The 107163-nt window shown below is 41.8% G+C and overlaps 7 protein-coding genes, 2 long non-coding RNA genes and 6 other non-coding genes across 28 annotated transcripts; 11 read left to right on the top strand and 4 right to left on the bottom strand.

Annotated features, from left to right (window-relative positions):
• Nucleotides 1-2753: 2753 nt before the first annotated feature.
• Nucleotides 2754-17733, top strand: ints4 (integrator complex subunit 4). Of its 2 annotated transcripts, none has more exons than XM_076111957.1 (24): nt 2754-2879; nt 3641-3835; nt 4048-4165; nt 4498-4604; nt 4741-4855; nt 5809-5894; nt 6057-6107; nt 6392-6480; nt 6858-6978; nt 7989-8060; nt 8181-8355; nt 8702-8907; nt 9054-9196; nt 10527-10642; nt 11975-12108; nt 12423-12565; nt 13077-13170; nt 13328-13408; nt 14357-14487; nt 14572-14631; nt 15353-15512; nt 15623-15766; nt 16824-16916; nt 17329-17733. In XM_076111957.1, exons 1-24 carry the CDS (start codon nt 2826-2828, stop codon nt 17539-17541), a joined length of 2901 nt encoding a protein of 966 aa, XP_075968072.1. In that variant the 5' UTR covers nt 2754-2825; the 3' UTR covers nt 17542-17733. The 2 variants fall into 2 exon arrangements, with proteins under 2 accessions (XP_075968072.1, XP_075968071.1); XM_076111956.1 differs by having other exon boundaries at nt 16824-16944.
• A 6-nt stretch (nt 17734-17739) lies between these two features.
• aamdc (adipogenesis associated, Mth938 domain containing) lies at nt 17740-19935 on the bottom strand. Of its 4 annotated transcripts, none has more exons than XM_076111958.1 (4): nt 19834-19935; nt 18897-19078; nt 18694-18789; nt 17740-18275 (listed from the first exon to the last, which is right to left on the bottom strand). In XM_076111958.1, exons 2-4 carry the CDS (start codon nt 19032-19034, stop codon nt 18135-18137), a joined length of 375 nt encoding a protein of 124 aa, XP_075968073.1. In that variant the 5' UTR covers nt 19035-19078; nt 19834-19935; the 3' UTR covers nt 17740-18134. The 4 variants fall into 4 exon arrangements, with proteins under 4 accessions (XP_075968073.1, XP_075968076.1, XP_075968074.1 ...); XM_076111961.1 differs by having other exon boundaries at nt 18897-19041; XM_076111959.1 differs by lacking the exon at nt 19834-19935 and adding an exon at nt 19635-19821.
• Nucleotides 18648-19371, top strand: LOC142971443 (uncharacterized). Its single transcript, XR_012959347.1, has 2 exons — nt 18648-18793; nt 18919-19371. It is a non-coding gene; the product is annotated as an uncharacterized LOC142971443 (long non-coding RNA).
• Nucleotides 19936-22263: 2328 nt separating the features above from the next.
• Nucleotides 22264-29420, top strand: LOC142971496 (uncharacterized). Its single transcript, XR_012959351.1, has 4 exons — nt 22264-24079; nt 27813-27899; nt 28113-28377; nt 28490-29420. It is a non-coding gene; the product is annotated as an uncharacterized LOC142971496 (long non-coding RNA).
• On the top strand, nt 22607-22772 carry LOC142971522 (U1 spliceosomal RNA). Its single transcript, XR_012959355.1, has one exon. It is a non-coding gene; the product is annotated as a U1 spliceosomal RNA (small nuclear RNA).
• A 1703-nt stretch (nt 29421-31123) lies between the features above and the next one.
• On the top strand, nt 31124-31314 carry LOC142971527 (U2 spliceosomal RNA). Its single transcript, XR_012959360.1, has one exon. It is a non-coding gene; the product is annotated as a U2 spliceosomal RNA (small nuclear RNA).
• A 7386-nt stretch (nt 31315-38700) lies between these two features.
• LOC142971526 (U2 spliceosomal RNA) lies at nt 38701-38891 on the top strand. The gene has a single exon (XR_012959359.1). It is a non-coding gene; the product is annotated as a U2 spliceosomal RNA (small nuclear RNA).
• Nucleotides 38892-39915: 1024 nt separating this feature from the next.
• LOC142971536 (U1 spliceosomal RNA) lies at nt 39916-40081 on the top strand. Its single transcript, XR_012959367.1, has one exon. It is a non-coding gene; the product is annotated as a U1 spliceosomal RNA (small nuclear RNA).
• A 3148-nt stretch (nt 40082-43229) lies between these two features.
• LOC142971525 (U2 spliceosomal RNA) lies at nt 43230-43420 on the top strand. Its single transcript, XR_012959358.1, has one exon. It is a non-coding gene; the product is annotated as a U2 spliceosomal RNA (small nuclear RNA).
• Nucleotides 43421-44441: 1021 nt separating this feature from the next.
• LOC142971535 (U1 spliceosomal RNA) lies at nt 44442-44607 on the top strand. The gene has a single exon (XR_012959366.1). It is a non-coding gene; the product is annotated as a U1 spliceosomal RNA (small nuclear RNA).
• A 7834-nt stretch (nt 44608-52441) lies between these two features.
• LOC142971454 (transient receptor potential cation channel subfamily V member 1-like) lies at nt 52442-59757 on the top strand. Its single transcript, XM_076111978.1, has 15 exons — nt 52442-52566; nt 52985-53139; nt 53575-53727; nt 54327-54464; nt 54562-54866; nt 55341-55517; nt 55939-56094; nt 56199-56294; nt 56389-56459; nt 56537-56702; nt 56777-56843; nt 56956-57290; nt 57545-57669; nt 59087-59193; nt 59282-59757. The coding sequence occupies exons 1-15, from the start codon at nt 52442-52444 to the stop codon at nt 59359-59361; spliced, it is 2256 nt and encodes a 751-aa protein (XP_075968093.1). The 3' UTR covers nt 59362-59757.
• Nucleotides 59644-67825, bottom strand: LOC142971504 (protein FAM222B-like). Of its 4 annotated transcripts, none has more exons than XM_076112058.1 (4): nt 67673-67825; nt 66138-67367; nt 65932-66059; nt 59644-64981 (listed from the first exon to the last, which is right to left on the bottom strand). In XM_076112058.1, the coding sequence occupies exons 3-4, from the start codon at nt 66011-66013 to the stop codon at nt 62889-62891; spliced, it is 2175 nt and encodes a 724-aa protein (XP_075968173.1). In that variant the 5' UTR covers nt 66014-66059; nt 66138-67367; nt 67673-67825; the 3' UTR covers nt 59644-62888. The 4 variants fall into 4 exon arrangements, with proteins under 4 accessions (XP_075968173.1, XP_075968174.1, XP_075968175.1 ...); XM_076112059.1 differs by having other exon boundaries at nt 66138-66234; nt 66662-67817; XM_076112060.1 differs by having other exon boundaries at nt 66138-66234; nt 67673-67809.
• Nucleotides 67826-68783: 958 nt separating this feature from the next.
• Nucleotides 68784-80031, bottom strand: LOC142971505 (flotillin-2). 2 transcript variants are annotated; one of them, XM_076112063.1, is made up of 11 exons: nt 79848-80031; nt 78866-78947; nt 78039-78129; nt 77412-77535; nt 76704-76822; nt 74411-74524; nt 74201-74320; nt 73854-74068; nt 72968-73151; nt 72171-72354; nt 68784-72010 (listed from the first exon to the last, which is right to left on the bottom strand). In XM_076112063.1, the coding sequence occupies exons 1-10, from the start codon at nt 79894-79896 to the stop codon at nt 72175-72177; spliced, it is 1278 nt and encodes a 425-aa protein (XP_075968178.1). In that variant the 5' UTR covers nt 79897-80031; the 3' UTR covers nt 68784-72010; nt 72171-72174. The 2 variants fall into 2 exon arrangements, with proteins under 2 accessions (XP_075968178.1, XP_075968177.1); XM_076112062.1 differs by having other exon boundaries at nt 72205-72354.
• A 1049-nt stretch (nt 80032-81080) lies between these two features.
• LOC142971502 (solute carrier family 35 member F2-like) lies at nt 81081-88393 on the bottom strand. The gene is made up of 8 exons (XM_076112056.1): nt 88263-88393; nt 87161-87336; nt 86847-86974; nt 85276-85435; nt 84060-84216; nt 83926-83978; nt 83252-83406; nt 81081-82260 (listed from the first exon to the last, which is right to left on the bottom strand). Exons 1-8 carry the CDS (start codon nt 88370-88372, stop codon nt 81892-81894), a joined length of 1308 nt encoding a protein of 435 aa, XP_075968171.1. The 5' UTR covers nt 88373-88393; the 3' UTR covers nt 81081-81891.
• Nucleotides 88394-89579: 1186 nt separating this feature from the next.
• Nucleotides 89580-105299, top strand: LOC142971519 (cullin-5-like). 6 transcript variants are annotated; one of them, XM_076112086.1, is made up of 20 exons: nt 89580-89644; nt 89898-90928; nt 91834-91943; nt 92772-92871; nt 93351-93527; nt 93837-93978; nt 94109-94254; nt 94849-94929; nt 95056-95149; nt 96647-96777; nt 97770-97877; nt 98568-98632; nt 98806-98938; nt 99066-99197; nt 100216-100339; nt 101328-101503; nt 102191-102352; nt 102721-102839; nt 103211-103334; nt 104263-105299. In XM_076112086.1, exons 2-20 carry the CDS (start codon nt 90893-90895, stop codon nt 104455-104457), a joined length of 2355 nt encoding a protein of 784 aa, XP_075968201.1. In that variant the 5' UTR covers nt 89580-89644; nt 89898-90892; the 3' UTR covers nt 104458-105299. The 6 variants fall into 6 exon arrangements, 5 of the variants coding, with proteins under 5 accessions (XP_075968201.1, XP_075968205.1, XP_075968204.1 ...); XM_076112090.1 differs by having other exon boundaries at nt 89898-91080; XM_076112087.1 differs by having other exon boundaries at nt 89621-89644; nt 89945-90928.
• Nucleotides 105300-107163: the final 1864 nt, after the last annotated feature.

Here is a 107163-nt window from a genome sequence, read left to right as displayed (position 1 = left end):
GGACAGTCCATCACCGCCGTTTACGTCTCTGTCCTCGCCATCACTTCACCCTCCACCGTGACCGAGCTGCAGCCCGGAGGACGCCTCGCCCTGAGCTGCACCCTCTTTACCTACTACGACGCTGTGCTCTGCCGGCGGCCCTCCACCGCGTTCAACCTCAACTGGGCGGCTGAGGACGGTGCTATGCTGCGCAACGACACCAGGTTCTCAGTTTACTGTCCTGTTTCCGTTAACACGGATTGTGTTGTGTGATACATTATTGAGGAAAATAACTTTCTATTAACCAAAATGATTACTAGTTTTAAACGAATAACCATTATGGATGATGGAACAAACTGTTGCTTTGAAAAAATAGTAGTGAAATAAATAATACAAAATGAAATACAAAACACAAAAATAATAATATCAAAATTGATAGTAGATAGAATAGACAATACAATTAGTTACAATAGTTGAAAAGTTAGGAATGACTTTGAGGTCATGAGAATTTTTTTTTATATTTTTGTGGCAGAAATTGGCTTCCGCACATTATTCTGAAGCACAAACCTGTATTTAATTATCAGTATTCTTAACATTAAAGGATGATTTACTTTTCTTATTGTCAACAATTCCCACGAAAACCCCAAAACCAACAATGTGTTCCGACTCTCATGGTTCCCACTTGCCCTGTCTGTGGCTCTCCGTCCAGAGTCCAATGGATACTGAAGACGCAAATCTTTTAAAAGCGACTTACAGTTATTGAGTTAAATTTCTAAAACGGTTCAGCAATTTCCTAAAACAGCTGCTCATAGTTTTTATCAAACAAGCAGGAGGAATTAGTGCATTTGTTGGGGACTATTTTCAGCGGTGGATTAATCCACATTTGTTGCTCTGAGTATTTGTGGTAGCAGGACGGTGTGTGTGTGATTGAGTCAAAATAAACTACAGTGTGTGCATGTGTTCATGAAGGAACATGTCACCCAGTGCAACAGAGTGGCTCATCCACGTGTTTTTGAATTGTTTCCCCCCCTCTGCACAGGCACCAGCTGATCTTCAACACCAGTTGCCACATCACTCTGGTCACGGAACTCAAGAGGGAAGACAACAACAGGAAGTGGAGGTGTCAGGTGAGAGACCGAGAGAACAGCAGGGCTGCGTTTCAGGACTTCACTTCTGCCTTTTTGTTCCAAAATCCTCCCGCCGCCCAGACTCCGCCTCCTTCGTCCTCCTCAGATGGTCCAGTCCAGCTGCCCATCAGCCGCATCGTGCTCTGTGTGGCTCTGCCGGTCATGGTGCTCACAGTGGGATTCTTCACATGGAGAGGGGACCGTAAGAGGGCCAAAGCATCTGCAGCTGGCATCAAGCTGCAGGTTCATCCCTGAATCTGTTTTTGTGGTTTTTTTGCCGTTAAACTGGATTTCGCTAATTTTGCAAGCCCTAAATCTTCATGGATCACAGACATTGTAGACGCGTTATAACGTGTTGTGTGTTGCAATTCAGATTTTTACAGTTAGGCCTTCATTTTATACATGAAGCTAAGCTAACAATAACAGTAAATGCATAGTCCAAAGCAGAATGTGTCTTCACTAGATTTTCACTCGCAAAACTTGTTTTGCAAAAAAAACTAAAACAATTTTGGGTGGCGGCAGAAATTGACCATAAAACTTAAATATTTTATGGCTGCAAGATTTTGGTCATAGGATTTATTAGGCAGTAGTAGACCTTTAACAGAGCTTAAAAAACAGTTGTATATCATATATGGTATTATTATCAGAAATTAGACAAAAACTGGAGAGATCTGAACATTAGTTTAAAAGAGGATGACTGTGAACCTTACGAATAAATGTGAGGCTTATTACTTTTAAATGTAGTCATTTAATGCAAGTTGTGTGGCAGTGTTAAATAATTACATGTATGAACATATGTATCCACATTGAGTTGTATTCTCTAAAACAGTGCCTTTAATTGTACCTGTAGAATCTTTGAATAAACGTTTAATCAGCCACATTACAAAACTTACAACTAGCGTGGAAATAATTAGTCCGTTTGTTGATTGACAGAAAATCAAGCAGCCACTGTTTTTATAAATGATTAATTGTTGAAGTATTTCTTTCTTGCAAAACCACCAATCACGCTCTCGTTGCAGCTTCTTCAATATGAGGATTTGTTGCTTTTCTCTGTTTTGCATCATTGTAAAGTGATTAACTTTGGGTTTTGGACAGTTTGACTGACAAAATAAAACCTCTGAAGAAGTCACAGGGAACCTGGGTTGGACATTTTTCTCAATACATAATCAGTTCATTTGGAAAATAATGATCAGTTTGATAAATAATGAAACCAACTATTAAAAGATGAAATTTGAATAAAGAAGAAGTGACTTTTTGAATTAACACTTTTACATTATCATAAATGTCAGTTTATGCTAAATTTAAAAGATCACATTGTTTTAAAGTGTAGCAGATAATTGTAAAATTGTACCCACGTATTTGCCAAATATATTAACATTCAAAATTGACTGTGATATGCCTGCAATATATAAAGCTGGGTTCATAGGATAAGTTCGCAGTTTTCAAAGTCTATCTTGAATATCATATCGTTATGTTCATTGAAAGCGTTATTATTGCTGTAATTGTTCCTCCTGTGCACACTGGCTTCAAATAAATAGAGCGTTCATGGTCATGACATGTAGTAAAAAGTCAAGTAAACAAGCGAGTAAACAAGAACAAGAGTAATTTACAAAACGCCTTTTACCTTTCTTGCCGTAGCTACGGGAAGTACAAAGGGACAAATGTATGTCGCTGGCTGAATGCTGATTAGAACACTTGGCTAGTCATCTTTCCCTGAACATGGCAGCGCACCTGAAAAAGCGAGTTTATGAGGAATTTTCTAGAACTGTACAGGTGAGCACATGAACCCCATTTCATCGTTCCTCTCTGTAAACTGTCACCCAACGTGAACGTTGAAGGTTGCGCTAGAGAGCAAACTAGCCTGTTAGCTAATGCTAAATGGCTAACTAACGTTAACCCAACCACAACAACAGCATGCCGCTCACAGCCACAACGCAACGCAGGTCATCTCTGTGATATGTTTACAAAATAAATATTGTATATATGATATTATAGTATCAGTCGTTGACCGTCTAAGTTAGCGTAGGTACTAGAGGTACTAGAACACCAATAAGCTAACCTCAAAACTGATAATACTCGTTAGCTTAATTTTAAGATGAAGATATCAAAGTGAGCAATAGTGAAATAAAATCCGTTTATGTGGCGTATAACGTCATTGTTGCTAGTTAGTGGTTTCTTGTGACACAACCTGTATTGACAGACGCATTTCACACTGGTAAGCCTATGAAAGAGACCAGCAGGGTGTTTGTGTGCTGACTGTCGGTGATGGAAGAAGTAACGTTAAGTAAAAGTACGTTACTAATACTGGGCTGTGAAAGTACTTAACAACAAGTCAAAGTTCTGCATTAAAACAAAGTAAAAGTATGTAAGCAGAAATGAAAATAGTGCCCATGTTTGTAAAATGTTCACATGTGACAGAGTACTGCTGAATAAATAGGGCAGATCTGAACAGAGGAGGAGAGATCACACACCATGAGGGGAAACGAGGATGCCGCCTGCTCCCTGTAAAACATAGCTTTGTGTTATGCTGACAGATTCCCCATGAAGAAGCTCCAGCCAAGAAGCTGCGTCTGTCCAAACCCAGCAAGTCTGCGGCTCTGCACATCGACCTCTGCAAGGCCACCAACCCCACAGATGCCCTGCAGTACCTGCTGCAGTTTGCGCGCAAGCCTGTGGAGGTGGAGAGCGTGGAGGGTGTGATCAGGATCCTGTTGGAGCACTACTACAAGGTAATGAACTATGTATGGGTCGTAGCCGGGAGCACGTGTGAATATCCATTGCTTATTCAGAGCTTTATAGATATAAAGGTAATCTCTGCAAGGTTGTAATAAAAGAGCTCATACATAGCCTGTGGCTTTTAGCACAATTTACAATGTCTTCATGTTCAGTCTGAGCTAAGCTGCACAGACAAAGCACATCTGATGCTGATGTCCTCTCCCAGGAGACAGATAACTCGGTGAGACTGAAGATCGCCTCTCTGCTGGGTCTGCTGTCTAAAACGCAGGGCTTCAGCCCCGACTGCATCGTGGACGACGCCATTAACACACTCAACAATGAGAGTAAGACACGTTCACACATATCTACACACATGCACATTAGATTCATAATTGGAAATTATTACAATATTTGTTAGCAGTTGGGAAAGAGATCCCCTTGAAATATACTCAGATTTTGTTTTGTTGTTCTTCTCCGAGCACTGCCTGTTGAGTTTAACGTTTCAGTGACCTCCCTAAAGGAGAAGTGGAAATTGCAACTAGATCTGCCGAATCGGATCAAAGCACCTATTTGCACTTTAACATAAAGTGAAATTATATTAACATAATTTGTCCCCTCCCACAAAGCCACCTATAAATAGCGAACAAAGTGTCTGTTTGCTCCGTTCTGTCTGCAGAGTCCCATCAGGTCCTCGCCCAGCTGCTGGACACTCTGCTGGTCATTGGCACACAACTACCTGAGAGTCCTGCAGTCAGACAGAGGCTCATAGAGATGGCCTGCAAGGTGACACACGCAGACATTTCGTCGACAGTACCTCACCGTTAAGTGTTCTTTATAGACGTAACGGACTCAACAGGACTTTCTGCACAAAGCAACTAATGTCCTCTGTGTTCTTTTTCTTCTCTTTCTTTCCTCTCAGCACCTGTCTGATACGTATTTCGGGGTGAGGAACAAGTGTCTGAAGCTCCTCGGATGTCTCGGCACGGTGGACACTCCGCTGACCAAAGACAACGAGGGAGTTGGCACATCATTAGGTTTGTGCCGTCGCTCTGTATGATGGCTGAACTGTGACTTTCCTTACTTAAAGATTTCCTTACCTTTTGTGCACAAATCCGGGATTCACCAATACTTTTAGAACTGCCTCAGACCAGGCTGTCATAGAAATGTAAACGCGCACCTTTTTACAAAATTCATCTCATTATTAAAATGGCATTCATTAGAAAAAGGCTTTAATAGACAACACCATTGTTAAGAATGTCCTAATGCGTTGGCCAAATATATTAAATAACTATTAAATTCATGCCATTTCATCCTCATCAATTATTATAAAATATTCAACTTTAAAAACTGAGTGTACCAGTCCTAGCTTGGAGTTATTCAATGGAGCATGTCCATATTTAAATGTAGTAGTTTTGGTTTTATTTACTTGGTCTGTAATGATCGGCTACACCAACCAATTACTAGTGCCACAAAATTGCGCATCTGTAGCTAATGAGTCGCTATTTTCTTTTTGCCTTTTTCTTTCGGGGCCATGCTTCTCTCTCTCTTACAACATCTTCACCGCCTCCTCCATAAGATAAGCCTTTATTTAGGTGTCATGATACGCATTTCCTTATGTAGAGAAATGGAGGCGTGGCAGTATGCTGATTGCAAATACCGAGCATTTGCCTGTCAATATAGAATGATTCTGACTCGCATACATACCAACGGTGGTAAGGGCAGAATTGGCCGGTGTGAACAGAATATCAGACACTAAAAATATGAAGAACATGTAATCTGTTAGGCCCGTTTTTTTGGTTTTTTTCACCTTTTATGCATTTCTTTCATTGCAAGGTTGATAGGAAAATACTCAAAAGCTTTGAAATGTCTGCCATTACAGTCAAAACTCAAATGAACTCTCATTTATGGATCATGATTGTACTTTGTGTGAGTTGGTGTGTGATGTGTTGTCATGCTTCTGTTGCATGTTTTTCTCTCGGTGCTCCAGGAGGAGTGAGGGACGTCCAGAGTATCATCAGCGACTACTTCGGAGACCAGGACCCCAGAGTTCGCACTGCAGCCCTCAAAGCCATGGTAGGGCACCGCCATCCCCTACACTCACTAAAAAACTCCACCAGCACCACACTCGTGTATTCAGGGACCACACAGACATCAGCAGTGAGAAAACCCACTCCGCTGTCATACCAGTGATTATTCTCTTTACATAACAGCTCATTCTGTGTGTTTGCTTTCCAGCTGCAGCTGCATGAGAGAGGGATGAAGATTCATGAGATCATCTATGACCAGGTAACAGCACTGTCACCCGTATCTGTCACCTGTATCTTTACTGACACCTACCAAAATAATGGAAATTCCGGAGTGAACAGACCTTCCTCATGGTGGATATTTTGACTATTGCAAAACGGATTCCTCTCTGTGGGAGATTGATAATAAAGTAATGGTACTAACAGACTGTCTGCCATGAGAAAGGTCTTTAGGCATTCGGTGTACTGTTCATGATGTTAATCATCAGCATCCATCTCAGCGACAGTGGCTGTGAGCATGTAACACGTGTGTATGTGTGTTTGCAGGCCTGCAGGTTGCTGACCGATGACTACGAGCAGGTCCGCTCAGCGGCGGTGCAGATTGTTTGGGTGCTCAGTCAGCTGTACCCGGAAAGGTGAGAAGAGAGTGATGTTCAGAGTGACTTGCTGTCAGCACAAGCTGTAGAGTTACAGTGCTAAGGGACACTCGTATCTGTAAGAATTGTCACTGGCTTTAAAAACGGAAACCCAGAAAAGTGTTTTGAAAAAGAAAAACAAATTTGTAAAAAGATTTTTACATCCTGTTTCCCATGATGCTCTAGATAGTATTTATTTGTAATGTTGATTGCTGATATTTTGATCTGGTTAGCGAGTTACCGTGAATATAAAATATTTCATGGTAAATAAAATGTTCCTTTTCATTTCCAAATTTCCATTGACCTCCATTGACTTAACTGATTGGTGGCACAAGTTTGTAGTAGCTTTGCCTGACTAGTTCCATCTGTCCAATCAGCATTGTTCCCATCCCGTCGTCCAACGAGGAGATCCGGCTTGTCGATGATGCCTTTGGGAAGATCAGCCACATGGTCAGCGACGGCTCCTGGATGGTCCGGGTGCAGGCCGCCAAAACACTGGTGAGTGATGTGACCATAAACTGTGTATATACTGTACAAAAATGTAAACAGAATACCGGCTCTGACATCTTGCCTTGGTGATGTTTTTGGAGCCTGAGTCTGCGCAGTAGTAATCGGAGGGTGGAGCCGTGATATCGCGGTCCCACACACTCGCCTAAATTGCGTGCACGGCCACAGCTTGTTAGCATGATAGCAACCTAGCTGCTGCACCACGGTAGCTGTTTGGCTTAGTAATCATGACATCTCTATAAATACATTTATGATCAAATTGATGCATGTCAAAATGCAGAAAAGAAACTAATTGACACATAAAAAAGGCAATGTTACGTTCTAACATTTCCATGTTTCTACCCATTTTAAGACTGTTAAGACTGTCTGTTTATCACTAGAGCCCCTTCAACACATGAGCCAGTGTTTGGTTTGTCCGTTCTGGGCTACTGTAGAAACAACTCCTCTCAGATCAGTTGTATGATATATATATATATATATATATATATATATATATATATATATATATTTTTTTTTTCTTCTCCTTGGGGTGTGGGGCAAAATAAATTAAAAAAAATGCTCTAGAACAGCTGTCTCCCTTCCTTTAATGTCACATCCTTGCCAACCCAATGCGTGAATACATATCCTTAACATCTTGTCCTGGACATTAATAGAACGGCAGCAGAGTTCTTTATCTAATAAATGATGAAAGAGGGGGAGGTTTCACGTCCCTCGCCCTTACATTAATGAAGCCTTCAACAGCAAAGTAAATGTTTTAATCCACCCCTCATGCAGCATGTGAGAGAACTGACAACACTCTTTAAACTGTTTCTTAAACACCAGGTGCTAAATCTCACGTGAGCATGGTGGCTCTTTCCATAACAGCCCTGTTATGTTTGAACACATAACAGACACGTAGAACTGAATGGGGGGAAAAACATCATTTTAACAGAGCCGGTAATGTTGCATACTGTATTTAACAATCGTAAGTGAAACTTGTTGAATCTTTTCTCGTGCACCAGGGTTCGATGCTGCAGGTCAGTCCTCACTTCCTGGAGCAGACGTTGGATAAGAAGCTGATGTCAGATCTCAGGGTGAGTCATGGAAGTTCGTTCACAAGATGCCTTTTTATTTAAAAATCTGTGAGTGAGACAAGAAATTCTAATTATGTTAATGAGCACACCTCCACTCACTCTCCTGTTTCTGTGTTCCAGAGGAAGCGTACGGCCCACGAACGGGCCAAGGAGCTCTTCACTTCTGGAGAGTTCTCCTCCGGCAGGAAGTGGGCCGACGACGCCCCCAAGGAGAAACTGGACAGAAACACGGTTTACCTCATCGCCTCGGGGGCCTGCGGGGCCTTCGTTCACGGCCTGGAGGACGAGATGTTTGGTATGTGAGACACGGGGCCGTATGTCTTTGTCTAACCGGATGTAAACAGAGCGATGTTAAACCCACACAGCCTCGGGATGTTACTGATGGGGTATTTTAACATATGATGATTTTGTTGATTTATACAGGTGAGTAGCACAAGATGGACGTATCTGGGACCGTATAACTTATTTGTGTTGTCAAATTGAGTGAATATTCCGTCTGAATCTGTTACATCCACTTCCAAAGTGTTTTTTAAAGTTTGTTTTCTATATCACATGATATGTTGTCATGACCTCTTCCAGGTTTTACAGTGTCAGTGTCTCTGACTTGAGTGCTTTTCCCACTGTCTTCAACATTACTCCAGAGGTCCGTATTGCGGCGGTGGAGGCGTTGTCCCAGCTGGCTCGCTCGTCTACAAGCTTCGCCGAAAAGTGCCTGGACTTCCTGGTCGACATGTTCAACGACGAGATCGAGGAAGTGAGGCTGCAGTCCATCCACGTGCTGAGAGAAATATCCACGCACATAACACTCCGAGAGGACCAGCTGGACACTGTGCTGGCTGTGTTGGAGGTACACACACACACACACACACACACACACACTGGTCCAACAGTCAATCTCTTAACCCTGAAATATGTATTTTCTTGTGAGTCACATTACACATAAACACAAGCCTGTTCTACGCTCACATTGATGAGGTCACTGTCGGTCTCCAGGACTCGTCTCGTGACATCAGAGAAGCCCTCCACGAGTTAATTTGCTACACCAACGTCTCCACTAAAGAGTGCATCCAGCTGGCTCTGCTGGAGCTGCTGAAGAACCTCAATAAGTATCCCACCGACCGCAACTCCGTCTGGAAGTAAGTGTGTGTGTGTGTGTGTGTGTGTGTGCTGCAAGTTTTGTTTATTTTCTCATTGTACATTTCTAATATTGTCACCGTATAAAACAACAAGGCGACATTCACTGTAAATAAAGAATAAAGAAATGCTGATGTTTATTTCAGTCAAATACCATGGTGGGTATTATAACAATAAAGCATATATAACGTTATGTCATTTAATAAATCTAAAATCCAGTTCTGATAATTCTACAGGATGATTATAAAAGTTATGCAAATGATCTTTTAAGCAAAATGAATGCAAAAGTTACAAAATAATCAAAAGATAATGAAACTGACAATCCAGTGCATCAACATCTTTAAGTCACCTGTAGTCAAAGGGCTATTTATTAGTATTGAACAGCGGGACCTGTTTGGTTACCCCCCCCCATTATAGATCCAAGACGAAACTGTCGGAAAACAAATCCGTTTGCTTCTTCATTACCACAGACAGCGCCATGATTCATCAATACACAGCACCGTTAGGGTACTGAGATTTCAGAAAGAAATATACAAAAATCTTTATTAAAGTTACTGCAAGGAACTTTTTACTTTTTATGAAACAGCCTCAAATTAGTACTGATGCCTCTATATGAACTCCATAAGTAAACGAGACCATCAGCGAGAAGATTGGCTATTTTATTTATAGTTATTCTTAATGCTTGTCATCGGTGCCACCGGGTAAAATCAGACTCCGACTCCAGCGGGTCCTCCAGCAGAGACTAGCCCACCGTAGACAGACCCAGATCCGGCTTCACTGCATTTCTCTTCGACCTGCAGTATGAAGCTCTGGCGGGAGGAAGAGAGCTCATTGCTCAGCAGAAGGGTCTCCTCCTCCAGCCAGGAGCAGAGCATTGCCTCGCTGCTGCTCCGGTCCCCGCTGGGAGCCGACACCGACACCATGCTGCTGGAGGCCCAGGCTGTACTGCTGGGCCTGCTGGAGGGAAGGGAGGCACGGGAGAACCAGAACCAGGACTGTGCGTAGCAGGCTGTCTGACACCTGCTGCAGTACAATGAGAGGTTTTCTAAAGGGACTCTGGTGCTAGAAACCACTTTCGTCCACAGGGGCCACCAAAATTCACACAAAATTAAAGATTTTTTTAAGGTTTTAGAACGTTTGAGATCCGCTGGGTTAAGATTGTCAAGATGACAATATGGCAATATGGCACTATACTCATAGTGAGTGTGATGTTCAACCCTGTTACAGCGACAAATCAATAATAGAGCCCTGAATAGGATGTTTTGTTACTTATGGAAACTGTTCATTGGTGACCTGAAAACTGATATATCAATTTTTTTCTTGTTTCACAAGGTGTCTGAAGTTCCTGGGTTCCCGTCACCCAACACTAGTGCTGCCGCTGGTTCCCGAGCTGCTCAGCACACACCCATACTTCGACACACCAGAGCCTGACATGGACGATCCAGCCTGTATCCTTCACACGCCGGAAAATCTCAAAACACACTTAGACGTCAACGCAAACCAGCCACATCAACCCCATTCTGCAGCAGCTGAACTATAAGTCTCCACATTACCAGTTTGTCCAGAAAATGTGCAGTCTTTGCTTATTCTGCATTTGTAGTTTAAGCCTGTAGTTAGTAATAGGCAGCAGCTTGCAGCCATAATGAGCCTCAGCCTATAAATACGTTAGAGTTCAGACAGTACAACTAAAACTTCTGTTTTTAGGCAGGTCGGTTTCTTCCTTTTTACAGGCTGTGGACAGCAGAGTAAAGTATACAAGCTACAATCAAGATAGTAAAGTAAATCCAAGTTTAAACCAAAATTAGTTTAATCAATATGGAGATGCTTGCTTATCAAAAATAAAATTAAAATATAAATGTATGTGCTGTACGACCTAGTAAGTAGTCTATAAAGTAGGGAGGAAAACCCTCTTTAACTTTCTTTGATGAACTTGATTAATTAGCTCGAAACCATCTAAAAAAAGCAGCTATTTTAACTGTTAAACCTCCTCAATTGTGAGTTTCTAGTAAATTAAATGAGTTAAAGGTTTTAGTGCAACATAATTCAATTATTCTAGGATTAGAATAAAAATTAAACTGACTTTTAAAGAAACCTAAAATTGAACTTTCTTAATTATAAGCTAGTTTTAAAGTTGGGTGCCACATGATTTAATCTAGTTTAAAAATGAATCTGTGTTGGCGCAGTGCGTCCTTGTTGTCATATTTAGACAAAGCTGTCGGCACGGACAAGGATCACGTATAGAAGACGAGACAGTGGAGTAGCCTCAGGTCCTAGCTGGGTTAGCTTAGCTTCCATCTCGGCTCTCCTCCCTGGGGCAGGTTGGTGGCGTTTGGTCCGGCAGGTTGGTCGGCTGTGGACCGTGATCGTCTCAAAGTCCTCTGCACTTAATTCCAACGCTTCCTCTTCAGATGTTAAAGGATGTATTCTGTCATATGCAATTAGTGACGAACACAAAAATACTAAAACAAGTAAAGACTAAAATGTAGCGCTACCGACCGCAGCATGTACATGCGCCGCCGTTGCCGTAGTGCCTAGTAATCATCGAGTGATAAACTGATAAAGTGTCATTGTACAGACATGTGACTTTAGTCAGTTGTGACTTTACAAAAACTGGCAGGAAATCTAAATATGCAGAAAACTAAAGAAATTTATTATTATGTAGTATTATGGCCTTAAAAAAAAATACAAATTAGCAATAAACTTTCCTCCAATAGTCTTTTTCTCTCATCACTCACCTGTGAGCTGTGTTTTTCTTTCTTGACTCTGTTTGTTGACCTCAGACATCGCGGTGCTGGTGTTGGTGTTCAACGCCGCCAAGTCGTGTCCCACCATGCCGGCGCTGTTCTCCGACCACACCTTCAGACACTATGTCTACCTGAGGGACAGCCTGTCTCACCTCGTGCCGCCACTCAGGGTGAGAAGTGAAACCCTGCAGGTCTCAGTCGTACTGCGGCCCCTGACAGGAACCTGCTCTGGGCCGTTAACGGTTTAGTTTTTTTACACTCTATATTCAGCATGACTGATACAGAAGGTCCCACCGTCATGGGCAAAAAATGCTAATCGTTCCAGCTCTATTCCCAGTAGACACCCCCACAGCGAGTAACGGGACCCATTGTCACTGACGCAAATGTTGTATTATCAGACTAATGGCCAGACTCGTATATACACACACACACACACACACAAAAAATGATCTCCTGTAACTGTTGTCCTGTCTTTTTCTTTTAGTTGCCGGGCTTGGTGGACTCGCGTTGTAGTTTGGGTTCAGTGGAATCAGCTCAGCTCTTCCTACAGCAGAGTCTGAACAGGGTCAGCACCATCCAGAACCTGGAAGCACCCGGAGCCCAGGACTTGCTGAACTTCACGATACGGTGCATAACCACACACACACACAATGTGGAAGCCCTTCTTTAATTCATTCATTCATACTCTTTTCCTCAATAGTAATCGTCACTTTTAATTTTTTTTTATATAGCAGCTTTAGAATTGTCTCAAGTTATATTTTGAGGATTGAGGATTGGACCTCAGAAAGTCGGTAAACACGTCGTTTACTGATCCTCTCAGGTCCGGGCTATTACTGTTAATTTTTTTGTAATAGTGAAATATTGGTAATATTAATATGCTTTATAGGGCTGCACCAAAGAGTTTGAAACTTCATTCATAACATTGACATTACAATTCAATATCATAAAATGTAACAGACATTTAAAACTTCATTCAAAACCCTCAAAAGAAGCTTCAAATATACAAATATGCAAAAAGCTGAAGTTAAATAATCCAGCCCTCAGACAAAGTTTGCCATTGTTTTATGATCTGAAAACCTGTAGTTGGTGAACATTGAATGAAGTGTGTGAATGTGTTTTTCTCCCGTTTGTCTGTCAGAGACCTGCGGCGGCTGGGGGAGCTGCAGACGGAGCTCGCTGGAGCCGCTGAATTCTGTGCGACATACCTGCGCTGCCAGCTGCTGCTCATGAAGGTGTGTGTGTGTGTGTGAGAGTGAGAGAGATTTCTGTCTATTATGCTTTGACCAATATTTCTTTGAGGACCCTGTTGTTATAGAAATACATTAGCAGGAGTTCAAGGAAACAGACTGGTGGTTTCAAAGCAACCTTCGCTTTGCCTCGTTTCCTCAGGCTCTGCAGGAGAAGTTGTGGAACATGGCCGTACCTCTCTGCCTCAAACAAAACGTCACGGCCACAGCAGCAGCTCAACAGGTCAGCACGCACACACACACACACACACGCGTTGGTTAGTGCGCTATCGATCTGTACGCACCCCCCCCCCCTTCACAGTTTGGGACGCATGTAAACCGCGGATTAATTACACAGTGTAACCATCATAGTGTGAAATAGGTTTTACTGCAGATCGTTATCAGCATATATTCAGTAGTTCAGTATTGTAGTCGCTGATCCCTGATTATGTTACATCGTGAACAACAAATCTGTTTAAATCAGCAAGAGGAGAGCTAGAGACGTGGGCAGCTAACGGCTAACGTACGGAGGTTCCATTCAGTTGCGTTCAGTGCTAATGAGTACTGGCAGAAGGTAAATTAATTCAAACCTTATCCTGATGTGTTCAAAAGTAATCTCATAAAAGGTAGTTTCTTTCGTGAGAAACTTGAATACATCAAGTTGTATGAAGGAGACACAACAACATCAAATGTATATTAGAGAGTTAATTATGACTTGTTTAACTTTCTAACACTAGGTATATATTTCTTTATCAATAAAAATACAATCTTTTATTTCTCAATCAATTGAATTGTGTGTTTTTTATGAATATAATCGCTTAAGGTGACTATAACAAAGTGAAAGGACAACATTTTGAACTTTTGATGACTTATACTGACCGCTGATTTGTTGAAAGGATTTTTGGGACAGCGGTGAAAAGAAATAGTCTGGAGCCTTGTAGACCAGCTGCTATAACAAAACAAAACCACAAACACAATCTGTATCTGCCATATTGGATCATCGATGATCGGCAATTGTTATCGGCAACTAAAAGTGTGATCGGGGACATTTCTAAAAGTTACTTTTGCTCCATTTTTTTGTTTGTGCTGATCCGATCTGTGACTCAACTTTTATGATCTGTTGCACCCCTGATGTTGCACCCCTGATGTTGTGACGCCTGTGTTGAACGTGTGTGTGTCGTTGTGTTTGTAGATCTTAGAAGAAACCTACAAGCTGGAGTTTCTGTACAGCGGTTTGGAGAGCAGACAGGTGGCCACCATACATCACGTTCGCCTGCAGGCCAAAGCTCTGCAGCTCGTCCTGACTGCTCGCACCAGGCAAGGGTCAGTACACACACACACACACATTGACCATATGCATTTAATGTGGACCACACCTGTATGCAGACGTTTCTTTTTTCTCCTCAGGTTGGATCCACTCATCAGCAGCTGTGAGAAGTTTTTGCAGGACATTGAGTCGTTCCAGAGGTGAGAAATGATCTGATAATGTCCGTCTTTCTGTTCTCCAAACTGTCAGGATATCTGAGCTTTAATTTGTGAGTTGAACCGGATTGACGGCAATAATTAGGAGTCAAATGAAATAAGTAAAAACAAGGTAAAATTGATTAAACATGGCAATACAAGTTACAGTCAAAAATGTAACCCAATTAATGGCAGTGGCAAACGGAACAGTTTTAAGCCTTAACTTAAAGGAATGGAAGAGTAATCAAGTTATCTGAGAGTTTGTTCCAGATGTGTGATGCGTCTCAGTGTTCATTGTTGACCCTGGACACATTGTCACATTATGGAGCTCTTTGAGTCGTCTTTATACAGACACGACTAAAGCAGACCGGCCGTTTAAGTGTTCCCCGGAAAAATCCCCTGAAACGTCAGCTCTCACAATTGATCTGTCTTCAATGTCCGTTGTTTTGCCTGCATTCTGTGTTTGATGAGTGGTGTTTCCTTCTCCTCATCATCTCTTCCAACTTCTATTTCTCTGGGAATTGTTTGACATATTGATTTCAACCTGAATGGGGGCTAATGAGCCTCAGGAATGACAGTCTTACTGAAGAGGCAGACACAAATGAAACTGGTTGAATTTGCATAGTGGACTCAGGGTAGAATGTCCCTACTCCTTACTGTTGGTCCATATATGCTTCAATGCTCTCCTCTCACTATTTCTTCCTTCCATATCTTCTGCAACCCTCAGGCTGTTTCTGGCGGAGCTGCCCCACCTGCAGGACAGCTTTGTGGACAAGCTGTTGGAGCTGATGCCCCGGCTGTCGTCCTGTAAGCCGGTGGAGATGGTGAAGATCCTGCAGACGACTCTGAGACAGAGCGGCCTGCTGCAGCTCAGGCTGCCTGAACAAGTATGATGAATCTGTCAGAATATGTTTTTGTACTCACCAGCGGTGGTGTGCAGTTTGATGAACCGAGTGCTTTTCTTTGCTTTCATTAACTTTTCCCTGCCGGTCGACAGATCCATCGGGCAACAGCCACCATCATAGAGCCGACGGGGGAGTCGGACAACCCGCTGAGGTTCACCACGGGCCTGGTGGTGGCGCTGGACATCGATGCGATGCTAGAGCACGTCCAGGATCCCCAGAACACTGTGAAAGTACAGGTCAGTTCACTGCACAACTATATTACTGAGCTTCTCACTGGACCTTTTGGGGTTTCACTCAGCTTCAGAGTCGGCAGTCCTTTGTAGACTGCAACAAGCTGTTCAGTATTTTTAGCTTTAAAGAATTACATTCGTTTTTTTTAAAAATTGTTATGGGTCTTTGTTGCAACAAAATAAGAACCAGCGAAGCTCGACAGGTTCAGATCAGGTGATGAAGGAAGGGTCAAAGTAATAAACATTGTGGGCGTAGTTTTGCAAATCTGTTCATTCTTGTTTTTTTAAGAGCAAAGTCCCAGCACTTGAAATGAAACGTACTAGTTCTGAATATAATCTAGAGACCATCTTGCGATGGCGTCACACCGGCCGCGACGCCAAACATCTGCCTTCGTTTTGATCTCAACTACACACACAGACAGACAGAAATATAAACACCTGGCAAAGAACTCCAACCTACTCTGTGTACAGAAGGTGTCTCCAGAACCACATTTTGCCACGATGCGTCACACACAGACTCGCAAGGTAAAAACTGTCGCGGCTGCTAACTCACGTTTTATTCTGTGATATTACATGGACAAAGTACAAAACATACTCCCACACTTCATTTGAAGCGTTCAACACTGGGAGTTTGTTCCTTTTTGCTGTTTATTTTAAGTGTTTGATTCCTCAACTTCCTCCTCTTCAACATGAAGAACATCTCAGTTACAAGTAATATGATATTTGTACTTTACAAGCAAACGCCAAATTGTTAGGTATTCTGATATCAGAATGTGGATGTTTACCAAAGCTGTGGCAACATTTCTTTCTTTTCTTGCACAGTAAGATTGTAACTTGTTTGTTATTCTGCTTACTGTTGCTCTAGCCCCAGAGATGATAAGAGTGTTGACTACTGGAGTTAAGGATGTAAAAGATCGGTTTAGTTCAAGCTGTCTGTGGAAAACCCTGAACTGTAGCTCAGGAATGTTGACTATGAGAATGTCCTCTCTAAAACACACTCGTTCACTGTGGATATGAAAAAACTGTCTGAATCAGCTGCTTTCTGTGCATCGTGTCCCTTCAGGTTCTGTATCCAGACGGCCAGAGTCACGTGATCCATCCCAAACCTGGAGACTTCAGGAAGCCTGGACCTGACAGACACAGACTCATCACACAGGTTTACCTCTCACACACCGCGTGGACAGGTGTGTATCATACACACACACCCCATATTTCTGTTTCAAGTGACACATTAAAATGTTTTTCTCCATCTACTTTTAATACGGAAAACGGATTCAAGAGTGAGACATCGATACACATCAACTGATCCAACTCAAATTCTGCATTTAAAAAAAAGAAATCAATACAGCTGTCAAAAACATTCTCTCCAATCACACACCTGTTATAAGGTAACGCCAGCAATAGCAGCCAATGCTACTTCTAACTGGCTCCTGGTTAAAATGAATCAAATCCTGATTGTTTAAAATCAGCCAGAGTGAGACACACACACACACCCCAGACTGGTAAACGTTGCCCTCTTCATCAGTGAATCAACTTTGACTCTCTCTCTCTCTCTCTCTCTCTCTCAGAGCCGTCTCAGATCGAGGTGCGCCTCCTGCTGGCCTACAGCTCCTCCTCAGCCTCCCTCTCCTCCCCTTCGCCGGCCTCCAAGCTGGGATGGAGCGACAGCATCGACAGCCTCTCGCCGCCGGAGGCCGCCGTGGAGGGAACCATTCCGTTCAGCAAGCCCGTCAAAGTCTACATCATGCCCAAACCCGCCCGCCGCTAACACAACTCTTTAACGGTGGACACACAGATGAGGCTCTAACTCTATGGCCACACATTCATTTTTAGAATTAGGCCAAGCGTAAAAGTAATTTATGGTTCAGCAGTAGGAAGCACTAGTGTGCTTTACTCGTGCCGTGTCAAATTGTATGGGGAATATTTTTGTACTTTACAATTTGTTTATGATAAAGACAAACCCATGTGATGGAGATGACTCATTTTCAAATTTTATTTTGTGTATCCAACAAGCAGAAATACATGCACTGAACTACACATTCATTACCATATGACCTGACCATATGTCTGTTTGCTGACAGTTGAAAAGTGGTCGTTGTGCTTTAATATTCTACAAAATGGGCCTGTAACATCAAATGGAGTTGCATTGCATCTTCAATTTGTTACAAAAGAAGATTTATAATAATGGATTGGACATTAAGATGTTTCAATCTGACCCTAAATCAGTGGTCTGCAGTCACGCTGAGAAAAGTGTGAATCTAGCAGAGCTAGCCAGCTGTATCTAAAACCCAGACTGTGGGACATGGTGCACTGCAGGCTGTCCTCCGGCCCGTGTAAGGCCGTCTCAGTTGGTGCAGCAAGGCTAAAGGTGACATCAACAGGTGGAGTGGAAGACCCCCCCCACCTTGGCGCCCTGGCCAGCCAGTTTGTTGTATTCGGCAACGGCCTTCTCCGTCTGCAGGACCCTGACGTCGACGCCCTTCTGCATCACGAAGTCCAGCGTGGAGGAGGGAACCTGAGAGAGAAGACGACCGCATATAAAAAATATAGATTTTTAAAAGAAATGTCCACCGTCCCCAGTTTTAACATTAAAGTGAGAGCACATTAATGCATCATTAATGTAATCTAAATGATTCCAAAATGAGACATCCTGCATTAAGAGTACTTTTAAGTAGAGTTCGTATTCTGTGCTTTTACTGAGGTAAAGATTTGAATCCATCACTTGTAACTGAGTAATTCTACTCTGCAGTAATTTTACTTTTACTTAAGCACTAGATGTGAGAATGTGCTCCACTACTGCTGTGCCCTGAACGCTGAAGTTACTGCTGCTCACACTACTCCTTCTGCCTGGACTACATAAATCATCATAAAGTGCTGATAGGTATTCCTTTGTACCCCTGAATAAATGGACCTTTTCTGTAGGTCTGTTTTACCTGCAGAGCTTCACTCATTCCTCTGCCGATGACCAACAAGTCTATTCCCTTTTTCAGCACCTCCTCCAGGTCGGCGGGTTGGACTCCTGGGGAATGCTGGGTATGTGGAAAAGGCAAGATAGTATTTGTGTGTGTGAGCACTGTCATCAACATGCAGTCCTGCGTGTCTATTTTGTGTGTATCATGGTTCCGGCTCCACTCACGTTGGTCCCCGTCTCTCTCCAGTCCCAGGCCCGGCTGCCTCCGGGCCAGACCTTACAGTCCTTGTAGCTGGAGGAGCATCCCTTCACCTTCATGTGGCCCCAGGACAGAGAGGTGATCTCTGGAGAGGACATGTCCATGTGAGGACTGTAAGATGAGAGAGACACGGTGGAAGACGATGACTCTGTAGAGTATGTACAGGTGATTAAATACAGTTCCAACAGAGAAAACTCCTTTCAAAGCTCCTGGTGCCATAAATCTTACTGGTTCATGTCATATTTTGCTGTGTGAGATGGATCTAATAAATGGCTGCATTTATATATCCAAGATAGAGTACTGTAAAGCTACATAAAATGGGAACACTCAAGTACAAGGACAAGTACCTAGAATTTGTACTAAAGTTGCCTACAGTAGCCTACTTGAGTAAATGTACTTAGATTCCACCACTGATAAAACTATAAAGTTGTGTTTACCTGAGTGTGTTCTTGTGCAAGTGATTGTTTGGCCACTGCATTTTAAGGGAGATGCTGGTGTCATTTAATGTTAAGTATTTGTGTCATTCCCGGTTACTCTGATAGATGAATAACCTGTACATGACGTCCTTTGTAAACATTTTTGTTATCTGGACAACACTGGCTCTGGCCATAATTACACCACGCGACAAAAATCAATATTTATTAATGCTACTTAATATGTTGTGCTTAATATTTCGGCTACAGGCACAGAGGTGTATAACTTACAGCAAAGTCAGCTGAGGTGAACTTTAGTCGGCTGCAAAGACAGAATAAACGATCCACTGCCAGTTCTGCCGCTAGTGATAGGAGCTATTTTTGTACTGGGTACACACTTACTGGCTCACTACACACCAAACCAAGAAGAAACTGCGAGACAAAGTATGTTTGTTGCATTAATAAACCGAAGCAGGTTAGAAACAATTACATTTGCAGCCGCAATAATGCTGTCGTTGGAGGTTCCTGACGCCGTTACAGGGAAGTCATGGAGCTACTTTCTATGCTACTGCTGCTGCTTACCTCGTCGATGTCAACAGACTGGACACGCCCCCTCCGGAAATGATTCTACCTCCTGTAATTAAAGGGATAAAAAAAGAAAACTCCATTCAATTCATTTCAGATACATACAATCACTGACAGCTTTCAGCAGTGATATGATTCAAATCCATTACAGATTGATTGTGTATAAATGTTAGTTAACAGCTCTTTTGTCTTATCACACACATAAGAAACCATGTCAGTAATTAGCAGCAAGCTTCTCTTCTCTTTTGGTCCTTAATTAGTTTTGGATTTAGAAATATGTGGCGACTACAGAGAAGCAAATGTATGTAAGTGGCTGAACACTTAAAATAAGCTCTTTGTGATATGTTTAGCATTTCTATTTTTAATCTTCGATCAGAAATAACAAAACATTGAGCTTTAGCCAAATCTTACAGCACAACAGTGGTGGGGAAAATAGCAAAACAATGAACTGCAATTACATGTATCACAATAAAGAATCATGTTCTCCATCCATCCATTTTCCTCCGCTTATCCGGGGTCGGGTCGCACCGCGAGAATCATGTTCTATCAAATTGAAATCAGCTGAAAACAGTTGTGTCCTAATGAGTAAACTGTTGCGTCATACAATCCCGTGCTGAAGTACCTGACTGGGGGAAAGTGAGGAGCTCATTTGCATAACGACACCGCTGACCGCCAACGCGACGGATTACCGAGGTCTCAGAGACAGGTTTTATCCGTGTAAATATGTTTTTGACATGAGAACGATCTTCGGTAAGTCAATTTACAAATCCATATCTCTTTTGTCATGCCAGACGCGTCTCGCGCCAACAGTGTCTATCGATTTTTTTTTTTGGCAATGGCGTCGCCAAAGTGACTTTAGCTTCACCTTCAGGCGTGTCTTTGGCTACGTTTTCACCGAACAGGTATGGTCAGGATGAAAGCTTGTGCGAATTAGGAACTAATGTTGGTTAGTTTTATCGACAGGACGAATTCAAAATGTGTGTTACCGCGTGTTCAAATGTGTTTCGGCTCAATTCCAGTTAAAGTGGTAACGTTAGCTACGTGAAGCCGCTCCCCGCTAGCTAACACTATAGTGTTAGCGGGGATTTTATATATATATATATAATATGTGTATGCTCTGTGTGAGTTTAGAGGTTAGCATTTAGGGACATTTTAACCATGGATGTAGAAAGAGAACGTGGACTGTAACTACTTTCAAATGCAAACTTTACTTATGTCAACTTGAATAAAGTTGTTTTTTTTGTTTTTTTTTCTCCTAATAGGGTTTCTGTTATGTTAATTATCTAGCAGATGGTGCAACAGTGAAGTACAAGTACTTGAAGATTGTAGTAGGCGTCAGTACTTTAGTAAATTTAACTGTATTTCCATCACATAACTGTGTAGCCTACACGTCATATAAACTTAGTCTGGTTGACTCCTATTATATGAAAATGAGTCTTTGCCTGAATTTACATCGACTGGAAATGTTCGTTTCACTTTCTGGGATGATTTATTCCCAGGAGAAGCGCCGTGGTTTGAAGCTAGTTTTACATAGTGGCCCAACAGTGGAATTACAATTTCCGGGTCCGTCACGAAATGCCGCGGATAGATTTACATTGCGAAAGAGACGTCTGTATCTCGGCAGCTATTTTAGCTTTTAGGTCAATCAATTTACCATTACAAATTATTATTTAAATCAATAGGTTATACAATATGTAGAAATGCGCTAATAACCAAATCCAGATGTGAATGGGATGAATGGCGTTTAAAGCAAACACTGTCATGATCAGTGAACTTGTTAATACTATAGATATTGTGTGTTCTATACTGTTAAAATGTTTTCATAACTTCTCGTTTTAAGATAAGGAAGCTGCGAAGTGGAGACATGTTAAATGCACGTCACTGTAAAATGAATCAAACCAGTTAACGCTCCTGGATCAGTTTAATAGAAAACACATGTGAACAGCTCTTTACTTATTGTTGGTAAATCGTCAAACTGGCCTTGTTTAATTGTGCTGTTTAGCTTCATTACACTAGAGTTTAGAAATTAACTGTCAGTTCAGTCTGATTATGTGTCGTCTTGCTTTCTGCTGACGTATCAAACGAAAGGTAAGGAATTGTGTGCATTTTATGTTTTTGTTATTATCTAGTATCTTCGTAATGTAAGTTTCCTACAGTGAAGCACAGCCTAAATGTTTAAACTAGTAGTGTTGTTCACACTCCAGACCAATAGATGGCAGTATGTCAGTAGCGCACCAGCAGTAAACAAAGAAACAGGAAGTGGTTGGAATGTGAGGGAACCTACAGTCAATGGAGAAAACATTTGTGTGATTTTCTTCTGAATTTCAAATGTGGATCAAATTACTCTTAATTGCAGTTTGATTTAGCTTCGTCTCATCTAAACTTTCTGTTGAGCTGTTTCTCATTTGTTGGAGATAAATAGATACAGTTGGTGATTTTAGGTGGCTTTTGATATGAAAATACAGCATTGCATGATGGGAAACGTAACTATTATTTCTCAAGTAAAATGTAAATATTCTTCATCAACCCTATTACACATGACGTTACTCTATATTCAATTCCTGTAGGTTCTTAGACCTCTTACAGTATCTGGTTTTTGGTAATCTCTATGTTGTCAGCACCACCAGTCAGCATGGTGTGTCTGTGAAAGACTCCCCTCCCTCAGATCTGTACAACTCATACTTACCTGGCAGGGGAGATACCATGATCAACAAGGTGGTTCACCCAGGGCGAGGCTTAGCCATTGCACATACCGGCTGAGCTGACCTCTGCGAATTTCTCAAATGTAGAAATCTCGACTGCATAATTTGTGGTAGTGGGGGACTGCGTTCGCGCTCTCCCCTGATAACATGTGAAATAATAAACTAACAACCTGACTCCGGGAGATAGTTGGTAGAGGATTGATTGTATGTAATGTAACTCCAAAGTTAATGAAAAGGTTTGATGTTGACGTCTGTGAACCAGGTCACAACTTTTAGTAACTATTGCATCTCTTTCTGCGAAGCATAATAAGTTCCTGTGATGTTATTAATATATCCTCACACATATGATGCTGTAACATATTCTGTTAGCTAGTGGTGAACATATCTGTTCTCCACGAGAGACTACTGGAGCTCTTTAGTTCTTGTTGTGTAGTTCATCACCGGACCGTAAAAAACGCATTATTCTTCATGAAACATTCACTACTCTTTACGACATTGGTTCAATGTCTCTTTTTGTGCTTCGACTGATTGTAACGTGGCTGCAAATGAGATCATAGTTTGTGATGATTTGTATTGTCGCTGGACCAGAGCGTGTCACGTGACCACAACGACTCCCACGCGGCGCTTTATGAATACTTTGTTTCTTAAAAGTGTCTTTTTTGTGCCTTTTACATTGTATTTGTTCACCGGTAAAACGTTCAGTGAACATGTTTCCAGTTTTACAGTGTCACTTAAACACATCCTCCAGGAACGGTGCACCCCTTGAATATTTTTAAAATTCTCATGCGAGCTTCCATCTTGTTAATTAGTGGTCAGCGAATAGTTATACTTTCATTGCACACAGCAGTGAGGAGGTTTAAAACATCTTCATTATAGAACTCAGTGTGCAGACCGTCAGGACTTTTACTGACGTTAAGTTGTTGGATGGCCTCCATCACTTCCTCTCTTCTTATCTCTCCACTAAGGTGAGTGAAGTTTAAGTCGCTGTATGAAGGCATTGTTTCCAACAGAATATTGACACAGCCTACATCTGTCTATTCTTTTATATGCATTGACACACTTTGTTGGGAGAAGTATAAACATTAATTCTGTGTTTTTCTCTCCTCTAAATATGCTTAACTAACCACGCTCTGATTGTGCAGGAGCAGGACCCAGTGAGTCCAGTGTCTCATTTGGTGCAATGTGAACCATTCTGCTCTTCCAAACAGACTCTGGACCTGTCCTGGATGGTGGCTCACGAGATCCTCCCAGTCAGGTCCGTAATGCACTCCTGGGGAAAAATCTGCTCACTCAACTGACTCCGGCCAGGTTGTGGTGCGCCTGAGTCGGTGAGGCATCTCTGGGAGTGCAGCGCCGCCGTAGACCAGTGGGCAACAACCGGCTCACTGCTTAATATTCCCGTACTTGCCGGCAGGGGACGTCCTCACAGCACAGCTGGTGCTGTATGGAGTGAGTAAATATTTACACAAGAAACACTGGATTTCAGTGTTTCTTGTCTGTGCGTAATGATCGTCTCATCTGTGTAATGAGACGAGTCATACTGAAGCACGTGTGGTAAAATAACACATGTAAAAGTGTTGTCTCTGTTGCAAATATTGAACGATTTTTAATTTAAGCAGCAACAATCGACAGGATATAACATTAACTTTTTTTTTATCCATAGCAAATTGAGTATTTTTAGCTATATATAATCAAAATGTCCCGACAGCTCTGGTGGAGATGGACTCATCCTGAGGACGGCTCCTGTCTTCTAGATGTTTTTACGGTCAGGTCACTACCGTTAGATCCTCACTGATCTTGATGAGAGATTTAATAATTAATGAAGGCCTAATTAATGAAGTTTACGAGGCTGTGCCACGTGCGTAAAATGCGCAGAACGCCTCTTTCAATGTGGAGACACATCGATCCTGCTGCTGTGTGATGACTACAAGTATTTAATAAACTAAAAGGAAAGAATACTAAATACAAACGGTGTGAACATACACATTAGTGTGAAGATAACACTGATTTAATAAAAAAGGTTGTAGTATGCAGATAGCACAGTATTGATCTAGATCCAGGAGGTGGCAGCAATGCCACGTAATTGATGCCATAAAACCCCAAAGAAGTAGTGTTCTTGCTCCCCCTGAAGAAGACGCATGTGGAAACGTAAATAAATAGAGATTGATGAAGTGAACATGTGTGTGTGCTGTCCTCCTTCAGCCAGTGAAGAGTTCCAGCAGCAGCACAAGTTTGATAAGATTGAGTTGTTTCTTTGTTTGAAATTCATAAGGCTTCATAAAACTCTTCTTAAGGGTTATAAAGAGTGTGTGCACGTGCTGCCTTGTCAACAAATTATGAATATAATAGTTTATAGGCAGATGGGAGTTTGTCAGTGTTGGGGAAGTTGTGGATGATTGTTTACAAGTTTTTGATAATGACGATAATCACAATAATACTGTTAATATTCATAGTAATAATGAGAACGCATCAAAAAGAAGAATATGAGTCCTGTGTTACACAGCACATTATAAATACCATAACTTTATTCAGACACATGGAATAATCTGTTACAAACATCAATAACACCTTATAGCATAACTTTATGAGTTTTAAGTGACAGCACTGTAAGTTACTAGCTATTGTATGAAAGCTACTATAACACTCTTATAAGGACTTATGAACAGTATTTGATGGCTGTGAGTGAAGTGTGAGACCAAATACAAATTCACAATGATGATCAGAGACATGTCAAGTCTTTATTTTCCAATAGTTGTAAATATGAATAAGCTGTGTATAAATTGATTCAACATTCATCTTTCTGGTGAAGTAAAGACACAGCTGATGGAATATTAACCATTTCAAATTGCAGAAACTCTGTTTTGGTCAGATTCATTATTAATGAAGGAATCCATGAAACACTAGGTGTGATTTGAGACCTCATGTTTATGGAGTTCTCAGCCAAAACAGGAAGTGTTTTATAAAAGTCCTCATGGTGGCACTCTCCCATCAAAAACCATTTGTTCTCTTGTTCATGGCCCAACTTTGCACCAAATGTCATTGAAGTGTGTTATGTTGTTTTTGAGATATCCTGGTAAACAACAGACAAACAAACGGGACCAAATAGCCTTCACACTGTGAAATATAGTATTGTCTTCATACAATGTGTTCAGTTTATGGGGAGCAGCTCTGTGTGTTGTGTTTGATTTGGTCTGATAGAAATAATACATGATAAATTCAAGGCAACGCTTTGGTCTGTTTGCCACAATATGAAGAAAATAAATGAGTCTCTGTCAAATGAATATAATAATTAAATACAGGCTGAAGTTGGTTTAACAACTTATTAGAAAAGAGATAAAAGAAGAGGCAGATTTTAAGGAGCTTGTTGTAACTCTCATGTGATGTTCTGCTGAATTTCACTCTGATATGAACTCGCATAATGAACACTGACTTTTGACAACATCGTTTTAATTTAGTGAAGAAACGTTCTAATTTAAATGTAGCTTTTTGGTGAGACCGTATTTAATAGATGGCTACACCTGCTGTTATTATTCTAATAAACTAAATTCTGTATTTGTCTTTAGAAAAGAAAATAAATCCACCTAAAGCTCTTTTTAGACTTACATTAAAGCTGACTTGATTTTTTTATTTATCTTGTCTACATATTGTTTGGTAAAATAACGTTTGTACTTGTCTTTACGAATCTTAAGGCTTTTATTAAAAGCTGGTGATTTGAATTATTGTTCTGATGAAAATAATCTGTTGGTGAAGTAATTTACACAGAAACCTACAAATATGCCTTATTTTTAACCATATTGTGTTCCCAAACATTTAAAATGTATGACAGTGGTGATGAAGTTATTAATAATTATCAAAACTTCATAAACTGATTCAGAGTTACATTTTTTTTATGTAGATGTAAAAGTCATCAGTTTGGCTCTTTGCATGAAGAAGTTCTCGATATAACTAAGACGAAAGCAATAATAAAACACTGTAATAGAATATGCATGCATATGTAAATATACAACTAATTATACGTAGACGTGACTGTGAAAACAAAATGGACGTGAAGGAGTCCATCGCTGCTAGGTTACATCTCAGCGCTTCATAAATATACAATGATATATTTAAACATAAACGCCTCAGACCGTCAAGAACAGTGTTTTCTCAACTTTCTCTCGATGATTTGCTGCAAAGTTTTGCTTCTACAGATGATTTGTTACATCCCGACATAAACTACAGACTCACAGAGACTGACTGAAGAGATACAACTGACTTCCACCGTGGAAAATGTGAGATACACAGAAAGTGGTTTTTATGTGTTTTAGCGTCGACATTTAGCTAGCTAGCTAGCTAGCTATGTTAGCTAGCTTAAAAGATAACTTTTAAGCTAGCTAAACTTCAATCGGCTCTGCCATGAACACTCACTCCCTCACTGAAACAAAAACTAATTCATATTATTATTAATATGATTCATATCATTAACATTGTAGATGGTGGTTTTCACTGTAATGATACACACTGTTTGGCTAATGGATCAGGTAGACTACTGTACTGTACCGACTCAGTTCATCTAACTTAGTCATTATAAATAAATTAAAATCACTGCCTGACTTATTATAATGTTTTATCATATTATGTCTTTTATCAAATAATTCTTATCACAAATTCATATCAACCAGCTCCAAGCTAACACATTGATATTGGATGTTTAAATATAGCCTATTAAAAGTAGGCTCTCAACTATAAAGTGCTTGAATCTTTATATTTTAAATATATAATTATATTTTCCTACAGTATGGAAATACTATATGTATGTATATGGAGGGTCCTGCTTTGTTATCAGACCTCGAGATTCTGTTTTGAGGAGGTTTTAACTCCTTCACTCTTTCAGTTTTATGAGAACATGCTAAATATTCCTGTAATGTTTTTAATCGGGCTACCAGCAAATCTGAAACCAGCTCTAATAAAGCACAGCAATCCACACTGTCAGAGTGTGAGGATCAGGGGTCAATAGGGGGAGTAGCTCATTGTAGCCCTGGGGCCTCCTGCTAACTTAATCTGGCCTCCATGAACTCTTTCAGTGGACTGATAGGCTCATTATGTTTGACAATAAATGTTGTTATTCACTTTATCTATTGCCAGATGTTTCTTTGACTGTACTAGTGAAGCCTCATTCTAACATGAGTGTGTGTCGTTGCAGTGTGATGTTCCCGTCCACCTGCAGGACAACCAGAGAGGAAGGAGAGTCTCCGCTCGCAGACAGTGTCCATGCTGCAGGGACGGCCAGGTGACACATTTAGATCCTCATATTCAATATTGTGTGACCGATATGTGTTTTAAAATTTTAGTGTATAGCTTTCTTTTATATGATGATTTTAATGTCTTTGAGAATCATGAAAAGCACTCAATAAATAAAATGTATTATTAAATAAGTCAGTGTAAACCCTCCAGAGAGTATTAGACAGGTTTTAGTTTGACATCCTCATGTGTTGCTCACCAGGTTCAGACTTTGACCCGCAAGCGCCGGCATCCTGCTGCTACTGCAGACCGTCCCCAGAAGAGGAGGAGCTCCGTGGCCCGTCCTAAACCTGCTGAGACTCTTCCAAAGCCTCGGGCCACCATCCTGCCTGCAGACCTGCCGGTTGCCTCCAGCATGGCCCCCGGCCCTCCTCGACTCCACTGCACCACGATGGCCCTCTGATCCACAAGCGCTCTGACGAAGAGTACCAGCAACTCCACCACCAAGTTGTGAACAATATGCTGAGGTGTGTTGTGTCAAAGATCTATCTGATGATTATCACATTTTCTAATCACTTTAGTTTTTCACTGAATTTATGCCATGTATAAACTTTTTAATCTCATGTCGTCCTCTCACAGGTTCAAGAATGGCCATCTGCATCCGCCCACCTTAAATCTGGGACATCGCATCAAACAGAAGCTCTGGGAGAGACTGGACCGTCCCACATTAAAAGAGACAGTAGACAAAGACGGACGGTTGCACGTGGACATCTCATACGGGGTCGGTGTTCATCCTCCACATTATTTTGTGGACACGTCAGAAGAACCAGAGATCTAAGACCAGGCAGGTGCCGCCTCCGCCTGCAGATTCTGCCCAACAGCTGAGGTCAAACATCCACCTTCAGCCTCTGCCAGCAACCTGCAGGTGCCGCCTCCGCCTGCAGATTCCGGCCGACAACTCCTGCTCTTCTAAAAGCTAAATAAAGTCCATCAATCTCTTCCGTCATCAGATCAGATCATTTGAGTCCACAACAATTGGCATCAAACTGATTCCTTCATATTTGAGATCTGGGATTTGTGGGATTTCAGAGGTACAGAGGCGTGAGCCCCTGCTGAGCTGGAGGAGGGGGGCCTGGTGGTCTGGGGCTGGTTGATGGAGCCGTGGGGGGTGGTGTCAGGACTGTCCCATTTTCTTTCAAATCTACAGTAGAACTCGTTCAGCTTGTCTGCCAGGCGTAGATCTTTCATGGAGTGGGGGGTTTTAGGTTTGTAGTTTATCCGTCTGAGAACTCTCCAGACAGAAGCAGAGTCACTTGCTGAGAGCTGGTGTTGCAGTTTCTCAGTCGTTTAACCCTCTCACCGCCTTACTAAACCTGTATTTTGCCTCTTTGTACATGTCCTTGTCCCAACTCCTAAATGCCTGATCCTTGTGCAGCCTTAGCTGTCTGAGTTCCGCTGTAAACCAGGGTTTGTTGTTGAAACTCACCCTAGTGCTTGATGGAACACAGCTGTCCTCACAGAAGCTGATGTATGACAGTGATTGTTATAAAGAATAAATTATTTTTTTTACCAGAAATACTATAAGGTCACCGTGATAAGTAGATTCGCAACTCTAAATTCATATATCTTTAGCGTTATACTATATATTCATATAGTTACAGTTCGACTTGTGATTGGTGGTCAGTCGGTTCATCAGATCCAATTAGGAGTCCGTAGTCAAACTGACCAATCATAACACGTGACTCTATAATGTATATAGTGATAATTATACACACAATACACACATTTGGTTAAACTAAGTACATTAAATACCTCTCAATATAATATCAGAATGTGAACAGATTAGCTGGATTAAACCGGTTCTTGTTCACAAACTGGTCCCGATCATTTTCTCTAAAATACTCACAAACAAATATTCTGTTATCAACGTGTTATTTGCACATTGTTTTAAAAGAGTACAGTTGTTGGAATATTGTTTAAATGTCTTATTACAAGGTAGCTAATGTTAGCTAACGCTAAATGTTTGGGGTAAAGATGACGTCATTTTGCACACGGTCAAGCGCACCTCACACACCGCTGCTGTTTGCTTCAGGAATAACTCAACAATTAGCTTTTGTTGAAGACAACCTTCAGTAAGTTCATTTTGACTAAATAACTCGACATTTATTTTAGAATTAATAGCGCGTGCACTGTTCCCATAACTATTATAAGGAAGCCAAATTGTTGTCGGCTATTTAGGGTGTTTCACCGCAGCATGTGTGTTTTGATGAAGCTAGCTAGCTGTTAGCTAAGTAATGCTAGCTCTTAGCTATCGTGTAAAAATAAATATATTTTGTCTTCATGCTACATTATTAACTCTACATTGTAATAATTAAGTCGTGTCAATACTGTATCGTCAGAGTAACATGTTAGTTGTATCTTCCCGGAAGTCCAGACTTACGGTAACAAGTTACTAACAGTTAACGTTACTTAATGACACGTCCATGTTTGTCACTATCACAGTATTATAACAGGAGTTAATTCCGCGTATTAAACTAACAGACCAGTGTAGTTGACAGCGTTGTATTTGTTTCTAGGTTATGGGACACATTATAATTATTACTCCACGCTTATTCTGCTATTACAGGGTCTTACACTTCAGTCAGGTCTGTAAATGTTATGATGACCTCACTAAGAAGCTAACAGTACACATTAGAGCCGCCAGCATCCTCTATTATGACCTCACTGTTTATATTCTACTCTGTGAGTCACGTTAACGGGACGTCTTCGGTAACTTAAATAGCTGATGATCGATTGCATTGCTGTGTTTTCATCACTAACTGTGTGTGTGAGGCTGAAGAGGTGAAATGTGCTGTTAGCTCTCCTCCACTAGAGACACAGCTGTGTTTGTTGTCGTGAAGTGAGTTTTGAAGCGTAAAAACATAACTTTTATCAACGGAACAAGTTCGTTACACGCTATTTAAGAAAGAATATACTTGTAGAAACACAATATTTATTCCAGCGTGTCTGTAAATTAGAAATTATATTTATCGTTTTTTTCTACTTCCTGATTGGACTACAGCGTACCACGTGTCCAGACAGAAACAAGAAGACGCATTTGCGAACACAAGTTAAATATAAATATCTCAAACTAAACAGCACCAGTGGGACATTATTACTATTGTACAATGTTCTTGTTTCATATGTGATTCAAACGTTGTAGTTGAGTTCCCGACCCGTCAGTGAGGTTGACTGTGCGGATAGTGAGTTCCTCACCTCCGACTCTGTACCGGTATCGCTTCTCGGCCTTTTGGCTAAGATCAAGTGTAGTATCTGTTCTTATCAGTTTAATATCTGATACGTCCCCTACCCGGGGACCATATATTAAATTGATTTTTGGAATAGGGAGATGGAATAGGGGCTTGCTCCGTCCACTCCACGCATCGACCTGGTATTGCAGAACCTCCAGGAACGGTGCACCCCCTAATGCTGTTCAAAATAAATAATATGGAGACAATATAACATTATGATGAATTAATGACGAAAGTTGTGGCTTTCGTTGTGACGTTACATGTATGTGTCTGTTAAAGACATTGAACTGGTGAGTGAGAAAAGGAGATTGATATAGAAAGTGCTGAATTCACAGCTATGTGAGAACTAATTTAGAAACATTAACTTATATACTTACATTGATTGTTAGGCTAGTACTGCTCATTTGTACAGTTTTCTCTAGTGTGTTCTCACAGAAACGCTGTGTGCGTGTGTGTATATATATATACAGGTGCTGGTCATATAATTAGAATATCATCAAAAAGTTGATTTATTTCACTAATTCCATTCAAAAAGTGAAACTTGTATTATATTCATTCATTACACACAGACTGATATATTTCAAATGTTTATTTCTTTTAATTTTGATGATTATAACTGACAACTAAGGAAAATCCCAAATTCAGTATCTCAGAAAATTAGAATATTGACACATATTTGTGTCATTTAGTTCTTTTCAATGAAATGCATCTTATTTAAAATCAAAGTGATACATGTGAGAGAATGCTGTTTGTTTACTTTTGTCACTTCTGTCTTTTTAAATTCCCTTATGACACCTGGGAGGCTAATTAGAAGTAGTTTTATATTTTCTGAGTCTGTTTAATGTTTCTGTTGCAAAATGATCTGATATCATTGTAATATAGGCATGTGCTCTGACATGTAAGTAATCTGGAACTCTATATATCCGTGTCCCTGTTGTTGATGACAACTATTCCACAACTCGATGTTACTGTAACACTTAACACTTTATTGAATACAGTGCATGAAATGGAGAACAATCAGGAAAAACAGTGCAGTCATAAAAAAGAAGACGACAATATGTACATGAAGATCTAAACTATTTACAATATACACAAAACTACACTACACTACAATGAGATGCAATTCTTTACAGATAAATTATCTTCTCACCTGATTGAATAAATTGCTGATAACACCACATCACTACAGTTAAGTTACTTACAATGCAACTGTCCCATAATTACAGATATATACAGGGTGTCTACAGCTCATCGCTCCACCTTGTCCACAACAGAAGTAAAGTGTTCGTAGCTGTCGTACACTGTGTGGTCCAGACCTATTGATGTGGACATCATTGTCCTCTGTCAGCCTAACCTCCACCAGAGCAGAGCAGAACTTTTCCAACTTCTGGAAGACAAGAAGATGGTTTGGTCTGCAGGCATCCTCCTGTTGAAAAGTTGCCATATAAAGGCAGTATGTTCAAATGTGCACATTGTCCACCAATCAATGCATTGCATTTAATTCTACCAGATGCACAGTTACTCACAAAGGCCGGAGCGTAATGTGGGGCACGATGGCATCCAACACATCCACACGTGCCTCCCCGTCACTCTGGTATGTCTCGTCGGCCTCTGGATCTGGATCGGGCTGCTCATGCTGAACCACCTCCTCTGGACCAGGTCCATCGTTGACCAGGTCCTCAAGAGAGAAGGGTCCAGATTCACCCGTGCTCTGGCTCAACAGCTATTCCAACCCGAGCAGCTCGTTGGAAGGAATATTGGCAGGGGCCCGGAAATTCTCCTCCACAGTCTCTCCGAACAGCTGCTGACGGCGGGTGTGGAGGCGGTAGATCAGCGGTGCAGAGTAGATCCTGTGGTGCCGTCCTTTGCCACCAAACACGGCATCTGAGCTCGTGTCTGAATTCCACCGAGCAATGCCACTGATCAGGTAAACCTGATAGGGTCGTGCTCCACAATGGGGACCTGAGTCGAGTAGAACAGAGCAAAGTTAAGCTTTAATGTCCCCGAGGGGCAATTTGTCTTACAAACTACACATGAACATCAGTACACAGGTAGTACACATCACCTCTATGAAAGGATGAAGTGTTCCTTTATGTTTCATTAGTTAATTAGTCCCTTGTGCGTTCTCTCTTTCAGTGGTCAGGTTGTTTGTTGAACATCACAATGGAAGGTATTAGAATATGACAAAGTCACATGATATGTTTTTTACAAGTATACAGACAGCACTTGGAATCACCTGGAATCATGTGTGGCAGAGATTTATGGAATCCCTCCAGGCTGTTGCTTCCACACAGACATTTGTAGTCGGGCACATCCACAGTGTTGATGGTTGTGGTCCGTGCCACCCTATACATGCTCATGTCTGGTGGATCCTGGATGCACTCCAGGTGTCGCTGCTGGCCTGCCCACATCTCTGTAAATACACATGCATACAGTGTGTTGTGTTCACTTTGTATGCTACACTATCTGTATTAATGTTGTAATAGCTATTTTCTATGAGGTCTTTTGTACCAGGTGTTTTGAAGAGGCTCACTCCGCTCTTATCCAGCCCAGCGGGACCTTTCAGCTCCTCAATGGTCAGGTGGATGAGCCGAAATGTCTCCTGAGCCCCGAGTGTGACCCTCCTCACCTGGTGCTTGAGCTGCTCCCTGGATACGTAGCAGCAAACAACATCTTCGTCTGAGACCGACTTCAGAGTTGCCGGGTCCTTGGCTCTGAAGGCTTTGATGAGCAGCTCCAGGTCTGAGCGGTTGTAGGCCAGCACTGCACCGGCTACAGCAGACTTGAACACAGCGTACTTACAGTGAGACTCTGCGCATGGCTGCGTCAAACAGGTGGATCCAGTGGAAGATATCCAGATGCACAACCATCACATTGTCCACCCATGGCTGGAACAAAGTCTCCACTGCTGTTGGGCCCTGAGACCGGCAACACCCACGGTCCACATAGAGGATCTTAGGGACGAGTTGATCGGCCTCGAACCTCTCCATGACTCCACGGCACATCGGTTCCAGCTTCTCCAGACTGCTCCCAGGTCAGCACAAATGAAACTATTTGTGAGTGCTCGTTCCCAATGCTGGTAAACCACTCAAGCCTCGACCTTCCCCAGACAGCTTCTTCACCACCTAAAAACATATGCTGAGTTTGCATAATGTGATTAACTGTTAGATTCTATTGATATTGTGATTTTTCTGAATGATTTCACATCATACAGTACGGCATTATGGCATGTGTTTTGATTGATACTTTCTTGGTGGAATCCATTTTCAGCACGGTGCCTAGTGGAGAGGATCTGGCTCCAGTAATCCTGCACATTGTTGGCCTCTGGCAGCAGGAAGTGGAGGAAGTGGAGGGAAGCTCTGTGGAGGAGGCGGAGCCTGGAACAAGTGTCCTGATGCGGAGACGATCCCTCCCGGTTCCACATCAGTCATGAGGAGCGTGGTGTACAGGTCCTTACGTTGAAGGTACTCCTCGACATGACTCCTGTATCTGCCTCCACACCTTGACCATAGTGTTCCCTTCGGTCCCTCAGGAGGCGCACAACATTCCTATCCACACCACGCCTGTGAGTAGATTCACAATCAATATGGTGAGGTTGATAGAAGACGTTCAAGTTAGTCTGTTACATGCACATGATGTTCAGCATGCTCACCTGCTGGTGAGGATGTCGGGGGAACAGAGCTTGATGAGCTGCTGAGTTGTGTTATAACCGGTTCACTGTGACACCTCCTCCACTCCTGACTGCCTTTGTGCCGGCTCCACAGCACAGGACCTCAGTGATCACTGTGTACCAGCTGGACACATCACAGAAGTACATAAAGTACATATTGTGGAAATAATCGAATCAACTAAAAGTCAATAGCAGCATATGACTTTCTGTGCCCTTTTTTCATGTTTACCTGTACAGTAATAATGAAATGTAATAACCCAAGTGAAGTGAGTTATACCCGGTGGTGGGAGCCAGACTTGTAGAGGTGCACATTCCGTCCTTGACCCACACAGTCATCACCTCGAGGACTCTTCAGGGAGTATCTCCAAACTCCAACAGGGCGCCACACAAAGACGCGGCTCCGAAAAAAGAGCTGTGGAGTTGGCAGAGCGCCCTCGACGTAGCAGGAGGTTCTGGTGGATAAAACCACATGCGGTCTGATTTTATCATCGTCTCCTCTTAATGAACTGACCAGTGATGTCCTTAAAGATTTGAACGGGGTGAACAGGCCTTGTTCTGTGTCCTCTTTGAGCCAGAGAATGTCAGCAGATGGGTTCCATTGGGGTTTTGCCAGGCTTGCAGAAACCAGTTTAGCGTCATCACCTGATGATGACCACGATAAGGGATCACACTTGTTGCTAGCTGGATGCTGGGGAACAAATGTAAAGTAACTATTTTATGACCTATCGGTTATTAATTACCAAAAGCCAACAAATACATTTAGCAGAGGTTCTTTAAATATCAGTCATTTGAACAATTTTCATTTACTATAATAATAATCAGATGAACACTCACTGGCTCCTTCTCCTTGATAAACTTCCTGAACCTCTTCATCTGTACACTTGTGATGTGGGTCACTGGTGTGTTCAGCACCTCCTCACAGGACTGGAGGTCCTCTGTGTGACCTCCATAGGAGACTGGAGACTTCTCTCTGCGTACTCAGTGAGGTAGTCCTCCACCCACTGGTTCTCCCCCTTTCTCTTTCTCTGTGGGTTTGTTACCTCTGATCTGTGTTTGTCGAGCATGCTGGAATCATACACATCAACTTAGTACTTATATCATTAATATCACTGCGCTTGAGATAATGAGTAAAGAAACTTTGCAAAGATGTATAATAAACACTGATGATAGTTTTTGTGCAAACAGATAACAATTGTATTTAAACTGCATAGCCTACAATGGTATTGCCATAATAATGATAATATAACATGCTTACTGCTTCATGTAGCCCACATCGTTCACCACAAACCAGTGGAATGGAGCATTTTCATACTGGCCAAATGGAACCACCAGCTTTCCCAGACACAGCTGACGCGATGGTTCAGGGACAACCTCTGCTTGAAGGAGCTTCTCTGCGTGGGCCAGAGAAGAGGTCTGGTCCAGCAGCTCCTGTGGAGGGTTGAAGAAGACCGGTCTCTTCTCCCTGTAGTCACCGGTCGCTCTCACTGCGGCCTGCTGACGATTCACAGAGGCATCTGGGTTAATGAAGCAGATTATGAGGGTCACACATACACTTGTGGAGTAACACCACAACAACAAAATATCATTGTTATATTATAATAATAAATTACTAATATAACAATGAACGTACAACAGGCCATTGATATCCTTTTAGCACCCAGGGAGGAAGAGGAGGAGGAAGAAGAGGAGGAAGTGTCAGAGCAGGATGACAACTGCTAAACCCTGATTACAGATTAGATTAGAGATCTCTGAGGGAGAGTTCTTATAACGTTAACTCATATATCATATCGCATAACTCCTGAGCCTACAACACTGACTGATTCCTCTGATATCTGATCAACTGTTCAGCTTCCCTTTGGACGCGTTTCATGTTTTTACTCATGGCAAAACTAAGAGTGTGCATGTCATCACGCCAGTAAGACATCAGAAATATGGATCTTCTATTATTCCATATACCCGTCATAACCACAGCCTGGGAGGCAGCGCTGCCTTACAGATAACAACGGAGACAAAAAACACGCTGACAGAAGTCATTGTAGTTCTTAAATTCTCTTGTCTTTGATAATATAGATGGATAATATATACACGTTAAAGGGATTTTTCCAAACGACCAAAAGACAATTCGGCAGTATAAACAGTGATTGTTAGAAATTATTATAAAGAATAAATGATTTCAGTTTTACCAGAAATACTGTAAAGTAACTGTTGTAGGTAGAATCACAACTCTAAATTCATATATCTTTAGCGTTATACTATATATTCATATAGTTACAGTTCGACTGTTGTGATTGGTGGTCAGTAGTCAGTTCATCAGATCCAATTAGGAGTCCGTAGTCAAACTGACCAATCATAACACGTGACTCTATAATGTATATAGTGATAATTATACACACAATACACACATTTGGTTAAACTAAGTACATTAAATACCTCTCAATATAATATCAGAATGTGAACAGATTAGCTGGATTAAACCGGTTCTTGTTCACAAACTGGTCCCGATCATTTTCTCTAAAATACTCACAAACAAATATTCTGTTATCAACGTGTTATTTGCACATTGTTTTAAAAGAGTACAGTTGTTGGAATATTGTTTAAATGTCTTATTACAAGGTAGCTAATGTTAGCTAACGCTAAATGTTTGGGGTAAAGATGACGTCATTTTGCACACGGTCAAGCGCACCTCACACACCGCTGCTGTTTGCTTCAGGAATAACTCAACAATTAGCTTTTGTTGAAGACAACCTTCAGTAAGTTCATTTTGACTAAATAACTCGACATTTATTTTAGAATTAATAGCGCGTGCACTGTTCCCATAACTATTATAAGGAAGCCAAATTGTTGTCGGCTATTTAGGGTGTTTCACCGCAGCATGTGTGTTTTGATGAAGCTAGCTAGCTGTTAGCTAAGTAATGCTAGCTCTTAGCTATCGTGTAAAAATAAATATATTTTGTCTTCATGCTACATTATTAACTCTACATTGTAATAATTAAGTCGTGTCAATACTGTATCGTCAGAGTAACATGTTAGTTGTATCTTCCCGGAAGTCCAGACTTACGGTAACAAGTTACTAACAGTTAACGTTACTTAATGACACGTCCATGTTTGTCACTATCACAGTATTATAACAGGAGTTAATTCCGCGTATTAAACTAACAGACCAGTGTAGTTGACAGCGTTGTATTTGTTTCTAGGTTATGGGACACATTATAATTATTCCTCCACGTTTATTCTGCTATTACAGGGTCTTACACTTCAGTCAGGTCTGTAAATGTTATGATGACCTCACTAAGAAGCTAACAGTACACATTAGAGCCGCCAGCATCCTCTATTATGACCTCACTGTTTATATTCTACTCTGTGAGTCACGTTAACGGGACGTCTTCGGTAACTTAAATAGCTGATGATCGATTGCATTGCTGTGTTTTCATCACTAACTGTGTGTGTGAGGCTGAAGAGGTGAAATGTGCTGTTAGCTCTCCTCCACTAGAGACACAGCTGTGTTTGTTGTCGTGAAGTGAGTTTTGAAGCGTAAAAACATAACTTTTATCAACGGAACAAGTTCGTTACACGCTATTTAAGAAAGAATATACTTGTAGAAACACAATATTTATTCCAGCGTGTCTGCAAATTAGAAATTATATTTATCGTTTTCTCTACTTCCTGATTGGACTACAGCGTACCACGTGTCCGGAAAGAAACAAGAAGACGCATTTGCGAACACAAGTTAAATATAAATATCTCAAACTAAACAGCACCAGTGGGACATTATTACTATTGTACAATGTTCTTGTTTCATATGTGATTCAAACGTTGTAGTTGAGTTCCCGACCCGTCAGTGAGGTTGACTGTGCGGATAGTGACTTCCTCACCTCCGACTCTGTACCGGTATCGCTTCTCGGCCTTTTGGCTAAGATCAAGTGTAGTATCTGTTCTTATCAGTTTAATATCTGATACGTCCCCTACCCGGGGACCATATATTAAATTGATTTTTGGAATAGGGAGATGGAATAGGGGCTTGCTCCGTCCACTCCACGCATCGACCTGGTATTGCAGAACCTCCAGGAACGGTGCACCCCCTAATGCTGTTCAAAATAAATAATATGGAGACAATATAACATTGTGATGAATTAATGACGAAAGTCGTGGCTTTCGTTGTGACGTTACATGTATGTGTCTGTTAAAGACATTGAACTGGTGAGTGAGAAAAGGAGATTGATATAGAAAGTGCTGAATTCACAGCTATGTGAGAACTAATTTAGAAACATTAACTTATATACTTACATTGATTGAATCTGTTGTTAGGCTTCATAGTACTGCTCATTTGGACCGTTTTCTCTAGTGTGTTCTCTCAGAAACGCTGTGTGTGCGTGTATATGTATATATTCTTTATCTCGGTATCTGAACCATTATTATCATTATTATGATTTTGCAGTAAGCCATACACAGAGAAACCTAGTGTATATACAACCAGTTGTCAGTTCATTAAGTTGCCTAGCTAAACCTAATGTAGCAATAAATCCTTCCTTCATGAAGGTAATCATCATGAGTTTTCTGTTGTACAATATTGTTTATATTTGCTAGACTAGTGTTGTTCACACTCCAGACCAATAGATGGCAGTATGTCAGTAGCACACCAGCAGTAAACAAAGAAACAGGAAGTGGTTGGAATGTGAGGGAACCTACAGTCAATGGAGAAACATTTGTGTGATTTTATTCTTTATTCTGAATTTCAAATGTGGATCAAATTACTCTTAATTGCAGTTTGATTTAGTTTCGTCTCATCTAAACTTTCTGTTGAGCTGTTTCTCATTTGTTGGAGATAAATAGATACAGTTGGTGTTTTTAGGTGTCTTTTGATATGAAAATACGTTACGTTTCCCATCATGCAATGCTGCATGATGGGAAACGTAACTATTATTTCTCAAGTAAAATGTAAATATTCTTCATCAACCCTATTACACATGACGTTACTCTATATTAAATTCCTGTAGGTTCTTAGACCTCTTACAGTATCTGGTTTTTGGTAATCTCTATGTTGTCAGCACCACCAGTCAGCATGGTGTGTCTGTGAAAGACTCCCCTGCCTCAGATCTGTACAACTCATACTTACCTGGCAGGGGAGATACCATGATCAACAAGGTGGTTCACCCAGGGCGAGGCTTAGCCATTGCACATACCGGCTGAGCTGACCTCTGCGAATTTCTCAAATGTAGAAATCTCGACTGCATAATTTGTGATAGTGGGGGACTGCGTTCGCGCTCTCCCCTGATAACATGTGAAATAATAATCAATTATTCATCTTCAGTCAAGCAGCGAAAGTTTGACTGATAGAAAAGCTGTTCCTGTACTGTCGCTTATCTAAATGTTTGATGTTGACTGCTGTGAATTAGGTAATGTTATTAATATCAAATAGGATTAGTCTCTTCGCAAAGCAAAATACATTTCTGCAATGTTATTAATATACTTTCGCACATATTGGTTTAAATTCATTCCAATTAAGTGAGTGGGGCTGTGATGTGTACACAGGTAGTACACATCACCTCTAAGGCAGTAAAACCTTCATCTTGAGGTGAGCAAATTAAACTGTGTTTAGGGTACTGGCTGTGGTGGAATGTAACGAAGTACATTTGATTGAGTACTGCACATATTATTATTTTTTTTTTTTTACAAGTATACAGACAGCACTTGGAATCACCTGGAATCATGTGTGGCAGAGATTTATGGAATCCCTCCAGGCTGTTGCTTCCACACAGACATTTGTAGTCGGGCACATCCACAGTGTTGATGGTTGTGGTCCGTGCCACCCTATACATGCTCATGTCTGGTGGATCCTGGATGCACTCCAGGTGTCGCTGCTGGCCTGCCCACATCTCTGTAAATACACATGCATACAGTGTGTTGTGTTCACTTTGTATGCTACACTATCTGTATTAATGTTGTAATAGCTATTTTCTATGAGGTCTTTTGTACCAGGTGTTTTGAAGAGGCTCACTCCGCTCTTATCCAGCCCAGCGGGACCTTTCAGCTCCTCAATGGTCAGGTGGATGAGCCGAAATGTCTCCTGAGCCCCGAGTGTGACCCTCCTCACCTGGTGCTTGAGCTGCTCCCTGGATACGTAGCAGCAAACAACATCTTCGTCTGAGACCGACTTCAGAGTTGCCGGGTCCTTGGCTCTGAAGGCTTTGATGAGCAGCTCCAGGTCTGAGCGGTTGTAGGCCAGCACTGCACCGGCTACAGCAGACTTGAACACAGCGTACTTACAGTGAGACTCTGCGCATGGCTGCGTCAAACCGGTGGATCCAGTGGAAGATATCCAGATGCACAACCATCACATTGTCCACCCATGGCTGGAACAAAGTCTCCACTGCTGTTGGGCCCTGAGACCGGCAACACCCACGGTCCACATAGAGGATCTTGGGGACGAGTTGATCAGCCAGTCGGAACCTCTCCATGACTCCTTTTGTTGGATGGAGGAAAAATATTGGATAAAAAAAGTAGTTTAGATAAGATGAAGGTCTTGACTATATTTTCGCTGGATTTGTAATTAGTATTTTTGTTTTCCCATTTTTTCACCTCTTCTTTAATTTCACACAACTTGTTTTCCCAATTTCTTTCACTACTTTTACTGTCACAGAATGTTAATCCCAGTATTTTTATTTCTGGTTTAACTTTAATGTTAATATTACATTGATGGTGTTCATCTCCGATCCAAACTCCCTCTGTTTTGTTGTGGTTTAATTTAGCTCCTGATGCGAGTTCATACAGAGCTAGGTTGTTAGTTAAAGCATCCATCTCCAACTGGTTTTTTATGATGACAGTAATGTCATCAGCGTATGCGATGGCTGTAACTTTGGGCATATGACCGACACTTAAACCTGAAATTGGATGATCCGAGTTTATTTTTTTAATTAGAGGATTAATGGCGAGGATGTATAGAGCAGCACTTAGAGGACAGCCCTGCTTCACTCCTCTCTCTACTTGAAAGGCTTCAGTTAAAACTACATTTACATTTACACAGATATTTGATTTAACGTACAGACATCTCACTATGTGAATAGCAAGAATCTTATAGTCTGTATTGATAATAGTTAGATGTCTGTAGTTATCTAAATCAGCATCATCACCTTTTTTAAACAATAAACATAAAACACCTTGATGAAAGGAGTCTCCCATACATCCGCTGTTTATACCTTCATTGCACACAGCAGTGAGGAGGTTTAAAACGTCTTCATTATAGAACTGATAGAACTCAGTGGGCAGACCGTCAGGACTTTTACTGACGTTAAGTTGTTGGATGGCCTCCATCACTTCCTCTCTTCTTATCTCTCCACTAAGGTGAGTGAAGTTTAAGTCGCTGTATGAAGGCATTGTTTCCAGCAGAATATTGACACAGCCTACATCTGTCTATTCTTTTATATGCATTGACACACTGAATTCTGATTACTTCTCTTTTTTCCTTTTCACAGCAGAAAGTATCACCTTCATGGTTTTTTATACATTTAATGCATTTATCTTGTATTTGTTTTTGACTTTATTTCAGAGCATGAATTGGATTCCCTCTGCTATCCAAGTCTGACTGTTTATAAACGTTATATAATAACTCATCATTAAAGTTGTTTATTTGTTTCTTAATACTTGTCATAGTTTCCTCATCTACTGTAGTTTTTTGTTTCTTCTGTTTCAGACTAATGTGTTGCTTCATTAATTCATCATAATATATATTTTTCGCTTTATTTAATTCTCTGCATTTGAATTTGAAGAAATCTTTCACTCTATATTTTAATATTTCCCATCATTTAATATTAGATTTGGTTAGAACTTTTAATTGTGTTATTTTTTGTATTTCCTGTTTTAGCTCCTTTAATAAATCTGTATTTTTTAGGCATTGAGTATTTAGTTTCCAGAAGCCTCTGCTAGCTGAGGTCCCAGAAGACACCGTTGTTGCTGTGTTTTCATCACTAACTGTGTGTGTGAGGCTGAAGAGGTGAAATGTGCTGTTAGCTCTCCTCCACTAGAGACACAGCTGTGTTTGTTGTCGTGAAGTGAGTTTTGAAGCGTAAAAACATAACTTTTATCAACGGAACAAGTTCGTTACACGCTATTTAAGAAAGAATATACTTGTAGAAACACAATATTTATTCCAGCGTGTCTGTAAATTAGAAATTATATTTACCTTTTTTTTCTACTTCCTGATTGGACTACAGCGTACCACGTGTCCAGACAGAAACAAGAAGACGCATTTGCGAACACAAGTTAAATATAAATATCTCAAACTAAACAGCACCAGTGGGACATTATTACTATTGTACAATGTCCTTGTTTCATATGTGATTCAAACGTTGTAGTTGAGTTCCCGACCCGTCAGTGAGGTTGACTGTGCGGATAGTGACTTCCTCACCTCCGACTCTGTACCGGTATCGCTTCTCGGCCTTTTGGCTAAGATCAAGTGTAGTATCTGTTCTTATCAGTTTAATATCTGATACGTCCCCTACCCGGGGACCATATATTAAATTGATTTTTGGAATAGGGAGATGGAATAGGGGCTTGCTCCGTCCACTCCACGCATCGACCTGGTATTGCAGAACCTCCAGGAACGGTGCACCCCCTAATGCTGTTCAAGAGAAATAATATGGAGACAATATGTTGTTATATTGAGTTAATATTGAAAGTAGCAATAATACAGTTTAATGAATATGCGTGCTTTAGCTGTGACGTTACATGTATGTGTCTGTTAAAGACATTGAACTGGTGAGTGAGAAAAGGAGATTGATGTAAAAAGTGCTGAACATTTAGAAACATTAACTTATATACTTACATTGATTGAATCTGTTGTTAGGCTTCATAGGTTTGCTCATTTTTCTCTAGTGTGTTCTCTCAGAAACGCTGTGTGTGCGTGTATATGTATATATTCTTTATCTCGGTATCTGAACCATTATTATCATTATTATGATTTTGCAGTAAGCCATACACAGAGAAACCTAGTGTATATACAACCAGTTGTCAGTTCATTAAGTTGCCTAGCTAAACCTAATGTAGCAATAAATCCTTCCTTCATGAAGGTAATCATCATGAGTTTTCTGTTGTACAATATTGTTTATATTTGCTAGACTAGTGTTGTTCACACTCCAGACCAATAGATGGCAGTATGACAGTAGCGCACCAGCAGTAAACAAAGAAACAGGAAGTGGTTGGAATGTGAGGGAACCTACAGTCAATGGAGAAACATTTGTGTGATTTTATTCTTTATTCTGAATTTCAAATGTGGATCAAATTACTCTTAATTGCAGTTTGATTTAGTTTCGTCTCATCTAAACTTTCTGTTGAGCTGTTTCTCATTTGTTGGAGATAAATAGATACAGTTGGTGTTTTTAGGTGGCTTTTGATATGAAAATACGTTACGTTTCCCATCATGCAATGCTGCATGATGGGAAACGTAACTATTATTTCTCAAGTAAAATGTAAATATTCTTCATCAACCCTATTACACATGACGTTACTCTATATTAAATTCCTGTAGGTTCTTAGACCTCTTACAGTATCTGGTTTTTGGTAATCTCTATGTTGTCAGCACCACCAGTCAGCATGGTGTGTCTGTGAAAGACTCCCCTGCCTCAGATCTGTACAACTCATACTTACCTGGCAGGGGAGATACCATGATCAACAAGGTGGTTCACCCAGGGCGAGGCTTAGCCATTGCACATACCGGCTGAGCTGACCTCTGCGAATTTCTCAAATGTAGAAATCTCGACTGCATAATTTGTGATAGTGGGGGACTGCGTTCGCGCTCTCCCCTGATAACATGTGAAATAATAATCAATTATTCATCTTCAGTCAAGCAGCGAAAGTTTGACTGATAGAAAAGCTGTTCCTGTACTGTCGCTTATCTAAATGTTTGATGTTGACTGCTGTGAATTAGGTAATGTTATTAATATGAAATAGGATTAGTCTCTTCGCAAAGCAAAATACATTTCTGCAATGTTATTAATATACTTTCGCACATATTGGTTTAAATTCATTCCAATTAAGTGAGTGGGGCTTTAATGAAAATGAAATCCCAGTCACGGTGGTTCTGTTGTTAATAAGACGGACAGTCAGCATGTGGAGAAGAGAATGCTGTTATTGTGTAGTTCATAGTTAACATGATAAACTCTGTTGTGGCTCACATGGTCAGTTTAGGGTTGAATCCTGCAGTCGGCTCTGTTCTCCACGAGAGACTACCGGAGCTCTTTAGTTCTTGTTGTGTACTTCATCACCGGACCATAAAAAACACATATAAATATAAAGTTTGCATTTTCTTCTAGCACACATGTACAGAGAGACTGAGGAGCAGAATCGCCTGGTTGACTGGCGAGGTCCGGACCTCAGTAATTATTTCATGATGAGTTTTCTGTTGTACAATATTGTTTATATTTGCTAGACTAGTGTTGTTCACACTCCAGACCAATAGATGGCAGTATGTCAGTAGCACACCAGCAGTAAACAAAGAAACAGGAAGTGGTTGGAATGTGAGGGAACCTACAGTCAATGGAGAAACATTTGTGTTTTTATTCTTTATTCTGAATTTCAAATGTGGATCAAATGACTCTTGATTGCAGTTTGATTTAGCTTCGTCTTGTCTAAGCCTCACATGGTGCATTCACCCGGAGCGTCATTGATCACAGTTAAGAATGACTCAGTGGCGCCCTCGTGTGGACAGTCTGCGTATTGTGAATGTGTAATGGCGCATCAAGTGGTCAATCTGCAGCGGAGGAATCAGAGAAGGTAGAATGGATCTTGGCTCCCCCAAGTTGTCAAACTGTTGTATCAGCAGCAGAATGTTACTATTAAAGAAATCAGTATATAGATTATAATGTAGTAGACCTCTATCCGCCAAATATACTAATTACGGAGCACACTAGCCAGAGGAATGCTGTTATTCCTCACCGGATTCTCAATGTGTTTGTAAATCATGTACCACTGTTTACTGCAAGTACATGTTAGTTTGTGTATCACAATGACTTCTTTCATGATTATTGTCATACATGCACCACAATACACAAGATCTGAAAACAGAAATCTGCACATTGGTCCAGCAGCTGCTAGACGTGTCCCTTCATACATAAAGATCTTTAAGACTTTCTTTGTGTTTACAGGAGAGAGCGTCAACAGAGTCCCCACCACCGGAAAATATGCACACAAGATTCCCACGTGTGGAATATGAAGGAGTCCACAGGAGGAGTCTAGAACACGCCTCACCTCCTTTCAAAGTAGATGTTGCACACACTGTTGTCATCATCTGGATTGATTCCATGTGTGTAAAATTGTCCATTTCAGATTGTAATCAGCTATTTATTGTGATACCTGTTGAAGCTATAATAGAATGGTGCTATAAATAGAGAATCTCAAGTATATTTGTGTCATTTATTCAGGTTACTGTTCTTTTCAATGAAATACATCTTATTTAAAATCAAAGTGATACATGTGAGAGAATGCTGTTTGTTTACTTTTGTCACTTCTGTCTTTTTAAATTCCTTATGACACCTGGGAGGCTAATTAGAAGTAGTTTTATATTTTCTGAGTCTGTTTAATGTTTCTATTGCAAAATGATCTGATATCATTGTAATATAGGCATGTGCTCTGACATGTAAGTAATCTGGAACTCTATATATCCGTGTCCCTGTTGTTGATGACAACAAACGCACCCCTGTTGTTGCATTCATTAATTGATATTCCACAACTCGATGTTACTGTAACACTTAACACTTTATTGAATACAGTGCATGAAATGGAGAACAATAAGAAAAACAGTGCAGTCATAAAAAAGAAGACGACAATATGTACATGAAGATCTAAACTATGCTTGCTAACAACACCACAGCACAACAGTTAGTCATGAGGAGCAGACATTGTGGGCAGAGTAGTAGGGACTGATGTAGGAGGAGGAGCAGGCAGTATGGCCGTGTGGAGGGGCCAGCAGTCTCAGCGGTTGCTGTGGATGCAGAGAGGGAGGGCACAGGTCTGCTGATGGTAGAGGCGGCAGAGGGTTTTCTAACTGCCGGTAGCACAAGTGGCAGTGGTGGTTGAGGCTGGGAGAGTGGCATGATTATGTCCGTCCTTCCCTTCAACACTTTAGTCCCTGCCGTGCTGGGTGTGGGCACATACTCCATCAGAGAGTAGAGTGGTGGAGGGAGGACTGCCGGCTGGTGTGGTGCTGGAGGGAGGTCAGCAGATGAGATGGAGGTGGTTTTTGTGACAGTGAAGGACTGTTTAGTGACATGCAGGTTAAGAAGACGCTCTTGACGACGGATGAAGTCCCGTGCTGTCTTAATGTTTATTTTAGGGAGAGGAATGCCTGCTTTGCAGAGGATTGGATCCTCCACCAGAATCCGGTGCTGGATTCTCTCGTAGGCCTTCTAGATGGTGCTCTTCTCAGGACTGCTGCGAGACCCTTGAGGTGAGACCACAGCAGTTTCACCAGCGTGTACGTGGGCCTGTTGAGCACTGATGTCTTGTTGAGCTGGTGCGTATCGCTTAGCCATCTTCAGCCTCTGGATCACAGCAGCATCAACAAGATGGACCCTCTGTGTGTGGCAGTAGAGGGTGTTGCCCCAGTGTGTTCTGTACAGCTGGTTGAACTGCTGCGGCTGCTTGTCGTGCTCCTCCACTGCATTCCAGGCTTCAAGGACCGTGTTCCTCTGCTCAGTGGTGAGAGTCAGCTTGTCCTCTGTCAGGCTGACCTCCAGCAGAGCAGAGCCGAACTTTTCCAACCTTTCGAAGCCAGGAAGGGGGTTTGGACTGCAGGCATCCTCCTGTTGAAAAGTTGACATATAAAGGCGGTAAGTTAAAATGTAGCTCAAATACACTTGTAGAGTAAAACCACAACAACAAAATATTATTATTATAATATTAGATATTGTTATATTATAATAATACATTACTAATATAACAATGAATGTACAACAGGCCATTGATATCCTTTTAGCACCCAGGGAGGAAGAGGAGGAGGAGGAAGTGTCAGAGCAGGATGACAACTGCTGATTACAGATCAGATTAGAGATCTCTGAGGGAGAGTTCTTATAACGTTAACTCATATATCATATCTCATAACTCCTGAGCCTACAACACTGACTGATTCCTCTGATATTTGATCAACTGTTCAGCTTCCCTTTGGATAAGTTTCATGTTCTTACTCATGGCAAAACTAAGAGTAAGACATCAGAAATATGGATCTTCTATTATTCCATATTCCCGTCATAACCACAGCAACGGAGACAAAAAACACGCTGACAGAAGTCTTTGTAGTTCATACATTCTCTTGTCTTTAATAATATAACGTTAGATGGATAATAAACACCCGAGCAAGCAGGTGTTTATGACAGCACATAAATTATTAAAAGAACGAATTTAAACCCTCAAAAATACTGTCTCTGGAACACTGGCTAATAGTTGGTTATCTATTGATTAATGAGGGCCTGTTTTTGGATGCAAAGAATATTTGGCATTCGTAATACTGATTTAAGAGGTTATATTTAGGGACGCTAGATAACGTTAACGTTATCTTACCGGCCCGTACTCGAGCATCAGGATTTGAACCGTATATGCAAGAGTTAATGGGTTAAGGCAAGATAAAATGGATGTTGACAGTAATACAATTTCGAAGAGATGTTATTGAGAGCTGCTAAACGTGAACTAGCGGCGAAGTCTTAGCTAGCTAGCTAACGTTAACAATATGTCCGTTTTTTTCCACCCGACCAAAAGACAATTGTGCAGTATAAACAGTGTTCTGTATAAATAATTATAAAGACAAAAATATTTCAGTCTTACCAGAATTACTGCAGGGTCAACGCAGTGGGTAGATTCGCAACTCTAACTTGACGTATTCAAGATTTGCAGGTCAACTTGTGATTGGTGGTCTGCAGTCGGTTCCTCCGATCCAATTGGTAGTCCACAGTCAAACTGACCAATGAGGACGCGTAAATGTCTACAGTCACTGTAGACATTGCACGACTGTAGACTCGAGCTCTTTCTCAAATGTAGAAATCTCGACTGCATAATTTGTGGTAGTGGGGGACTGCGTTCGCGCTCTCCCCTGATAAGCTGTTTAAAAACAAGAAAGAAATAGTGTTTTGCAGCAATTATAAGTTAAGTATGTATGCCTAACTTGTAAGTATTTATATCTTTGGAGTATTACCAAAGGAGATTGTTCCTTTAATGAGTAAAATACTTTTCTGTGATCATGTTGTAAATATACTGATATACTTGCACAATGTTCTCCTTGCCCTCTTTACTGCTACTGTGTTTTCTTTCTGCAGGGAATGGACCTAAGTCAGCATATTCAGCAGTATGTCCCATAAACACCTGGGCCCAGTGTTTCCCACGCAAAAGACCAGAGAAGGAGCCGGTCCAGTGAGATCTCCACGGCCTGAAGAGTTCCACAACGATCTCGTATCCACTCCATACACTACTCATGTTTGTTTGTATTTCATTTGTTGTCAAGTTTACTTCAGCATTCAATATACATGCGTGTGTCCCATTTTACTGGAGTCCATAGGCCGGCTGTGACTTGTACAACATGTCCAAACGAGTCATGATTGCATTATTGAAAACCTTCTACCTCCACTGATCAGCAGCGACTACTTTTGCAACGCTTTAGGTCAGCACAGCATTCATTGGAAGGAGATATTCAAACATATTTAATTGAGTTGAAATTGTAATCTTTAACATTACGGCTGCAATTCTTAGTTTTCATCCTCATTTATTTCATATTTCACATAACAGATTCAAAGTGTATTTTTAATTGTCAAATTAAATCTGACATTAAATGTTGTACAGTGTTTCGCTGTCCTAAAGTCAGTTTAACAGTAAACGTTAACGTTAAAAGCTATTTCCTAACAGATTTCATTAGTGTTGAAGAACAAGATAATATCAGATTCATCTTCAAGTAACATGACCTAATTAATTATTCCAGCATAGAAGTCCATTTGATTTTTAAATGATATTCAGTTTAGGCACGCCTTTAACTAATGTGTACAGTAAGCACGTACCCACATACAAGCTGTATGTCAACACGACTGACTGCCATAAAAGCCTTAATGTTCTTACTTGTAGTAATATCAAACACATGTTGAAGCTCAAGCCTGTGGAATACAGTCAGTACAATCATTAACACAATAAACCAAATCCTCTTTAACTGCACTCTAATCAGCTTCAAACCTTCAGAGCTTCTGATACAACATGAGTAAAAGTATCAAATACACTGGAGACCCAAGACAAACAATCAAACCTAGACATTGAACAAATGTTAAATAATAATATAACAGATTAAACAATAAATAAATGTAATAACATCACAAATGCAAAATGTACACCACAAGGCTGACAAGTGAGCCCAATGGTGCAAATATTTTAATGTTTGCAAAGATATGTACGCTGTGCTCTGAATGGTAGTTTGTTATAAACTCACCCACTCACTGTACAATCCATCCTTAGTACATGTGCTCCACTTCACACTTGTATAAAGAATCATGATTGGCTTCCACACTCGTGATGCCACAAAATTCAATACATTTGAGAAACTACTCATAAGATTATGAATTCTGCATCCAACAATCTTGCAGGCGTGTTGCTGATAGTGATATTTAGACAGACAAAATGTTCTTTGCACATTGTTTTAAAAGATAAAGTCATAAAGCAGTTTATGATTTGTATGATTTTCTACATTTCAGACAAAGTGATACCAGTGTTGACAACATTTACAGCAAAGCAGTCACCAGGGAGAGAGTCTTTGAAGCAGCATCCCAGGGAGACACAACTCAACTTGATGGCCTGTTTGAGTTCCTGCAGCTTAATGATAAGAAACGTACAAGCCCAGAGTTCACAGGTGTCTGTTTCTATAACTGACTATGTCCTGCTGTCATCTATGGTCATGTTAGTGTGAAACAGTACAGCTCTCCTGGAAAGTGTGTTTGTGCAGTGAAATGGATGATTGTCATGCAGAGCGTGTCACTGACAGAGAGTGGAAGAGGTCAGAATAAATGAATGAGGCTCATTCAATTTAGGAGCTCATGTGAAACAGGGCAGCAAAACTACCACAGTGGCGTAATATGACCAAAATGAGACAGAAACAAAAAGATACACACGTATACAAAATACGCTCCAAAATATGCACAAATTGTCTACCAAGAGATGCAAAACAACCAAAAAGAGAAAAATGTGCAAAGCGTTTACAAAGCCACTCAAAACCACTACAGAGAGATCCAACATGATCACAAAGATGCCTCTTTGAATCTGTAGCTGTTGATCTTTTGTCACAAAAGATAACCATCCCTTCTCTGATCTCTCATTGTCCAGCTGTTCAGCCACATGTTACGCCGGGAGTTTGTGGATGAGGAGATGAGGTCGCTGTCCAGGAAGTTTACAGAATGGGTCTATGGACCCGTTCACTCCTCACTTTACGACACGAGCTCCATCGACACCAACGAGGACAACTCTGTGTTGGAGATAGTCGTCTTCGGGAGTGAAATTCCGGTATGAAATATCTATTTCATCCAACTTTAACTTCAAATGATCTGCACATGAAGGTCTACCAAATGACCATTTTTCCTGAGTGCTGTTTGGTTCCAAGTCAACACATATTTATTCTATATGATGTTCATTTTATAGAAGTAAACATGTAACTATATATGGAAATGATGCTCAGGATATGCCTATTATAATGGAGGGCTTCTTGGATAAAGAAGGATATTTATTGATATGGGATAGCGGTGAAGCCTTTTAAACGGTGAGGGGAATAGTCACTGGTTTAGATTTATGCAACAGTCAAAGTGCAGCAAAGAAGAGCAGCACATTTAGAGTACAGAAAGATGCAACTTTGCACAGTACTTATGGCTTTGGACACAATAAATTGTGTCAAGGCTGACAAGTGAGCAAGACATTGCAAATATTTAAATGTTTCCAAAGATATGGTACGCTCTGCTCTGAATGGTAATTTGTTATAAAGCCACCCACTCACTGTAAACTCCATCATGGGTCCTCTTGTATGAATGGCATATTGAACCGTGATTGGCTAGTTGTGATGCCACAAAATGAAATGAATGTGAGAAACTACTTATAAGATTATGCATTTCGAATCCAACAATCTTGCAGTTGTACTGCTAATAGTGATATTCGGATACACAATACAAATCAGTTTATCAGTTGCCAAGTAATATTTTTTTATTATTAAATCAAACCATCAACTGAATCAAATGACTATTCATCAGAATAACGCTCAATAAAATGACCTTTCAGTGAAGCAATTAAGGCATTCAGATCATACTGAGATACATTCGTTTGAATCTGGGTATCAAGCTGTCCTAAAAAGTGAGAACGTATTAACATAACGTAACAGCTCATAAGAGAATGTCAGAGAGTAAGCAGATACGAGTTTTTTTACAATTGGAAAAACTGCTGTTGGGCAAACAACAGACTTGCCCTGCCCTCGGGAGAGGGCGGAGCGTGACCAAGGTAACAAACACCATCAGCGCTTCAGTGCTGCCCCTGACATTTGCAATTCTACACCTGTGCAGCTGTGGCTCATCGTATCCGATGAGCTAGGGAAGCAAACATAGTATTTTGTCATACACGACCTGATTATTAGCGACAAATAAGATGGACAATGGACAGCCACCGGACACAAGCCCTGAAGAGGAGGGCAATAGTCTGGATTGGCTCCTCAAGACAGAAGGCTCAGAGATAGTTCCTGCCCCAATGGATACCAACGTCTCAATATCTCGGTAACCGCTCCTACTGGCCAACAACCGGTGTTTGATTCCTCTCTCACAGGTTATGCACATTGCTTTTAATTATGAAATTGCACAGACTGACTGCTGGAGATGTCAACACAGAAATCAGTGTGGTTCTATTGCTGCTAAGAAAATTGAGCATTTGAGCCTTCGGGGACTGATAAGTATCAGGTGACATGGTTGTTTAGGTAAACAAGCTTCAGCCTGATTAAACCTGTACTTGTTCACAAGCTGGTCCGGATCCTTTTCCCTAAGACACTCATTAACAACTACTGTGTTACCAAAGAGTTCTTTGTACATTGTTTAAAGATTACAGATGTTAAAATAGAGTTACAGTATATGATAGCATCGTTGGAAATCTTGAGCTGCATAAAGCAGTTTATGACTTGTATGATTTTCTACATTTCAGACAAAGTGATACCAGTGTTGACAACATTTACAGCAAAGCAGTCACCAGGGAGAGAGTCTTTGAAGCAGCATCCCAGGGAGACACAACTCAACTTGATGGCCTGTTTGAGTTCCTGCAGCTTAATGATAAGAAACTTACAAGCCCAGAGTTCACAGGTGTTTGTTTTTATAACTGACTATGTCCTGCTGTCATCTATGGTCATGTTAGTGTGAAACAGTACAGCCATGTCTCCTGGAAAGTGTGTTTGTGCAGTGAAATAGATGATTGTCATGCAGAGCAAGACCATCTGCTGGTGGCTAAAAGAGTTTTGTTCAGAAAAGGTGTCACTGACAGAAAGTCAAACGGGTCTGAATGAATGGATAAGGCTCATTTCATTCAGGAGCCCATGAAAACAGTAACTCCAAAGAAGCTTGATGTGAATTGGTCCATAAAACCTGTATGTCTCAAAAGGAACAATTTGTTTGCAGTGAGACTTACAGTGAAATAAGGGGTTATACCAGTAGTACATATTGAATCATCACAAACTCTCTACACATTGATGTGAATAGTGTGATGGGAAACAAAACTGTTATTCTTTGCACAACTTTCAGATGAAACAACTGGGAAAACGGCTCTCCTGAAAGCTTTGCTGAACCTAAAGGATGGCAAAAATGACACCGTTGAAGTCCTGCTTGACATAGCCGAGAAAACTGGAGACTTAGAAAATGTAATCAACGCATCTTACAAAGATCCTTCCTACAATGGTAGGTGAATAGAAAACTGGCCTTCACGAGTGATGGTACTTCTGAAGCTGATGGTCCAAAGAATAGAAGTTGTCTTATGTTGTAAAGACTGTACTCTATATATCCTGAAAGGCCTCATAAAAACATGTAAAATCCATATATTACACTCATTAGAAATGTATGCGGTTGCCAGCATACCCAATAAATGAATACAGCTGCTTTTAATTCATTTGAATTGTATACCTTCAGGGTGATTTACTTTGCTCTTAAACTCCTTCTAAAGATAGAGCAGAGTGAACGATGTAGAACCTGGCCATAAATAAGTGCTTCTTGACCTGTATCTGTACAATATACTGTAAACAGTCTAAATTTAAAACTGTTGCCTGTATATAACCTTCATAAGTAAACAAGACCATCAGAAAGCATACTGGCTATTTCTATATAGTTATTCTCAATGCTAGTCATCAGTGCCACCGGCTCAGATTCCACGTATTTTGCTCGAAACACTACTCAGAGATTTTCAAAATCAAAGTTCCTTGTAATAGCTTTGAGAGACTAACGATGTGCAGAAAACATTACAATTCTGTGTCCTCTACCAATAACACACACGTCACTCACAGGTCAGACGGCCCTGCACATCGCCATTGAGAGAAGGAGCTTTGACTATGTGAAGCTGTTGGTCCAGAAAGGAGCAGATGTGCAAGTCAAAGCCAATGGGAGGTTCTTCCAGCGCAAGGCTGGGCTGGGCTTTTATTTTGGTGGGTAATTGCGTCCCACTAAAAAAAAGAAGCTACCTGTTCTATCCCAGTTGTTTATAACCAAGTCACTAAACTGACCTTTGTGTGTTTCCAATAGGAGAGCTTCCTCTGTCACTGGCTGCCTGCACCAACCAGCCCAATATTGTGTCTTTCCTCATAGAAAACTCTTACAGAAGAGCTGACTTGACTGACCGGGACTCACAAGGAAACACTGTGCTGCACGCCTTGATAGTCATAGCAGACAATACGGCAGAAAACACAGATATGATCGCAAAGATGTACGACGACATCCTTGTTCAGCACAACAGAGTTGAGAAAAACGGAAAAGTCCTGTTGGAAATGATTGAAAATAATCAGGGGCTGACTCCTCTGAAGTTAGCGGCCAAGCTCGGCAAGATTGGGGTAGGTCTAGTTTATTTTGAAGGTCTTTGTGTTTGTTTTCGGGTAAACTTTGATGGTTTAATTTCTTAATGTAAAACAGTAATTTTTTAGAATGGTTGCATTGCCTTATAACACTTAAACTGACCTGCCATATGTGTGCAACATTTTCACATTTCAACATTTTCTATTGGGAAATCACAAAGAGACATAAAATTACCACAAATTGCCTTCAAGGAGACAAATCCTCTAGAAATGGTCGCAAAACAACCAAAATGAGATGCAAAGCGTTTACAAAGCGACTCAAAACCACTACAGAGAGATCCAACATGATCACAAAGATGCCTCTTTGAGTCTGTAGCTCTTGATCTTATGTAGAAGAGGTTAGAGCCCTTAACACGTCTCTGACCAGGGACCCATTTTATGATAACCTGTCCATGGAGATTCTTGTATTGTCACAAAAGATAACCATCCCTTCTCTGATCTCTCATTGTCCAGCTGTTCAGCCACATGTTACGCCGGGAGTTTGTGGATGAGGAGATGAGGTCGCTGTCCAGGAAGTTTACAGAATGGGTCTATGGACCCGTTCACTCCTCACTTTACGACACGAGCTCCATCGACACCAACGAGGACAACTCTGTGTTGGAGATAGTCGTCTTCGGGAGTGAAATTCCGGTATGAAATATCTGATATAAATGATATGCACATGAAGGTCTACCAAATGACCATTTTTCCTAAGTGCTGTTTGGTTCCATTGTCAGACACAACATCCTCCTGCTTCAGATAATATAGAGCAGGATTAAGTCAACACATATGTATTCTATATAATGTTCATTTTATAGATGTAGACATGTAGCTATATATGGAAATGATGCTCAGGATATGCTTATTATAATGGAGGAATTATGTAGCAGCACTGCAAAATTACAGAAACATCTGGCAGTGCTCTGGCAGTTGTTTACCGTTTACTTTCTTTGTTTCTGTAAACAAGCTTTCATGGCCTTCACAAGGCCCGATCAAAGGCTTTTGGGGTTTCGCTGTGCCAGTTTCAATAGAGGCCTTTGATGTGGAAATGATCCTGTGAATGTCGCCTCAGAATCGTCCCGAGATGCTCCAGATCGAGCCGCTGCGCAGCCTTCTGGAGGACAAGTGGGACAGGTTTGCTTCCAAGTTATTCTTGATGAATTTCCTGGTCTACCTGTCATACCTGAGCATCTTCACCTCTGTGGCCTTCTACAGGAAGGAAGGACAGGTAAGGCAAAAAAACTAAACCAACCAAACCATCCATTGATTAAAAAACGGTTTTAACGACTTCATTAGCCCTGAGCAATGACTCCTCATCCTTTTGACTTGCAGCCACCTTTTCCCATTGAAGATGACCCGCTCGACTACATTCGCTGCATTGGCGAGCTCCTCAGTGTCCTTGGAGCTGCGTGGTTTTTCTATAAAGCGGTGAGGAAGTGGAATCCGGTTCCAGTAATTCACACAAAAAGAGTCCCAATCATTTTCAAACTATTTCCATTTGTCTTGACTCCCGAATCCACAGTTAACTATTTTCAAGAGGAACCCCCCAACCTTCAAAGCTCTGTACACGAATGGATTAAGTGACATTCTATTGTAAGTATCGCCTTTAACCTCTTGTGAAGGACAGATATATTATCACCACTTTCTTACCACTCCACTTTGTTTCGCAGTTTCCTGCAGGCGACGCTCCTCCTGATCTGCACAGTGTTGTACTTCTGTGGGTTGAGAGAGTTCGTTGGACTCCTCGTGCTGTCGCTGGCTCTGGCCTGGATCAATGTTCTTTACTACTCAAGAGGCTTTAAACAACTGGGGATGTACAGTGTCATGATGGAAAGAGTAAGTAGAAGTACCCAAAAGTCTCAGCGTGAGACGTGGGTAGCCTGATTTACAGTCTTTTTCTCTCTTTTTAGATGATCCTGGGTGACCTACTACACTTTTTGTGTGTCTATGGTGTATTCCTTTTTGGGTTTTCTGCTGGTAAGACTTTCACAGACGTAAAATGCAAAAAGTTAAGCACATGCAGAATGAAGAATTTAAGATGTTCAAGCAAAGTAAAGTCTTCTGACTTAAATTTTCTCCTCCTCCGTAGCTATTGTAACCCTCATAGAAGACTCTCCTGCAGCTCATGAAAAGCTTCCTGATGGCACTCCAGCACGTGGGAGGAGCTTTGATGATGAGCCGTTTGAGTGCAAGAAGCCAAGTTACAACGACCTCCGTTTCACAACGCTGGAGTTGATGAAGTTCACTATCGGAATGGGAGACCTGGAGTTCACGGACCACGTTCAGTGCAAGGAAGTGTTCTACATCTTGCTCATCATGTACATAGTGCTCACTTACATCCTGCTGCTCAACATGCTCATAGCCGTGATGGGCAACACGGTCGAAAGAATCTCCAAAGAAAGCGAAAACATCTGGAACCTGCAGGTGGGAAGCTGCTCTGGTCTGTAAACTTGTTTTACAGCACGCAAAACCTCGCAGGAATAAGTTCATCTCACAAATCTAGGATACTTCTGAAGGATGTCTGTAAATGTGGCTTGATATTAGTAGTGAATATAATATTAATAGTAGTAGTAGTATTCATTTTGAAGAAGTGCTTCGATATTAAGGGTTTCTAGGTTGTGCACAAACAAACAATAACACCAGGGCTGACACACTGACATTTTGTTGCACGTCCTCAGCGGGCCTTTACAATTCTGGACATGGAGAGGACTCTGCCGAGGCGCCTGAAGAGTAAGCTGTACTCCACGCTGTCGAAAATAGTGTGTTTCAAAGACGAGCAGGGAGAGAGTCGAAGGTTCTTCAGGTAAACCACCGCTGCATGTGTCTGATATTAACGCCTATTGTTTAGTCTGTACAGGTGTTAAACTATTTTACAAACACGGTGGAGTGTTGAGCTAGATACAAATGTGTCTAGGAATTACTGTCTTAATCTTGAATACTGGCCACCATCTTTTAAAGGCTCAGTTCACTCAAATTTACAAAGAAACAAATTGTATCATTTACCAGAGGCCTCACTGTGTCATACGCAGCGTCGGAAATACACGAGGGCAAAGGGCAAAACTGCCCCTAAGAAATATAATTTTGCCCCTGATATCACAAGGAGAGGGGCAAAAAATGCCCCCATAACTTCCTCTAATAATAATGATACTTTAATGAACTTGTCAAAAACATCGTAGCCTATATGACCCGGTCCAGTTGCCATAGAATGTTTTTTATTTTCGCCTTGACTGGTTCGCCTTGACTGGTTCTTCACGCACACGCAGTGTGCGTGAAGAACCGAACGTTCTAAACAAATAAATAAATGGAGCGCTTCTTCATCAGACCTGTGACTGCGAGACTGCGGTCAACTCAGCAGACACTTACATTTTAGAGCGGAAAGATTAACGTGAGACAACATCCGGTTTCTTCAGACGAACATCCGGTTTTCAGAATAAGATACCAACAAATTATACATATTGCATAATGGAAATTAGATTAAATGAATTATATTCACATTAAGTATAAAACATGCTACCTGCATCTCGTGAGTTAAAGGGAAAATACACCTAAATTGTGCGTAAAGTGTCTTTATTCTTTGATTTGAGGGTTGCTGGAAATGCATTAGTCTGGAAATGCATCTGGAAATGCATTAGTCTGACTGACAGTCAATTAAGATATTTTACTAAGCAAAAACTCTGAACTGAATTTGTACCTTCAAATGGCACATTTTTTAAATTTTGAAGGTGCTGTAAAAATGTTTTTCTCAAAAATTCCACACGACTAATGCATAAGTTCAGGACAAAAATGGGTAATATCACAATATTTGAGGTGCTACAAAAATATTTTTTCTCAATAATTCACAATGATTGATGTATATGTAATCAAGGCATCGTTGACTTAATAATTGTTAAGTTAACAAATGGAATAAAGAAATTTTGTTCAAAAAGTCTAAGAAAACACTTTGAATCTGTAGACTACTGCCTAATAGTCTTAGTATTGCCATTTGATGACAATTGTAAGCCTAATTAAGTATATTTATTATTTTGAACAAAGGTTCAATGGTATTTTACAAGTTTCAAAAAGTGCCCCCAATTTCTTTTTAAATGCCCCTGGATTTCAGTCAGTGGGGGCAAACATTGCCCCCTAAAAAATATGTAAATTTCCTACCCTGGTCATACGGACAGCTTTTATTTTTCTAGTGTCTATTCTAGTATTCCAATGTGTGTCTTCTTCGACCTCAGGGTGGACGAAATGAACTGGAGACAATGGAGGTCAGATGTTGGTTATGTCCACGAGGAAGACCCCGGGGAAAGCATGATGAAGTCACAGCCCCCCAACCAAACTGCTGGTAGGACAACAGAGCAGACAAACAAACAACTTGCTGTTTTCTTACCGTGTAGGTGCCACCAATACTGAGTTGCCTTTTAATCTTCCAGGGATTCTGTGGAGGCCAAATCCAGTCTTTGAGAGGATCGGTGCTAGACGTCGCCAACAAACGCACACCACTTGTGTCTAGGTTCAGCACAACATCCAAAACCAGATCCATTACAGTTACAAGTCTGAACTTTCACATTCAGGGGAGCATTTGCAGCCACAATGGTCCCTTCCTTCTTAAAAATGTTTTGTATGCCATGTCCACTTCAGAAAAACATTAGTCTGTCTGTACTGTATATACTGTCAGAATTATACCTGTAGGAACACTAATGCTCTTGTTTTGAATGTCTTGGCTGATGACAGAAAACAGGTTGATCTTGACCATATGAATGTGTTTGTAACAAAGACAGTCTCTCGCAAAAGCTCCGTGTTTGCAAACTTTATTTTGGTTAGGGGGAATGTTTGTGCAAGACATTTTTATTCCTGAAGGTTAGGCAAAACTGGAATATCACATTTTCACAAAGTAGAGAAAGTAAGCCCCCCCCCCCCTCCACCGCCGTTCACAACAGGATACATCTTCAATTGATCAAAGACAATCGGATTAATCAGAGTAAAAATCAATCTAGAGGGTCGTCTCATACCTGTGTCCCAATAGATATTGCCATCAAGTCGGCTAGATGAGATTCTTACACGTCCACGTGTACTGTGTGTGATAATAGTGTGAAAGGAACCACAGAACATGCAAAGTTCCGGGTAGAACATCTGAATCTGTCTTGGCTGAAACAAAATTGGGGTGCACTGTGCAGAGAGGAACCACTCACTCTAGATTTATTTTTAACACTCCGTTCACATCTTTACTTCACAAGATTTTCTTTAAGCGTGACAAACGAGGGCAGCGGCTCTGCTTTATATCACCGGGTTGCTGCTCAGTACGGTCAGAACATCAGTTCCCGATACAAGCTCGCCGAGGCTTTTAGGCCGGGGTGGTTACAGAGAGGGACGCTTGGTCACTTTGGTCAGTGAGTCAGCAGCAAACAGTTCACACATCCTGACGGCGTCGAGGAGTCGTGGCACACTTCAGGACTTCTAGTCCATGACACAGTATCAGTAGTTATAACTAAGTAGCTTGGTCCCCCGTCAGAGATTAACTTTGTGCGCGTTGTCGGCGCGCACACTCCTGTGTGCAAGTACCCAAGCTTAACATACACACACAAGCACCCATTCACACATTTCTCCATACTAAGCCCAGTGGAGGCACTTCATATGAAACTGTAGAACCTGACTATGTCGGGCTGTAACGAGGCAGTTCAAAAATAAACCGGGCAGGACTGTCGGATCGATTAGTGTTGATTTAAGGTTGAGAAACCCACACGGGCCTGCAATGCAGTGGGTCAAACTCCTGAAAATCACTCTGCCATTCTGAGTCCTGGTCAGTTATTACATAGATTTGGAATAAAGAATAGACCAAATCTTCACCATGCGTCCACCCCATGAATAGGAACTTATTTTCACTGATACAGCCCATACACATTACTATTCACACACACACACAAATCATACTAGTGTGTGTTCAGATTAAAAGTCTATAGCAGCTTTAAGGGGCAGGCACATCAAAAATGAGAGCCAGGAAAGAAAACTGCCATTAAGTATAAAGACCAAAACACAGAAAAGCTACGGCTCGCATCTAAGCTGTCTCTCTTTCTGCAGACGGCAGATCAGCAGCTCTTCCTCCCTTTTGACCTGTACTGTGTGTTTCCGAGCACAAATCAGAGAACGGAGAACAAAGCAAAGAAAAGCTCAGCGCTGGGAAAGACGTCAGATTAACGGACAATTCAGCTCCCACTGCGTCAATGGGATTCACCTATGGCACCTAATGTGAAAACACCTATGGCTTCAGGATGCAGTGGTCCAAAAATAATAATAAATTAAACTATATCAGGATATTTATTAAGTATAACAACTAAAAAACACACAGTCCAAATACTTTAAAATAACTGCTACAGCCCTGTTCTACATACCTATTCATTCGGCTAAATACTATTCATATTTTAACATCTTAAAATCCTTGATAGGCAACATTTGAGACAGTAGGATGGGTGCTTTATCAACAAGTAGGAGTAGCATGATTACCTTAATGTTTCAATGTAAGGCAACATCACCACTTCCTTTGCCTATACACACACACACACACATTACCTCTGTCCAATGACCAGACAGTACAGAGTTCAAATAAGCTCCAAGAAAAGAAAAGAAAAAGGAAACACTTCATTCTCTCTCACAGCGAAGCCAGACTGAAGTTGGGATCCTAGCAAAGGAAGTCAGTTAAGGTAAGTATTAAGTAGAGGATAACCACTGTGACATTTAAGGCTTTTTTTCCCAGAAGGCTTGAGGCTAGCAGAGCAAACATCAACCCGAAGAAGAGGACTAGAGGAGCTTGATGCTAGACGCAGCTAGCTTTACATGTCCTTCCTTTGTCTTTATAGGTAGCAGAGAGACGGCGATCAGTAGACGGAGCCACACAGGTAACGTCCACATCAGCTCACTCGTGTTACAGTAGTAAGGTGGTGAGGGGAAACCAAGCGCTTTTCCCACCTTGCATTATTTTAAGTACTTGCAAGTAATCAATTTACTTTTCACACACTGACATACGCACGGCATTTTAATATGAATGGGATGCTATTCTGTTGCACAGACTAATAGGGGCTAATGGACTTTATGCTCCTCTTGCCAGACGTCAGGCCGCAACATTTAAAAAGGAATTTCTACAGTTCAAGTAGGGCCGTCTGCAGAAATACGACAAAAACGGAAATAAGTTCTTCGTAAGCGATTATTGAAATATCACACACACAAGAGGGCACTTTAGACTTACCAAACAGAGTCAACTACTCGCAACTCCACAAACTACATGGAGAGTGTTACTGTTATTTTGCTAGTGCTGGCGTTGTCTTATTTTTGAACTAAAGTTCTGTGATGGTTGGGCGTTTTTGCACACTGTGATCACCCATTGAACCATGCAGAAAAGAAACAAACTAGCTGGACACAAACGGCACAGTTCAGGAGCCATGTTGTATTCCTGATAGAGGAAGTGTCCACCGCGACTACGAGAGGAGCCTCTGGGACAGAAACATTAACAGTCCTATTAATTGCATATACATGTAACCTTATTTAAATGGATCACAAACCTGTTAAGAGGATAAATAATTGCAAAAAAAAAAGCAAACATCACACGAGGACATCCTAATATCTTGCCTTTGGGCAGTTGTAAGGCCAGAAATGCTGAAAATAAAAGGTTTTACATGTCAACCAAGGAAAAAGCACTGTGACAATCATATTCTCATCTGCAAATGAATAGTTTAGAACACAATATATACACGAACAAAGAGCAGCACATCCATGCCAGTGATGAAAAAGAGGAATTCTACTCGACAGTGGACAACAATCTCAAAAACCCTTCATCTGCAACAAAGGTACGACATGGCTTAAGACCTGAGGAATACTTTGAAACATCACAACCTGGTGGGGTCTACAAATCCAGCTCTGGAGCAATTCAACTGGAATTGATCACTTGCAAGATCTTAAAGAATAAACCACAGGAGCTGAAAGTAGCTGTTGAGAGAAAACTCAAAACACAAGAAGGGGAGGGGGCCGGAGAGGGGATAAGCGAACGCTTTAACGGTAGCCCGGGTGATGAGCATGAACGCCACCGCCGCTGCCGTTGTTGGGCTCCTGAACTTGGCCCATGGCCGACCTGTGCATCTTCTCCATCACGCCCATGTTTTGCTCCTGAAAGCTGGGCATCTGGAAGCCCCCTCCTAAGAAATCCACGTTCTGCATCAACTTGGACGGGTCAGGAGGACCCTCTTTGCCCGGCCTGTACTTTGCCCCCGGGATACGGTTCGCGGAGGCAGCAGCCTGCCCTTCCTGGAAAGCCCCGGGGAGGTCCTGAGGGCCGGATCCATTGTTACCTGCTGTGGCCGGGATGCCGCCCCACGGCGGCTGCATGTAGTGGCCATTAATGTAAGGCATAGAACCTACTGGGCAGTTAACGGGGGACGACGGCCGTGCTTTTTCTGAGGGGTGCTTCAGGGCGAAGGACTGTGCGGCGTTGGGTAGCTTGTGGGAATAGTTGAGGTTTCGAGAGGGGTAAGCGCACTCGGTTGGAGGCTCCATCCTTGGGTTCTTGCAGGGATGGGCCCCCTCAGGGGGCTGCTGCATGTGGGCCAGTTGATGCTGGGCCCAGGAGCGCTGCTGCTGCTGCTGCTGCTGCTGCAGATGTTGTAAATGTTGCTGCTGCTGTTTCTGCTGATGTAAATGGTGCTGCAGCTGCTGTTGCTGCTGCTGCTGCTGCTGCAGTTGTACCTTCTCTGGGTCTGCGTGAAAGGCAGCTATGCTATTAGTAGCAGCTATACTGGGCTGCGAGTGGAGTGCAGCATTGGGAGTCTGAGCTGTGGCTTTGTCTGGGTGTCCCACCATGAGGCAGCTGGGCACGGAGCCCAGGGCCGGGTGGTGACAGGACACCCTGGAGCTGGCGTTGATCAGAAGGTTGCGGCTGATGGGGCTGGGGTTCGCGATCTGGCCCTCGCAGACGGAGGTGGCGCCCATACCGGCCCGTGCCTGGCACAGCTGGTTGATTTGGTGCACGATGCTGCTCAGGTCACTCGGCCGGTTCTGATGCAGGCTGGCCGCCATGGATAGTGGGATGGTAGAGGTAGATACAGTTACATTTGGTGGGGCGTCTGCGTCGGGGAGCTTCCGGGGCCCGTACGCCCCCGGTGGGGGCTGCTGGAGGCTGTTGGGCGCAGTCGGAGGCCCCGCGCCCGCAGCCTGGGGGAGGGGCTGTGGGCCGCCTAGCCCCTGGGTGTGCTGTATGCTCGGAAGCTGAGCTCCGTCGGACATGTGGCGCAGGTCCTGAGTCGCTCCCTGCTGTGCAAGTAAAGCTTGCGGAGGAGCCGCGTGATGCTTTCGTGTCTGCAGATGAGAAAGATGCTGCTGCTGCGGGACGACCGGTGGATGAGGCTGGCTCTGCTGCTGCTGCTGCTGCAGCTGCTGCTGCTGCTGCTGCTGCTGCTGCTGCTGCTGCTGCTGCTGCTGCTGCTGCTGCTGCTTCTGCTGCTGCTGCTGCTGCTTCTGCTGCTGCTGCAGAGCCTGGGTGTGAGGCAGACTCTGCTGCCTCTGTATGCTCTGCGGATGAGTCAATCTCTGCTGCGGAGTCTGAACCTGGGACAAACTCTGCTGCCGCTGCAGAGCTTGTGAATGAGCCATGCTCCTTTGCTGTAAAGCCTGCGGGTGGGGCACGGTTTGAGGCTGTTGTACAGTCATTGGATGAGTCATGCTTTGATGCAGCGCCTGAGGGTGCTTCTGGGCGTCGGGCGGCGTCGGGCCTTGTAGGTGAGGGGTGGGTTGAGGGAGATTTAAAGTGCTTTGAGCGGCGTACGGCCCGCTGTGAGGGTTCATGGCGGCCTTCTGGAGCTGCCGGGCGCGGCTGCTGTCCGACTCTTTGACGAAGCCTTTGGCGGGCGCGCGGAGGACGGCCAGCAGACCCCTACTGGAGCTGACCTGAGACGGGTAGGGACTGTGGCGCTGGCTGGACGAGGACGTGTCGAGCCCGTTGACTGTGCGGCGAATGTGCTTCCTTTGAGGTACTTTGACGCTGTTGGGGAAGATCTGGATGGTCAGAGGGCTGTTGGCAACTTTCTTAGCAAAGGCATCCAACTCTGCTGGGGTTGGATAGCTGGCAGATCTCATCTTCTGTGTAGTTTCCCCTGAAACATGTGGAAGGTCAGACAAACAGAAACACGTTTACATGCACACTAATATTCCACTGTTATTCTGAGTTTGATACGGGTCATCAGGCCTCGTTCCGAATGGAGCGTTTTCCGATTAAGACGTGGGATGTGCAGATATTACTCAGGTTTTAGGAGCATTCTATGCATCTCATGCCTTGAACACAATCCAGCCAGAGATGCATGACCAAAAGAAGAAGCCCGCATCTCTGGTCGGAAGGAGAAAAGCACCAACGTTTAAACATTATGAAAGTTTTTGGGATATGTACAAATACTGCAAAGCCGACGTTTTCAAGAATGCGGTTGAAGAAATAAAAGGATGTAGGCTGCTCCGCTGTTGGTAGAAAACTTTGAAAAAAAACATTGGCTGTATGTAAACTGGAATATTCATTTTCATTAGCCATATAAACAGCTTAGTAGGAATATCTTGTGTATGTAAACCTAGTCGCAACACTTCATACCGACACGTACTGTAACACTACACTGTAGGACAGCATGAGATGTGGGAATAAAATGTACTGCAGCGTGAGCTTCGTGGTGACTTCATCTGCTCTCTATTAAGAGCTCTGCAGCCACTGAGGCTTTGGATCAGATGCACGGTGCCATCAACGACGAGCTGGCACTTCTCTTGACAACTAAATAAAATAACAATGTATTCAACGGATGTGTTTAACCCTCATCTTAAGCATAGATCATGTTAACCACACTATAATTCAGTTTGTCCATCAGTCTACAGAATTTCTATTATTTACACTATAAAAAAAAGTATTGCTCTTGAATTAAAGGTTTTAGGGTCAATGTATGACACAATGTTCCATAATCACACTTTCTTGTCATCTTAGAACGTGGCTACGTGATCGACATCGTCCGATCCCGACTGCTGGCCAATGACTCATCTAAAGGACAGATAGGACCACAACGGCACTCACATTTCTGAAGTCCAGTGTTCATCTGCGTGCGGGAGAGAAGTCTGAAGGTAGGGTCACCTGATGCCGGCAGGCAAGCCAGCATGTCACTATGACACTATTGCAGCACGGGACACCTTCTCCTCACCATACTGGGGGAGAAACAGAGCAGCACCAGTCAGCCAAAGACGACACTTAGGCTGGCCTGTTTTCATATCCAGTAGTTTGACCTTTTGCAAATGGCCGCTTGTAATAAACCGACGTCCTGGTTCTGTAGGAGCTCGTGTGCGCAGCAGGCGAGCAGAGACGGCTTCAATAAAACACCAACTTATTGTACAATATATGGACAAGACATTGATCATTATTCATCATCATTATCACACTCTCTGTATGTGTGTGTATATACTGTATATTATATATATATATATCACAGTCTCTGCCTCACTGTGTGGAAGAGACTGGATCATTCTTATACATGTAAAGTAACATCAGGCTTAACTTTGCAAAACAAAAAGCAACAAATAAATACACATAAAATTACTTATTTTTTCAAATCTATTATTATAATCATAAATTATACAGCAGCATTTCTGGACCTTTTATAGACTAAACTAGTAGTCAGTCAATCAAGAGAAATAGCGGTCGGAATTATTGAAAATTATAATAATCCTTAGTTGCAGCTTCAGTGCAGATGTTATTCCTCGTCTCCTCCGTTGGAAGAAGGCAGGGAAGGATCTCTGGAGTGTTCTCTTACGGTTTAGTCGCACATTATTTTGCAGATTCATCACAGGTTTGCAGGCGGTTTATGATTCACCATTAGTTCACTTCCACTGGTCAGCTACATGATAGACTTGTCATAGTGGTGTCATCTTTGTAATCTTTGTGATCTTAGATTCATCACAGATTAAGTGGTAGTTTATACCATCATGTCCATACTTATTCCAGCACTCTGCACCACTCTCTTACTGATGGCACGTCATTGTGCTATTGTTGATTTTCTCCAATACATATTTATTGATGTAGATAGCAGTTGTTTACTTTTGTCCTGCTTTGTCGTCCTTGTTTTTAGCCGTAGGCCTGTGTCTATCTCTTAGTATTGAGAGCAACGGAAAGCCAACGAGTCAAAGGCCTTAAACGTGTTCAATAATAATCCAATAAAGCTCCTGGCTCTTCCGTTTGATCTGAACGCAGACCAGCGCTTCTCTCCTGACTCGGCTCTTCTGTTTTACCCTCGGTGTGCCTCAGGAGGACGCAGTGCGTGTAAAGGAGAAAGAGGATCTTCATTAATGCAGACCGGATAATAACGTGACCTTTCCTACAGAGACAGCTCACACCTACCGTGTGGATCTCTGGCACCGTCGTCGGCTAACGCCCTGAATTAACCAGAGCACCGGCCGTGTCGGATCACACCGTTACTACAGCCGTCATGAGTGAGGTAGCTCCACTTTCAGACAGCCAGTCTGTAGCGAGATAACGTTAGCCATCTGACTAGCAATCCAGCCTCAATCTGCTGTAATTCACCACAGCTAGCTAACGTTAGCACAGACCTAATACATGAAGCGGGGCTATTTCAGCCAGCTAACATGGACTGGACTGACTGCGGTGGGAAATCACAAAAATGCATCGCTGAATAGGTTAGCTCGAGTCCCAATGAATAAGGAGCTTCTTTGTGCTTATTGTGACCAGGCCAGCTGGTTAGCAAACTTTAGCTTTTCATAGACGGAGAAACACCGACGCGACCCGAATTTAAGAGCATTATACTTACTCCTCGCGAATCTATGAGTAGGGGAACTTCATTTTGTGGAGATTTAACGTTTATATTGTATTTTTAGAAAAAAATGAAGAGACCATCCCCGGTGTTGGTTCTCCGAGCTGCTGCTGTCTGGCTACGGAGAGCTACGTCTGTCGGGCATGCGCAGACAGTGAGGAGGACCGCCGGTTCCTGCATTTAGGCGTCAGTGCTAAGCGCCTGTCCAATAATTCCCACAGATGGGATGTTATACTATTAAAGACATGACAAAAAAAGCTCAAGGGCGTAGTAGGCAGTGGTGGAAGAAGCACTCGGATCTTTTACTTATGTAAAAATAGCAATACCACTGTGTAAATAATATGTTCCAGTCCTGCATTGGAAATCTTGCTTCAGTGAAAGTACATAAAGCAGCATCAAAATACCATATACCAAAAATAACGGTGCTCATTATGCAGAATAGCCCATTTCAGAATAAGTATGAAACACTAGGTCATGATTTCATAAAAGTGGGGCTCTTTTTTAATTACTTTATATGTTGCTGGGTAGCTTAACCTACAATAAGACATTACAATGTGTTAGTTGATTCATATTTTGTATTAATAACCTGATTATAAAGTAATTTAAGTCATCAAATAAATGTAGTGGATTAAAGAGTACAATATTGGCTTCAAAAATGTAAAAACAAAAAAAAGGTACAAGTACCTGAAAATTACAGTACAGTATTTGAGTAAATAAATTCCACCGCTGGGTGTTGGCATTGCAAGTTTAAGTCGAGAAGTACAAGCACCATAAATGTACTTTAAGTATCAAAAAGCAGTCAGTATTGCAGTATATTATCATTTACTAAATGACTGCAGCACCTGCAATGGATTTGATTTAAAAAGCAGAAGGATCACAACAAAGTCTGAGCTCCCTCCACCACACAAGAAGTTTACATCAAAATGAATCCAACTTACTTTAATACATATTTATATAAACCCTGCAAATAACACATTATGAAAAAATGTAATTCTGCCCTCCATAACAAAAATTATTTAAAAAAATAATAATAGTAAATAATTGATATAAAGTTAACATGTTAAACCAATACTGACAAGAAAATAAATAAATGAAGCATGCAAAGAGATTATGACAGATATCCGGTTTTATTTTCTATTAAACGACTTATATCTAAACATCGAACAAAAAGTTTGGAAATTAGTGTTTGGTAGATTATTTCTCTGTTGTAACAATGCTTCTTGGCAATAAATTGTATACCGTTGGAAAGCCTGTTTATTTACCTTTTAAACGGTGCCCCATTTGTAAGGATCATGCATTTCTGGGATGAGCAGCACAGCTGAGTATGTGGGTTGCGCCCATGAAGAATTTGCCAAATCTTCTCTGCCTGAACATGTGGAGGAACGTTATGTTCAGCGATGAGTCCAGATTCTGCCTAAGGAAGTAGGATCGTAGGGTCAAAGTGTGGAGAAGACGGGGAGAATGCTATGCTGATTGCTGCACCGATAGAGTAACACCTTTTGGTGGAGGCAGTGTGATGGTGTGGGGCGGCATCTCCATCACTGGAAAAACAAGGCTTGTCTTCATTGGAGGCAATCTCAATGCAGAGAGATATCAAGATGAGATTCTGCAACCAGTGGCAATCCCATTTCTCCAAGTCTGGGACTGAACTCCATCCTCTAAGTCTCTAAGATGAAGACGCTCGCCCCCACAGAGCGGTTCATCAGAGACGTGGGAGTAGAGAGGATGGAATGTCCTGCCAGCCAAGTGAACACTTGTGGGACGAGCTGTTCGTGCCAGTGACCAACACAACCACGTTGGCTGACTTGCAACAAATCCTGCTTGAGGAGTGGAATGCCATCCCACAGCAGTGTGTGAGCAGGCTGGTGACCAGCATGAGGAGGAGGTGCCAGGCTGGTGTGGCTGTGTATGGTTCCTCCACACGCTACTGAGGCTCCTGTTTGTTAAATGAATAAATTGTAAAATTGCCAATATGTCTTGTTTCTTCCTTGTTACTGATAGACTTCAATCATCCAATCCACCAAACAACACCAAACAAGAGTCAATAGCAACAGCAGAATAAGCTGTTTGGCATTGGCAGAGAAGATTTGACAAATTTTTCATGGGCGCAACCCACATACTCAGTTGTGCTGCTCATCCCACAAATGCATGTTCCTTACAAATGGGGCACCGTTTGAAAGGTAAATAAACAGGCTTTCCAACGGTATAGCATTTATTGCCAAGAAGCATTGTTACAGAGAAATAATCTGCCAAACACTAATTTCCGAACTTTTTGTTCGATGTTTATATTTACATCCGTAAATAAATGAGACATCACCATGCCTTGAACCAAGATTAAGAAGCAGAGTCAAGAGTCACAATGAATTACCAATCAAATAAACTGTGCAGAACTGTAAATAGCAATAAATAAATAGATTATGGCATTTTTCGATTTATTAGAATGACAATTAGCTGAGAGTGAAAGGATTACTCCGAGTACAGACGTATGACATGCAGCAAGAGCATACAGGAAGTCATGGCCGTTGGAGACACACAGTGTACGTGTTGTAAATAACATTAGGAATATAACACAAACATGTCACTGGACACATTTGCAGCGAAACCAATAATCATGGTCACAGTATTTGTTGAGTCACTATATCAGCAAAGAATGAAAGAAATATAAATCAACTCAGGAGGAGCACCAAAAAAAAACAATATTAACAACAACCATAATAACAGTCCTCTGTGAACTCTGTCAGAATGCTCATACTGGCTGTTTCTTCAGCCGTACATCAAACTACCGCTATGATTTTGTTGTGTCCCGCCTGAGCTACGAGGCTCAAAACTAAAGAGCGCTGTCCCGCTAGTTTGGGCTGAATGAGTGCAGCTCTTCACAGCTTTGAGAAGAGACGTGCAGGATTCACTTCTTCTGGAAGTGTCGAAGTGGGTGAAATACATTTCTTTCCTTCTAAAAACCTTTCTACTGTTAACGCTCAACATTTTGGTGCATTAGACCCCAAAAACAACATAGCATCGTGACCATTTACAAACAGTGACATCACTTATTAAAATAGATAAAACATTGTTCAAGAAGTTAAAGTACTCTGCTAAAAGATCCTTCTAGATTTCATGTCACAGTTATAAAAAAACAAATCAATGCAAACATTGAAAATAAAGCGAGTTTCTCTGAAAAGTTTGGTTAGTCGACCACCTTGTCAGACATGGCTTAGCATCTACGGATATCTGTTGATAAACTTTGCAGTATCCCCAAGACCTTCTGATAAAATGAAAACAGAAAGACAATCTATTCTATTTGGCATCACCGTTTGGCCTTTTCATTTTCACAATCTATTCACATTAAGCTTTTTTCTACGCAATATCAACTAACTTCACGCAACTCCAAGCCGGTCATTTCTGACAATTTGCCCCTGAAACCTTTGTTTTTGTTTTTTGTTTTTTTGAAACACCAACTAAATTGTTTTAATCTCAATCAAGGCCAAAACTACTAACCTTTACATTTAAACCCACTATAAATATCAAAGGACCACAAGCTCGGATCAGATTCTGCATCCCGTTTCCCTGGCAGCATATAAATAATCATCATATGTATAGAGCCTGATATCAACAGTCTCTAGAGGATCACACTTCTTTCAGAGCAACAAACAGCATTTGCACAAGATAGGGGGGCTTCTTAGAAGATTGCGAGCACCTGTGACATTGTAAAAAAAAAAAAAAGAATATCAACCCGGAAATGAACATAAATAGTTAAAAATTACAACATGTACAATATACAAAGGAAAATATTGTGAACGCGGATGTGTCTTACGATAAAGAAAGAGGCGTACAAATCAAGAAGGCCTGCAGCATGCGGAATGTCAGAAGTGAGAGCAGAGACCTTGTGGTCTGAAGAAGCAAACACCAGACACCAGGCGTGAGCATGAGGTTCAGCAGGTACGTCAGCACACCTGTCTAACAGCAGCTCTCCTCTCCCATGGTACTTCATGCAAACGGAATAATAAATACGATTCAGATACAAAAAAATTAAATCACAGCACAAAATGTTCCCGTGTTCAAACTAAAATAAAAAACAAAAATCTTTTGAATGAGCAGCAGTGCGTTCAGATAGTCTGGCCCTGTATAAAGTAAGGCACCAGAGGTTTCCAAAATTCACTTGGTATACAGTATATATATGTATATATATATATACATATACATATATATACGTATAAAACAACAGAATTATTCAAGTGTATTAAAGGCAGTCCGTCAGAGTGCATACAACAGATACTGGAGTCTCGTGTGGTCGTCGGGGTTTCAGGCTTGAGCGTTGGTCATCTTCTGCAGCAACGGGAGCTGTTGGGAAAAAACGCATCAAACAGCATCTAATTCAAGTCTTCCAGTGTCGTCCTACAAAGCGTCGTCCTAACCCTCCACCAACAAAACCACATCATCAGATCAATACCCTTAACTCCTTATATATTTGATAGTTTAGTAATAGAACAAATACACTCACGTTGTTACAAACCCATGTGACGTAGCAGGCGTACCTTTGACAGATCCACTCCAGTCAGAGCATTGACAGACGCAGGAAGTTCAGCCAACAGGCGGTTGAGCTCGCCCGTCACGCGGTTGCTGTCCCCACTCAGGATGACGATCTCACTGGTCCTGGCTAACGGCGCCGCCACCTTGGAAGCAATCTGCAAAGACACAGTTGAGTGTTTACTGTAAGCAGGTAGTACCCTCACACACCGAGATCATGTGACACATGATGCAGTCGTAGCGTCATGACTGTGAGCTGTCATTTTCCATCAGAAACACAGCATGCTACTTCTTAAAGCTAACAACCATGCTACAGCTTTATAGCTGCTTGTGTGGTGGTATTCTGAGGTTATTAAAAAACATGAAATAACCAAAGATTTAAAGGTGCTGTTAGGCAGATTTATTAGATGTAGCCACAGGCAGGCTAGCTGTTGCCAGTCTTTTTTTAAGCTAAGCTAACATCTCGTGGCAGTAGCTTCGTATTTAAGGGTCACATATGAGAGGCATCAATCTTCTCACCTAACTCTCTGCAAGTGAGTGAATAAATGCATGTCTTGAAATGTCCAACTATCCCTTTACAGCCAATGGTAGCACAGTTTTTTTACTACAAATAAAGTAATAGTGTTTTTTTTTTAATTCATGTACTGATTTCTACAAAAATCATGCGCGAACAAACCAGTGAACTGAAAATAAGAGTTCACTGCAAACTACACGTGGTTGGATGAGCTGGATGTGCATTATGGAGCCTGTAAGAAGCCGTGTATGTGTTACCATGGGCAGGGCCTCGAGGACCAGAGCCGTCTTGGCTGCCTCTCCGTACAGCTGGTAGGCCTCGGCCTTCAGTCTCATCTTCTCAGCCTCCGCCTTGCCCACCGCTTCGATGGAGGACGCCTCCGCCTCTCCGATCCTCCTGATCTTCTCTGCCTGAGCCTGGGCGATCAGCACCGTCCTTATCCTGACGCCGGGGGGATAAAGACGGTCAGGTTAAAAACATTCACCTGACTGAAATGTAGCCCAAAGGGCAAAATGGAGGCCGCATGACCGAAGCTCGGGCTGCAGATATCGACTATTTTCGCAATCGAGCATTCTACAGATTATTCCTTTGATTAATCGGGTAAGAAATAGTTTTGTTTTATATTATTCAAATATAAATAATAAATATACAAAGAAGAAAATAAGACAGGTCCTCTGCTGCGCTGGTACGAGAGATGCAGTCGCTGAGAACGTTGCTTAAAAACATTTTGATCGAACCCAAACTTTTCTCCCTTTACCTGTGCAAAACCCTGACCGGTTTGTTTCCTTAGTAAATATCTCCCAGGATGCTTTGCAACTGAAAATCCCAGTCAGCTGGAATTTCAACAACCAGATCCTCCGCCTCCACCTACAAATAGATTTACTGCTCATATTCACACGGCGTGCCGACTACAAAGGTTACAAGCTTGTTGTTATTCAGAGAGAAACGCAAACAACAAAGCTGTTAAATTGCTACATGAGTGTTTTGCATCGTGACATGACGTCTTTACCAGATGTTTCAGATCTCCACTGAGGACGGTGTCCAACACTAGTGTCTCTGTACTTCCTAGTGATTGGGGGTACTGGTTGGAAAAGCTCAATAAACTGTCTGAATGGCCCTTTAACCGATGGCTTTCTCACTCACTTGTGCCCCTCAGCCAGCTGCTGCATTTTGTAGGCCTCGGCCTCGGCGGGCCTCTTGACCGTGGCGATGAGCTCCATGTCCGTCCGAACGATCTCCCTCTCCCCGATGGTGATCTCCTTCTTCCTCTGCACCACTTGGATCTCGATCTCCTCCAGGCGGATCTTCTGCTGTTCCTTGGCTGCCTGCAGCTCGTACGCCAGCTGGGCCTCGGCTTTCTGAAAACGTCAGCGCACAAGACTGTCACACACTTCCAAAGCGCGTGCGCACACACACACACACACACACACGCACACGCACACACGCACACACACACACTATGTTTGAAACCTGCTAGTTTCAAGCTCCACCTTAGTGTTGACTTCCTGGTTGAAAGAAGCCATCTGCAGCTCCAGTTCCCGTTTGGAGTCGGCCATCTTGGTGTCGGCTTTGAATTTGACGTCCATCATCTCCCTCTTACACTCTGCTTCCTATGAGACGATGAAGACGTAAAGCAGTTGGTTGTTGTGCACAATGGGATCCACCTCTCGGAGTTTCCCGCCCCGCTAAAGCCTCCTTACCCGTATCCCAGCATCCCTCTCTGCCTCGGCCACGCCGATGTCTGCGTCCCTCTGCACGGCTGCAGTCTGGGTCTTCCCCAGAGAGCTCAGGTAATCCAGTTTGTCAAACACATCCTGCGAGCACAGACAAACAGCTGTGAGCTTCATAAATGTTACGTTCTAAATCAGTCTAAATTAGACTTGAAAATAAAAGTATCCCCATGGTCTAAATGATGAGATAGAAAGTTGAAATTATGAGATAGCATGTTGTCTGTGTGCCGACATTAAAACTATCACAACAGGTGGACAGGAGAGGGAACAGCCCGTAAAGAGGTTTTCCAACAAGTGATTGAGTTGAAAACGATCGACAAATAATCCCAAAATGTCCAAGAAGAGAAAAATTGATGCAGAGGGAAGAAAATGTAATGAAAGATATGAAAGTGAATACATGTTTGTGCTTCAAGGAGAAAAACGGGTCTGTCTTCTGTGTTATGATGCGTGTCGGTGATGAAGGAAGACAATTTACGTCGGCATTTTGACACCAAACACGGAGCTAAATTTAGCCTCCAAGAAAAACATCAAATTGTCCGAGAATTAAAAGGCAGACTGTAATCACAGCAGAATATATTTACAGAAGCTACAGCCCAGTGCTGCTAAAGGTGTGTGAGCAGGTGAGCTCCGACCAGATACAGACTTTTACAAATGTCAGTTTGTGAAGAAACACCATCGCAGACCGAGTTCAGGAACTAGCAGCAATCTAACAACACAGCTAGCTAAGAGACGAGCAGGTACTCGTCTTCTTCATTAGCTGTTGATGAAAGCACAGACAACACGGACACATCATACATCATCTCTCAGTGTTTATAAGAGGCTGAAGGCAGACTGGAGCGTCAGTGAGGAGCTCTGGATGTAGCTGTGTAAACTGTGTTTGTACTGGGCGGCTTCCAAGTGTGAGTTAAATGGACGGTGGATGCAGCGATAAATAAAACCATGACGTCAAAATCTAACAAAGTCTCATGAAGAGGCTGGACTGAAGAGAAGAATTACATAAACATTATTATCAGAAATATGTAGTGAATACCTAAATATCCTGTTTCTCTCACCACTGATTGCGGTTGCGATCACACAGACCTTCGATCTGTGCGTCGCAACAGTTTATTGATTTTCCACGCCTGCACTAAAAGAGTTGCCTCATTCACAGGAAGCGTTTGATTGGTTGCAAGGTCTCAGCTACGTCCAACAACCACATAAAAGGAACTCCCTGTTTTTACAAATAATATCCACAGCAAATGAATACTGAAAAGACAACCCACAAATGTCTGAGGCCTCCACTAATGAGCTAATCTGGCCCTGACGCGTCACACAAAACCATCTGGACCCACTGATGTGAAAGAAATGGACTCTGGGCTTTCAGCTAAGTGGTGCGGTGAGCCGCTGTGTCTGCAGCACACTCCAATTAGTTCTAATCAACAGCAGTGAAGTGCACAGGAGGAGGGAGGCTGCTGCCAGAGAGGACTTCTCTAATGAGCAGCAGCCTCGATGGTAGATCAAAACATATTACAGATACATATTCCATAGAAGACGGGGTGGCTGCTGACTCATGTTTGTGTGATCGCTACAGTGCTGCTTAGCCTATAAACACATGGTCTGCCGCTCAGCTCTAGTGACTGTGGATCTATTATTGTGGGCAGAAATATCACAATAAATAGTATTATAAGAACATTAATCAAACCTTCTGAAATAGTGCTCTAGGAGCTCGTTTGATTTCATCAGACCTAAATAGCTGAACTATTTTTACAGCTTTGTTGGACACCACGAAACTATAAACACAAGCGGGACAGCTGTTAAAAGTTTATGATGCTTGACTGGAAATGACTTTGAATGTTGTCTGTCTTTTAGATCTCTGAAATACGTCGATGTTCTCTCAGCTGATCTCAAGAAAGCATGTGCACAAGCGTTTCTCTTTGACGGTCAAGTAACATCTTGTTGTGCATCCCCGTGTTGCATAATGACAGTGAATGATCCTCGAATCCTTAAATATGCTTCTTCTCTTCCTCAGACCCGTGACCCAGACCCAGGTCGGCCACCATCGAGGAGGGTTCTCACACCTGCTGGACAGGCCCGTGAATAGGGGTTGTTCTTGAATCCAGACCACAGATCGATTTAAATACATGCTGTTTTCCCTTTTCATAATCCATGCTAATATGTATTATTTTGACCCTTAGCTACATTACAACTTTCTTCAGGCGTTCTGGTTCGCTGTCAAGAGCTCCAGGCATCGTTGCCGTAGCCTCTCGCAGCACCGCCCACCCACCTTAATGGTGAAGCTGAGAATCTCGATGCCCATCCTGCCCACGTCGGGAGACGCTACCTCCCTCACCAGTTTGGCGAACTGGTCCCTGTCCTGATAGATCTGCTCGACAGTCAAAGTACCTGCGAAAGAGAGACGGTGTCAGTATCTGCACATCACATTTACACGTGTGCCTCGCTGTTTGAAACGCTACTTTCCACAAACTAGCAGCAGTGTTGTGCATTTCTTTTTCTTTTTGATCGAGATTTCTTTGGTTTATGTAACAACGAGGGCATCAGAGTTCTCTTAACCCTTAAGAGAAGCATGTAATCATTAACACACACAAACATCAATGGCTCATTAGGTTTTAATAATATTCCTGAAGAATTAGAGCAAAGACAGTTTGTTGTTTAATACAGTTTTTAAGTTGTCATTTTCTTTCAAACAAATGAATGGTTTAAGTCATGTTTTAACTGACAAAGACTCCAGCCTCTGATTGTGAATATCTGCTTATTTTCGGGTGTATGTATTTGTAAGCTGAACATCTTGAGGTTTGGTTTATCGGTCGAACAAGAGAAGAAATTTGAAGACGTCACCTTGGACATTTTTTACTATCTTGAAGATGAATCCAAAACCACTCTCGTATATTATCTACACAGGCCTGTCAGGAAACAAATTCAGGTCTCTGAATGTTAACAAACACAATTGTTGAAACGCGATGCACGTCCGTACCTAGAATGGAGCGCAGATGTCCCTCCAGAGTCTGCAGGACCACAGCTTTGATCTCCATGACTGATTTACCCAGGAACTGCTCACAGGCCACGGCCAGTAAGTCTTGCTCCGTCATCACTTTCACCTGAAGAAGACAGAGTGACGTCAGCTCATCTGGTGACCAAACAAACTCGCATTTGGAGGTAAAGAAAACATCACATTTGTAACAAAATGAGAAGAAATACAAACAAGCTAAAGAGTAATAATAGCTGTGCATTATTCTATTTGTTTATTTCATAGTGCTGATACACTGATTTTGGTACTAATAGCTAAATTATATTTTTCACTTCAACAAAAACACTTTTTATATTTAACAAGAGAGGCCAAAGGTCTCAAATGTTAAATATAGTCTCGACACAAGCATCCGCACAACTTTGCCTCAATAAAAGAGTATAAACTTATTATAGTATACAAATATTTAACTACTGTATCTGATCACAGAACAAGTAAACCAGACATCAGATTCCAGCTGTTTTCGATATTCTGCGCTAAAGACACATTTCAGTGAGTATAAAGACGTTGAGATTCAGTCAGACTTGGCCTGAACCCGGCCCGGTCCATGTGTGTGACCCTGGCATGCGGTCTTACCTGAGCCACCCCTGTGACAGTGATGGCTACCCCCTCTGCGGTCTCCACATCCTCACATCGGGGCTGCAGAGTCATGATCTCCAGGGTTATCCTGCAGCAAAAAGACACATTCAGTGATGAGAGCAAGCTGTGGAACAATGGAATAAAACCTGTAGATGTTAAATGCTCATTTTTGTTTAGACGCTGAGAATCTGACGCTGGTTGTGCATTAGAATCAGAATCAGAGTCCGCTTTGTTGGCCGAGCGTTTGATTCCGGTTTTATGTTGCTCTCGTTGTACATACACAGAAGTAGACATACAGCGAAAAACAAGGACAACAAAGCTGAACAAAGAGAGGTCCAAATAAACAGAACTAGTATGTACTAGGTGAAAATCAAGCAGCCAATGACAACAGCGGCAAAAAAATGTATCTGAGAAATGTCCCTCTGTCTTGTGACAGTGCACATTTAACAGTCGAGCACAACTACTCATCTTAGAACAATGTGAATGTGTAGGCTGACGTGAAAAGGAGACCTTTGTACCAGTTTGCGTTGGAAACAACAACACAGCGTGGAACAGTAGACAGAGAACGGAAGACCGGCTTTCCTCCTCCACTTGCTTACAGACAACTATTTAGATAATGGGACTGACTTCCCTGTGGAAATCCAAGACTAAAGCCCATTTCAGCTGTGGTCTGAACGCATTTGAACAGAAAGCTTTCAATATTATAATCCACTTATCTGCCATGAGAAGCACTTGCCGGCACAAAAGCATTTCAAGGAGCTACTGAAAGTCAACTCCGTTTCGAGATATCATGAATGGACCGTATGATTTTACTATGTTGTCACCTTTGGGTGTCCGAGATGAGACACCAGGCCCAGGCCCAGCCTCCCACGGCGTAGGTCTTTGTATCAGAGCCACAGCAGCCACCTGAGGGAAGAGGAACAGTTGCATTAAAACAAAATGCATGTAGCGTGAGGGTTTGTTCAACAAGCATCTGTCTGTCAGAAGCAGGTCCCCAGATTAAAACAGTTTGTCATTTTGGAACCCGATTTGAGAAACCTTGTATACTACTAGTACATTGGTCCAATTAATGTAGTGGAGTAAAAAGTGCAATATTTCCCTCTAAATGAAGTGAAGTAGAAGTATAAAGTAGCCCAAAATAAAAATACTTAATGCACAGGTGTGACAAAATTGTACTCAAGTACAGTACTTGAGTACATGTACTTAGTTACTTTCCACCACTAGCAACTGGTGACGGTGGGCCACAAGTAGACATCGCTGTTTTAGGAGTCACTAGCCAAACAATACTGGGAGCCACTACTGTACAGTAGCTTTGTGATATTTTGTGCCACCAATAAATCACAGCTAACGTTACATTATAGCACGAGTTCATTGGAGGATGACCCGCCCCCTTCAGCTGTATCATGGGCCTACATGAAGAGGCAGCTTCCACAGACAGCAGCTCTGATAGTTACTATTTACACGTGCGTTTGTAGTTTTATAATGAAGTGTTGTTGACGTTTGTACTGAGTTTATTAATGACTGCTAATAATGCTAACCAACCGTCACTGCCTTGCTTGCTAATGGTGTTAGCCTCACCGTTCTAAGTAAACCGTGATTAACGTTTCTAACACAGATTTAGTATCTTCATACAGTGTCGATCAGACTGTTGTTTTGGAGTAGCAGTGAAGCTATATTTCTATAAACAAGAGCAAGAAAAAACATTTGCCAGTTCGCCTCTGACACCAGCTAACGGTTAGTCCGTTAGCTCTTATATCGAAATGACAGCTAGCTTAGCTCCGTTCAGTAATAAGAGGGACACCGTACCAGAGACCACCAGAGCTTCGTTCGGCCCCACAGTTAAGCAGCTCCCCATGTTGACTCGGAATAGTAAGAGAAAAAACGAGCAAACAGCAGGACCCTTTGCGGAGTCGAGGATGTGAAATGTTATCCGTCGTTTTAATCCAAGGCTAGACGGTGTAGAATAAATCGTAACGTCTCGCACGACGATAGCAACAACACAGCGCCCGCCCCACCTAACGACAGCGTACAGTGACGTAACGTTTGTCAACACGGACGACTCACGAGGACGGTCAGTAACGAGCAAGGATACATGCTACATGTTGGTAGCCTTGCTACTAACGTTGCTCACACTGTGTGATGGTGAGAAGTGCCTCAGCCTTATACCGAGATGATATAGGTTCTGACCAGTGCTAGTGGAGAAGATAGGTCTAGTGCTAGCTCAACCACCCCATCGTAGAGGTTGACCTAAATGTACACGTTTTGACAGTGTATTTTGAAAGAATTCCCCGGAAGTGGTAGTTTGTCATTACAAATTGTCGTTGTATTACATTGACGCTAGTTTGACGAATTTTGTTCCGCCCAGATCTTAAAACATTTTGGTCGGTAAAACAATATGTCATTATTTGCTCATTATTTTAGCCACATTTTACATTCATGGAAATAAATTACCATCTATTATATTCAAACAAACAAAAACAGATCCAAGCAAATCTTCAAACACGATCACATTTTAATTAAATCTCTAATACAAAATAAACCTGTTCTTGAAAACTCTTCAACATTAAATTTGAATAAGTAATAAGTATGCATATTTCTGTCATGGAACTAAAAAAACTTTAATCTTTTCTTTTGTCTCTTAACTTTTTGTCTATATTGTATTACATTCCATGGAGACTTATGTTATAATTACAAAAATGTTTTGTTAAAAATTGCTGCTGGTGGTCCACCTGTTCCAGGACGGCCTGGGAAACATCCCAGCATCCCCCCTGGCTGTCCTGGGATTCAATGTGTATCTTTGTTCCCTGCTGCTCCACTGATGAAGGTAGTGTAACATAGGGAGTATTCTTTCTGCTAACTCATCAGTGTTTATGGACCCTTTCTTGGCAGCGACCAGAAACGTCCTGGAGTCTCCGCTCCAAAAAAATGACAATTTACACTGTTTTTTAATACGGATTAAATAAAAAATATATAACATGTTAATTGCCAGCTGTTTCGCTCTGTTTCCAGTGTTTATGCTAAACTAAGCTGTGTGAATAATTGCTGGTTTTCATTCGTTCTGTCTTTTAAGCGTCTATTGGTTGAACAAAACACAACATCAAAATAAGTCAACTTGTGCTCTGGTAAAATGTGATTTTTCACCCATGGACCATTCTTTGATAGACTTTTACAAAATATCTGATATTTTTATTGACCAAACAATTAATCAATCAAGAAAGTCATTTACAGACTCATCAATAATGAACATAATCGTTCGTTACAGCCCTAAACACACAAAAAACGGGTTTGACCTATAAAAAAAAGAAGCTAAAATGTGAATTTGGACATTATTGTTGAATGTGATTTCTTAACGGACATACCAGGCACAGGTCCAGGGTCTCATAGAGTCAGCGCTCCCCTGGCCTTCACTTAGAAAAAAGTTACTCAAAGGGACACAGATCAACCAAGAAGAAACTCAAAAAGAACACAAAGAAACATAAAACAAGTACAAAGAGACACAAAAACAAAACGAGATTAAAGAAACTACAAAGAGATGCGAAACAGCTGTAAAGAGACACAAAAACTACTTTGGGGCAAAACAACCACAGACAAAAAATTATGACAAAAACCATCACAACAATAACAAGGTGACACAAAATCATTCCGCATCACAGTTACATTACGGTTGAAATACCTGGCAAAAAGAAGAGCACAACAATTTGCCACCCAGGTCAACTTTCCAGTAGCCTACATCATCTGGTGCCATCGTATATCCTGTCTAAGTCCATTTCTGTATAGATTCAAGTCTCAATAAATAAATAAATGTGTTCTGAAAAATATATGACATGTTGACAGTTTTCCATGCTGTAGTTCACATTTTAGTGTTGTGTATAATAGCAACAACATCCACGTCACCGCTCCCTCTTCCGAGGCTCTGCGATGGTCTTGATGCTCTCTTCTTCTTCCCTCTCCTTCTGTGCTCTTCCTCCAAGCCCTCCTCCGTCTCTCCACGCCCCTGCTGCTCCTCTTCCTCAGCGGTGATCCTCACGGCTGCCTCCCACTTGGGAAGGTCATTGGGAATCGTCGATTGACAATTGGGGTCGTCAGAGTAACCTTCCTCACATATGGAGGAGGAAGAGGAGGCGGCGGTGTCCGTGCAGTCCGTGGGTATTGGCACGGCGTTGAAGGCGATGAAGCCGATGAGGATGCCCACCAGCGAGACCAGGTAGAGCCCAGAGAACTGAGGCGGGGCATGAGAGCGTATGAACAAAGGTGAGCTAAGGGAATATTAAAATACTCCATCTCTAACACGGTGGGTTCATTTTCAATATGACGCAAATAATTTTTTTAAGTTTTCTGTCAACAGAGGTGGACTTTAACACATGCACGCACCTGCAGGGTTTATCACCACCAGTTTGGAGCCATTACGGTCCAGTATGAAACTTACACAAATGGGAAACCTCTCGCATGCATATATACACTGAGAATGAACTTTTCAGTGAAGTAGGAGACATTTTGAGTTAAGAAATAAAAATATATTTTTAAATACATAGATGCTGGATTTTTTTCCAATGAGGGAAAAGGAGGAGGTGCTTTTAAAGAATTTTTAACCAGGTAAACAAACTTTTTTGTGTGAATAAACCATAACATAGGCAAATCATCATTCAAAGCATATTATATGATATAGTCTGGAAATGGAATTTAGTAAAAAAAATAAGGTGGAGCACATGAAACATGAACAAATATTCAAGTTATTATTCCTCACTGAGCAGTTTGTGTCAGGGAAGCAGAGGACAAACCTGGGTGAATTGTTGCATAAGTGACGTTTACAGACAAAGTATTCGTCTGTTTTGAAGCCGTTTAAAGGACTTTGAACTCACGACTTAATAAACTCTGCATATGCATGCTGCTGTGCGAAAACACATGACGTTGAGATTACAGTTTAACAATAATTCTGATTCATTGACACTACTGTATCACTATAACAACGAGAGAATCGTTGACACCCGGAGAAGCAGGTGAGTCTCTTTTTTCTCTCCGTCCTAACACCGCCTGTCTGTGGCACTCTGCCCCCAAACCCATTGAAAAGAGCTGAATCAGCTGGACAGCTGGTAGTTTTTTAGCATCCGTAACTCAAACAGGAGGGAAAAGTGCATTCGTTGGAGACTACTTTCACCGGCGGATTGATCCACATTTTGTGCTCTAGCTACAATTCGTGTGTGTCTGCTCACATTGTACTGGAAGAGGAAGATCCCGCAGAAGAGGCTGAAGAGGTCGGCGGTGAGCAGGGAGAGGTTGACGGCGGTGGCGCTGCTCAGCTTCACCACTATGGGCATACAGCTGTACAGAGCGTACATGCACAGCGCATAGGCAGAGAACAGGAGCCCTGAGAGGAGAGAGGCCCTACTCTGAGTTCAATGTGAACAAAAAACTTCGCTCTAGCCTCCTAACAAGCTAACCTGTTTCCAGCCTTTGTGCTAACCTTTGCACACAACAGATACTCCTAAAACTGCATCGGGATTACTTTTCAATGGACTAATAAGCAATTACTTCTCTATTACTTGATAAACAGTATCTGAGCTGTGTTTCTGTGACTCCTTAGTCAGCTCCTCCTGTAACAACAGAGGTCAATATGAGGTCAAAGGTTAGCCAAGTTATTGCCCCTTGATGCTCAACTTTATTTCTACGATGGGAAATTGTCAACTTTCAGTTTAGTCAGGAGAAAAGCTAGAGACTACAAGGAAAACTTTCGGCATTTCTTTATCTATGCAAACAATATCTATCCATACTCAAATATAGTTTTGCATTGTAGAATCAATGAATTGAACCAGGGGAGGTGAAATTGTTATTTTGCTGTATTTTGTCTTTTGTTTTGTCTTGACGATGCTGCTTTGCAGATACTCACCGACTTGCCAGCTCCACTGGATGTTAGCCACTTCATTACGTTCCAGGATCACCCTGGGTAAAGGAAAGAAAAACGCCAGATTAACCATAATGTTGAATGAGTCCTATATCCTGATCACACCCGCACACACTTACATCTGCACGGTGCTGATGATGGTGCCGAACAGGCCCACCATTCCCAGGAACTCCACCCTGCTGAGGTTCTTCACGGTGTATTCCTGACACACATTAGACACGGCATACAGCGAAGCACTGAGCAGCACCAAACCGTCCCCGAGCAGGATGTTTGAGGCTGAGGAGACACATAACATTACTGTGGTACAACATTGTGAAAATTACACGGATTTGCTTCGTGTTGGTTTGTTTGTCTTGTCTGGGATTTTGTGGTTACCAAAATAAGATTCTCTAAGATTTTGTAAGGCATTCCTCTAAAAATCCACTGATCGGCATGAGAGGGGCTATGACATTTGTTTACCAGGTTTGCCTGAAGACAACTGACATTGGTGCTCATACCAAGCTGCTAGACAAACGCGACATTTTGGATTTATATAAAAGATAAAAGTAAACATTCTTCACTGTCACCCTACTCCCAAATTTAAGAATAAAATATTTGATCTTAAATTAAGGAGAGCTGCTGAGGTTTCTTAAAGGAGCAGTGCGTACGATTTAGTGGCATCTAGTGGTGAGGTTGCAGATTGCAACCAACTGAATACCCCTTACTTTACCTTACCTAACCTGCTCTTTATGTAGATATGTAGGGCTCATTCTAAGCTAACAAAAACACAGCGACTCTTAGTTTCAGGTGATTATATACCATTTTATATTCCATTTCTGCCAATAAATCCCCCTAAATCCTACCCACTGTTCCTTTAAGTAGCTCCTGATCGGCTGCAATATATAGAGAACAAGAGAAATTGTCTCGTTTTACTCTATACTTTCCTCTTCCATGTCAAAACCTGATGCCTTCGTTACCCACAATGCAACGTGATCACTGACATTTTGGCCAGAGATTCAGGTGGGTTATTTTAGTAGCAGCTAATGTAGTAGCGGCTAATATCTTCAGACCCAACCGGCACTGACTCAAGTGACATCACTAGAGGACATTTATCAGACTTCCCACGGTTCCCTCTGGAGACAGACACAAAAGGCTGAATACAACTATTTTCACATGTGCAGCAATACTCCTCAACAACCGTAAACAGACGTTGATGTGCAAACATGGCAAAATTCCCCTTAAAGTCTGTGGGGAAGAGTCCAAGTGAAGGATTTTGACTTTTAAATCCAAAATGTCACAGTTTGATAAATGCAGGCCCTGATCACAGGAGGGTTGGCACTTGAGAGAAGTTCTTACTGGAGCCCTGGTCTCGTCCAGCCAGCAGGTCGGCCCCCACCATGGCCCCCACCCCGAGGAGACAGATACTGACGGCTATGTAGTGGACCGTATTGTATCGTGTCTTCAGAAACCACCAGGACAGGATCATCAGAACCGGGACCACAAAGCAGTCCAGCAGCTGGAGACAGGAAGCCAGAAACACATTTGAATATAAACACAAACATCGATAAATACTTTAAATTACTTTATATCTACATTAAAAACAGTAATCCTTCAAAATAAAGTGACACAGGGGGAAAAAAGTGTCATTGACTGATTTACACATCAGCAGGTGGAGCCAAAGAGCCACAGTCTGTCTGATTCTGGTGGCATTGGACTGAAAGTCAATGAAAAACAAGCTGCACAATAATATAAAGAAGCCTGCTCCGATACACAGTAAACCATCAGTAATATAGTGGAATTTTATCTTGTTGAGTTATTGTAGAAAAAGTTATAATAGTTCATTCAACTTCACATTTTCTAGTATATACAAGGGTTCTTCGAACTTTTGACTTGAAACAAAGAACTACTAAAATGTACTGTTCACTAACCTCATTAAATTAATATTTGTGTCTTACTATAGGGACATTTTGAGCTTTTTAATTTTTGGATCAGCTTATGCATATTTCATACATATTAGCAAGGGTGTGAGTTTTATTTTCAAATTTTGGAAGTTCATCCTCAGGTCCTTTAATTCAATTCAATTAAATTGACTTTAGTATAGCCCAAAATCACAAATTTCTAATTTGCGTCAGAGGGCTTTACAATCTGTACACATACGACATCCTCTGTCCCGGAGCCCTCACATCGGAACAATAATACGTCTACAATAAACTGTGTAGCCAAAATACAGACACCCAAGGACAAAAATGTTCCTGTTGAAACCCATTAAAAATACAACTGTTGATCCCACGGCCATTAGAGAGTAATATTGCCGACTCTATTATATCAGGCTTTCAATCTGGAGCCCTGGCTTCAAAATTGTACTGTTTATCTAATTTCCACCAGATTGCTATTTTTCTGGTTTCCACTATACTGTTGTATCATGGAGCACTGCAGTGTTTAATGCCACTCACCAGTGTTGTTGCTTATTATTGACATACCCAGACTAATACAATTCCCCCGAGCATCTTGTATGTAAAAAAATATTTTAAAAAATGTCTGCAAAAACAGTGGCATTATTCAAACAAACTGGAATTTAAAGGATGAAAATGAATACATATTTGTAGTTATGATCAGCACTGATGAAGAGTTTTAACTTCTTTTTTTTTTTATCTGACACTGCATCAAAATAAAAAATGCAACAAGATCAATGTTGTTTCTAATCATAGACATACTCTACACTGAAATAAAATTGGTAGTTTGGACAGAAGTTGGTTAAAATATTGAACTCAGTGAAACTAGAAAATAATATGAATACACAATTCTATGGAATGTTATTGACTCAGACATTATTGTTCTTTCAGGACATCAGAGCAACTTTTTTAAAAGCACAACGGTTACGTTTTTAAAAAAAACATGAAAACCGCACAAACATAACCTGTACCCACCTGAACGCTGGTGAGGGTGGTGTATTGGTACGCTTTAACCACGGTGTAGTTGGCCTCCACGTCCACCAGCCCCAGCAGGAGATACTTCCACCAGCGCTTCTTCAGTATCTGTAAAATATTGCCATCCCCTACGTTTTAAAGGGGAACACCCCTGAACTTCAGTATTGATATCTATTCGTTTACAGACAGAATTTTAGATTATAACTTCGCAACACTAAAAGTCAAACAGAAACATTTAGTAATATTGCTTATCATCGAATGAAATATTACCCCTGTGTTACAGGTATTATCTCAGGTATAGGTGTGGGTGTTACCTGTTCTGCAGAGCAGCATGGTGGTGTAGGTGACACACAGCAGGGCGTAGTTAAAGAAGCTCTGCAGCATGGGTGTGTTCATATGGAAGTTGGAGGCCAGGTACTGGGAGCTGATGGCCGTCCCACAGATGAGCCCAGCCAGACCCTGACCCATGGCCAACGTCTTGGCCAGCTGCCTGAGAGAGAAGGAGGAAGACGGCACATTTTTAAAAGCACCAGGCACTTTTATTTTTCAATGTCGTCCACTTTAAACATTCTTGAGAACATAACATTGGCGACCAGTGGTGGAATGTAACTAAATACATTTACTAAGTACAAGTTCAAAGTACTTTACATGAGTATTTCCATTTTATGCAACCTTATACTCCTACTCCACTACATCTCAGAGGTAAATATTGTACGTTTTTACTACATTTGTCTGACAGCTTTAGTTACTTTTCAGATTACAATTTTTCATAACCTTCTTGTCCAGTGAAAACCAAGTATCTCCAGATGTGTTGATGCTGAGTGTTTGTGATAAATTGAGAAGTGTTCCTTTATGTGTTCATGATAATCCTCCTACTTCTTCATCGAAGTAAACTCTTCAAAAAGCCTCTTGGATCAGCTGGAAAATGCATCGTCACAAAGCTGAAAACAGGACTGTTGATCTGTTTAGAGATACGAGGTTCTCACAGGACAGAGACGCTACAAACATGTGATGATCTTATAGAATACGATGCATTGATGTAGATTAAACCAACCAACAGCAGATAGAGGAGTTAAAAACATTTACAGCAGTACAATGCAACATACAGCATTGATATTAATCCAGAAACATCATATATAATAGGAAAACACTATATCAATAATTTTACTTTAAGTACATTTTGCTGGTACATGCAGGTTGGAGTTCAGGACTAGTAGTGGAGTATTTTCAGCGTGCTATAGTACTTCCACTAAAGTAAATGATCTGATTACTTCTTCCACCACTGGTGGTGACCGTAATCTTAAAGGAAAAGTTTGACATTTTCACTACCAACAGGGGGAAACAGCTTTCCTGGCTCTGTTCAAAGGGTAACTTCCTCTATGCTTTCCCTTCTTCTCATCTCCCGTGTCCACTCACCAGGTGAAAACTTCCTCAGGCTTGAATCTCCTGATCCTCAACATGAGTCCACTGCTTCGGCTCTCGTCACTCACGTCCCTGAGTGCATCCTCAGACTGCTTGGTAGCCATGCTGCCACTCCGGTGATGGTGGAATCCTCTCTGACTTTTTCACGGTTACGGGCTTTTAACTCCTTGGCTTTTCCCTGAATGATTAGCTGACTCAGAGGGCAAAGATTACTCTGTCACTTATCTCTGTGTGTAATGTGTTGAAGACAGCCAGCAGCACTTAGAGATAAGCGCTGATGATGAAAGATTAAAGAAGTCATCACTTTGCTTCTTCTTGTTTTTACTCTCATCTGTTATCTGCTGATGTGTTGGAGGAACAGTGCTTCATCATTGTTTTGTTTTTCTAAATGGATTACAATTACATTGTTGGAAACTAATTAAGTACATTAACTCAAGTGATGTACTTAAGTACAATGTACTGATACTTTTGTTGGGTATTTCCATTTTATGCTACCCTGCAACAATTCAGAGGGAAATATTGTACTTTTTTACTACAGCTGTAGTTACTTAAAAATATAAAGTAAGCTAATAAATAAAATGCATTGTTAAAATTCCGACCAGTGGTTCTTTTTTTAATGTATAATTTGTTTTATTGAGTGAGTAAGGTTCTGGGTATAATGCATATATTCCAACAAAAGGAATCGAATTTCACAATTTTGAATTGCTCTTCTCAAAATTCCATACAATATGTTTGTCCTTACAGGTTAATGTAACATTGCATCCCCTCCCACACAAATATTTACATACTTGTCACCCTCAGATTGTCCCCTACATTGAGGCATATCCACACTTGTTTTCGTTTACGATCTCCATCCACACGGTGTTTCAGCATCGTTTTCTAAACTTTATACTTCTACTCCACTACACTTTGGAAGCTAATATTTTACTGTTTTACTTCACAATATTTGTTTGATAACTTTAAGTGCTTTGCAGATTTGGATTATTAATACAAAATATAAATCAACTGGTACATTATGAATTACAATATATTATCAACATACGTTGGGCTGAATAAAGTATATAAAGTAATTCAAAGCTGCAATGCTGAAGTGGTCTACGTACACATTGATGCATTTATAATTATTATAAAAAATGAGCCACTCTGCATAAGGAGTACTTTTACTTTTAAGTATACTTTGGTGCTGACACTCTTCTTATTTTATACTTTAAATAAGAGTTCAAATGCAGGACATTTACAGGAGTCTTCTTCCACCACTGTGATTTTCAGTGTGCAAGGTTCCCATGACCTCATCCTGAGCCAGCTGTAGTAGCTGTCTCGCGAGATTCCGCGAGGTGATAAGTTGAAGAAACATGGCGTCGTCAAATTTGTTAAAGGTAAGAAGCACTGGAATATATCGTATTTCCCATATTTGTGTGCTGATTTAAACTCGTCGTTTTCACTATTAGAGCGTATATGTATATATTCACTATTGTGGCATATATGTGTGTGCACTAATAGTGTAAATATATGAAATAAGTGCACAAATAGGTGCGCCTGAAGTCACAGTTGTCACCGCTGTCGTTGTTGAAGTCCGGTGTGGTGTCGGAGTCTGTTTCCCCAAAGACTTATAACCCCTTCCTCGAACAGAACCCGTCCTAACCCGGACCTCAATGTGTCTTCTTCTGTAACCAAAGCCGAACCGAAGCCGCTACCCGGCATTTCGGCGAGGACGAGCCATAGCTTAACAAGAACCGTACCGAGCCCTAAACTCAACAACGAAGAGCATGGAGACTAGATGGGGACATCAATGTCAACAAGACGCCTCTTCTCCGAAGACCCGTTTCTTTTTGGCTAATTGTTGCTAACATGCTAACGCTTTTATTTCAGCTAGCTGACTAACCGAGCTCCTCTCAACATGTCAAAATGCACCTTCTGTGTTCACTAGGCCCAGTTACACGTCAGCTCCACCAGATATTGGCAGTGCTGTCTATTAAGTAGACAGTTCAGGTCTTGTCCTGATTGATAATTAACGCTGACTGTCCACCGTCAGTCACTGGACAGGTAGCTTGGTATGCTAGCAAGAGAGGTAGGTTAGCGTCAACTAGCTTTGACAGGCTCACTGCACGGCTCGTGTCTGTCAGCTTCAGGTAACCTGTGGACAGAGAGCCACAGGGTCAATGGTTGAATAACTCAAGTACATTAACTGTACAGTTTTGAGGTACTTTTACTGTACTTAAGTATTTCCATTTTATGCTACTTTGCTTTCAACTGAACGTCACTGTCCACCCTAGTTTTGAGGCAATACTATCAAAATCAACGAATAGATTATAAAGTATTATTACAGGTTAAGAAAATACTTTATGGATCCCTCGGGGAAATTCACAAGCTCCCCAACAGTTCATCAAATCATTAAAATTAGGTCATTTTTACCAGCTGCAACATTAAAGTATTGAACACATTAATGCATCATTAATAATCCAGTAATATAATATACATAATTAAGTACAACTGTGCATGCAGGACTTTTACTTGTAGCTGAGTATTTGCACAGTGGGCTATTTTCACTTCGGTAAAGATCAGAGTGGGGCCTAGTTCTTCCACCGATACACGTCACTTGTCCCCGGCTGGTGGACAGGACACCAATGGAGGTGGACAGAGAACAACAGGGTCCTGCTAAAGTAGGCGGGTAGTGTTGCTGCTTTTCTCTGATGTATTTCTAAATATAGCTCTTTGATTCTGGACTGTTTTGTTGGACAAGTAATGTTATCTCCAATAACTTGTGATGGGCATTTTTCTCTATTTTCAGACGTTTGATAATCTACATAATTAGGTGATTATTTAAGTGCAAAAGAAAATACTTGTAGCCACGATGCAAAAAACAATTAATAATTTACCATCAGGCTATCACCCTGAAGAAGACTGTCATGTCGAAATGTTGTTAAATTATAAAAACGCTTGCATCATGGCTATGAGTGTGCGACTATTTTCCTTTACACTTGTGCACCTCTCCAACACTAGTGTGCCTTCACTTCCTCTCTCATCCCGAGGCGATTACTTCAATAATTGTAGACCCATCAGTCAATAAGGAAAATAGATGTTAGTTGCAAACCTGCAAGGAAATATGTACAAAGTGTGAGTAATACACATGGCCTCATGGGATCTGGATACTTCAGGGAAAATCATTATGAAATGGCTTAAATGAAGCATAGGAACAGATTGATATGTAGCAAATGAATTACTATTTTAAAGTAATGTTACTATAACATATGACATGTTCATCTTCTTTTCCTTGTGTTCGTTCAATGCAAGGCTTCTACTTAAGCCAGTTTAAAAGGTGGCCAGTTACTTACTTAGACTTGAACATCTTAATAATAATAAGAGTGATATAAAAACTTGATACGTTGATGTAAAATAGTGAAAAGCTACAGATTGAAGATGTAGTTAGCCTTGATCCCAGCCCTTGGTCTGTCTTCAGTCTCTATGTGTGTCTTTGTGTATCTCTGCATCTCTGACTCTCTTCTCTCCCCCAACATTCCTCATTGCTCCTTCCTCTTCCTCCTCCCACTCCATGTCTCTCCTCCAGAACAAGGGGTCCCTGCAGTTTGAGGACAAGTGGGATTCGATGCGGCCCATCGTTCTCAAGCTGCTCAGACAGGAAGCCGTCACCAAGCAACAGTGGTTCGACTTGTTCTCGTAAGAGATGCTTTCTGCTCCGTCCCTTACTGCCTTCTGTCTCCAACGCCGGATCAGTTCAGCTGCTGCTGCCTCTGATTCTGAAAACAGTTGCCTTACTCTGAACAACAGACCGCTCACAAATCACAGCGTTCTATTTTAGTGCATTTCGGCAGCACACACATGCAATACATAGGCTTAGTTTTTACCAACAGGTGTTGTGCTTTACATAATCCCCACACAATGTCAGACTTTTGTAGGTAAGCCTGTTGTTAGATTGTGTCCCGCTCATAAACTAGTGTGGAAAAGAGTCTTGTTTCCATAGCTTAAAGGAACAGTGTGTAGCTTTTACTCATCCATAGTCGAGGGTCTAAGGACAGAGAGTGTTCTATGTTGTACAGATTGTAAAGCCCCCTAAGGACAATTTGGGGCTTTATGAATAATACAATTAACTTGACTTACCTGACTAATCTTAGATAACAACGTGGGTAATGTGGAGGGAAAAAGTGTTGTGATAGGTCTAGTGTAATTATAGATCACGATATCTAGATAAAGGACTTCATCACCATATTATTCCATTGAAAGATGATACATTATCATACCCTGGTTGGTGATTGCTGCTTTTGGCTTGAGAAATAGGATGAGAAGAGGAAAAGGGGAACAGGAACAGTGTAGCTCTCTCATCAAATTGCTGTGGAAAGACAGATCACATTTCAACAGATATTTCTGCAAGTATTACACCACTTGTGTTTGTGACATGTTGAGTAAAAGCTCTGGAAAGTGCCCCAGAGTTTGAGGTGCATAGTTTGACTGTGCCAGCTTTGAATTTGTCCCTCGTCTGTCCCCCAGAGATGTCCATGCTGTGTGTCTATGGGATGACAAAGGACCAGCCAAAATCCACCAAGCCCTCAAAGAGGACATCCTAGACTTCATCAAACAAGCACAGGCTGTAAGTAGTGTGGGGGTTGCTTTCATTTTTATTTTATGTTTGCTTGTGTTTAGCATTAGTAAGCTCACTTCAGATATGTTAATGTTACGGTTATTCAACATGTTACTTTCATGCCTGAATTAGCACCCTGGTCTCTTTTACCTTGCGGTGCAACCAGGAGAAAAGGGTAAAAAACAACAACATCATACCACCACAGTAGTAATCTGAACAGAACTCCCTCTCTATATTTTCAACATTCATTCATGCCAACTGTTGAACAAATGAATATCAAATATCAAAATGCTTCACATACAGCGTGTGAGCCAACAGGAAATAGATATTATACAGTTTATGTGAAATGTATCAGCGTATTCACTGTGGAAGTACACTCTCTACATTTTAACATGCGGAGCAAGTATTACAGGGGACAAAGCATCGTACGTATTTTTTGGCCGACCTGTGTCATCTTTTACTTTTGCCTGCATCTGTTGCCATGGCAGCGGGTGCTGAGCCACCAGGACGACACGGCGCTGCTGAAGGCCTACATTGTAGAGTGGAGGAAGTTCTTCACCCAGTGCGACATCCTGCCCAAGCCCTTCTGTCAGCTGGAGATCACGCTCATGGGCAAACAAGGCAGCAACAAGAAAACAAACATGGAGGACAGCATCGTGCGAAAGGTGAGGGGGGGGGGGGAGGGGAGGCAGGGTTTGAGTGGAAGAGCTGAGCAACAACAAGGTGATGAGATGGCATGTAAGAAGCAAGATGGAGAGGAGATGAAAATAACTAAATGAGCAGAGCAGCAGAGGCCACGGAGGAGGAAGTTGTTGTGGAGGGAGGGGATGATTCAGCAGACAGGAGTGTCCTTTAAAAGCACTTCATGAATAAATTGGGCTCAACTATTCTTGGATGGCAGGAAATGGAGGTTAACTTATTATTTAACATTTTGGATGCACAATTATTACTGCCCTTCCTCTTCCCTTTTGCAGCTCATGTTGGACACGTGGAACGAGTCGATCTTCTCCAACATTAAGAGTCGCCTGCAGGACAGCGCCATGAAGCTAGTGCACGCCGAGAGGCAGGGGGATGCCTTCGACTCCCAGCTCGTTATAGGAGTACGAGAGTCGTACGGTAGGGCGGACAGAAACGGGTCCACTGTAAACATTCTGGAGGGCGGTGTCACAAACAGACTGAGAACGAACTGAATACTGCATTAACGGTAACTTGGATTGTCCCAATCTCTGTGCTTCTCTCCCACCAGTCAACCTGTGCTCTAACCCAGAGGACAAGCTGCAGATCTACAGGGACAACTTTGAGAAAGCCTACCTGGACTCCACAGAGAGGTTTTACAGAACACAGGCCCCGTCCTATCTGCAGCAGAACGGCGTCCAGAACTACATGAAATATGTACGCGACAATGATACTGATTATTGCAAGTGTTACTGTAGGATGAAGAATGGGCTCTCTTTAAAATGTAGAAGAGAATGCCACTGACAAATGCTCTGATGAAAGGGGGGGGGGGGGGAGTACACGGAAGTTGCTGCCTCGATCGGTTAGTCTAGTTGTGTTGTTGTGTGAATCTGAACTCACCCTTTAAAACACCAAAATCGCACAATAACACAAACTAGCAGATCGAGGCAGCGGCAGACCAGCAGCTCCTGTGTTCTGTGAGGTAAAATGACTGTTTTTGTGAGTGGAGTCTGGTGGCTTTCAAATGAGCAAAGATAATGGCTTCAGTTGCCCGTAGGAAAGGGCTGACTGACTGTAAGTGAACACTTAAACTGATAAACATTTATTTTAGTTGTTTGAAATACGTTGCTTTGTTCTCATGCTGGTTCTCCATCTAAGTAACTCATACAACCCCGATTCAAACTATCCATTGAAGCTACATTTTGTGGACAGATGTTAGGAGAAAAGGTGTTTCCTTGGATGTGTGTATGAGAGTTTTAATTGTATGTTTGTATCACCTGGATCTGTGTTTTGTGTTGTGTTTCTCTGCAGGCAGACGCGAAGCTGAGAGAAGAGGAGAAGAGAGCGCTTAGATATCTAGAGACACGTCGTGAATGTAACTCTGTTCAAGCAGTAAGTGTCTTCAACAGGGTCTGAAGCATCAGTGCTAAGTACTAACATATATTTCATGTTTGTTTCCATTTTTTTCGCCAATTATTTCCCTCATGTCATCCTGAATAATCTTTCTATATTTTACAGCTCATGGAGTGTTGTGTGAATGCTCTGGTGACCTCGTTCAAAGAGACCATCCTCGTTGAATGTCCAGGCATGATCAAACGAAACGAGACGGACAGTAAGTACAGCTGTTTTTGATGTTGTAATGTTGTCATTGAAAGCCTAAACGCCAAGAAATGTAGATTCAAGCAGAATCATTCGTTAAAAATACATTTTGACTTTTGAACTGAGACAAATACAGAGGTGTGTGTGTGTGTGTGTGTGTGTGTGTGTGTGTGTGTGTGTGTGTGTGTGTGTGTGTGTGTGTGTGTGTGTGTGTGTGTGTGAGACAGAGAGTGTAACAGAGAGAGGGGAATAGAAGAAGGTGGACTTTTTCTGTAAATTATTAATAATAATTAAAATGTCCACATCATGAAGCTTCTAAACTATTGGGCACAGCCCTGATTCAGTCTCTCCTCTGCTCCATTGAGTACCAGGGACAGCGTGTGTGTGATGGTTGTATGCGGGGGATGCAGACATGAAACTATGACGGGGCAAATTAAATTGATATTGATTTAATACGACTGCTTATAACAATAATTTAATACATTAATGAGAAAATTAGCCAAAAATGGTTTCTGCTATTGGCGATCGCTCTGACCATCGTCAAATCCCAAGTCATGTGCTGCAGAGAAGACGTGTGGTTTGATTGTTTATGTCAGTGTGAACAGTCTGCTGCTAATGGCCAACTTCATCCTTCATATTAGTAGGCAGCATGTAGTACATACTGATGGAGAATATATTATGTTAGTGTGCATTTTCAATCACAACCACACACTGTGAAGTCTGCCAGAGGTAGTGGCATCAACGTTCACTATTGCAGCAGCCAGATGGACGTTTAAAAATAGAAAGCTGCTCCCGGTGTTGGTTGGCTTCCTACCAGCGAGGCCAGTAGAGCTGTGCAACTTGCCGACAGTCATAGTTGATCACTCACAGCGTCAGAAGATAACAGTCTTATATTGCCTTCCACCAAATGTTATTATTATATAATTCATATATATTTGTATCATCATCATTATTATTATTATTAGTAGTAGTAGTTGTAGTGTCAGATCCATATTGCTCAGAATTATGATTAACTTAAGGAACAAAGCCTGCACCCTCAGCAGACGGCAGGACGTCCCGTAGAGGCCTAATGGGGACTTGATGAATTGTGCATTTCGGGAGTTCTCTGCCTGCTGGACTTCACAGTTACACACCCTTAAAAGTCGGATGAGTCTGCAAGTGTAGGAAGTTTATGAATTCAGCGAGTATGTTTCATGGATGTATTATAAGAACCCCAACATGGCGCCTATTAGTCCAATGAGAATTGCTCGCCTGGCGCATACAACAAAGACGTTTCTAGCTTACAGGTTTACCACTGAGTATCGGCAGTAGTGTTTCCTCTGCTGGCCCTGCCTACAAGTTCCCACTCGGCCCGAAGACTTTTAATATAGCTTTTTTTCAGCTCGAGGAAAGTTTTGGCAAATATAAACCATCTTTGGATAAAAGATTCATAATAGAAAGAAGAAGCGGCGCCGTATCCAGTTCTTATTTGACATCCATGGTGTGTTTCATGTGTTTTCTCCCTGAACAGAGCTGCAGCTGATGTTTTCCCTGATGGACAAGGTTCCCAGCGGGATCGAGCCCGTGCTGAAAGACCTGGAGGAACATATCGTCAATGCTGGACTAGCAGACATGGTGGCTGCTGCCGAGACTATCACATCCGTACGTGAACAAACGCTCGCTTCAACAATTACTCAGCTCATCTCCCCAATCCCATGTCCGGTCTAAGTCTCAAATTGTTTGTTGTCATATGCACAACAGTTACAGAGAAGCAGTCATTGGCAGAGAAATTCTCCGATCCCAGGCTCCAAATCTCAATAAACATAAAGAAAAATTAAGCAAAAAGTAAAAATCTAAGACAGAAAATAAAATTCAAATACAGTGATTAAATAATTAAATATAACGATTATAATGTGTAAAATAAAATAATATCTTTTATTTCTTGTACATTTGTGGTACAAGAAGGAAGGAAACGGGGAGTAAAACAGTAAATTCTTTGCCACAGCGGATCATCTGTTTCCATCTAGTTGAGTAACCCGACCATGACCGATCCCGTACGGAAATCAGATTTTATGATCCGCAAATATGATTCAACATATTTTTTTACGCCTGATGCCCTTCCTGAAGCAACCCAGGTAGTAAACCATAAGTAGAAGGATATACAGGTAAAGTGACAGTAGACATACATACATGTGTATGATTAAACCCAAACGCTTTCTTTATTCAGAAACAAAAAATACTCGAAAAGAAGTATTTTGTTGATGTTTGATAAAAGAATTAAATAAAAAAAAAAAATGGATTAAAAGTAAAAAATAATTATTAAAGGTTCAGATGTGATTAATTATCACAACAATCACTCGTAGAACTTTTGGATTATAATTTTTACCAAACTAGTGGAGCCGTCTTATAATTAACAAAATCACAAAAAAAAAAAAAAAAAAGTCATCCCAGAACATGCAGCATGTCGTACAGTAGATTTGTTCACAGCAGGAACTCGTCGTTATTGAGATCTGGGGCAGCAGAGTCCAGAAGTCGGAGAGGAATTTACAGCGTGCAATGAACCAGCTGACTAAAAGACTAAAAGTTGATATTGGGGGGCAGCTTTTACAACATGTACAGTAGTCTCAAATATGTGTGTGTTTGTGTTTGTCCAGGACTCTGAGAAGTACGTGGAGCAGCTGCTGACTTTGTTTAACCGCTTCAGTAAGCTGGTGAAGGAGGCCTTCCAGGACGACCCTCGCTTCCTCACAGCCAGAGATAAGGTCTGTTTTAACAAATCGGGTTATATCTGCTCTGTGCTAAAGGCATTTCAGTTCACTCCAGCTCACAACATTTGCTTCCAAAATGTGTGTATTCATAAAGAACTACGCCTGCAGCACAAGCAGCGCTACAGCTTGATCCCCATTCACACCTATGGACTCCATACTCTCATATGGAGTAAAGTAGCAGCCTCTCCCTTTCCTCTCGTTTGGCAGAAGCTTGTGTGTTAAGTGTGAGGCACGTAGTTAACATACAGAGCTCTGATTGGACAGTTATTTCCTTGTGTTGCCACTAAACGACAGCACGACAAAGTAGTTCATTTCCATAGTGACGCGTCTTTCTTATTTACGTCCCAATAGGTTGTTGCAGTTCTATCACATTGAATAAAGGAAGCTGCTGACCATGACGATTAGCTTTCGCTACATAGTTGTGTTGGAGTAGAAAACAGCTTTGCGTCTGTTTACTGAGGGGGTTCGAAACAAGCGCTCCCGCACATCAGACAGCATTTGCTAAAGGGGGAAACTGTGCAGTTACAACATTAGTTCACAGTATTTTCTGACCTCTTATAGACTAAATTAATAATTGATTAATCTAAAGCATAACCAGCTGAATAATAACTGTAGGAATCGTAAGTCGCAGCCCTACTTGTTTGGTCCTCACATGAACCCGTTCTCTGTTCTCTTCCGCTGCAGGCTTACAAGGCCGTTGTCAATGACGCCACAATCTTCAAACTGGAGCTGCCTTTGAAACAGAAAGGGTGAGTGGAAACATCATTATTGTCCTTGTAGATGTGGAATGACCCGGCGTCACTTGTCTTTTCTCTTTGACAAAAACTGGTCACAGTGTTGCAGTGTGTGTGTGTGTGTGTGTGTGTGTGTGTGTGTGTGTGTGTGTGTGTGTGTGTGTGTGTGTGTCCATCCAAACAAACAGTGTGGGTATGAAGACTCAGCCGGAGTCAAAGTGTCCTGAGCTGCTGGCAAACTACTGTGACATGCTGTTGAGGAAAACTCCTCTGAGCAAGAAACTCTCCTCGGAGGAAATCGAGCTCAAACTCAAAGAAGTGGTGAGTCGCCGTCCTGTTGGTCACCAGGGCGAACTCGCTTTGATCTGATCCACCTCGGTCCTCCTTTCGCCTTCCCTCCCTCCTCTATTCTCACTCTGTTTTCTTCTTTTATCTGCTCTCCTTGCAGCTCTTGGTATTGAAGTACGTCCAGAATAAAGACGTGTTCATGCGTTACCACAAAGCTCACCTGACCAGGCGCCTGATTCTGGACATTTCGGCAGACAGCGAGATTGAAGAGAACATGGTGGAGTGGCTGAGAGTGAGTTATACCTGTCTTAAAATTCTTTGTCCGGATCAGTGCTTAACTTTGTCTGACAACAAAGCAGTTGTGCATCAGTTTTTTTTACAGTGTATTAGGGCAGTTGTCGTAGGTGAAGTAGAGAAAAAAACATTGAATATTCTCTGAGAGTCATAAATTTGTGACTTTAATCTCAGAGAATTTCTTTCACTGAAAACTGTATTAGCTCGTAGCATATGTGTCTCTGCGCTGGTGAATATGAAGTCGTTGTTTGTTCAGCTCCCATAACTTCAGTAACCTGTAACTGAATCTCTGGTTTGGAGTTTACCTTCAGTACGACTTGTACTTTCAACCTTATTACTTTTTTCTGGAGCTGTTACCATCAATGCAAACCAAACGTGTCCTGCTACTGCGGCTTCACATAAAAACCTTTTCCCTGGCGACGGCCTGTGGGAGGTTTCATTGCAGAGATGTATTTGTTGGCAAGTTAGCACAACGTTGGTGGTATAATACGTTAGTAAAAATGTCTGCACAACTAAATATATGGAAGTATATTTGCTTCTATTTTGGTCAGTGGAAGAGTTTTAAATAGTACAGGGAGGAAACTTAAATATAGAAACAGCCACAGTGAGCTGGTTGATGACGAGCAGGAGTCAGCAGGCTCTTACCTCAGTTTGTGCAAACCGGCACACCACCAACACACCGTAAACAGCTGTTTACCTTGCTGTGCTTTGCCGGGGAAACCCAGTTGTGCCGTGCCCGCTTGGATGTAAAAAAAAACAGCATAACATTAGCAATATTATGATGTGGAAATATCTGGTCAAACAATAAGTAAACAAGACTAAAAATCTGACTGAATTTAGAACTGACAGTTTTAAAAGAAAAACATCTGAAAACAGGTGCACAGTGAATACATTTGTCCTTTGCTTTGTTGTCCTCTTTTTCTCTTCCTTTGGGTTGTTCCCCGGCGTGTGTCTGTGTGTGTGTCTGTCTCTGTGTGTGTCTATGTGTGTGTGTGTGTGTCTGTGTGTGGTTGTAGGAAGTAGGGATGCCTGCAGATTATGTGAACAAGCTGGCCAGGATGTTTCAGGACATCAAGGTCTCAGAGGACCTCAATCAGGTCTTCAAAGAGATGCACAAACACAACAGGATGGCACTGCCAGGTACAACACACACACACACACACACTAACAAGCTTTAGTCAACTGTATCAATCTCTCTCACACATAATGCACACAGAGAAGGAGAGAAACATCGTTGTCTTTATGAGTCAGTAAGAGAAACAGATCTCAGTCAGATATAAAGCTTCTATAAAGTGTGTTCTCTCTTGGAGGTTGTGTCGTAGAATAACCCGCTGTGCCGTTTCATCTTAACACGAGGAGCATCCAGATAAGCCCGTGCATCAAAAACGGAGCCGAAGACGACAACACAAACTGTCGAACCTTCCTCAAACTTGTTAAATATGAGACAAGGACAAAAAATCGGACTTCCAGATTTTTTTATTTTTATTGAAACAAAATTGGCTACGAAATATAGTGCAATGATCACATCAAATGCATTACAGCAATAGCCCATTAAAAATAATTAGCTCATATGTAGCTCTATGAACATCTTGGATTACGGCTGTCGCCATGTTGTTTTTTTTGCAACCAATAAACAGAAGTGACCATATTTGGAATGTGGAGGAATGACGTAAAGACGGCGTATATGTCTCTGGTAGCGACCTGTCAATCACAGTAAGCCCGCCCTAAAGCATACTCTGCTTTATGGTCTATTTGACTCTAAATGGACCATCATTTACTTAATGAACATCATGCTGTATTGAAGATAATTACATAGAGACCCTCTGCACACAACAAACAGTGCTATCCGTCTGAGAATAACTCATAATAAACAACATTGATGCATAATGAAAAATGTGGAATCACTATTCCTCATTTCATGTGCTATTTGGGATTTTGGGAGTAATGGCAACGGTCGAAGCTTCGAAGCACTACGGTCAGCAACAATATAAAGCAAGAGTGCCAATCAGTGTAGTATTATCACTTTGCTGTAATGTGTCCCTGTCATCGCTTTTTCTGTCATGCAGCAGACACATAACCTGTGAGAACATAAACACAGTTATTTTAGAACCGATTTCTTTCCCTGCAGCGGACAGTGTGAACATTAAGATCCTGAACGCCGGAGCGTGGTCGCGAAGCAGTGAGAAGGTTTTCGTCTCGCTGCCCACGGAGCTGGAGGACCTGATCCCCGAGGTGGAAGACTTCTACAAGAGGAATCACAGCGGACGCAAACTCCACTGGCATCACCTCATGTCCAACGGCATCGTGAGTGAGCTGTAACAGTAGATAAGGGTTCCGGCCGCCATTAAGAGCCATACATCAACATCTCATGGAGTTAAAATACTTGCATCTTAATACGTACATCTCCAAATTACTAAGAAAATGTTTTCCTTTTGTCCGTGCAACTTCTCTTCTTATTTCCCTGAACTTTATATGCCTCATATTCTTCCTACACTAAAGTTATTAGTAACGTTTGAAAGAGTGGACTTTGTTACTAACATGAAAGCTTCTATATAGAGAGGTCACTACTGAGTGTTAAGAGTCAAATAGAAACGTACATTGTTTACATCCATGTCTTCTTCTTCCTTGCATTTGTTGGTACTTTGCAGCATTTATCTGCATGCTACTGCAGGAAACCTTTGATAGGACTGCACATCAAGCAACAGATACTTACAATACAAAACATCATGCCCCATAGCTCCACTGGTGGTCAGAAACTCCACAGGGTACCAAGGTAACAAAATGCTCTTCCCAGAGGACAGGTCCTGGCAGAGTGGAAAAATAATTTTAAAAATCGAACTGAATCGTGACCTTAAAATCGAAGTCCAATTGAATGGTGACGTTGGAGAATTGTGACACCGTTACTACTAAAGCAAGCCGCCAGAGCGACACTGTGTCACCACGCTCTGCTCTTCTGACCTTCTCCTTTGGTTCTCCCTCCCCTCTGCTCAGATCACCTTTAAGAACGAGGTGGGGCAGTACGACCTGGAGGTGACGACGTTCCAGCTGGCGGTGTTGTTCGCCTGGAACCAGAGACCCAGAGAGAGAATCACCTTTGAGAACCTCAAACTGGCCACGGAGCTGCCCGACGCAGAGCTACGCCGCACACTCTGGGTCAGACCGAGGAGACACTTTTAAATGCTTCATTTCAATCCACCAATTATAGTACAAGTATGCGAGATTTAGATATTTACTTAGGTTAAATATATTCTTCGCCCCTCATGGGTAAGAAAATACTGCCAGGCTACACCTGAGATTTACACCACATTTTGACAGACCCACCAGTCAGGTTATTAACATACCCAAGGCTGCCAATATGTTTGCGCATAATTAAATCTCTTGGTAATTTAACAGTACCATAAGGAAAGGTGACTGTCTGTAGAAAGGAAACACGCACACATTGGTGGTTTTATAACTTTTTATAACTGACGTATGGTGATGTTTCACATCTTGAGATTGACTCCTCTCTCCTCTCTGTGCAGTCTCTGGTGGCCTTCCCCAAGCTGAAGAGACAGGTGTTGTCGTATGACCCCCCAGTCAGCTCGCCCAAAGACTTCACAGACAGCACGCTCTTCTACGTCAACCAGGACTTCTCACTCATGTATGCTGTGCTGCTTTTAAAAATGAGAAAATAACTTTTCCCCCCTAAAAACGTATGATGTGGATGTCCCCTTTGATCCATGATTGAATTCAGCTAAGAGATGTATTTTATTTTATCTCCAAAAGGCTTCATTATTTCCAAATTCCACTCCTTTGTAAAGTAGCATAATTAAATATAAAATGATATTCATGCACTCAATATATCTGTTCTTATTATCAACTAAATTAACCAGCAATTTCAGGTCCGCACCACAACTATGCATGATGTTAAATGCCTCGTCAGCAGAAACAAATTTAAAAAACTTAAAACAATTGTGATATTATTTATATATATTGTCTGTGTCTTTGTGTCCGTTTTTTTTTTTTCCTCAGCAAAAACTCCAAAGTCCAGAAGCGGGGAAAGATCAATCTGATTGGTCGACTGCAGCTGACCACAGAGCGAATGAGGGAAGAGGAGAATGAAGGAATCGTTCAGCTCAGAATACTCAGAACTCAGGTGTGAAAACACGCTTCAAAATACGCATCAAAACACTCACAGTGGACCTCATGCAAGAACTAGTTCATATTATGTTCTTAACGTTCTCATACTTACTAAAGACTGAGGCTTTGTTAAACGTTTTTTCACCTGTTTTTGTATTTAGGATTTTTAGGCAGGCCTGAAATCATGGCTCAATGACACACTGGAGCCATTCTTAAAGTAACCCTCCCCTTATGCTGTATATAGAGTACAGCACTTAGCGTCAGTGGTTCTGCTGCTCAATTGCCAGTTACAACACAGCCTACAGTGTTCTAGCCAGCAGTGATATTCTGGTCGTCAGGTACACTGGAACAAATCCTCATCGTGATTGTGATCCAGGTGCCGTCATGTAGCAGCAATTCTACGAGAACTACCGTCCTGTTTTCTTTACAAACCCGTGAAGTCCTTTTGAGATGACATACTGTGATTAGAGGCTCCAGCTAGCTAAAGTATCGCTGAAGCGTTTCAGAGATGGAGGAAAAACAGCAACTTTTCCTGCGGGATATTTTGCCATTAAATCAGGCTTTCACCATCTGAAGGGATGTATATCCGCATCTCCATTTGTCGAACAGCCAATAGGAAGTCCCTCTGTCTGACATGACGTGATTGGTTCAAAGTCTCCCGCCACCGGCTATATTTTGTAAAGCCTGAAAAAAAGAGCCAAGAGGAGGTGCAGAAATCTAGTTCTCTGAGATTACTTTCATTAAAATATGCCGAAAGATTATCTTGATTTTTAACCAGTGACGCCAAAAATGTACTGCCTGACAACAGTTCCCAACAGTTGTCGTCTGTGTTTGATTTGTGAACCAGGACAGGAGGGATTAGCTTGTGTTTATAGACCTCATTACACTTTGTAGAGGTTGAACAGTATAAAATTATGCTTATATTGTTGTTTTTTTTCGATCAGGAGGCCATCATCCAAATCATGAAGATGAGGAAGAGGCTCAGCAACGCCCAGCTGCAGACGGAGCTGGTGGAGATCCTGAAGAACATGTTCCTGCCTCAGAAGAAGATGATCAAGGAGCAGATCGAGTGGCTCATCGAACACAAGTACATAAAGAGGGAAGACGCGGACATCAACACCTTCATCTACATGGCCTAGGCAGCGAGCGAGGGAAGGAGGAAGGGAGGGAGGGAGCGCTTCCTCGCTCTGCTGTTTTACTCCTGGCCTCGCAACCGGCGCTTTTAAAACCCTGCGAGAGGAGAAGGAACAAAAGGAGGTGTGAGGGAGCAGTGAGAAGTAGGGGGTGCGTTGAAGGACGAGGAGGAGGAGCCTTTTCAAACAACAGTGTGGATATTTATTTGTGTTTGTGAGACGCCAGTGTGTCATCGAGGTGAGAGTCGAGTCGTCCGACTGTCTGTCTGTCTCCCCTGCCCTCTAGTGTCGGATCACATCCGAGGAGAGGGAGGCCGTCTGCTCTCAGCGGCTGAGAGGAAAAGAAATAGTGACAAAATTCAATGAAATACTTCCTGCCTTACTTTGTCAGCGACGGGTTGCGGAGGAGCCGGGAGGGCGAACGTAACGAACTGATATCGATCCTTCGCTTTCACTTAATGCCACAGCTGCCGTCTTGGCGGCAGCCATTTTGCATACCTCCTGTTCAACATTTGTCTTATTTTTGAAGTGGGAATGCAAAAAAAAAAAAGCTGCAAGTGAAAACTGCCATTGAGGAGGAGCGGACACGGATGGAGAGTTTAAAACTACAGAGGAGTGTTTTTGCCAAATTGTATGTGTGTGTGTGTGTGTGTGTGTTTGCGCGTGTGTGCGCACACTTTCAACAGCATGCTGCTCTATGGTTTTTGTTTGTTTGTTGGAGGATCTGTCACACTTTGTGGTTGTGTCTGAGAACATTGGGAACTCACGACCAGCCCCCTTTTTGAAATGCTGATATTTTGGATATTTTTTTTCTGCTTATGTTTGTCAACAGGTAAACATTGTCCGGACCCCCCTCTTGTCTGTGTTGGGAAATGATCACACTGCAAGCTATTTATTTGCTGTGTAAAGACCAGTGCTCTGAACATTGCCAGCCGAATGCATCAAAGAGGGACACGTCTAGAAGTGTGAGGTGCTCCCACGTAAAACACAAACAAATACTTGCAACACTGAATTTCCTCCCCATGAATCCACGAGAGTGTCATTCTTTGCACAGTGTCGGTCCCAGGAAAACAACAGAAATGCATTTCATTAAGCATATTGTACACGTTGGGGGGTGTTGTGGAGTCAATGCGTGCCGTAACAGAGAGAAACTCATCCCAACATTCAGCTGATGTGATGCTGCAGAAGTCTCTTTAGTACTAAATTCCTAATAGTAACAAATTATAAACTATGAATTTCCAAGATTAAAGTGATACGATTTACGAGAAAATCCAAAATGAACTTTGAAAAATTGTGATCAATCACATCACGGTGTGTTAAACACTGTTGATTTGATCCCAGAATCCCCATGTTATCACAAGCATGCAGACTCTTGGTAAACTTTAAATTTACTGTACTTGAATAGCGCTTTTCTAGTCTTCCAACCACTGAAAGCGCTTAAACACAACATGTCATCATTCACCCATTCACACACTGATGACAGGGGCTACCATGCAAGGTGCCACCTGCCCATCAGGACTATCTAACATTCACACCGATGACACAACCCTCGGGAGCAAATTGTGAAGAGACATTGCTGTGAACTGGGCCTCTTCAGAACAAAAACACCCAAATGATTTGGACGAGGTGATGTCTTTAGTGCATCAGGAGCTACATTGTGATGGACAGATGCAAAGACATCGCCCTGCTCCAGTACCGTTGGGCATCCTCAATATTCTCCCAGAGAACATCGGAGGTTTTTCTCGTGAATTAACGACTTTAATCTCGGTTATTCTGAGGTTTTTCATAGTAATATTACCCCCCCCCCCCCCCCCCCCCCCCCGACTAAAATGTATCTACAATGGCTCTAACACACCATCTTACTTTTCTACCTTCCATAGGACTCAGACAACTCGCTCTGCCTCCTGAGCCACAGCTGCCCAGGGTCACGTTCAGTTAGCTGTTACCTAAACCAGTGACCTCATTGTTTTTGTATAGCGTGACCTTTTTTGTTTTGTTCCAGCTATAAAGGCAGAGAATGTGGTCAGTAGCGTGTAGTAGAGCCAGTGCTACATTTTCTCAGAAATGCCAAAGATTCTCCATCAGGTAGCAGAAGTTCTGTTTTTCAAATGTGAAGAACATCCCCTTCAGTACATAAAGACATAATCCCAGCTTCAGCTGAATGTTGGGCGGTGTATGAAGAGAAGGATGAACGCTCTCCACATACAGTAGAGTGTTAAATCTGAATCCAAAATGAGATCTTTAATATTTAACAAACATGGAAAACTACATATGGATAAACTCAACTGTTTTTCTTTTTGTATTTTGTATGCATTAGTGTTTAAAATGAATACGTAGCAATAGAACTCTTGATCCTAAACACTCACCATGTGACAATTGAGCTTCATACAACAAATCCATAATTCATTAAATAATTCATAAAAAAGTGTTTAGTGTTTATCAGAGGCAGTTGTTGGGAGTTGAGGGCTACTGATGCAGAAACTAGTACAATAAATAGGAAGGGGGGGGGAAAGCTGCTGGGTCACAACACGATGAATCAGCTGCACTGGGATCAGAGGAGCTTTGCTCTTTTGAGTGCATGTCAAAACCACTGAGGATACGTCCATTCACCCGACTACTGCTGTGACCCAATAGGTGACTTTACTTTGTGAGCGTGTTTTTTGATTTCCTGTTGAACTGAACTTGAGAGGGAGAGGAAAGACAACAGTGAAT

Source organism: Anarhichas minor, unplaced genomic scaffold (genome assembly GCF_050575085.1).
Source record: "Anarhichas minor isolate MPS153535 unplaced genomic scaffold, ASM5057508v1 ptg000046l, whole genome shotgun sequence".
Classification (NCBI taxonomy): domain Eukaryota; kingdom Metazoa; phylum Chordata; class Actinopteri; order Perciformes; family Anarhichadidae; genus Anarhichas; species Anarhichas minor.
The sequence above is the reverse complement of the archived record's forward strand: the minus strand, read 5'-3'. Positions and strand labels throughout refer to the sequence as shown.

Excerpts from the sequence above, each read along its gene's own strand:
- ints4 (XM_076111956.1), top strand. The coding sequence starts at position 2,826 with ATGGCAGCGCACCTGAAAAAGCGAGTTTATGAGGAATTTTCTAGAACT. Across the intron at positions 4,856-5,808 it reads GGGAGTTGGCACATCATTAG|GAGGAGTGAGGGACGTCCAG; the intron begins GTTTGTGCCGTC and ends TCGGTGCTCCAG. Across the intron at positions 14,632-15,352 it reads GACATTGAGTCGTTCCAGAG|GCTGTTTCTGGCGGAGCTGC; the intron begins GTGAGAAATGAT and ends TGCAACCCTCAG.
- aamdc (XM_076111958.1), bottom strand. The coding sequence starts at position 19,034 with ATGGACATGTCCTCTCCAGAGATCACCTCTCTGTCCTGGGGCCACATG. Across the intron at positions 18,790-18,896 it reads GGAGAGAGACGGGGACCAAC|CATTCCCCAGGAGTCCAACC; the intron begins GTGAGTGGAGCC and ends CCACATACCCAG. Across the intron at positions 18,276-18,693 it reads GAATGAGTGAAGCTCTGCAG|GTTCCCTCCTCCACGCTGGA; the intron begins GTAAAACAGACC and ends CTTCTCTCTCAG.
- LOC142971454 (XM_076111978.1), top strand. The coding sequence starts at position 52,442 with ATGGACAATGGACAGCCACCGGACACAAGCCCTGAAGAGGAGGGCAAT. Across the intron at positions 54,867-55,340 it reads CCAAGCTCGGCAAGATTGGG|CTGTTCAGCCACATGTTACG; the intron begins GTAGGTCTAGTT and ends CTCATTGTCCAG. Across the intron at positions 59,194-59,281 it reads GCCCCCCAACCAAACTGCTG|GGATTCTGTGGAGGCCAAAT; the intron begins GTAGGACAACAG and ends TTAATCTTCCAG.
- LOC142971504 (XM_076112058.1), bottom strand. The coding sequence starts at position 66,013 with ATGCTGGCTTGCCTGCCGGCATCAGGTGACCCTACCTTCAGACTTCTC. Across the intron at positions 64,982-65,931 it reads GAACACTGGACTTCAGAAAT|GGGAAACTACACAGAAGATG; the intron begins GTGAGTGCCGTT and ends CACATGTTTCAG.
- LOC142971505 (XM_076112062.1), bottom strand. The coding sequence starts at position 79,896 with ATGGGGAGCTGCTTAACTGTGGGGCCGAACGAAGCTCTGGTGGTCTCT. Across the intron at positions 78,130-78,865 it reads CTCATCTCGGACACCCAAAG|GATAACCCTGGAGATCATGA; the intron begins GTGACAACATAG and ends TTTTTGCTGCAG. Across the intron at positions 73,152-73,853 it reads CAGCTGGCTGAGGGGCACAA|GATAAGGACGGTGCTGATCG; the intron begins GTGAGTGAGAAA and ends CCCCGGCGTCAG.
- LOC142971502 (XM_076112056.1), bottom strand. The coding sequence starts at position 88,372 with ATGGCTACCAAGCAGTCTGAGGATGCACTCAGGGACGTGAGTGACGAG. Across the intron at positions 87,337-88,262 it reads CCTGAGGAAGTTTTCACCTG|GCAGCTGGCCAAGACGTTGG; the intron begins GTGAGTGGACAC and ends CTTCTCTCTCAG. Across the intron at positions 84,217-85,275 it reads TGGACGAGACCAGGGCTCCA|CCTCAAACATCCTGCTCGGG; the intron begins GTAAGAACTTCT and ends GTGTCTCCTCAG.
- LOC142971519 (XM_076112086.1), top strand. The coding sequence starts at position 90,893 with ATGGAGGTGGACAGAGAACAACAGGGTCCTGCTAAA. Across the intron at positions 94,930-95,055 it reads AATGTAACTCTGTTCAAGCA|CTCATGGAGTGTTGTGTGAA; the intron begins GTAAGTGTCTTC and ends TATATTTTACAG. Across the intron at positions 99,198-100,215 it reads ACATGGTGGAGTGGCTGAGA|GAAGTAGGGATGCCTGCAGA; the intron begins GTGAGTTATACC and ends GTGTGGTTGTAG.